Source organism: Dreissena polymorpha, chromosome 15 (genome assembly GCF_020536995.1).
Source record: "Dreissena polymorpha isolate Duluth1 chromosome 15, UMN_Dpol_1.0, whole genome shotgun sequence".
NCBI classification, from domain to species: domain Eukaryota; kingdom Metazoa; phylum Mollusca; class Bivalvia; order Myida; family Dreissenidae; genus Dreissena; species Dreissena polymorpha.
Genome location: NC_068369.1, coordinates 12,870,070 through 12,999,919, shown reverse-complemented (window position 1 = coordinate 12,999,919; position 129,850 = coordinate 12,870,070). Strand labels below are relative to the sequence as shown.

General features: G+C 36.5%; 1 long non-coding RNA gene across 1 annotated transcript; it reads right to left on the bottom strand.

Moving 5' to 3' along the window:
- Positions 1-8,316: 8,316 nt before the first annotated feature.
- LOC127860210 (uncharacterized) lies at positions 8,317-68,703 on the bottom strand. Its single transcript, XR_008039638.1, has 3 exons — positions 68,162-68,703; positions 56,716-56,760; positions 8,317-8,531 (listed from the first exon to the last, which is right to left on the bottom strand). It is a non-coding gene; the product is annotated as an uncharacterized LOC127860210 (long non-coding RNA).
- Between the last annotated feature and the right edge of the window lie 61,147 nt (positions 68,704-129,850).

The following is a 129,850-nucleotide window of genomic DNA, read 5'->3' as shown; positions in this document are numbered from 1 at the left end:
CCCTCTTCTTCGAAGGGGGAATGGGGGGGGGGGGGGAGGGGATAATAAATGAAAGCTTGTCAGAATTTTTTTTTTTTTTTAGAGGTCACAGTGACCTTGACCTTGTGATACCAAAATGGGTGTGGCGTGTAGAACTCATCAAGGTGCATCTACATATGGAGTTTCAAAGTTGTAGGTGGAAGCACTTTGATTTTAGAGCCAATGTAAAGGTTTTAGCATGACGCGGATGGCGGACGTCAGACGGCGGACGTCGGACAGCGAGCTGGCTATGACAATACGTCTCCGAAAACGCCGAACTAAAATAATCTGTATCACTTACTTAATAATTATTGCATTTTTATCTCCTTGATGTTGTCAAACTGAAAAGCCATATTTAAGTATTTGTTAATTTGGGTACAAGTTAACTTACATAAAGGTCAAACTCACAAGACCACAGAAGATGAGTTCTACTATATATGAGTTGTTAGAATAAAACCACACTCAGATAGTGATTGCTGCACTTAATCCCATGTTACAGATAAATAAAGGAAGTTCACACTTTTTGAAAACAGAGATTATATCAGCAAACGTATGGGTTAGAGCTATGGCACTTGTAATAGTCTGTTATATCCCAATGTTTCCCTGCGTGTGTGGAGCGCAATTTTGAGATAGCTGTTGGCTTAGCCCCAGGGCACTGCTGTGACATATTAAGATGAGCTGTGGTCTAAAAGAGCGGAGCCTTAATTTATGTGCCTATGTAAAGTTGTGTCCCTGATCAACCTGTGTAGTCTTTTTGCAGGCTCATGACTGGGATGACACTTTTTGCCTAAACTGGATTTTTACTAGAAGGACTATCTGTAGACCAAAAATACCATAAAAGCGTTGTCCTGTCTGCTTAGTCTTCGCACACTGAACAGGCTAATCTGGGAAGACAAATTAAGCACATGCATTAAGACACTTTTTACAGAGGCAGGTATGAGCCCCAGGATTGCTCACTATGTTAGCAGAACTATGTTGCAGGGTAAACATTGTGCTAAACTGTAAACACAGGTGGAACACCATGAAATTTTGGCAATAAAATTATGTGAACTTAATTTAATCTGTAAAATTGCAGCCATTAACTTGTTATTATCACAATTATGGCTGACACAATTGTCATTTTCTAACTTCATAAATAGCTGATAAATCACAAAATTAGGGCAGTAGCGTTTTCAAATAACAAGTATCAGCTGTCTTACTTGTGATTTTAATGTGAGTATTATTTATGTATGTCAAATAAAATTATTATATCTGATTTCAATATTGAATGGCACAAACTGTTACCAGCTGAACAAAAAGCTTCGCTTTTCTAGTTCTATTGTAAAAGAAAATGATAATGTATGTGCATAGAGAGACCTTGTCAATCAGAAAGGTCAAGGGTCATGCCCAAGGTCATATTGGCCGACAACTTGGCAATCAGTATACCCCCCACCAGACAATCAAGGACACTATCCAGTTTCAAACTGTATACCTGTATAATTGAAACTGTCAATACCCTATTAAGTTTGATTTCTTTGACCATAACTATATGGCTGGTTTTTTTAATCCAATTATTAAGTATAGACTATATAATATGGATATAATAATAAAGGAGCCAGTAAAGGATTTTTTTCCAATTAGTTCAATACTGTATGTTGAATACAGACCTGCCCTCTCTATGAAATCAACTTGCAGTCTGTTACGATATTATGCTATTTGCTTCTTATCAGTATCAAAGGGTTTGAAGTGAAGCCTTAATAAAACTGAAAGGGCTTGAAGTGAAGCCTTAATAAAACTGAAAGGGTTTGAAGTGAAGCCTTAATAAAACTGAAAGCTTGAAAAAAAGGTCTTTAATTTCGGAGGGACTGCAAACACGCAAAGTGCGTGAATGGTAATATGTCCAAGCGGGTCACCTTGTTTGTACAATGTGGCCATTCAATCCCATTACAAGCTTGACCATAATCCCTGCGTGTTGCACTTGGGCACACATACTTAGGATTAGCTTAAGAAATATACAAACAGAAGATATCTTTTCCACTAATATCATGACTGAGTTATCTTTAAGTTAAGCAACGCTTTCATAGTTTGGACTTGCTGGTCAAGATAGGATGTTTGTATGGGAGGAGGACTTCAAAGTACTCTTCAAAGAAACCCAGCCTGCTAACATTGCTGAAACCCCGACAGCTCAGAGTCTCTGTCAATTATTAACCCTTTGCATGCTGGGAAATTTGTCGTCTGCTTAATTGTCGTCTGCTGAATTTCTAAAATTAGCATTTCTTCATTTTTTTTCAAAGAATACTATCAGAATAGCAAACAGTTTGGATCCAGATGAGACGCCACGTTCTGTGGCGTCTCATCTGGATCCAAACTGTTTGCAAAGGCCTTCAAAATTCGGTTCCCGCACTGAAAGGATAAATGATTATATTATTTCACTATTATCAAAATGTGTACAAGTCATGTGTCTACAAGTACAGATTATTAAATACTTTCTTTCCTGCAAGCAATTCTGAATTACATTTTCGTATGTAACAATGTCAACTAAATATGCTCAGAACTTATTTTTTAAACACAACATTAAGACAATATTGGAATCCTGAAATTAACCTGAATAAATTAAATGAATAAACATTCAATGGCCATTAAAGGAAGTACAATGGAAGTCAAATCCAAACTTTTCCGAAAATGAGAAATATCTAAGGTCAAAACCCACACTTTTCCCAAAATGAGGAATATCTATGGTCAAAACCTACACTTGTCCCAAAATGAGGAATATCTAAGGTCATAGCCCACACTTTTCCCCCATTGATGCATAAACCCACACTAACCATAAAAACCAGTCAGAAGCCTACCTGCTTATAAGGTTGGGGGTAAAAATGATACGAAAATCGGAGATTTTGAATATGTCCAAGTCATAAGTCGAGTTAGAAATTGTCCGTCCACGAATTTCATAAACAGACGCCATTTTAAATATACAGGAAGTTTTTATACTATACATAGACCATGACGTCATTAAAGCTCTGTGCGACGTAGACATAGAGGACACATGTGTTATATACTTTGTTTAATATTATCAATACACAATATATTTAGGAAATCAAAAATAATATATAAAAAATATAGACAAGCAAATCATTATGAACCACATAAAAACAAAATCAACTAGAGCTTTGTCACAGACGTGACGTATACCCCCACGTGCCGCATTGACACAGACTACTTTGCATGCTGTCTTCACAAAACAAAAACATCTAATTTATGGCAATTTTTAAGAATGTTTAAGCCATTATCATTTATAGTCATTTTGACCTTTGAACTCTTGAATTCTTCCACATGACACGCCATTCTATAACTGTGAACAAAATTAATGTACTGAGTCATTTTAAAATCTTACAATGAATGACATAGTTATGGTCCGGACAAGCTCATTTATTGCCATATTTGACCTTTGAACTCAAAGTGTGACCTTGACCTTGGAGATATCGACGTAATTCTTTCGCGTGACACACCGTCCAATGATGGTGAACAAATGTGCCACATGATTTAAAATATCACAATAAACGACATAGTTATGGCCCGGACAAGCTCATTTATGGCCATTTTTGACCTTTGAACTAAAAGTGTGACCTTGACCTTGGAGATATCGACGTAATTCTTTCGCGCGACACACCGTCCAATGATGGTGAACACACTTGCCAAATGATTTTCAAATCTCATCACATTGAACGACATAGTTATGGCCCGGACAAGCATTTGACCTTTAAACTCCAAGTGTGACCTTGACATTGGAGTTATCAATGTATTTTTTCACACGACACACCGTCCCATGATAGTGAACAAATGTACCACGTCATTTTAAAATCTAACGATAAATGACAAAGTTATGGTCTGGACAAACTTTTGGTTTAAAACACACTAAGTGACCCCGTGACCTAGTTTTTGACCTGGCATGACCCATATTCAAACTTGACCTAGACATCATTTATATACAACTTGTGACCAAGTTTGGTGAAGATCGGATGAAATTTCAGGACAGACCGACCAACAGACCGACAAAGTGACTCCTATATAGCCCCCATTACCAGTAATGGGGATATAACAACATAGGAAACCAGAACGTTACATCGTAATTTACACAACAACGACATACGACACACCAAACTCGCATTCAGCAACACTATTATTATTTGATTGCTCTGCAAATTCTATCACGCGTATTTTAAACGCATTGTCATTGGCTTGGCGTTTGAGTTTTCCAGGCATTTTCACCAATCAAATGTGTAAGTCAAATTAATAAATTATTATTATAAAGTTTGCACTATATTGTCCACGCTAGTAATAATCCACAAACTTATAATCCGATGACACACTGTGATCACTGTAATCATATCTTTGTACTTTAAATCTGACTATCAAACAATTGATTACTTCCTTGGTAAAACACGTTTTTATAAACAATTATTGACATATTTTACCAATAGACCGCTAACTCCACCTTTGTTCTACATAACAGTTTCAAAGGCGGAGCTATGCACATGCTCAAACATGATTGGACGATTACCAGTGAATAACAAACTCGCGATTTGTTAAATATGTCACTTCACAAATTAAAGGAATCTTATTTTTTTGGCAAGAAGCTTGATGCGTTATGGCTTCTTGACAGGAAGTGGCTTTCCTTTGATGACATCAAACTGTCAATTCACACAGGTTGCCAATTCTCGCTCGACTTTGAAAATGACTTCATCTTTTGTTTACACGTTCAGTTGTAAAAAAAACACCTGCTAACATGAAAACTTTGGATTAAATTATGAAAGTAAAAACAAGGGAAATGTTGCGGCAAACTGTGGTTATATTAATTGGTAAGTATCAGTTAAAAGACGACATTTTGTGCGTCGTATTTCAACAAGTTTTCTATAACAACAACTTTAACCATTACCGCGGGGATCGATCTTGGTAGAATGTCATTATTTATTTTCATGGATGACCTCATAAGTCGAGACTGTAAATTTAATCAATTTTTAAGGAAAACAAGAGCTGTCTCCATCGGAAGACATATGCCTCCGAAAAACACTTTTTCGACACCTAAGCGCAGATTTCGAAACCTAAGCGCGGACCCTACGTTCAAGATCAAGGTCAAAGGGGTAAAAATTTATGTGCGTATGGAAAGACCTTGTCCATATACACATGAATACCAAATATGAAGGTTACATCTGAAGCCACATAGAAGTTATGAGCATTTTTCGAGCGGAAACGCAATTTTTTTTATGATTCAAGGGCCGTAACTCAGGAGTGTCTTGGTTTATTTGGCTGATTATAGAAACTTGACCTAAACCTCATGACCTTACACATTTTCATGAAGTGTGGCGAAGATCCTATGATATTTGCTCGAGTTATTGAGCGGAAACAAAAAAAACCACAATTTTTGGATGATTCAAGGGCCGTAATTCAGAAGTGTCTGGGTCGATTTGGCCAATTATCGAACTTGATCTAGATTTTATTGCCTTACACATTTTCATGAAGTTTGGTGAAGATCTGATGAAAATTGATTGACTTATTGAGCGAAAACTAATCTGGACAAAAATACTAACTAACTGACTTACTAACGGACCGTGCGATTTTAATATGCCCCCAAAACCTTTGTTCTGGGGGCATAAAAATCTTGACTTATGACTGCATTTTTATGGTACCCATGAGAGCAAATGCACATTTAAAATTGAAGGGGGCATACCTGAGTTCAAACCAACACTAACCCCAAAAAGTGGTATGAGGTTTTAAACCCATATTAAGTTCTGAAGAAAGGATATCGAACATCAAAACCAAAACTGATACCAAAAGGGGACATGAGTTTAAACTAGGGATGGCAACGAATACTGATTTTGGTATTCAAATATTCGGTCATCCTTCCGAACGAATATTCGGATATTCGGTCAACATCTGTTGGAAAAAAGTCAACTTTGTTTACCGTACCATTACTCCAAGAATTCTACTTTCGTTTTTACCGGAAGTGCACCGGAAGTGACTAAATATTGACACAGCATTGCCGTCGATAATTCGAAGCTGATTTTGTTGATTACTTTTTATTGTTAAAATTAAATGACACAAACTGTTTTTAAACTATTAATATTGTACATCAACAATAGAACGAGAAACATAATATTACATGACGACAAAATAATAACATGACAAAACAGAACTTAAACGAATTATGTACATAGCCACAACACACTTTGAACCTGTTTAACAGACTAAACAGTCAGTCTTTTAAAGTTGCCACGTTTAAAAGTCACTTGGATCGGCGACTTATTATCGGATGATGTCGTGAAATACTTCCAAGCAGCGGAAGGCGTAGGTGGCATTTTGCTTGGACAGAGATTTACTTTATGCGTGTAGCAATTATAATATTTTCAATTAAATGAGGGCGAACTACCAAAAACATTTCTTTAAGTATAATACCTGATTGAATATTGAGTAATTAATTAAAGTTTGGACCATACGATACGCAAATACTCGTTAGAGGTTGATTAAATGATTTTCTAAAAGCTTTTTTGATTAGACAACGTGATTATAACCATACGATCTCTTTGTTTTTCACACCAAGTCGGCACTTCCTTCACTCATTTAATCTTGGATCATTTTAAATGTAATTTGAGTTATAAGATCAAGACAGGTCAGTGGTTTAATTGCCATAAGGTCTTATTCGTTTTTTACACCAAGTTGGCTTTTCCTTTACTCATTTAATCTTTGATAATTTTAAATGTATTTCGAGTCATTGGATCAAGTGCAGGTCGGTGTTTTGATTGCCGACGCGATTTGCACCTATCATAATTTTGACACAAAGTGTCTGTCTTTGTTAGGCAATTAGCGGGATTTATGACCGGTATACTGTCATCACCATAGCGACGCACTATCGCGCGTAGCAGGAATAAACATTATGACACGAGGAACAACTTTTTTTAACAATGTTTGAAGCAAATTTTACGAATACAAAGTCTTTGAAATTACTCGATTTTTTTTTCTTCCGAATATTCGATTCGGAAAACTGTATCCGAATATTCGGTCCGGGACCGAATATTCGGATATTCGGATATTCGTTGACATCCCTAGTTTAAACCCACTCAGTGACACCTCTGAAGAAGGTATATCTGAGATCAAAACCAACATTGATCAAGGAGGCATACAGACGTAAGACCCACACTTAAACAAGATGTGTTTGTGAAACACTATATTACCCCCCCATATATTTGACCTTTGATCTTGAAGAATGACCTTGACCTTTCACCACTCAAAATGTGCAGCTCCATGAGATACACATGCATGCCAAATATCAAGTTGCTATCTTCAATATTGCAAAAGATGTGGCAAATGTTAAAGTTTGACTCAAACTAACCAGCAAACAAACCAACAAACAGACAGGGCAAAAACAATATGTTCCCCAGTATAGACTGGGGGACATCATAAAAAACAGAGGCATAAGGTTTAACCCCACTCTAACCGCTGAAGAGGGCAAACCAGAGGTTCAAATCCACACTTATCCCAAAAGGGCAATTGAGTATAATTACCAAAACACTAAACCTTAAATAATGTATATCTGAGATCTAAACTTACACTTATCCTTGAAAAAGGTATATATGAGATCAAAAATCACTAATCCTTGAAGGAGGCATATCTGACATTTAACCCCACACTTACTGTAAAGGGGGCATATATTTTGTGTTCACATCTCACACTTATGTCTAAAGTAGGAAAATCTGAGTTCACATCTCACACTTATCTCTAAAGTAGGACAATCTGAGTTCACATCTCACACTTATCTCTACAGTAGGAAAATCTGAGTTCACATCTCACACTTATCTCTACAGTAGGAAAATCTGAGTTCACATCTCACACTTATCTCTAAAGTATTAATATCAGGTTAAATCCAAGAATTATATCTAATGGCGGCACATCTGAGTTTAAACCAAACACGTTCGTCTAAAGAAAGCATATTGGAGGTTAATACCAACACTTATCTCAAAAGGAGGCATATCTGAGGTTAAACCCAACACTTATAATCTAAATGAGGCATATCTGAGGGTTAAACCTAAGGCTTATCTCTAAAGGAGGCATATATGAGGTTAAACCAAACACTTATATCTGAAGGAGGCATATCTGAGGTTAAATACAACACATATTTCTTAAGGAGGCATATTTGAGGTTAAAGCCAACACTTGTATCTAAAGGAGGTATATATGATGTAGAATCCCAGACACACTGATAGTGGAGGTATATGTGAAGTTCAACCCTAGACAATAACCACTAAAAGGCCACCTCACCACTTACCATGATAAGAAGTATATCTGAGGTCAAACTCCTTGGGGAAGTCGTGTTTGTGTTCAGAGGCGATTACTGCGGCTACACACCACCAAAGAAAGGCTACACACCACCAAAGAAAGGTGAGACATCGCAGGGCTGGGAACCGTTTCTCACCCATCATTCACTGCAGATGATGTGACTGGGGACCGGCTGGGCAACATCTTCCGTTCATCTCACCATGTCACCTGCAGATAGCAAGTGTCACATAGCAACATTGTCTCAGATAAGTGTCTTCATCTAAAAAATTGCATACCGTCGCTGTCGTTCTCAAACCTCCTAGCTACAAAATGCCAACTTTTCAGGAGAGAGAAAAAAACGTCTTATTTTTTTATAACGATGTTTTAGAAATTGAAATTCTGTAAAAATACCAAACAAATGAAGCTGCAAAATACGGTATAAGCCGTAGACGCGTAAGTCATACTGATAAGTCATAATGATATTCAGAGATGGTAGCTACGATATTTTTTCACCACAGTTTTGTCATTTTTATGAGGTACGACAATTCGTCCTGATAGGAAACTTTGTAGCTGCAAATATAAAAATGTTTTTGTCAAACTTGTCCAAACGAAATGACATACCTATAGGTGAAATGACGTCGCTACGACTTTTCGCCGGAAAAAAAGCCAGCAATCAAGCTACAATATTTCGTCACGTGGCTTTTTCAAGGGCTCTGATTGGCGTAGAGCTACGAGATATAACACAAAACACGCACCAGACTTCATATTTTCGGAAAAGACGACAAAAAAATTGAAAATTTTGGAGCTATGAGGTTTGAGAACGACAGAGACAACACGGAAATTATAACCAGAAGTGATTTTTTCCTTTCTTTACAATGCAGCTGTAAACGATACATTCCCAATCAAGGAAAAACAAAAAGGCAAATCTTCCCAAATGCCATAAAAAAAAATCCCAAAACAAAGGAAAAGTTGAGTCAATGTCTACAAAATCAAGTTATTGGCAAGTTAAAAAATCAATCGATATTTAGGATAAGTCCAGATTTAATCCGCGTAAATAAATCAGAGCATATGATCCGTAATACCATTTCTATTTTAATTTTCAATTTATTTTGCAGGCAGTGTTTTTGTTGTTATTTTAATTTTGAAAGAGCGTCTGTAAATAAAATAAATCACAATAATATGAGCCTTGCTCTGTGAAAAGGGGGTTTAATGCATGTGAGTAAAGTGTCGTCACAGATTAGCTTGTGCTTAATGCATGTGAGTAAAGTGTTGTCACAGATTAGCTTGCGCTTAATGCATGTGAGTAAAGTGTCGTCACAGATTAGCCTGTGCAGTCCGCACATGCTAATCAGGGACAACACTTTTCGCTTTTATGGTAATTTTTAGCTCGGCAGTTTTCGGAGAAAACCCAAGGTATTGTCATAGCCAGCTCGTTGTCTGCCGTCCGCGTCGTGCTAAAACGGTAAAATAGGCTCTAAAATCAAAGTGCTTCCACAACTTTCAAACTTCATATGAATATTCACCTTGATGAGTTTTACACGCCACACCCATTTTTGGGTCACTAGGTAAAAGGTCATTTCTGACAAGCTTTCATTTATTCAAAACTGCACCCACAGCTGAGCGTTGGCACCTGTTATGCGATGCTCTTGTTGTTTAATGAAAGTCTGTTCTTAGCAAAAATCCGGTTTAGGCGGAAAGTAGCGTCCCTGATTAGCCTGTGCAAACTGCCCCTTTTCACAGAGCACGGCCCATATGTATAACACAAAAAAAACAAGGTCATCAAAATAATGGATGTCTCTTGTTGTTTAAAGGCCCTATAAAGGTGACAATTCCAATTATTATGCAATTATAAACTGGTCTAATTGTTACCGTATTTCAGTTACTCTTGCATAAGAAATGCTAATAACACAGCTTAAGTGCAACGTTGTCAAGAATTATGGAAGATATACCCGTTTCATTATTGGAAGAAATGTTTACAACTTTGAAACTAACGTGATGTGTAGCCCCAAAGCGGTGACGTATGATTAAAATAGCTGAAAGAACATTCAATTTTAATTCTATTTCAAACAACTTTTTACCAAACGTTTTAACCATTTAGAAGAGACCTACTTTGTGAGTGATACCGGAAAACGTTTAAAATCAACGATATATTTTTGGTGACCTGAGTCACTTTCACTTTACCGAGTAAACAGCGATGTAAATAAACTGATTGTTTGTAAACACGATTTACTTGGAGGACACTGTATTTTGAGCTCAAAACAAGTTGTAATTTGCTCATATTTTTATGGTTATGTCCAATAGCATATATATATTGTTTTTTGATAACCTTTATAAATAAAATATGGAAAAAATATTAAAAAATCGAAAAATAATTACGGATCGTCACCTTTATAGAGCTTTTAAGTTTTCAAGAAAACTATACCTGTTTATGATATTCTGTCTCAGAGTATAATTTTTTATGTTGAAACTTGGTCAAGCGTTATAAACATTCTAAATTTTGATAACCCATGTTCATAACTTAGGATTGTTCAAGGAATATTGGTCATCAAATTATCTATTCTAACATATCCTGTCTGATTTTGCCAAACTGAGTACAGGAATCAGTAGATAAGCATCTATTTGAAGCATCAGATGAGAATTTCTATCAACTTGGCACTGATAATAAACCCTGGGTTCAATTTAAAATATGATCATTTATAAACTGTCTTATCCAGCCAAATTAGATTAGACTTGTTACATCATGCCCAGATGTTTAAATGCCAGTCTTATAATATAATCACAAACAAATAAAAATACAAGCATAGTAGCTTTGCAAAATCAACCCTTTAACACTTATATACCTATTTTGACGCATATGTAGTCCCTTAGAATGTTATATTTAAACAAAGACCTTTCTTACTAAATTAAAGTTTTAAAGGCTTCATTTCCATTCCTTAGATACTAATCAGCAGCAAACAGCATAAAACCTGAACAGTCTGCAAGTAACTTGTAGGCTGTTCTAGTTTTACGCTGTTTGCACAAAGCCATTTTCACTTTGTTTCTGAGTGTGAAAGGGTTAACACCATGTCTGACCCATGTTCATCACTGCCATTCTCTGAAACCCATACATTTCTTGTGGTTTTATTATCAACCCCTTGCCCAAGATCCATGCCAACCCATAGTGCAAGCCCCATACCAACATATGGCCATAGCCCTTAACAAGAAATATCTTTAAAAAAAGATATACCGCGTTGATTGTGGTTGGAGTTGGTGAAAGAGTTTAATGAATGAGATCAAAGAACGAATGTCTTTTTCCGTGCAGTTCTTAGCTGCATCACACGGAGAACAGGATGTTATACGGAGTTTTTGCGGCTTATTTTACATTATTATATATTGCTTATCATATTTCTATAGATACAAAACAGAAAAACAAAAGAAGAATGGATGTGAAATTAAAACATACATGTCAACCAGCCACACGCGAAGTATCCGTACATATTTTAAATATTGATATGCGCGTTCTTCGAACATTTAACCTGTTTTAGTGGTGTGTCGGGCATTGCTATTTGATTTGATTATTAACAGTATCGGGAATAATCGCGCTCATGCTTAACAAATTGGTCAAAATGGCGGAATAATGCTTGTTTAATTAATCAAAAATAATATTTATCATGGTATTGTTGAAAACACATTAAGAATCTATGATTGACCTATCATAGTTATGTCGCCGAATATCTTCATTTAACATATTTCTGGTCTAAATACAGTTCACCTAGGCGATAACGCCTATATTATATAACGATTCGTTTACTGGCTGCGAACTGACCCTGATACCTTGCGGGTTGGAATGCAATGCAATAAAGTGAGGTCATGATTCCAATGCTGGAACAACGGCTTGCTTAAAACGTTACACATTTACATGTATAATGTTCAATTTCGAAAATAATAAAAAATGGTAAGGCCAAAACGAATATCAGGATAGGGAAAAACGATACTTTTATGAACTTAAATATACTAGCACACAGGCAGCAATATGGTAGTAATTACTCAATATGAGAACATAGCCTTTAAGTATAAACGCTCTTGCACTGACAATCCTCTGAATATAAAGGGGCACACAATACTGTAATGATGTCAAGAGTTGAGTGTAAAACTGTTCTATTCATCAAGACTTTTCATTAGAGATAAAATTGTTTCATGCTGAACACGCAGTAAAACATAGTTACACGCTTTACTACAAATACGGGGTAATGTTTTTAATGGCGTGGGGGATTATGCTCAAATCAGCCAATGGAATAAATGAAGTGTATTCATTGGCATCTAGCCGCGGGAAATTTTGTTTGAATTTTATTGGACACTTACAAAGGTCAGGTAAGGTGAAAAGCTGGCTTAGACAGCTACACCGAAAAATGCCAATCCATGGCATAAACCCAATGCAAATTCAGGGCGCACACCCGCCCTGCCCATTGTATTAGCCCCACGCCAAATGCCCATTAAGAGATAACATCAGGGGATGAAAACTGTTGACCCTGCAGATCATACCACCAGCCCCATAAACAAGCCTTGTCTTCTTTTTAAGCAATATTTCTCTCTTTAAAACACCAATATATCATGATTGCTGGCCATCCATTGACTTTTATGTCCACATATTTTGTTTTGTGAAAGTATTTATGACACTGAAGTATTGAACAGTGTTGTTTATTGAAATTTATGAGCTTTTTTAAGAGGGAACAGTTCTTCATTAAAACAAATGTTTTATGAAGAGCTTTGTTTAATAAGTTACGTTATTTACAACCAAACAATGATCCATGAGGGTTAATAACCTATTAATGCTTTAAACTCAAACAACATAGGTAGTGAAACCTTTTTAAATACTTTCTTAATGTATATTTTAAAAACTGTCCTACATTAATTTTGGATTTTGTCTTTCCTCAAGTACATAAAATACAGACCAGTCCAAAAATATCTTAAAAAACTGAAGCTTTGCCAAAATTGTATTCAATGAATATCTTCGAGTACCAAACACAAAAATGCATTAAAATCTTTTTTTTATATTTTAAATCACAAATCTTCTATACACAAGATTGTATGATGCTTCTGATATGAACATCAAATTATTAAGTACAAAGTACCACTGTTACAAATTAAGCTTTTCAATATTCAATCGGCAACAACCACCTTTAAATGTTAACAAAATTAAATATATATTTGTAACAAACAAAATAGTTCTCATGAGTTGCAGAAGTGTTATAATAATTTTCTCTCTCATTGCAAAGGATCGTTTTTGATCAGTATGCTTCCAATAACACTTAGGCTTTATATGACATGCCAATGTCACGTAAATTATACTTCACATACATTAAAAATACATTAATGGTCTTCCAATTATTTTTATTTATTAGCCTTATTTTTCAACAGCTGAATTGAGACATGAACATAATCTGTTTTGTGTTACAGCTTAAAATCTTGATAAACAATTTACATAAAGCATACATAAAATGTTAAAATCTAATAATTATAGTTGATAAGTGAACATTATAACTTACAACAGCTACTACGCCTACTCCCTAATGTTACTGAGGAAATCCAATATTCCTTGACAAAATGTAGAGGTATTTTAACTTACCTAAGTAAAATGGTTTAAATGAAATGATACTTGTTATCACAACAACATGATGTTCAAATCAAGTTCATCAAAAATCTCTCCAGTCATCATGCTATACTGTAGACAAGCACCAGGACCACTCAAACATTGATTACATCAAATCAAACAATTGTTGCAACATTGCAGATACCAACGTCCATATACCACCACGTACTGTGACAGATAAGTACTGCCAATGAGACTGTTATCTATTGTGTTTGTTCAATATTATTGAGTACCATAGTCTCCCACACAACAGTAGACACAAAGTGGCATTACTTATTCCATTTTATTAGCTAAGTGTCAGGCTAACGAAGCTTCAGTTAGGCTCGATTGGTCATCATCGGCTCTGGTACTAGTTAATGGTCATTGTCGGCTCTGGTACTAGTTAATGGTCATCATCGGCTCTGGTACTAGTTAATGGTCATCATCTGTTCTGGTACTTAAGTTAATGGTCAACATCTGTTCTGGTACTAGTTAATGGTCATTGTTGGCTTGGGCACTTTTCAACATTTTACCGCTTAGAAACGTATTTTGACCCATTTGTAGTCCATTAGAAAGTTTAATTTAATTATAGACCTTTCTCACTAAATTCAAGTTTAAAGGCTTCATTTCCATCCCTTTGATACTGATCAGAAGCAAACAGGATTAAACCTGAACAGACTGCGAGTGTAACTTACTTCTGAGTGGGAAAGGGTTAAAAGAGTACCCAAGGTACTCTTACGTTTTCTACAATGTACCCCGCGTATGTAAAATATACTAAATAGTACCCGCAAATACTAACGCTAAATTGGTCGTTGATGGCTCATTTTCTCAAAATAATTACTGTATGTTCATATTAATTTCAATTTTCTGTTAAATGGCCTATATATTATTGAAACTCATACTAAAAAACATACGGAGGATTGGAAGGTTTTGTTCAAAGAGAATTTTGTTTGTTATTTTGTAGCGCGTATACCAAATTGGATGTTGGTGGAAATAAAATGCGGGTACGGTCTAATATTGACCACCTTTAAGCCAATTTTCAGTACCTGGGGTACCTTGTTGTATTCTTAAAAGTACCTGGGGAACATTAAGTCGTATCCCAGCCGACAAAGACCAATCAAGCTTCAGTTAGGGTCTTATGATTTGAGTCCAATGGAGAGATTTATTTATGAAAACAAACTTCTTACAAACTAGTTAACAAATCTTTAATTAAAATCTGGCAAACAATCTATTTTGAAATATTTCAAGTTCAACATCAAATGTTCTGAACACAGTTGTTTCCAGATAGCTATTTACAAAGATTAGAAAGGCTTTTAATTAACTTACCACACCTTAACCCTTTGCATGCTGGGAAATTTGTCGTCTGCTAAAATGTCGTCTGCTTAATTTCTAAAATTAGCATTTTCTTCTATTTTTTTTCAAATAATATTATCAGTATAGCAAACAGTTTGGATCCTGATGAGACGCCACGTTCTGTGGCATCTCATCTGGATCCAAACTGTTTGCAAAGGCCTTCAAAATTCGGTTCCCGCACTGAAAGGGTTAAATTACAACATTACAACAATAAATTCAGGTCCAAGTGCATGAGGCAAAGTGAAGCAGCACTGCATGAATTAAAAGAAAATTTAAAAGTAGGTCACTTAACAAAACTGACTGAAAAATACATTTATCATACTTTAATGTCACCTGTCAAAGAAAACTACATCTTTGTTTGCAGGAGTACAGTTTCATAGCTACATCACTCTACAACTCATTGATTACTGCTAACCACTTTTTTTACCAGTTTAAACATGAAAAAATCTCACCCTATGTAAGTCATTTAACACTTTATTTAAAAAAATTATTGAGCTTTTTATGCAAAAACCCTGAGGGAGTTCAGCATTCTGAAAAGGGTTAGCACTTACATAATTATGTAATTTTGTACTCTGACTAAAGAAATAAATTTGAGTCTCCGTTTGTGAAAACCAGGCTTAATACATATGATTCGTGTTCTGAGAAAACTGGGCATAATGCTTGTGCGTAAAGTGTCATCCCAGATTAGCCTGTGCAGTCTGCACAGGCTAATAAGGGATGACACATTCAGCTTTTATGACATTTTTTGTATAAATGAAGTATTTCCTTAGCAAAAAACCAATTTAGGCGGATAGTGTCGTCCCTGATTAGCCTGTGCAGACTGCACAGGCTATTCTGGGACAACACTTTACGCACATGCATTATGTCCAGTTTTCTCAGAACACGACTCATATGCTGAAATTGAAAACAAAAAGGCAAACAAATGAAACTTGATAACATTTTTATAATGTTTATTTAATGGTGCATGAAATATTTGAAAGCCTCTTTGCAATATCAATAATTTAAAAGGCAACAGGCTACAATCATAGTGTTCATGAAACTGAGCAAAAAAACATATGAGCCGTGCTCTTTGAAAAGGAGGTTTGATGAACGTGAGTAAAGTGTCATACTAGATTAGCCTGTGTAGTCCGCACAGGCTAATGAGGGACGAAACTTTCCACCTAAACTGGATTTTTAATAAGCAGGGTCTTCCTTTAAACAAACAAGAGCACGGCATGACGGGTGCCAATGCTCGGCTGCGGGTGCAGTTTTGAATAAATGAAAGTCACAGTGACCTTGACCTTGTGATCCCAAAATGGGTGTGGCATGTAGAACTCATCAAGGTGCATCTACATATGAAGTTTCATAGTTGTAGGTGAAAGCACTTTGATTTTAGAGCAGATGTAAAGGTTTTAGCATGACGCGGACGGCGGACGGCGGACGATGATGAGCTTGCTATGACAATACCTTGGGTTCTCTCCAAAAACAGCCGAGCTAAAAATACAGGAAAAGTGTTGTCCCTGAATAGCCTGTGCAAACTGCACATATAAAAACTAATGAGGCTAGTCTGGGACGACACTTTACGCACACGCATTAAACCCCCTTGTCACAGAGCCAGGCGCGTATATTTCAATCATAAGTAATAATATACTATTAGCAGGAGAAAATCATGGTGAACAGCTTGATAAAAAATCTCTGAAGGCTTCAAACAAAATTAATTATACCGGGTTAATGTTCAATTATAAAGCACTTCATGAAAGCCTTGAAAAAGAAACACCATAAAAAAACTGTCAGAATTTAATATTTTCAACAGAATGAACAGGCCGAAAAACGCAGGCATACCTGTGTATGTAAACTTCTGCAAAGAGTAGAAACAGAAAGTAATCACACATTAATGCAAATGCAATAAATCATAATATCCATGACGATGCAATTCCACTGAGGCAGCACAGGCACAGGTTACACAGCACTAGCACAGGTTACACCAGTGGTAATGTATTTATCGCCCAAACTAATCAGCCAAAGAAACAAACAGACCCAATCTGATCAGGAAAGAGCTGGAAACTTGGAATCAATAAAAACATCTAAGCTGTTATACAGCCACAAGCAGAATTGTAGTATCTGATGATCATTCAAAGAACGTTTTCACCTTCAGATCTTTCATCTACACTGTACCAAATTCGTACTGAGGAAACTTCTGATGAAGATCGTAATCCCCCAGGCCTCGGGTGATCACGGATAGTGGGGGACATGTCCACTGGAGGTGATGGTAACCTGTCCTGACATTGTGACCCTCCCAACAGTGTAGACAACAATTCTAGATGATGTAAAAGGTGTTTAACCCTTTGCATGCTGGGAAATTTGTCCTCTGCTAAAATGTCGTCTGCTCAATTTCTAAAATTAGCATTTTCTTCGATTACTTTCAAAGAATACTATCCGAATAGCAAACAGTTTGGATCCTGATGAGACGCCACGTGTTCTGTGGCGTCTCATCTGGATCCAAACTGTTTGCAAAGGCCGTTAAAATTCGGTTCCCACACTGAAAGAGTTAAATCTGTTTTTTTAGTGACACAAATTTTTAGCCTTGTTCTGAGAAAACTGGGCTTACTTCGTGTGTAAAGTGTCGTCCCAGATTGGCCTCTGCAAGCTTCACAGGCTTATCAATCAGAGAAAACATTTTCCACCTAAACTGGATTTTTGCTAAGAAGAGACATCCTTTAAATGTAAAATACCAAAATAGAGGACAAAGTTGTCCCAGATTTGCCTGTGTAGACTGCACAGGATAATCTGGGATGACACTTTAAACACATAAATTAAGGCTGGTTTTCTGGATGGATGTTGCATGATGTTTAACGAGATCCATTAGTCATCCAATACAAAAAATGTTTTGTCCGAACAAAAACACAACACGAAGGATAATATAGCTATAAGTATTCTGCTGTTATAAAATATCAATTTAAATACAAACTGTGCTGAAGGAATTTCCAAAATGACAGGCTGTAAAACTAAACTTCCCATTTATTACACGTCATTCTGTACATAATTTTTACATTTATTTATGCAACATAAGATATTATTTAAATGAGGTGAAAGTTGTAAAAGTTGTCTATGTCATTCAGATGAACTCAAGACGACTATCATGGAGTATTCTTATTTCATATTCATGCCACTAAAGTGCGTTATAATACCAATAAAACTTTGTACCTAGAGATTAGTTGAGTTAAGAATTAGGTCTACATGCAACACCACCATTAAATGTTAACTCTTTCCCACTCAGAAGTAAAGTGAAAATCGCTATGTGCAAACAGCATAAAAACCAGAACAGCTTGCGAGTTACTCGCAGTCTGTTCAGGTTGCATGCTGTTTGCTGCTCAAAATATCTAAGGGTTGGAAATGAAGCCTTTAAAACTTGAATATAGTAAGAAAGGTCTTTATTTAAATTTAACGTTCTAAGGGACTACAAATTTGTCAAATTACACATTTAAGTGGAAAAGGGTGGACAGACAAAGTTATGGTAAGAAATCCAAGAATTGTTTGAAATTACTGAAGTATCTGCACAAGCAATTTTGTCAAAAATTATTTATTTGCGGGATTTGTTTTGATAGCATTAACAACATAATTTGTATATTCATTGACAATGGTAAAATTCAGCCCCATAAACATAATATTGAAGGCATTAGCACTTTGACACACAGTTGAAAGATAAAAGATGGCTCTATGCTGTTGAAATGTGAGCCTTGTTGTGGGTAAAGTCTGCACAGGCTAATGAGGTACAACACTTTCTGCTTTTTAAAGAACTTTTCCTTTGAAGAACGTCTCCTCTGAACAAAAATCAAGGCAGAGAGTGGTCCCAGATCAGCCTGTGCAGGCCAAAATGCAATAAGCCCTATTTTCCAAGAGCAAGGTTTAAATGATTGCATAATCTGGTAATCTTTGGTCAAGATTGGTTAGCCATAAATCCTGACGTCCCAGGCCAGGCCCATCAAACTTTCAAGCCTTCATTGAGAAAAGATTTATTCATGATAAGTTGCCATTTGAAGCCAGAGGTAGGCTTTCTCTCCTCGTATTTTGACCTAGACATGTTGACTCTCTCTGCGCAGGCTGTAAGTAGCTGGCTCGACAATCTAATCTTCACATATATCAAGAGTTACTACTGATTTGTATTTTCTGTATTTGATATATGAAGTAAGTCAAGAATTAAAGAGGGTATTCGACTGCAGATATTAATGTACCAGTTGTAAATTCTTTGCTCTATTCTGAGGAACTTTAGTTTTATTTAAGTGCACTACATGACGCTTTATTTGAATAATACAGGGCAAATAAATTTTAGTCTTAGACTCAATATCAATTATGATGAATCAGGAGACGGCATGGGGTAACGCACTTACACACGTGCATACAGTTTATTTATGATGTAGAAAAAAAGTTAATGCAATAAAGCTTATATCGGATAAGAGATATGTGGTTGTCATAATATTTATTATATACTGTGAAATATTTTGTGACAGAATGACCTAGACATTATTAAACAATACTTTGTATTCAATCTTGACACAAGTCAGTTACCATGTAAATTGTGTGAACAGTGTAAGGGACCTGATTAAAAGCAATTTTGATTAAACTAACAAGATGCCTGTAAGCAAAAAGTTGAGTCAATTGTCAATCATTTTTGTAACTATTTAAAGGGATCTTTTCACACTTTGGTAAATTGACAAAATTGAAAAAAGTTGTTTCAGATTCGCAAATTTTCGTTTTAGTTATGATATTTGTGAGGTAACAGTATTACTGAACATTTACCATAGTCCAATATAGCCATTTTATGTATATTTTGAAGATTTGAAAACCTAAAAATCATAAAGCGTTGCAATGCGAAACGATTGAATAATTTGGAGAGTTCTGTTGTTGTCGTTTAAATTTACAAAACTATGAAGATTGCTTATAGGTATAAAATACTTACAATGTTTATACCCGGCGGAATAGCCGAGAGGGCTAATGCGTTTTTACTTCAGACTAACTCCAGGACTTCGGGGGTCACTGGTTCGAGCCCTGGTACCAGCTACATTTTTTTCCTTTTTTGATTTTATTCTTGATTTTTTACTGGAGCTTTTAAGATCCAATGTTTACATTTATCAATATTAAGCATTTAATGACAAACTTCAAAATATGCCAAAATCTGTGAAAAGGCCCCTTTAAGATTAAGCTGTGCAATGTTCGAAGTTTGGCCTTTGTTTTAAAATTAACTTATGCAAAAGAGACACACTATCCACATGAACATTTTTGGTAGATTATTTATAAAATTGCATGGTGAATGATAAGGTAGATGAGTAATTCCAGATAAGCAATTTTCCTGATGTTTTATGGCCAAATTTGACCTCTGACGTCAGAGTGTTACCTTGACATTTGAAGTAGGGAGACAGGACATGTGATCTTCCCCTTGTGAACATTCTTCTGGTAAGTTATTATCCATTTTGAACTATAGTTGATAATATCTGTTCAAACACTTATGCGCCCAAAAATGCAGGCATGAACAAATGCAAGCACATTAACTCAACCTTTGTGACTTCTACATGTACATCGTGATTTCCTTACATCGGCTCAACACAAATACAAAGTTTACACAAACTGCACATAGTGTCATACATTATACTTATGTAACAGGGCTCTGTATAAGGAGAACTTATACTGCCTTTCTATATGAACTAGCTTTTATAGCGACACAATAGAGTAGCCTGACTTGGAACAGGGAGGTCCTGGGTTTGCTCCCTTTTGTGGTGGGACATTTCTGAATGGGTTACAATTAATCTACAAGATGTGTTTTTGTACCTCAATGGCTGTTGAAGATGGCAAATAATGTCTAACATACAAGACAGGACCTGAATATCCCAAACAAACATGTACTGTGTTCAATGTGAGATGTGCTCTGTGAAAAAGCATGTGCGTGAAGTGTCATCCAAGACTAGCCTGTGCAGTCCCCACAGGCTAATCAGGGAACTCACTTTCCGCCTAAACTTGATTATTGCTAAGAAAAGACTTTCTTGAAATGAAAAATATCATACAAGCAGAAAATGTCATCCCTGATAAGCCTGTGCGGACTGCACAGGCTAATCTGGGACGTCACTTTACACACATGCATTTAACAACTTTTTCACAGAGTACGGCCCATTAATATCAAAAGACCAAAAATCAATCATCAATTACATAACATAGATCAGAAAAATCCTCATATTACAAAAACCCAGCCAAAATAATATCCTGTGTATGATTGAAGTCACAAATGTTTGCACCCCCTATGATGAGATTGAAGCAATTTCAAAGGCTGTGAGAGAACTGTAGACAGCTCAAGTTAACACTAGCAGCCAGACAGGATATGAGCCGCGCTCTGTGAAAACGGGGTTTAATGCATGTGCGTAAAGTGCCGTCCCAGATTAGCTTCTGCAGTCCGCACAGGCTAATCAGGGAAAACACTTTCCGTCTTAACTGGATTTTTGCCATTAAAAGACTTTTTAAACAAAAAATATCATAGAGCGGAAAGTATTGTCCCTTATTAGCCTGTGCAGATTGCACAGGCTAATCTGAGACGACACTTTAGGCACATACATTAAATCCCCTTTTCACAGAGAAAGGTCCATATCAGTTCTAGAACGTGATCAATCCTCCCATGGCCTATATAACAGATACCTATCTAGAACCTGATCAATCCTCCCATGGCCTATATTACAGATACCTAAACAGACCTGATCAATCCTCCCATGGCCTATATAACAGATACCTATCTAGAACCTGATCAATCCTCCCATGGCCTATATAACAGATACCTATCTAGAACCTGATCAATCCTCCCATGGCCTATATAACAGATACCTATCTAGAACCTGATCAATCCTCCCATGGCCTATATAACAGATGCCTATCTAGAACCTGATCAATCCTCCCATGGCCTATATAACAGATACCTATCTAGAACCTGATCAATCCTCCCATGGCCTATATAACAGATACCTAAACAGACCTGATCAATCCTCCCATGGCCTATATTACAGATACCTATCTAGAACCTGATAAATCCTCCCATGGCCTATATAACAGATACCTATCTAGAACCTGATCAATCCTACCATGGCCTATATAACAGATGCCTAAACAGAACAATAAAGCTTCTTTCTGGAGAACTGGGCTTCATGCATATGTGTTAAGTGTTGTCCTAGATTAGCCTGTGCAGTCCTCACAGGCTTATCAGGGAAAACACTTTCCGCCTTATCAGGATTTTCTTTTAAGAGATTTCTTTGAAACAAACAATTCTATACACTCAGAATGTGACATCCCTTTTTAGCCCTAAATAAAATCCAAACATTTACAAGCGAACACAAGATTGGCCTTGGGCAGCTCATGTGTACTACCTAGTGCTTCCAACGCTGCCTGAAGCAGCTCATGTGTACTACCTAGTGCTTCCAACGCTGCCTGAAGCAGCTCATGTGTACTACCTAGTGCTTCCAACGCTGCCTGAAGCAGCTCATGTGTACTACCTAGTGCTTCCAACGCTGCCTGAAGCCAATCTCACGTTCTCTTGTAAATGTCGTCTCAGGAAATTCACATGGAAAACATTGTCACAAAAAAAGTAATAAACTAGCATTGTCTATTTCATTAATTCTCAGTCACTCTACCACATCTAGCATTGAAATTTTGGCTATTGCTATAAGGAACACTGATTTTTTTATAGGATAATTTTATTTTACAAAATATGTTCACAATATTCTTTGATTTTGAGTCTTTATGTGGCTTTAATAAAAAAATATTATCTGTTGCTTCTTTGGTGTTACCAGTGACAAAATAGATAAAAGACAATAAAAAGTACATGCAGATAAAACTGCAACATTATCAGCCCCACTCTGTGAAAATGGGGCTCAATGCATGACCATAACTTAATGCTTTTATGGAATTTCTTGTTTTAAGGAATTTAAACAAAAATCAAGTCAAAGCGAAAAGTGTAGTACTTCTGTGCTGAGTGAAATCAAACATGTGCTAATCAGTGACAACACTTAATGCACATTCCCGGCCATTCCTACTCAGAAGCAAAGTGAAAATGGCTATGTGCAAACAGCATAAGACCAGAATAGCCTGCGAGTAACTCGCAGTCTGTTCAGGTTTTATGCTGTTTGCTGCTCATCAGTATCTAAGGGTTGGACATGGAGTTTTTAAAATTTGAATCTAGAAAGAAAGGTATTTAATTAAATTTAACTTTCTGAAGGACTACAAATTTGCCAATTTAAACGTCATTTTCACCGAGCAAAACTCATTTTGTTTAAGCTGGGTATGTTAGGCAAATGCAAGCAAATTAATTGCTGATCTAGCAATCTATTGGCAGAGAGACAGTGTGGGCCAACCTGTCACAGAGGCCATAAACAACAGGAAATAATAGATCTCACTTGTAAGAAAGGAACCATTCCTCATTAGAATACGGCAACATGCAAACTTATCATAGTCTTGCTTTGGCATGTCGTCCTTTTGACAACAGATCTCAGACAATCTGCAGGCTATGTCATTCACATCTCAGACAGTATGCATGCTATGTCTAAAATAATATGTCTATGGGCTGGGCTGGGTCTAATAAATGACAAAGAGATAAGAACAATATAACACACTTGATGTCCATTATAATATAGACCACCAGCTTCAAGATGGCTTAAGAAGTCAACGCTGAAACATGGGCTTATCATTTATAGGGTCACAGCAATTGAAAATTATTGCTTCAAGTATAAGTTCAATACTCAATATTTAAAATCAAAGTCAACATGATATATATTTTTACTAAATAGTTGCATATCTGCCTAATGAAATGTTTGTTATGAAGTGCGCGTATATTTAATCACATAATAGTGCACGTACACACAAATTCTATTATGTCAAACTACTTCCGAGATCGCATGAGATGCGCGCTGAACTGAGACCATATTGTCAGTGTGCTGTCAGAATTCATTGTGTACAGACAAATTCTATTACTCTGCTAGTTTAGTGGAGTGTAACCGTGACAATATTTTAATATTGAAAACAACGATAATTATATCTGTTTTTCTGTTTCATTATAATAAAAATAACGTGGTTATTTTTCACTATTTTGCATTTTATTGCAATATCATTTTTATTTTATTTTATTTGTTTATTTTTTTTTGTAAATGAAGGTGAATAATTGATACAAAGAATAAATATGATTATATCTATATATATCTTAGTATTTGCTGTTGAACTTAACAAGAAACATACTTCAATCAATAAAAAAAATCAATCAACCAATCATTCAATCGATCAATTATTAAATAAATAAAAACATTTCTTAATGTTTTTCTTTATTTATGTATTAATATATCAATCAATCAATTTAGTTTGATTCATTTCAACCCTGCCACCACCCATCATGAATAATTGACCCAGTTTTAGAAAGTGCTGAGGCATTGCTATTCCTGATGAATGACATTATTTAATGACATTATTTGCCAACAACAGAGAGTAAAGAAGGTTACACACAACTATACCACAGGTGGTGGTGATGAAATTTCACCCCCAGGTAATGAAAGCTGGTAAATTATTTTGCAAATGATTGTTAAATTGACAGACACACTCCAGCACCCTGAGGTTAGAAAACCACAAGATGTAAAGGCCTGTGGTAACAAAAGGGTGATTAAAATTGGTGATAGATGTGCAAAAACATTGAAATGTCAAAGATGAAGGCTAACACATTAGTTTCACATAATTTAAACAATATATATTTCAATTTATTTTTCTTATCAAAAAGAAATGTTTATATTAGGCAATAATAATACATCAAATATATCATATTACTGATGCTATAACAGAAATTGTAAGGATATAATGATTTTAAAATTCACATTATATTTCTTATATAAAAATGATAAATAGCTATTTGGAAAAGACAATCTGCTTTATGTTAAATCTGTATCACATTCCCACAAAATCCCTGAAAATTGTTTTGGATCTACAATAATATCCATGATTAGCCTGATTTTAATGCTCCTTTCATCAACTAAATTCAGTAAAAACTGCCTTTGAATGTGCAACTCATTACGCCCCACCTAATAATCAGCACAGGTGTTGAGGTGATCAATGATATTCATCAGAAAATGGGTTGAGGTGATTAATAAATGCAGCTCTGATTGTGGATAATTAAAAACAAGGGCTGTATGTAAAACATGCATGCCCCCCATATGGGCTCTCAATACGTTTTTAGTCACTGTGACCTTGACCTTTGACCTAGTGACCTGAAAATCAATAGGGGTCATCTGCCAGTCATGATCAATGTTCCTATGAAGCTTTATGATCCTAGGCGTAAGCATTCTTGAGTTATCATCAGGAAACCATTTTTCTGTTTCGAGTCACTGTGACCTTGACCTTTGACATAGTGACCTGAAAATCAATACGGGTCATCTGCCAGTCATGATCAATGTACCTATGAAGTTTCATGATCCTAGGCGTAAGCATTCTTGATTATCATCTGGAAACCATTTTACTGTTTCAAGTCACTGTGACCTTAACCTTTGACCTAGTGACCTGAAAATCAATAGGGATCATCTGCCATTCATGATCAATGTACCTATGAAGTTTCATGATCCTAGGCCTAAGCATTCTTGAGTTATCATCCAGAAACCATTTTACTATTTCGAGTCACTGTGACCTTGACCTTTGACCTAGTGACCTGAAAATCAATAGGGGTCATCTGCCAGTCATGATCAATGTACCTTTGAAGTTTCATGATCCTAGGCGTAAGCATTCTTGAGTTATCATCCGGAAACCATTTTACTGTTTCAAGTCACTGTGACCTTAACCTTTGACCTAGTGACCTGAAAATCCATAGGGATTCTGCCAGTCATGATCAATGTACCTATGAAGTTTCATGATCCTAGGAATAAGCATTCTTGAGTTATCATCAGAAAACCATTTTACTGTTTCGAGTCACTGTTACCTTGACCTTTGACCTAGTGACCTGAAAATCAATTGGGGTCGTCTGCCAGTCATGATCAATGTACCTATGAAGTTTCATGATCCTAGGCATAAGCATTCTTGAATTATCATCCAGAAACGATTTTACTATTTCGAGTCACAATGACCTTGACCTTTGACCTAGTGACCTGAAAATCAATAGGGGTCATCTGCCAGTCACGATCAATGTTCCTATGAAGTTTCATGATCCTAGGCGTAAGCATTCTTGAGTTATCATCCAGAAACCATTTTTCTGTTTCGAGTCACAATGACCTTGACCTTTGACCTAGTGACCTGAAAATCAATAGGGGTCATCTGCCAGTCATGATCAATGTACCTATGAAGTTTCATGATCCTAGGGGTAAGCATTCTTGAGGTATCATCCGGAAACCATTTTACTGTTTCAAGTCACTGTGACTTTAACCTTTGACCTAGTGACCTGAAAATCAATAGGGATCATCTACCAGTCATGATCAATGTACCTATGAAGTTTCATGATCCTAGGCCTTAGCATTCTTGAGTTATCATCAAGAAACCATTTACTATTTCGAGTCACTGTGACCTTGACCTTTGACCTAGTGACCTGAAAATCAATAGGGATCATCTGCCAGTCATGATCAATGTACCTATTAAGTTTCATGATCCTAGGCCTAAGCCTTCTTATCCGGAAACCACCTATTGGATGGACCGACAGACAGATCGACAGACTGACCGACATGTGCAAATAATATACCCCCTCTTCTTCGAACAGGGGCATAATAAGGGAGACAATCAGTTCTTTAAAGGGGATGATGAGGAAATAATGGAAACAATCCTGCCTGAAAGGGGATAATTGAGAAACATGGGTGACAAAGCAGCTCTGATTTTGGATAACAAAGAAAAAAGGGAGACAACACAGCTGTAATTATGGATAATGGAGAAACAAGGGAGACAAAGCAGCTCTGATAATGGATAATGGAGAAACAAGGAAACAATGCAGCTCTGATAATGGATAATTGAAAAACAGCTCTGATTGTGGATTATCGAAAACCAATTTAGACAATCCTTTCTGATTGTGGATAATTGAGAAACAAGGGAGAAAATATTGTCTAATTGAGGATAATGGAAAACAAGGGAGAAAATCCTGTCTGATTGTGAATAATTAAGAAACAAGGGAGAAATATTGTCTTATTTAGGATGATAGAGAACAAGAGAGACAATACTGCTTGTTATGGATAATTGAGAAACAAGGCAGAAAATATTGTCTGATTGAGGATAACGGAGAACATTAGGGAGACAAAACTGTCTGATTGAAGATAATTGAAAAACAAGGGAGACAATCATGCTTGCCTCACAGCAAGCGACATCTATCACAGCATCTATCTCAGACAATACTATGCTGAAATGCGGGCATGTAGAGATGAGATGCTTATATATCATGATAATGGATCACAGGTTTGTTTTTTCAGTACCTGCAATAAACACTTCAGTCTGCCATGCATGTTAAACCAAATGCTTTCCACTACATACTAGACAACATTGAGATCAGAGAATTGATGAAAGACTTCATGTGGATAAATTGAATGGATTTCTCAGGCGGGAAATCTACTCAATTCATAGCCAGCATGGGTGTTGGGAAAACAAAATAATCTGCTGGACCAGACCACCATCAATACTGCAGAAAATGTAATAATGTTTGCAAATACTTATATCAACAGTGGGCATCCCTTCTTGAAAGAATGCATTTAACCCATTTATGCCCAGTGGACTCTCCCATCCTTCAAAATTGGATCAATTTATTTCCAAAATTAGGGATGTCTGGTATATTTATTTCTATTTTTAGAATATTTCTTACAGAAATTCGTTTAAGCAAACAGTGAAGACCCTGATGAGACACCGCGTTATGCAGCGTCTCATCTGGGTCTACGCTGTTTGCAATGTCCTTTTTTCAGGACGCTAGACATAAATGGGTTAATTCGCATAAAATGCAGCGTTATTGGCACCATATTTTTTCTGCATTTAATGCAAATTAAATGAGCATTTAATACACATCAAAATTCCCTAGCACTTACTTGTAACATGTTTATGGAATTAATACAATTAAGTGCATTGCCCTGTTTATTGCTCCAATAGAAAAATACACTTCACCATAAAATAAGTACATTTAATTGTATGTTAAGGGTGTTTTAAGCATACTTTTTAATTAATTAATAAATATTTTACTTGAACATTCAGAAAAAGTAAAGAAAAATTGCACAAATGTATTTCATGCACATTAAATGTGCATTAACTCTTTCAGTGCTGGAACCGAATTTTGAAGGCCTTTGCAAACAGTTTGGATCCAGATGAGACGCTACAGAACGTGGCGTCTCATCTGGATCCAAACTGTTTGCTATTCTGAAAGTATTTTTTGAAAAAAAAATCGAAGAAATGCTAATTGTAGAAATGTGCATTAAATAGGGATACAAGATTTATGTTATGATATACCACTTTCTATATAAACATAAAAAAAAATTTATTTAAAAAAATGTTCAACATGGAAAAAGTATTTAATTCGCAACAGGTTTGTAGCAATTTTTTCCCAGTTGCAAAAAGTACCAATACTAATACCGATTGGGACAAATAAGCGCGAAAAACCCTGAAAATGGAAAAATTTGCGTCATCAACTCTTCATATTAGGAATAATGGGTTTTTGTCAAAGTGCTTGGTATTCATCGCACAAACCAATAAAAATATTCCTTCACATGTCTTTTGGCTTTAACCCTTTCAGTGCGGGAACAGAATTTTAAAGGCCTTTGCAAACAGTTTGGATCCAGATGAGACGCCACAGAATGTGGCGTCTCTCATCTGGATCCAAACTGTTTGCTATTCTGATAGTATTCTTTGAAAAAAAATGAAGAAAATGCTTATTTTACAAATTCAGCAGACGACATTTTAGCAGACGACAAATTTCCCAGCATGCAAAGGGTTAAATGTTCAGTTTGAGAGCTCATTTTATTTGTTCACTTGCAGATAATGCTATTTTGGAACTAAATTGATGCATGTTTTCTTTCTTTGGGGAATTTTTCAGACAGCAATTGGGAATTTTGAACTTTCCTCAGTTGGGAAAGTACCTTTTATGGGTTAGGAAAGAAAAACATTTCTGGTTTGTGTTCCTGTCAATAAGTTCTGAAGGAGGCTGACACATGTGTGAACCATTTATGGAAAATTTCAAAGGAACTTCTCAGTGAGAGGAAGTTAATTCAACAAAATGAAGCTTCTATTGTGCATTAACCCATTCATGCCTAGCGTCCTGAAAAAAGGACATTGCAAACAGCGTAGACCCAGATGAGACGCCGCATGATGCGGCGTCTCATCTGGGTCTGCGCTGTTTGCTTTATGGAATTTCAGTAAGTAATATTCTAAATATAGAAATAAATATACTAGACATCCCTAATTTTGGAAATAAATTGATCCAGTTTAGAAGGATGGGAGAGTCCACTGGGCATAAATGGGTTAATATAAACACTTCCTCAGAGGTTGCAGGTATAGAGTTAGTGCAATACCATACAAAGCAAATTGTCTTATTGTCATACGCCGTCATACAAAAAACGTGCTTCCCAGGGACTTTCTAAAAACCAGACAATAATAAAAGTTAACAATTACCCTGAGTTTGCATGTAACAAATTCTTATGTATTACTAATTCAATTTCTCTTTGTCTGTTTTGTTTTCAATTACATATTAACAGACAATATTTCAATACATATTGTCTACAAACAAGAATGAAACGAAACATGCCTGGTTGGACTTGTCAAAGCTGTCAATAATTCAAAAGAACGATAGCTCATAATAGTTACAACATTCAAGTGTGACCCACGCTGATGAACACATGGCATTTTTCACACCTTTATATGCATCAAACAATTGATTATCACACTTACACTTTCAAATGCACCAGTAATGGTTAGTCTCTATTCGATTGTAATTGAGGTCTTATGCAATCAGCACAACAGGCGCTGCCATATTAGAATTTTAAGAAAATACTCAAGACCAAAATGGAAGGTTGGAGAAAAAACAGGAGCCAAGACCCACCTGCATTGCATTGGATCTCTCGCTTACAAGACAATCGCTCTAATGAGTGAGCTAACTGGGTGGCTTATACATCTAATCACCAATCCTGCCTCAGTTCAGTACCGTGACATTCTCAGCTGCCAAGTTGGATTTGGTACTCTAATTCAAGTCAGAGAGAACAAGAATTACTGATCCCCACGAAACCCACTAGCAAGTTCTATGGAGAACTGCAAGCACCACAGTCCCACCTTGGGCACCATTGTTGCCGGGGATGAAAAGTGTGCAGTCAGTCCAGAAACTAGAACCCAGGACCTCCCGCTTACAAGGCGAGTGCTCTACCATAAAGTGAGCAAACCAGGCCGCTTACACATCTAATCACCAATCCAGTCTGCACAGGTTAATCAGGGATGACACTTTCCGCCGAAACTGGATTTTTGCTAACAAGAGACTTTCTTTAAACAGAAAAGTGGAAAGTGTCATCCCTGATTAGGCTGTGCGGACTGCACAAGCTTATCTCGGACAACACTTAACGCATATGCATTAAACCCCATTTTGACTCAATACAATAACAGGCGGAGTAATCCTAGTAGAGCCATCAGTTTCCAACAGTTTGAGATTCCGTCTGGCACAACGGGATCACTGATGTTTAACAATTACCAGGCGCTTAATTTTCAACAAAGTACATCATAATACACCAATCAACAAAATATCAATGTTTCAGAGATACAATATCAATGTTTCAGAGATAAGTTTCTGAAGTCCATAGCTCACCTCTTGGTCTTTGATTTATCATTTAGTCTGTTGTATATCATGGCTGAAGTATTTGGATGTGTATTGGGCCATTGGCTCAAGAGTCCTGATAAATATTTTCATTTCTACTTATGAAAGGCTGGAATCTAACAAGCCATAACTACTTGAGAGAATTGCTAATTTGTAGATTTAATTGACTTCCCTCTTAAGTGTTAGCAAACAAACTGAGAGATAATCCAGTCATTGAAAATCACTCTGTAGATTACAGGACTGAGATGGGCTCCACATGAATATACTGAGCAACCCATGCTGAAATGAGGAATGATCAAATGAGTCGCGTTCTGAGAAAACTGGGCATAATGCATGTGCGAAAAGTGTCATCCTAGATTAGCCTGTGCAGTCTGCACAGGCTTATCAGGGACGACACTTTCTGTTTTTATGACATTTTTCAATTAAATGAAGTCTCTTCTTAGCAAAAATCCAATTTAGGCAGAAAGTGTCATCCCTGATAAGCCTGTGCACAGGCTAATCTGGGACGACACTTTACGCACATGCATTATGCCAAGTTTTCTCAGAACATGACTCAAATACAGAGCTCTGGAGAGACTGATGTCAATGACTTCAATTTACAGCCCTGCGATGGAGATCAAACATGCCCCTCTGTTGATAAAACCCTGCGATGGAGATCAAACATGCCCCTCTGTTCGAACACTGGTAAAATACAAAATCCAATTATTTTCTTCAGATGTCAGGCAATAAAATTTAAACAAACTTTTAAAATGTTTTACAACAAAAAGGTTAAACTTTGAACATCTTTAAAGGGAATCTGATCTTGTACGATCATACACCATGAAACATTATTGCACAGAAAGATTGACCGTTTAATGGCTGAGACTTGATGTAAACGGAGACCAAAATTGGCTCATAAAGTATTATAGCCTTATTAGGAGACAAAATCAAGCCAATTTTCTACACTATGTTTACTGCTGATTGGATTACAGACATGTAATTGAAGACTTAATGTGGCTGAACAGAATCTTGACTTAACAAATTAACCTGATCTGCATCAGGTCAGAAACCCCATCATCACGACACCTTGACAACAGGAAAGAAAGACATTTGCTGGCATTTAAATAGTGTGACAACTTGGCGTAAAAGATTGTTGAAACTCAACTCTTCACGTCAAATAACAAATGATCATTATTATGAATGTGGGGTGGTGAAAAGTGATTGCATGCAACCATGAAATGAGCGCTGGTAATTTCAGCCCACCCTTGTGGCTGCTCATGAGGTGTGATGGAGACATTTTGTTGTGGCCCCTAAGGGGCTGTCTACACCTCTGTTACCAGTGATTATGTGGTGACAGGGCAACTTGTCTAGTGTATCTCATTCTGGCAGCTAAAATTAGTTCAGGGGGCTGGAAGGAACAGCAAGTGTCAGAAATCAAATAAAATGTAAGAAAGGCATTCAAGAAAATCTCATTTCAATGATTCCAGCTGTTTATTACATATCCCATAAAATACCAGATGAAAATTGTGTATTATAGTACACCAAATCTTTCATCAAAATGAGACATTTGGTTAAGGATTATATGGTTCACAAAAGCTTATGACAATTCAAGGAGTCCAGCTGCTTATTACATACCCCATAAGATAGGGTTCTGCTCATCATGCAGAGTGGCACCCCATCAAATCAAACACAAGACAAGCTGAAAACTGTGGACCATTTAAATTGTATGGAAAGTTTTTGCCTGTTCACAATGCAGGTGTTGACAATTTTATTAGGGTATTTAACAAGTATGTCGGGAGGTTGCCATATATCAGACCCTTATCAGCCAGCTTTCTTAAGCAAGTGTTAAATGTGTTTTATATTTACCACCTGTGTCACCCCAACTTAGAAATGCAGCAGGAAGAAGTGTGCCCGTTCAGCCTTGTTAGATACACACCTATTAAAATTGCTAATGGGCATCATCTGATAACCCAAAAATTATGTGAACAACATACCTGTTTATACCCACTCTCTATATATTTTTTTTAAATAGTGATTTGATAAAGGCCAAATTATTTGTTCAAGGGCACATTAGATGAGAAGTGTAATTTTAAGATTGTATTCGTGAAATGGAAAGGTGTCATGTAGACAGGATGCCATTAAAAATGATCTGAGTCAATCTATTGTCATGCTATATACCCATATGAGAAATGGCCAGTCACTTAAATATGAAGCAGAAAGAACATGAACAAATTCAGCTCATCAACTGAAAACTCTAAACTGAAATGAAACACAGTATAAATTTAAAGTTGTTTCTTTATGATACATGTACCCATTGAAAGTGGGTGTACATGTACATGGACCTATTGCATAATTTGAAATAATTCTCTATAGTAAAGGTTATTACTCTACGTTTTCTGACACACACATACACACACACATACACACACACACAAAATTGTGTCCGAAACTTTAGATACAAAAAGCCAGGTTTTATTACTTTAATCTGATTGTAAAAACACATGATCGAAGAGTCACCAGAAAAGCTAAACATGGCCAAAAACTGGTAAAATAGCTCTATAAAATTGACTTTTCAAAAATGTTAAAGTCATTAATTTTGGCAAAAAATTCATAAGTCCGCAAAATTTAGAGGCACAAAAATTAATAATTTTGGATAAAATAAAGAAGTGTCTGAAAATTTAGAGTGTCCGGAAACTTAAGTAAAAACGGTAATTAAATAATGATTTGATAAAGGCTTAATTATTTGTCCACAAGGATGTGGAGTGTAAGTTTAAGATTGTAGTCATGAAATAAAAAGGTGTCTGAGTAAGACAGGATGCGATTAAGAATGATCCCTGTCAAGGTATAATTATGGTACCACTATTAGAAACAACCCCCCCCCCCCCCCCCCCCCGCCGCCAATGAAATGCCCAAACCTATTGGTGTGCTCAGTCTACTGTAAAAAAAACAGTCACAAATTATGTCATGTCAATAGCATTTTGCAAGATTGGCTTTACTTGTTTAATTAACCCTTCCCACTTAGATATGTATTTTCATGCACTAAAATGTAGTCCCTTACAAAGTTATATTTAATTGAAAACCTTCTTACTAAACTAAAGCTTTTAAGGCTTCATCTCCAAACCTTAGATACAGATGAGCAGCAAACAGTATAAAATCTGAACAGACAGCGAGTTACTTGCAGGCTGTTCTGGTTTTATGCTGTTTGCACATAGCCATTTTCACTTTGCTTCTAAGTGGGAAAGGGTTAAATATTGACATAACCCTTATTTAAGACTGCATGAAAACATCTTCAATTAAAATTGCGCGAAATGGTTAATACCCTGCAAATTAAAGTGATTTCACATTCTTTCTCATGACCGTAAAACAACATTATATTTTTATTTGACAGAACAACACTTCCAAAAACAGGGTGAAGTAAGTTGTAAATTAATAATTAAAAGCCCCCAAAAAGTCAATTAAACAAAAGACATATTTTGTCCACATATATTGAAGTCTCAGAGAATATAAATAAAATGTAACTGTAAATGCTAAACAGATATATCAAAAAATAATAATTAGCACACATTCCATTATTCAACCAACATAGAGCAAATTGTATCATTCATATAATGAATTCGGAGCAGAATTTATAAATACAGTTCTTATTTTTATGAATTAATGACCACAAAATGCAGCAAATGCACTAAAAGATTAAACTTCACCAATTCATTACATTAGCAAATTTAGTGAAGGGACAAGATATCCATGAATAGAAGTAAAACATGCATGAGATACATCATAAAATACGCCTACTAGATTATCACTGAATAGTTGAAGTGTGCAGTTTAATGCATATTGCCCCATGCTGGGATATTAACAACATCAATATAGGTGAGAAGCATGTTCTGTGGATATGAAATAACAATGCTATTTCAGACTTAAGTTTTCATAAATCTTTTTTATGTTCTCATGAACAACTAATTTGAACATCACTCCATGATTAAATGATTTTAATGAACTTTCTTGAGTGACATTTTAAAGTAGGTAACTGAATTATAACAACTGGGAATGTTATCAATGATATGACCCGTGTTCTGAGAAAACAGGGCTTAATGCATGTGCGTAAAGTGTCGTCCCAGATTAGCCTGTGCAGTCTGCACAGGCTAATCAAGGACGACCTTTCTGCTTTTATGACATTTTTGTTTAAATGAAGTCTCTTCTTTAAGCAATAATCCAATTTAGGCAGGAAAGTGTCGTCCCTGATTTAAGCCTGTGCAGACTGCACAGGCTAATCTGGAACGACACTTTAGGCAGATGCATTATGCCCAGTTTTCTCAGAACGCGACTGATACTACTATGATGTGGTGACTCTAGTCTTTTAATACATAACAGTTAAAAAATATTTAAGAACTACAAAATTCTAATCACAATCAGAAAGCCTATATCAGGATGACCTATATACTTCAGTCAGGTTGCACTGTATATTAAAGTTTTATTTGTGATACACCATTAGCCACAACCTTTTAGAATAAAATCATAAATAAACATCTCACACATTACTGTCAACAATTCTTAATAGTAATAATTATACCATGGCTTTGTCAAGCCAGTGTGAATGGGAGCAATAAAACAAAAGGCTATTATAATAAACTCTATCTGTCTTTCATAACATATTAACAAGTTCAGAATTATTTTAATCATCACAACAAATATCAATAGTTGTTGATAAAGAATAAAAATTACTCCACTACATCTGTGCCAAGTCATTCAATATGCCAGCAACCTGTTTTAGCACATCTAGTGCACTTAGATTAAGAATGTTTTATCTTGTTATTTCATTATTTTTTTTCTAAACTGGCTATAAGAACTATTCCTTTTATAACATTAATCTTTTTTGTATAACAGAGATATGATACCAAGATGGTTTCCAAGAGTTTTACTTTCTCAGAAGAGTGTTTCACCTGACATTAGACGACTGACACTAGACGACTGACACTAGACGACTGGACTGACACTAGACGACTGACACTAGACGACTGACACTAGACGACTGACACTAGACGACTGACACTAGACGACTGACACTAGATGCCTGACATTAGACGACTGACATTAGACGACTGACATTAGACAACTGACACTAGATGCCTGACATTAGACGACTGACACTAGACGACTGACACTAGATGCCTGACATTAGACGACTGACATTAGACGACTGACATTAGACGACTGACATTAGACGACTGACATTAGACGACTGACATTAGACGACTGACACTAGACGACTGACATTAGACGACTAACATTAGACGACTGACATAAGACGACTGACATTAGACGACTGACATTAGACGACTGACACTAGATGCCTGACATTAGACGACTGACACTAGACGACTGACACTAGACGACTGACACTAGACGACTGACATTAGACGACTAACACTAGACGACTGACACTAGACGACTGACACTAGACGACTGACATTAGACGACTGACACTAGACGACTGACATTAGACGACTGACATGAGACATTTGAACCAGGTATTCTACATGTGAGCCAAATGTTGTCCCCAATTAGCCTGTGCAGTCCACAGAGATTTCTAAGGGACAACACTTTTAGCTTTAATACAATTTTTGGTCTCTGCTTAATGGAAATCAAGTCTAGGTGGAAAGTTTTATCCCTGATTAGCCTGTGTGGACTGCACAGGCTTACCTAAGACAACAATACACACATGCATTAAACCCAGTTGTCTCAGAGTGAGACTTAAATGTAACATCCTAATATTGAGGAACCAACTCAGGATATATCTGACTCTCAGGTTCTGAGTTCACACTCAATGAAAAACAAGCAAATTCGTAGAAATTTAATATCCCCCGCCAAAAATAAATTTTGTGACAGACGGACGGAAAGACTGACAGACCAACAGACTGACAGAAGGACAATGCCAATTTTATATCCCTCTGCATTTTGCAAGGGATAACAAATTTATATATGAAAACATAATTGACATGAACCATGAAGTAATTAAAACTACTGTTGTTGAAAATCCAAAACATTATACTCCTCAGGTTTTCTGAGGCGCATTGTACATCGCGTAACAAACAAACTGACTAAGTCCAAGCAGAGACAGATAATTTCGCTATTTTATCAGGGGTGTCAATTGTCCCAAATTTGAAATCCGGAAAATTAAGCCGTAGGATAAAGGGAAGAGAGGGCCCAACCCCCCGAGCCCTAGCTTATTGTTCTTTTTTTTAATAGTCTTTCTAGGTGCAATTTCTGGAGAGTACAATGCGAAATATTATAAACCAAACCATTCGTAACACCGCATGTGTATTTGTCATTCTAAACAAATGATATTAAGAACTTCGAAATTAAATTAAAATCGACAAACCAGCGTATCTGAAAACGACTGTCCGAAAACATGTCGCGATACATCATTTGCAAATGAAATAAAATATGCATATCGTTTGACTGCAGAAAATGAAAACCAGTAACCAGTAACCTAGCAAATACGCAGTCAATATATAATTTGATTAACATATTGTTTTAAAATATGATATTGCAGTGCTTTACTCAGCCAGTTACTGCTCATGTCAGTGCCAGCCGCTTACCAATCAGAAATCAATAAATAAAATCGGTACCAAGCGCAAATGTCCGGAATGCCGACGATGCTATAACAATATTCGTTCTGAAATGATCCCGCACTATAAGAATTTTGTCCCTACCCCCACCCGCCTTAAACAAACTCATCGGATTTACATTCACCTCAAAATCAACCCTGGCTGGCTCAAATCCGGATTTCCGGAATAATCCGGAAAATTGACACCCCTGTTTTATACCATTTATTACTTTTATAGCATTTTTAAAAGCTGCTCACTTTCCAGCCATATCTGCAAGAAAGGGATTTAGCGCTTATTTTGTCTTAAAATTTGCTCTATATACGTACAGTACAGCTCGCGCGGATTTGTCAAAATCCGCGCTGCCACCGCGGACAAACGCGCTCCAGGGCGGAAAATCACGATGATATTGTTTCTTGTTCGCGGTGTTTATTCGGCGGTCCTCACAAAAACGCCGCGGACACTATCACAGTTAGAAGTCACTGCGGATCATCGTGGACTTTTCATGGACCGCGGTGGACGCATGACGGATCAGGGTGGAGGTTTGTTATAGGAAAATTTCATTCGAGAAAAGGTTCATTATAAAAAGATATAACATACATGTTAACATTGTACCTTTGTTTTGTTTGTGGTGAGTAAATAAAATTCTATATATATATATATATATATATATATATATATATATATATATATATATATATATATATATACTTCATTTCATTTTGTCAATACATTGGTTAAAAACAACACTGATCTTGTTCTTAACTTATTTTAATAATTGCACAAAATTTCACAATGATTCCAAAATGAGATGATAAAACTCTTTCAAATAGTCTTTTATTCTTTACTTATTGCTCGTCTAAATTTAACTGTCACTATAATAAATACTGAAATGTCAATTAGCAAACTTTATCAAAACACAAGTTTGAACTGTGGTAAATTGACTCCAATTGACCTCACCTTTCTCAAGGGTTGTGGTGCTAATAACATTGTATGAGGCCATACAAGTGATGTAAGATAATTATATGCAAATGATTTTCCTCTTATCATGCTAAATACAGGTGTATCCCCCCCCACCTGTACGGCCAGGTGTTCCGACCATCCATGTACCCACTTAAAGCACGGCCGCAATAAAATGCTATGTGCACAAAATTTACTGTGGTAAAATGCAGTCGTAACATCAAAATGAGAAAGACATTATTAGGTGCATATCATGCAAATGTACATTTCCTAAAAACTATAAGTAACAAACAGCACATGTTTATGAATCTTTCTGTCCTTATCAAACAGGCATTTCTTGAAACAAATCGTGCATTTATGTGTGTTTGAATATTAAGTATTCATATTTAAGATACTATTTTTTATAATCAAAGAATTAATTTTTTGCCAAATGCAATGTCGTAATAACCCTTCACATAAAAAAGCATTATCTTTCTATCCCAGCTGACATCACACTGCTAAAATGGTTGAGTAGCAACAATAAGTGAATCAAAGCGCTGAAGGCACTGCAGTTGTTCGCTGTTGTCGTCCTTGATTAGCTTGTGCGCATTGCACAGGCTAATCAGTGAGCACAGGCTTATCTTATTTGACGTGCATTAAGCCCCGTTTTCCCTGAAAGCAGCCAATATGTACAAATTTCAATGATAAACAAGTAGACTGGCCAATGTCGACTTACAAGCTGGTATATAAACTCACTGCTAGAGGGTATATTAATATACACTCACTGCTAGAGCAGAATCATTTGTGGTCTGCTGCAGACAGGCAGCGGTAATCGTCCCTTGCAGAGTGAGTTGTGGTTCTTACCGTACTTAAGGCTTCTAAGCACATACTGATTTGCAAAATATGCTCTGTACATTTAGCTGGCCGCTAACGCGACCAACTAAAAACTACTATGTTAGTTAACAACTATGTTAGTTAACAAATCTTTCCCCTCAGCTGCACTCTGGGAAAAACAGGGCTAATTTAATGTGTATAAAGTGTCATTAGCCTGTGCAGTCTGCAGAGGCTAATCTGGGACAACACTTTCTGCCTAGACTGAATTTTCTTTTAGAAAAGACTTCCTTTAAACGAAATATTTCATGACAGCATTAAGTGTCTTCCTTGATTAGCCTGTCCTTGATTAGCCTGTCCTTGATAAGCCATGAATGTAGACAACATTTTATGCACATGACTTAAGCCCCATTTTCCCATAGCCTGGCTCACCATGCTTGTTACCACATCCCCTGCCTCCATCCAGATGAGAAACATCAGTTTTAGCATTGTTAACATTTCAGATAAATGAAGCGGAAAATTAGCGCTGTACAGTACATTGACCGCCACATATATCAAGCTCATTACTGGCCACATTATTTGTTTAGCTGGCATTTCCATATAGAATTACATCAAAAAGAGGATTGCAGCAATATTATGGTCATTTAAAACTGGCATTTTAAAATTAGTTCACACCCATATTTGTTTATTTTTGGTAAACTCCTGTAATTGTGAATTATCCATATTTGTTATGTGTTCTTGAATTCATATGAATTACGTACTTAGGTTATCATGAAATATATAAAATGATTATAAGTCTCATACATTTGTTGTTTATTTAAGTATCCTTATAGTTGAATTGGAATGCTATGCTGTTAAAAACTGACTTGCTAGAGGCATTGTATATACATGCTATGACACTGTCACATCATATGACAGAGTTAATCTGAGTTGTTACAACAGTGTTAATTGCTTAGTTGATATTTAAAATAAATAAAAAAACATTCCCCAAGAGCTACCTATAAAATATGATTACCTTTATTTTGCACACAATTTTTATGCATTACTGCACAATTTGCCCCAGTATTATAGTTCTCTATATTTGCTATGACATTTATTTTTTTGTAAATGTTCTCAGTCACCCAGTAGGGTTCAAACCCTGACATCCAACAAGCATTTGGTTATGCCCCCTTCAAACTTCAAGCAAAACTGAAGAGATACAAATGATAATTACCATAATTATGTCAAACAATTATCTATGCAATCATAATTATTCTGACATCTGACATGCTCCACACACTACAATAACAAACCAAAACTAGTTTGTAGATCTCAAAACTATTAATGTTTATTCATCTCCCAACCTTTTATAGGAAATTATATCCTACATCTATAGAAGAAAAACAATGGAGGGGTGCTATACACTATGCATATCATCTTGACTGCCAAAATGCAAGTCTTTGGATAATCTTTCCATCACCTGGTCATGATACCGTTCCGCCTTTAAAGCCATCTGGGCGTGAAACAAGTTTGCTGATACCAAAACAATAGGAAATCAATTAGCTACCTTGAATGCAGTTGTTTGCCTTTGTTTTTTGAAAACATTGTCATACCTGTCAGTATATTTTGTCTTTGATTAACAAACAAAATCGTTGAATTGATATCCCCGGCCAAATAAACATTGTTTATAGATGGGTGCACTTTCCAAGCTAGCTATGCACAAAACAGTCCTAAAATAACGCTCCTCATCAAAATGAATTTGAATTATTTTAAATTACAAAACATGACATTAAAAGGTGGTGCTATTAAAAGATGGTGTGAAAGAACAAATTGTTGTGCCTTAATCATTTTTGCATGTACATACTTAAACCACCAAGTTTTAATTTAATCTATAAAAAAAGCTCATAACAAGAGCTGTCTCCATCGGAAGACATGTGACCCGAAAAACGCTTTTTCGAAACCTATATGCAGATTTCGCAAGCTTAACACGGACCCTAAGTTCAAGGTCAAGGTCAAAGGGGTAAAATGACGACAAATGATTACATAAGGGCATTTGAACATCTCTCGATGCATGGTAAAATCCTAACAAAATAACAAAGCTGTGTAGGTTTATTGTTTTATGCATTGCAATTCTCCTTATTGATATCTACACACTCCTGCAATTTAGAGTTGAAATCTTTTGTAGTATCTGACATATAGCCCTGAAAAGATACATCATATAAAAACAACAAAGGGCGATATCTCTTATTTAAGAAAGTGTAGGGTTTATTTATGGTTCTTTGTTTATGGAACTCCTCTTCATTGATTTCTATACACCCATGAAGTTTCATTATGAAATCTTATAGTTTCTGAGATATAGCCCTGCAAATTTTGGGACAGAGGAACGCACTGACGAACAGACAATTCTTAAACTATATGCCTCCGCTTTCAGTGGGGAATTTGAACAACACAAATAAATATACAAAGAAAACATCAAACTTAGGTTGGATTGATGGATGAATCTTCATGTTTTTTTTCACATTTGAATCAGCCATCAATTATGCCCCACACTGACTTACAGCAGATTCACACACTCCGGGAGTTGCTTTAGTGATTTACAGATCAATGAAAACAATAAAATATGTTTTTAATTTATCCCTTGAATTGATGATCAGAAAATCTTATGTTGTGTTGCAAATTTGTGTGATGATAATAATCAAAACACATGGTAGCCATGCATTCATAACTGCAACATGAGTAAAACAACCAAGATGGTAGCTATGGATACACTAATGCATGTTTGTACTGAATGGCATTTGTAAAATTATGTTGTATTGCAAAACATTATTGGGACCTTGATCCTGATTGCTGAACTTTGTGAATACAGTTTATAAGAAGAACTTATGATGGTTACATATCGGAGTGATTTATTTGAGTCCTAGATAAGTATTTGCAGTCCCCCACATGCTATAATCAGGGATGACACTTTCTGCCTCATCGGGCTTTACGCTTAGACTTGAGACTTCCTTTAAACAAAACATAGAATTAAAGCGGAAAGTGTCGCCTCTGTGGCAATGGTGTCTCTGGAATTAGCTCAACTTGCAATGCTGGCTTTTTCATATACCAAAGCAAATCCCATTATAATGTTTTAGTTAAACACTCTGTGATATTCTGTTACTGTTACCATTTCACTCTGACTAAATTGTTTACATCAAATGAAAATTTTCAAAGACTAATTCTGCTCTGTGGTATTCTGTTTAAATTACTGTAACCATTTCACTGATATTGTAGTAAAATTAACTTGTATTGCTTAAAATTAATGGAACTACACAAGTGGCCATGTTCACATCAAATGAGAATTTTCTAAGATGCTGCTCTGTGATTTACTTTGTAAACTAGCAACATTGAAGCCAGGCTCTTCATCTACCCTCCAACTGTAATCCATGTATAAAAACATCATTTCTTTCCTTGCCGCCATAAACTCAGCTAATCTTTGATGCCAAATACAATTTATAGGTAATAATGTTTCCTACATCTCCACTTTATGATTGCCAGCTTGTTTGATATCTGGGCAGCCTGCGCGTGTCAGAGATACTCTAGCTCCAGCCACATTATCAGCATTATCTTCAGTCCATTATACCTCACATCCACACACCTCGGAATGCAGTCCTGCAGTTTTATTTATCATAAAAGTAATTCAGCGCAAAAACTGCTCAACAGGTAGTATGGGATGAAATTCTGAGTGAGGCTACATCACGAAGGGTTTGTGCCTTATTTCAAGTTACTATTCTTTATTGATTCTGCACAAGATTTATTCTTATTACAGATACATGTGTATTTAGTTGAAGCCCCGTCAGAAATTGCACTGTTCATAACTGATCCACAAGGAAACTTTATATTCCCCTTCATTGAAACATTGCAGATTTTGTATTATGTCTGAAATATTGTTTGGATTGTCCTTAATTACATTTGAATGTAACAACAAAAGCTTTCACAACAATGTAGTGTTTTATGAGCTAAGATTTCATGCAGAGTTAATGCATGGCAATTTCACATAAATCACAAACATAAGAACATATTTTGCGCCAGAGAATTTCTTAAATTGATAATAAGAACAACATTTTGTGCCAAATAAAACATGCAGGCACACTGAAAATGCATTTTGCTTTGCAGTTTTAACTTAAAAGATAAGTTCTGATTGAAATGCAGCTGGCATGAGGATATAAAAAACAATCTTTTCTTATTCTGCAATTCAAGGTGTATTATTATAAAAATCAAACAGCTCACGTAGGCTTCACCAGTCATCTAAGGAAATGCATGCACATTAAATGTGCCTTCAGCTGTCAGCAGCCTGCGGGGAAAACCTCAGACAGGGAACCAAATTGCAATGCTTTACACTAAATATCATACTGTTCATGAAAACAATACAAGTATATTTATATTTGTAAACCAGACTGCAGTAATGATTGCAGCTCGATCATGTTGTTTTTAACACTGGTGAAACTTTATATTATATAATTTTGGTTTCTTAGCCTGTTAATATTCATCCGCAGATAAATTGAACTGTTTAACACAATACTATACAATTTGGGAATGGTTTCATGTAGGTTTATAGACATGGCATGTTTATGTAGCGTGTTCAGGTCTATGCAATCCCATCATCCCAGGACTGGTTATGATACAATTATGCGGGTCGTTACCATGAAAACTCATTATCTTTCAGATGGAAATAACATTCACTCTAAATAACATACTCTGGGTATTTATAAACATAGAGCAGAAAGAATTATAAGCACCAAAAATTACTTGAGTGCATTTACATTTAAATTGTAGTGATTTTTAATTCGGTTTACAATGTTGTTTGGATTGTCCTAAACAACATTTGAATGTAACAATAAAACCTTTTACAACAATGTAGTGTTTTATGATTTAAGATTCCATAGTTAATGCTGGACGTTTGCAGAATTCAATAACAATAGATCGTTTTTGCACCAGAGCACCTATTTACATTAAAAATAAGAAAACATTTTTGTGCGAAAATAAAACATGCAGATCTGCACACTTCAAATGCATTATGATATACGGTTTTAACTTCAAAGATAGTGTCTGATTGAATTGCAGCTGACAGATGGATATCAAAAACACTTCTCATTCAAGGTGTAATCTTGTAGACTGAAGCAATGCAATGCTGTGTTGCACATGCAACTCTTTCTGGAGCCTCAGGAAATGCATCGCATCAAACAAAAATATTATTGCCATCAGCTGATGCTGCCAGGAACCTCAAACAGGGTATGAAATTGTATGCAACTTGTAATACCTTAAGAAAACTATTATGATTGTCATGAAAATAATACAGTTTTGTTTATATTTTAGAACCAATTGCAGTAATGTTAGTAGCATATGTTTTTTTACACTGGTGAAACTTTATTCGATATAATGTTGGTTTCTTAGCCAGTTAATATTCATCCACAGATAATATAGAACATTTCATATTTAGCTCAAAGACTACAATAATACAATTTGGGGATGGTTTCATGTAGGTTTATGGACGTGGCATGTTTACGTAGCGTGTTTAGGTCTATGCAATCCCATCATCCCAGGACAGGCTATGATACAATTATGCGGGTCGTTACCATGAAAACTCATTATCGTTCTGATGGAAATAACATTCACTCCAAATAACATACTCAGGGTGTTTATAAACATAGAGCAGATGAAAGTATATGCAACCAAAAATTTTATGATTATAAGTACATTTAAATTGTTTGAACAATACTGAATTTAATAAGAATATTGAATAATACAATCCAGGTTAATTCATGGAGAATGACTTGAACACAATGTTTGCATAATTCATTTTGCATAGTTACAAATCACATAGTTGTCACACTATTATATGAGCCTACATATGGGAAAACAAGGCTTAATGCATGTGGGTAAAGTGTAATCCCAGATTTGCCTATGCAGTCTGCACAGGCTAATCAGGGACGACACTTTCCCCTTTTGTGGCATTTGTCGTTAAAATGAAGTCTCTTCTTAGCAAAAATCAAATTTAGACAGAAAGTGTTGTCCCTGATTAGCCTGTGCGGACTGCACAGGCTAATCTGGAATGACACTTTATGCACATGCATTATGTCCAGTTTTCTCAAAACGCGACTCAAAAAGTCAACTGCTTTCCCATGCACCATTAAAAAAAGTACAATAAATAATCCAGGGACACAGTTCTCACAGTCCTCATTTCATTTTAAATGAACACAAATTGGCATTTGTATGTGAAAATGCAAGGCAACTATGGTATACATTCATCTATAAGTCAGTTTGGTCTCTTAGAACTGTCTCTGTAATGTGGATTTAGTGTTAATGAGAATGAATGGCGGGATTTCAATCCGCTTTAAATTCACAGAAATTTGATTAAAAGCAATTCTTTGAAATGTTTGCAGTGCTTCTGTGGGCAGAAATGGAACATTGCAATCATGAGATGTAATGTTGCCATGAAGACGTAAATGTTGCCATGGAGATGTAAATGTTAAAATCCTGTAGGAAAACTGAGGGACTAAATTAAGATGCAAAAACTATATCTTGAAAAGAGATTACTTTGATATATGTCATGACAAGAAATTTTGTATAACTATAAGAAATGTAGACAAAATAATTAAATATATTTAAATGAACACACCTTATAGCTTTTGCATCTTATATAATATACAAAACCAACCAACAATGCCATTGACTTTTCTCTGCAAAAGTATACTATAATTTTCTAAGAATTTGATAATCTTGAAGAACCATTAAATCAATTTAACAATAATGATTCTCAGATTAAAAACATAAATAATTAGAACCAAAATTCTAGAAGCAGCCATTTGATGTTTGAGGGATATCGTTAGAATTTATTCTAGAATTATTCATTAATAATCTAGACCTATTCATGAATAATTCTAGAAATATTCTAGAAATCATCACAGGGAAAGGCCAGTAGCAAAAGAAGCATTCAGTTCAACATTCAGTTCAACACTCAGTTCAACACTCAGTTCAACACTCAGCTCAACACTCAGTTCAACACTCACCTCAACACCTCAGCTCAACACTCAGCTCATCACTCAGTTCAACACTCACCTCAGCTCAACACTCAGCTCAACACTCAGTTCAACACTCAGTTCAACACTAAGTTCAGCACACAGCTCAACACACAGCTCAACACACAGCTCAACACTCAGCTCAACACTCAGTTCAACACACAGTTCAACACTCAGTTCAGCACACAGCTCAACACTTAGCTCAACACACAGTCCATCACTCAGCTCAACACTCAGTTCAACACTCAGTTCAACACTTAGCTCAACACTCAGTTCATCACTCAGTTCAACACTCAGCTCAACACACAGCTCAACACTCAGTTCAACACTCAGCTCAACACTCAGTTTATCACTTAGTTCAACACTCAGCTCAACACACAGTTCAACACTTAGCTCAACACTCAGCTCAACACTTAGCTCAACACTCAGCTCAACACTCAGTTCATCACTCAGTTCAACACACAGCTCAACACTCAGCTCAACACACAGCTCAACACTCAGTTCAACGCACAGCTCAACACCCAGCACAACACTTAGCTCAACACTCAGCTCAACACTCAGTTCATCACTCAGTTCAACACTCAGCTCAACACTCAGCTCAACACACAGCTCAACACTCAGCTCAACACTCAGCTCAACACTTAGCTCAACACTCAGTTCAACACTCAGTTCAACACACTCAGCTCAACACTCAGTTCAACACTCAGCTCAATACTCAGCTAAACACTCAGCTCAACACTCAGTTCAATACCTCTCATTTAAGATTCGGCATCCACATCAAAGCCTTGCAAATTGATGAAATGATTGAATGGACAAAACAACTTGAATTCAAATTGGGCGCTGTATAAATACTGAAATGAACTGATAAATTTAAAACTGACAGACCAAAACTGCAGACTGGAAATTGGCCAGTCGCCACAGTTGCCACAATATACTGCACACTATACCTACTTTAAGCTACTATGGTAAGGAAAAATAAATGAGTACTTCAACGCATATAACATATTTTAAACAGTTGCATTTTACTAGAACATGTTCATTAATTAATACCAAACAATAAAATAGGAAATGAGAACTTTGATAAAAACTAACCTGAAAAAAATCTGAAAAAATTAAACCCCTTGTAGGTTTCAAACTCTTGACTTAGCAACACAGTTGAAATTACAGTCGGCCATGCTTTAAACAACTGCAATATCATGCTTGGTAAATAATCCAGTCCAATGTGTGGATATATAGATTACTCAAAATTATGACTTTTAAATGTCAAAATAAAAAGGGCCAAACATAAATCATTTTCATTTCAGAGTGCATCAACTTTTTTCTTATCAAATATATTAAGTTGTTATCAGTTCTTATAAGACATAATTATTTTTTCCAATGCGATTTTTTTGTATTTCCATTTTAAGGCCCGTTTTAATAACATAGTCCCTGTAATATTCAATGTAAATCACTCATAAATTACTGTCAATGGAGTCAGTTAAACACTTCATTCATTTATGCGTTTTCCCAGTGTTTACTGATGCACTTCATTTTCTACCATAATAATCCATTGAGCTTGTTTGATCAGGCAGTTTAAATTAAACATCAGATTGCATGCAGCCTATTTAAGCAAAAATTACTGCAAACTCGCTCAGTGGAAGTAGGCCATTTCAAATAAGAAATTTTTGTGAAAATGTTCACACCTAATAAAATTAGTGTGCTCTATCCTTTGACTAGTGGGCATATGTTTACCAGAGCCATCAGTTTCTCACTCAGTGAACAAGTGTTACACTGTGGGAAAATTTTTACGTTTCAGTTTACATTTGTCAAAAGATTCTAGACATTATAACATGATATGTTTCATAGGCTATTTATTTCATTCCCTAGAAGCTGTAAATCAGAAAAATTGCAATACTAAACCATCTTTACATCCCCACCGCAGCTTATTAATTTTGTAAATGGGCCATGTAATAAGTTAGTGAGACACTAGGTTACATACGGTACTACGGTGGAAGCACTAAAATTTGCAGGGTTAAATTTTAGGTGCAATTTCAATCGCAGACCTTCTTGTGTAGTCTTAATTTGTCCACTTTCAATTTAAGTTTAGACAAACAATCTTGCTGAATATGTCAATGTAAATAATCACCAATGTTATAAATTTGTGTAATTCTAGACGTGCAAAAAAGTGTTAAAAAAGTTAGACCTAGAAAATAACTGTGATTCTACATTAGTACGAAGTCAGAACGGTTTATTTGATATTAATTTCAGCTTACATTTTTTACACATTAAATACATTTAGCTGATGTCACCACATGTATTCCAAAAGATTATTTACAATAAACAGCTATTTGTTATCAGTAAGAAAACAGTTGTAAATTTTATTGTTTTCTGAAACAGTTGTACATGACTTAATAAACAAGCTCAACCATTAAGTCTCACAAGTATTTTTAATACTCCGAACAGTTTCCAGACAAACGGCACTTGGACAATCAGCTCCTTGCGTTTTTTTCATTCCCTGACAATTGTCACCTTGTAAATTTGCCAACCAGGATAATTGGTATCCGATTAAATTGTCAACCCTGACAATCTGCACCCAATTAAATGCTATAAAAACGATCGGGAACCTATTGGCCGGATGCCGTTTGTCCAACAATTGCACGGCTATCTTGTTTGTTGTTGTTTTAGGAACATGTTCAATAATGTCTTTGGAATTCTGCAACCCTGAGCAACATTTAAACAACATAAATTAAAATACTATGAATCTACCCACAATGTTTATGTATATTTTTTATTTACAAAACATCACATCGCAAACAGTTTTTTTTGTAATTTGGATTCAGATTGGATTATCAATGAATTTACCAACAAGAGCATTTTGCTATTTTTTATAAAACTTTATTTTCCTCTGAGTCCCTTTGTCCCCTTATCCCTTCACTACAAACGGTAGGTACATCCAATCATATACATGCACATAATTATCTAAGTTGACTTTTTACTTTCATAAGGAAACTTTGCAAATATTTTTATCACTGTATGAGTAGAAGCTTAATATTATTATTTCATTGAAGGATCATTATACGATCAAAACATACTGTAAAAGATGACTTTTTGTTGGACTTAAATTTCAATAGATTTCATGTAACAAAATTAATTTAACACAAATAGCTCTACATCAGAAAATGTCTGACCCAAATTCCTAATTTTGTTATTCCAAAATCAGAAATCCACTCATTTACCTGGCCACAAAATATCATTCTGTTAAAAAAAACATTACAATTTCATGCACAGGAATATAACTGATTTTATAGTAGATATTTCAGAAAAAATAAATATGATGCCCAAATGGGATCCCCATTATTGCCGCTCTCAACAAACTGCTTTGACTTATTTAACTTATTATAGTTTGACAAATATTTACCGGACACTTATGGATAATTTATGACAGCCATTATATGGGTCTTGAGCCCATCATGATAATGGCAAGGCAGTTTGTTGACCTCATAGGGCAGGCTCCTAAACTAGTGGATAGTCTACCTGACATAGGGGGGTCTTCAATGTAAAGCAGTCTGTTTACCTTATAGCACAGGCTACTAGTCTGAGGACTAGTGGACTGTCTACCTGAGGTAGGGGGTCTCACAAAGCGAAGGGTTTTGATATTTAAGCTACTTTTGTACACCAAACAGTTGTGGATCAAAACACTTGTTTGATTCCTGTGTTGTGAAGTTAACAATCAGGGCAAATAATAAGGAAAGTATAGCATAATTAAAAAATGTCTCACCTTATCTGTATACAGGTACACAAATCCATAAGATATTAATTAACCATATTTACCAGATCACAGCAAATAATTAACAATTGTCATTTGTCACAATGAATACATTATTTTAAGCTGTATCTTACTTGACATAGACACTCCACCAGGACAAAGACAGACAAGCAAAGCAAGCTAGAGCAGAACCTTTGCTTTTTATACACACATCTATTTTTGTTTTTGATAAACAAGGATCAAGCTATTAAAGTCAGTTAAACATGTGCGAATCCTTGACAAAAAGAAGGAAATAATTAAAAAGATTTAATTAAAATCAAAATTTTAGATAGGTCGCAGTGGTGAAGTGGATATTGTGTCCGCCGAGCGATCGGGAGGTCAAGGGATCCATCACCACTGTGGGAGCATTCTTTAGATTTTCCCAATAGACAACAAGTACTGGTTCTAGTCCTAGGAAACAGATTCAAGAGCATTTCACATAAGCTTTAGGCTTTCTTTGCGCTTTCTATGCAATTGAACTAAAATTAATATGTTTAACTTAAACTAATTAAAAAGAAATACTTACAGACATAAAAGCACATGAAAGCACCGTGAGTATTGGCACAATACAAATGACAACAATCTAACCATTTATTGTTTTCATCATAAAATATAAAATAAACAAATCATAAGTTTAAGGTGTTGATATATGAGTTATGTAATTGCTGTTAGTCTAGTTTCCTCCACTAAGGTAGTAATTCCAATATCTTACACTATATAATGATTTGGGTTCTATATATATAATGAGAAAAAAACACCAATTTGTTTAAAGCTTGGTTTTAAAGTTTGATCATTATTATAACTGCAGTTGTACCCTACATAACAAGTTGACTATTCCCCTGAGAAAAACTGTCAAGGCTTAATATCATCTTCACACATTGTCCCAAAAGAAGTTACTTGAATCAAAGATTTTAAGAAGTCTTTTATAAAGAAATTATCACCATGAAATATGCAATAACCTCCAGATCTAATTTTTCGTAGGTAAAAATTGTGACAATAGACATTAAGCCTTGTTTTGTTCCCCAAAGATGAGTGGACATTTTAACTTCAAATATGCTTGATTTGTTCAGGCTTCAATGCTCTTAAAAACATTGTTATGAAATTACCCAATAGCTGCCATGTGATCTTTATTTCCGTTGAAAGCTACTTCTGACCATAAATTTAAAGATATCCTTACATATCTAAAAGTATATATGGGCTTATCTCTGTGAAAATGTTTAATGCATGTGCATAAAGTGTTGTCCTCAATTAGACTGTGCAGTTCAAACAGTCTGCACACTGGTACAATGCATGTGCATAAAGTATCGTCCCTGATTAGCCTGTGCTGACTTTACGCACATGCATTAAACCCTTTGCATGCTGGGAAATTTGTCGTCTGCTAAAATGTCGTCTGCAGAATTTCTAAAATTAGCATTTTCTTCTATTTTTTTCAAAGAATACTATCAGAATAGCAAACAGTTTGGATCTTGATGAGACGCCACGTTCTGTGGCGTCTCATCTGGATCCAAACTGTTTGCAAAGGCCTTTAAAATTCGGTTCCCGCACTGAAAGGGTTAAATCCCCTTTTCACAGAGTGCGGCTCACATCTATAATGTACTATAAATATAAAAAAAACTTTCATAAGGAGGTTCATTGGCCACGAAATACTACTCTATTAAAGAACAGATAATATCTAGGGTGGTACAACTTGGTAAATCAGCTAATGTTACAAGTATACTACTATCAAGATTTATTTGAAACAAGATATATCCATGATGAAGGGGATTGTGAATAAAATGTGAGGTTAAATACAAAGTTTACTCTTGGGGAAACTTTTTGATACATACACTTAGCAAATGTTGGTTAACAATTACAAATGTAAACAGAATATTAACCCTTAAAGCGCTGGAGCTGAATTTTAAAGGCCTTTGCAAACAGTTTGGATCCAGTTGAGACGCCAGGATCCAAACTGTTTGCTATTCTGATAGTATTCTTTGAAAAAAATTGAAGAAAATGCTAATTTTAGAAATTCTGCAGACGACATTTTAGCAGACGACAAATTTCCCAGCATGCAAAGGGTTAAAGTCCCTGAAAATAACTCTATTTTTTTGGTAATCATTCCTATATTCTTTATAATCTATTCTATATAATTTTGTAAGACCTATAATAAAGATACACTGCTTGAAATATATTAAGAGGCCAAAAGGCTCTAAGGTGCTCATGTGAGACCCAAAAGAATTTAATTAGTGAAATTTTCAAACTCTGAAAATGTTAATGTTCTTTGCAAGTTTCATGATGAGTTGGTAAAAACCTGACTTCTTGAGCATAATTTAAATTGTTTTACTTAACCCATTTATGCCTAGTGGATCTCCCATTCCTCTAAATTGGATCAATTTATTTCCAAAATTAGGGATGTATAGTATATTTATTTCTATATTAAGAATATTTCTTATAGAAATTCCTTTAAGCAAACAGCGCAGACCCTGATGAGACGCCGCCGGGTCTTTGTGACGCTGTTTGCCAAGGCCTTTTTTCTAGATGCTAGGCATAAATGGGTTAACCCTTAAAGCGCTGGAGCTGAATTTTAAAGGCCTTTGCAAACAGTTTGGATCCAGATGAGACGCCACATGGCGTCTCATCAGGATCCAAACTGTTTGCTATTCTGATAGTATTCTTTGAAAAAAATGAAGAAAATGCTAATTTTAGAAATTCTGCAGACGACATTTTAGCAGACGACAAATTACCCAGCATGCAAAGGGTTAAGCCACTTACGGAAAACTGCTCAGTATCATGGCAGCCATGTTGTATAATGGACAGGAATCATATCTTACTTGTCTAACAAACTCATTTCACATTTTTTGAATAAGTTTAATGAAGATTGAGCAATAAATGTGGCCTCTATTGTGTTCACAAGCTCTTTTTTTAATTTGTAGAAGTCACCTAGTTTCTGACCCTTCATGACCCAGTTTGGAACCCAGTTGAGAAATATAATAGACTGATCCAGGAAAAGCATGAGTTTAGAAAAACCCACTAATCACCCCGGTACAAACAACGCTGGTCCATTACATCAACCAATGAAAGCTTACTTTAAATAATCACGGTTTATACGGTGTGTGATTTTGAAAGGATTATAAATGGGTCATGTTTATTTGTACCAGCAGATTAGTGTTTTTTTCCAAAAAGTTGTTTTTCCGGGATACATATATTGGGACAAATCTTCTGACCAAGTTTCATAGAAATGATAATAAACATGGCCTCTGTAGTGTTCACACCCTTTGCCCATAGTTTTTGACCCCACATACCCCAGTTTCCAGCTCTGAGGAGATATCAGTAGGACAAATAATCTGACCAAAATTAATTAGTTTATAATGAATATTTAGAAATAAATGTGGCCTTAAGATTGTTCACAGGATTTGCATGAGATTCATGTTAAATATACAGCATAATAATTATAAGCTTGTGTTGTATGCATAAAAAAACTGGTCTCCTTTAACATCTGGAATCATGCTGAATACAGTCACAGACAACATGCCATTATCTACTAGAGAATAACTGCATCCACTGTCTGAAAACTGCAACAGAAGATTGAGAGTGAAACAGCACCCATGTTTATCTTCATTGATTTCTGTGCAGTTCTGAAGAAAATTGATTCCAATTGTTCACCAATCCATGATTCAAGGAAACATAAGGCCAGTTCTATGACAGTTATTGCATGACATAACAATGTATGCTTTGTAACAGAAACTAAAATGCCTCCCTGCAATCATAATGACTGCAATTAAACTCCTCTGGCACAATACCCAGTTGCCAACCATCATAGTATAAGTGCAGTTCCCCCCCCCCCCCAATAACAATCAAGAATGCAACAGCGGGAGCAAGAATTTCTGAATAATATTATTTACTGAATATTGAAGAAATTCTGCCAAGAACTGTTTCTAGTTTCTTTCTCCTCTAAAAATCCCAAGCAATTCCAACAAACAGCTATACAGCTATGTTAATAAATGAATATTACTTTATTAATGACATACTTACTGAAGTGTAATTAAATGAAATACCAAAACAAAACTGTTGCAGTGTTCAACTCATTTGTACACATTCTGCATTTTAGGTCAACATTTTGACATCAGTATTGAGTTTTGCTACATTTTTGGGACATAAATTCTAGCTTAGTCACCATGGAGCTTTGTTAGGGGGGGAGGGGGTGATCTGAAAATTTTGTACATATTTGCATCAAATAACATCAATTTTCAAATGATTACAAAAAGCTTATTGATGAAAGAAACAGCATTATTGAGCAATCAATTTGATGGGTCACAGAGTCACCTCCAATGTAATGACAGTGCTCACTCCACAGAGTCACCTCCAATGTAATGACAGTGCTCACTCACAGAGTCACCTCCAATGTAATGACAGTGCTCACTCCACAGAGTCACCTCCAATGTAATGACAGTGCTCACTCACAGAGTCACCTCCAATGTAATGACAGTGCTCACTCCACAGAGTGACCTCCAATGTAATGGCAGTGCTCACTCACAGAGTCACCTCCAATGTAATGACAGTGCTCACTCCACAGAGTCACCTCCAATGTAATGACAGTGCTCACTCCACAGAGTCACCTCCAATGTAATGACAGTGCTCACTCCACAGAGTCACCTCCAATGTAATGACAGTGCTCACTCCACAGAGTCACCTCCAATGTAATGACAGTGCTCACTCCACAGAGTCACCTCCAATGTAATGACAGTGCTCACTCCACAGAGTCACCTCTAATGTAATGACAGTGCTCACTCCACAGAGTCACCTCCAATGTAATGACAGTGCTCACTCCACAGAGTCACCTCCAATGTAATGACAGTGCTCACTCCACAGAGTCACCTCCAATGTAATGACAGTGCTCACTCCACAGAGTCACCTCCAATGTAATGACAGTGCTCACTCCACAGAGTCACCTCCAATGTAATGACAGTGCTCACTCCACAGAGTCACCTCCAATGTAATGACAGTGATCACTCCACAGAGTCACCTCCAATGTAATGACAGTGCTCACTCCACAGAGTCACCTTCAATGTAATGACAGTGCTCACTCAACAGAGTCACCTCCAATGTAATGACAGTGCTCACTCCACAGAGTCACCTCCAATGTAATGACAGTGCTCACTCCACAGAGTCACCTCCAATGTAATGACAGTGCTCACTCCACAGAGTCACCTTCAATGTAATGACAGTGCTCACTCCACAGAGTCACCTCCAATGTAATGACAGTGCTCACTCCACAGAGTCACCTCCAATGTAATGACAGTGCTCACTCCACAGAGTCACCTTCAATGTAATGACAGTGCTCACTCCACAGAGTCACCTCCAATGTAATGACAGTGCTCACTCCACAGAGTCACCTTCAATGTAATGACAGTGCTCACTCCACAGAGTCACCTCCAATGTAATGACAGTTCTCACTCCACAGAGTCACCTCCAATGTAATGACAGCGCTCACTCCACAGAGTCACCTCCAATGTAATGACAGTGCTCACTCCACAGAGTCACCTCCAATGTAATGACAGTGCTCACTCCACAGAGTCACCTCCAATGTAATGACAGTGCTCACTCCACAGAGTCACCTCCAATGTAATGACAGTGCTCACTCCACAGAGTCACCTCCAATGTAATGACAGTGCTCACTCACAGAGTCACCTCCAATGTAATGACAGTGCTCACTCATTATCCATTTAAAAAAGAATAACAATCAATTATTTTCAGAATCCACTTTTCTAACAATAAGTTTGTAATAAATCAAGCATTTTCATGGACAAAGTGGAAATAAACATCTTTTTTTCTTCACATCCACTAATGTTTTATTGACCATCAGTAGTAAATCAACAATAAAGATTGATCGAATAACTGCTTAATTTGCTCCGATTTTCTCAAGCATGTGAGCAAAAAGTTGATGTGATCGATAACGTACGGCACTATAACTTAACCCATTTATGCCTAGTGGACTCTCCCATCCTTCTAAATTGGTTCAATTTATTTCCAAAATTAGGGATGTCTAGTATATTTATTTCTATATTTATAATATTTCTTACAGAAATTCTTTTCAGCAAACAGCGCAGACATTTCTGAGACACCGCATCATGCGGCGTCTCATCTGGGTCTACGCTGTTTGCCAAGGCCTTTTTTCTAGACGCTAGGCATAAATGGGTTAAACATAACAGCACAACACAGCAATCAATATATGTTCATATTAAAACTAATTAAAATTATAGATAATACAAAATAACCATTAATTGAACTTCACATTGAAATCATCATTAACAGTAAATAAGTACATAAATTATTGACCCAAGTTATTCCAACCTTACCATGTTACTCTTGCCAATTAGGAGGACATTGTTCCACCTAATTGGTCTGTCATTAAGGTGACTCCTTGATTGACAGGCCTACAAGACAGTTGATTGGTTAATTGTACTCATACTAGACAGCTGATTGGTTGATTGTTACTCTACAAGATTGGTTGATTGTACTTACATCAGTCTGGGCAGGGTCATTAGGGTCAGATCAGCTTCATCCCACCTGAAATAAATAGGACAGTCAAATCAAAATACCCATTCAACCACCAGACTGAATGGGTTTTTTCCCAATTTGGGGCAGATATTCAGCCCCATTCCCAATTTTAACAAGAAATATCTTTAAAAAAGATATACGGCGTAAATAGTTTAATGAATGAGATCAAGTATAGCGAATGTCTTTTTCTGTGCAGTTCTTAGCTGCATCACACGCAGTACGGGATGTTACGGGGAGTTTTCGCGGCTTATTTTACATTATAACATATTGCAGAACCTATAGATACAAAACAGAAAACCAAAAGAAGAATGGAAGTGAAATTTAAACATATGAGTCAACCGGCCACACAAGAAGTATCCGTATTTATAGGCGCGTTCTTCGAACAAACCTGTTTTAGTGGTTTGTCGGGCATTGCTATTTGATTCGATTATTAACAGTATCAATTATCATCGTGCTAATGCTTAAAGTGATATTATGGGCATTTTGCACTGTTGAATTGAGCTGAAAAGAATTAACATGTCAAAATAGTTAGTTAAAATGTGGTTACTGATTAATTATCTGCAACTCACCTTGCTACCAGTTGTTTATAAAAATATATTTTATATTCGATATTCTTACGTGACCCACCCAGTCCTGTAAGCTGAAATGATCCGTAAAACAATTTCGTGTCTTTGTGTCGTATGAACAAATCTGCACTAAAACAAAATTTAGGTTCAACTCGTAAACGCATGATCAGTTGTCAAACGAAAGTACGGTTGATATTCAAATGCATTATTTTTCTCTTTCTGGTATATTGTTTTAGTATGATGATGCTGCATTAATTAATATAAGTGTATATGAAGTAGAAACATCAAAAATAATCAACGGTTGCGATAGACACCTATAAACTGTTACATGCTCATAATATCACTTTAGTACAATAGGCAATATGGACGAATAATTATTGTTAAATTTATCAACAATAATATTTATCATTGTATTGTTGAAAACACATTAAGAATCTATTATTTACATACCATAATTATATTGCTGAATATCTTCATTTAACATATTTCTGGTCAAAAGAAAATTCCAGGTCACCTAGTTCACGGATAGCGTCTTTATTATATAACGATTATTTTACTGGCCGCCAACTCCGGTGATGACCTGTATATAAACTCTGAATGTCCGCGAATTGACCCGATATACCTCGCGGGTTGAAAAGCAATGCTTTAAAGTGAGGCCTCGCTTCCATTGCTCTTTATACTTTTACATGTTAACATGTTGACAGGAATAAGGAAGTAAGTACTAAATATGAGAACATAGCCTTTTAAGTATAAACGCTCTTGCGCTGGTAATACTCTGAAAATAAAAGGTGTACGCACAAACTGTATTGATGTCGAGAATTGAGTGTAAAACTGTTCTATCTATTAAGCCTTTTCATTCGAGATAAAATTGTTTCATACAGTAAAACAGTGTTACAAAGACGCGGATATGTTTCCAATGTTCTGGTGGTATACTCAAATCAGCCAATGGAATAAATGAAGTGTATTCATTCGTACCTAGCCGCGGGAAATTTTATTGGAATTTTATTGGACACTTACAAAGGTCAGGCTAAGGTGAAAAGCTGGCTTATGCAGCTTACGCCGAAAAAGTACACTATTATTCCATCGATGACCCCCCCCCCCCTTCCGCAAAAAATGGATAAAATAAATAAAAATGAAATAACTTCTTTAGTTCATCTCCCTATCCATCTGTATCAGTTGAACTTTAGTAAATATGACATTGAAAACATTTCATTAAATTATAAAGTTTTTCTTAACAAAAAAAACATCAATGTTTGCCCAATGTTAGTCTTTAACAACACGATTGTTCACAAACCATGGATGGCCCTTTAAAGTCCCATTCACCAAATGGTAAAAATAACCCTGAGACTCAACAAATGTGCAATAATCTTACATGACTAATGTAAGTATTTCATTAAAGGGACCTTTTCACAGATTTTGGCATGTATTGAAGTTTGTCATAAAATGCTGTAAATTGATTAATGTAAAAATTGGAACTTAATAGCTCCAGTAAAATATAAGAATGCAATTTAAAAAAAGGAATTCTCAACACGGCTCGAACCACTGCACTGACCCTTGGAGTAAAACTATAGCACCTTAATCACTCGCCCATCCGTGCTCTGATGATGTAAAGAGTGGTGTATTTTATACGCAATCCTTGTAATGTCACAAAATGTAATGACAACAACAGAACTCTTTTCAATCATTTTGTTTGGCTCTAGGAGAAGTGCCCCCCCCCGGAGAACTGCCCCCCCCAAAGATTTTTCACTGGGCGGAGAACTGCCCCCTCACTGTTTTTGTATAGGGCGGAGAACTGCCCCCCTGCTGATTAATAAGGGGCGGAGAACTGCCCCCCTGTCAGAATTGATGACCCGGAGAAGTGCCCCCTAATTAAAGAAATAGCGGTGATATATAAAGCGAGTATTATAATGACAATAACGCCAGTAACTTTCTTGCTATTATGTATGGAAATTGAGTGAAATTTCAAAAGTAATATAAAGTTGTACAAGTAATAAAAGTTATAAAACGGCATAAAATACCTACCTCGGCATGGACGTCGTCACGTCGCCAACTTTATAATCACGTGATTTTCGTCAATGTGAACAAAGTAAAACAAATAACTTTTTGCTAATAAAAAGTTTTCGCGGCTGAATTATTTGATATTTTCCCCGTAATAAAAACAAACAATTGGCATGCAATTTAATCCATCCTTATGCCAGCTGAAAACAATAATTTATTTGTTTGTTTTCGCCAATTACGGATTTGGACGGTTCAATATAATAAACCCATATGCGGCTTTATTCAAAGCTAACAAGTTCTTAACAATTAAGGTCGGTCCGGTCTACCAATTAAAAGATTAAAAGATCGCGGTACTTATCGTTAACGGTAACAAGTTCTCTGCCTGCCTTATTAGCTGCTAATTAAAGCAACTGTTACCGATTTTGTTTGTTTGGCATGTCGACATGATCTGCTCAAAATGCAAACTGCGGACGACTCGACGGTCTGGCGATGCTACCGACGGATAAGGTGCTAGAAGACATGAATTAACTAAACAACATAAATAAATTGCTTATAAATTCAACTTCACTTCACTTTTTTCTTCAAGTCAGCTAAATTATTGCCTTTGCCTTGCCTATTAATTTACTTTTTTATATGTCAATTAACTTTTTTTCCATGGGTCAATACTATCTTTATAATGTAAATTAATTCCGATGTAACTTTTCCTCCATAAGTACCGAGTTGCACGTCTATATTTAGTTGCAACACATTGCCAGTATTAACACGCACGCGTTTCCTGTGTGGATCTCGACTATGTTTCGCGCTCTTATTAAAACACGACTTTTACAAGGCATTCATGTATAGTGAGTGGTGCAGATGCGTACCAAGGGCCTTAAACAGTATTATCACATGCCTCTAGACAATTTGTGTTATTCAGTTCGATAAATGGTAATATACTTGTACTGAAATTAAATTGTTACCGGATAAAATGTGGTCGGCGATAACGTAAAATTACCCGTAAGTATTGTTTTCACTACGTAACTAATAACTAATATGACACCGGGGGGCAGTTCTCCGCCCCTACAGATTTGATGGGGAGGCAGATATCCGCCTACTAAATTCTGACAGGGGGGCAGTTCTCCGCCCCTACCGATTTGATGGGGGGGCACCTCTCCGCCACCTTTAAAATAAGGGGGCAGTTCTCCGGGGGGCAGTTCTCCGGGGGGGCACTTCTCCGGATACCATTTTGTTTGTTACACTTTATAATTTTCAGGTTTTAAAATCGTAAAAAGATGTATATAATGGATATTTTAGAGCATTGTAAATGTTCACTATTACTGTTTCATCCCAAATATATTATGAAAATTTGCAAATTGGAAACAAATTTTTTCAATTTTGTCAATTTACCACAACGTGAAAAGGTCCCTTTAAAGCCACACATCTTGAAATGAAATACATGGCATAGTAAATTTAAGTATAAATAAGAAACATATTTTATCTATGCCAATTAAAATATATCTGGTGGTAACAAGGTAGAAATCCGTCTCTTTTGCGTTTTGAAACTTAACAATAATCGCGTTTGTCGAAAATGGACGTATACGTCTAGAAATCCTACTGTCGGTTTTTAAAGCGGTACCGGTTGAAAAATAATAAATTACTTGTTAACTAGGCTATAGATTTAATTTTATCTATCTCAATAAGAATATATCTATTGGTTACAAAGTAGAAATCCATCTTTTTTGCGCTTTAAAACTTAAAAATAATCGTGTTTGTCGAAATGAACGTACACGTAAAGAAATTCTACTTTCGGTTTTAAAATTAAACAGAATAATAAATTACTTGCTAACTAGGCTATAGATTTTGCACACTTTCAAATTGCATCTATATGTATTGATTAACATGTGCTTAATTTCAAGGTGTGTGGCTTTAAAACATTCTACACTTTTAACAAATGATTTCAATACAGACCGACTTAAATCTATAGACATTGTGCAATTATACTTATGTCAGTGGAGTAATTAGTATATTGACAGTCTTGTAATTAACTGACACACACAAGCAAACCCATGGATAGCTGCTGTATTAAAAAAATAACACCTTTTTGCCATAGTATTGGCAAATATTCAAAGTATGACATATGTTTGTCTTAAAAGCACTGTCTGAGTTAAATTTAATTAAAAAAATGTGATTTTAGGAACAAACTCTTTTGGAAGAGAATAAAGACATTTAACAATGCAAAAGGATGTTCAAGTTTAAATGTTGACTATCAATTTACTTAAGTCAAACTTAATGAGCTGGATAGGAAAAAGAACTTGATATTTTTTTTGTTACATACTTTATGTTGTTGAAACCTTGAATAGAGAATTGAAGTCTGTCTTTTGGAAAAATTATATACTTTTTTAGATGGGAAAATTTTGGCCCCAAATTTGACCCCCCAAAAAACACTGATTTATCCCACTGCATCCAACCCTCTCCCCTAAGACACTAGAAATCCCATTGGCAGATTATCACTGCAGATTATCCTCTCCATGTAGACCCAGGGTCTCTGGAATGGCACCAAACAGGCAAGTAATAATCCTTTCTCCTTTATAGGGCGCAGGATTAGGAGACGTGGCACCACAAACAGTGGAATGCAACCTTCTCATGCAAGACTAAACATAGATGTGTGAAATGTTCAACAAGGTTCAACAATATGAATATTAAAATGAAACAGGTGTTTGATAAATCCTACATCCTTCTGACAAAGTGATTGCAAAAAAAAATTCAGAAAATATTTTGTTCTTGACCCACCAGTTGAATCTTGCTATTCACATCTGGGCTTTGTGAAGATCTCATGATTGCATGCTTATTCAACTTTGTTACATTCCCTGAAGTGCAAATAGAAACATGAATTATTCAGAATTCATTAACAGATATAGTCTAGCAGTCTCTGGGCAAATCCAAGACAATGATTTACATGTCTAGTACATGAAAGATTGTCTAAAAGAAACAAGTCATAAAATCTCATGGAAAAAAATCTTTTTTTAAATCTGAGTAAATCTTTTCAATGAATTCTCAAATGTTATTTGAGAACTATTGTGGGAAGGGAACAATGTAGTAATGGTAGTATGTATATAATGAATTGGCCATTGGATATTGTAATTGCAGAACTATATTGAACCCATTAACTGTCACTATTAAACAGTAGAAGAATGGAAGTTAAATTTAGCGTAATGGCAAAAGATGCAACCTTAAATTATACTAATAGGTATCTTCTTGTGATAAAGACATTAAGTTATTTTACAAAATATGTAATTAATAAAAACATGTAAATATTTTGTTGTTTTTGTTGAAATATAAACCACATATAAACTACACCACTACATTTATTTCAGTGCGACAGTTAACCCATGATGCAGCGTCTCATCTGGGTCTGCGCTGTTTCCTTAAAGGAATTTCTGTAAGAAATATTCTAAATATAGAAATAAGAATACAAGAAATCCCTAATTTTGAAAATTGAAGATTTCTGATCCACCCTCTCTTGTACATTCGTATAAATTTCCCTGATTGTATATTGACCCACTCATTGGCCTGTTATGTTTTAGCAAATCCAATATATAATACCTGTATAACTCTAATAATTTTGAGTGCAAATAGCGTTATATCAATAATGGAATGAAAATATCTTTATTTTATTTCCCTTGCTCCAATCTTTAGGGCCGGATTCAGTAAAACAATTGATTACTTTATTGTCAGGCCTGACGATATTTTTTGCAGAATATTTGTTTTAAATACATTAAATCATGGAGTCCTGTTGTTATGCATGAGCATGACTGACTGTCATATAAAAAAAATTGCGTAAGGAAAGCAATTTTTGGATTGGTTAAATTTTTCATCAACTTAATGAAGTAAAGCCCCTCATTGCAAATTGTGGACAAAAAGGTTCCACTTCAATATTCATGAATTAATTTTGTAACAAGATAAAAAAAACTTTTTTACACTGACTTGGGCATGGTTGATTAAGGAGTGTTCTTTGTCCCTAAAATGGAGTGTCATAGCATACATTAGTACAGTACAACTTGAGAACATGAAAATTTGCACTGGGTGTGTGCTAAAGGGAATTTGATATTTAAATCTCAGAAGTTGATCTTGAATTGAAAAAAATGAATGAAAGTTAAACCACTGACTGGTAGACATTTATGTCGACATTCAAACATGACAAAAGTCATAACAATTTCCATTCATACAAAGTATCACACTTCATGCAACAGTTAAACTTTGCTTTTATATAATACAGTACTAGGTACTTAGTGCAATATTGAAAGTTTAACATGTCATCACAACTTTGCAGCCCCAGAGTTATTGCATTCCACTCCTAGCCTCTAATACAACAGTAAGATGATCAGTCCACTCCCTCAGATGCACCAAGCGTCCTTACGCCACCATAAAGTCTTCCTTCAGTCAGATATATCTACTTTCAGTCATTGCGTTTTAACCCTTTATCACTTAGATACGTATTTTGACAAATTTGTAGTCCCTAGAAAGTTAATTTTAATTCAAGGCCTTTCTTACTAGATTCAAGTTTTAAAGGCTTCATTTCTTTAACCCTTAGATACTGATGAGCAGCAAACAGCATAAAACCTGAACAGATTGTATGTAATCAATCCTATTTAACCAGTTAACCGCACTGTTTGTAATCAACCTATTTAACCAATTAACCGTACTGTTTGTAATCAATCCTATTTAACCAGTTAACCCTACTGTTTGTAATCAATCCTATTAAACCAGTTAACTGTTATGTTTGTAATCAAACCTATTTAACCAGTTAACCATACTGTTTGTAATCAATCTTATTTAACCAGTTAACCCTACTGTTTGTAATCAAACCTATTTAACCAGTTAACCGTACTGTTTGTAATCAATCCTATTTAACCAGTTAACCATATACTTTTTGTAATCAATCCTATTTAACCATTTAACCATACTGTTTGTAATCAAATACCAGTTAACCATACTGTTTGTAATCAATCCTGTTTAACCAGTTAACTGTACTGTTTGTAATCAAACCTATTTAACCATTTAACCATATACTTTTTGTAATCAATCCTATTTAACCAGTTAACTGTAAATAAGCAACAACTCTGTGGTTCATTCAACCTTCCCATGCCTGTAAGTCTATGGTCATGTTTTCAATATTCAACAGATCTCATAAGAGCAGAAAAACATTCAAACTGTTAGTGATCATTATGATCAAGACTTAAAAGTATTACATTCCATTTGTTGTTGTTCTCAAGTATTTGAAAATAAACAACCTTAGAATACAAAATTAATGCATTTCTGGGAAGAACATTGTTTTTAAACATTTCCCAAAAAATAATTAACTGGTATGTTATTTGTTTGCAAAAACTTCTGCAAAAACAGATATAGGTTAGACAAACCTTTTTGGCATTAGATTTGTTTACTACAAAAGTTTTATCTTCCACATCTCCTACCAAAATTTTTGTCTTTATTGAATGCAGGAAATATGATCGAAAACTCAACATCAAAAAACCTTTTTTTAAGAGGCATCATGAAAAGAAGTCACAGTCCTCAGGTGAGTGGAAAACAAACAACTTTTTTGTTCGCCTAAGTTTTTTCTGTTGGAATTTAATGAGACAGTCCAATACAAAAAACAAAATTTTAAACAGATCCATATAAGTTGACAAACAAGGAATATTTGTGTAATTGATGTAATTATATGGGTATACGTGAATGAACTTGAATGTGTCTATTGAGTGGCTTATTTTAATACCTAACTATCCCTGCTGATTTTGACTGACAGTTATTCACATATTCAAACTATCCCTGCTGATTTTGACTGACAGTTATTCACATATTCAGTCACCAACTGGAGAGGGTAGTCCATTCAAAATAGAGACCCATGGCAAATTAAAACATATTTTGATCTTAGGTCTTCATTATAGAGGGCACTTTACTTTCAAAGAAAAAGAATAACTGGCAAATGTTTTCATTGATCTTTTAAGTCTTCCATACCACTGATTTTCAAGTCAAGTGAAGTCAATTTTATTTTGTAAACAAAAGCCTCCTGCCCAAAATGCATAGCTATAAATTATAAATAACTATAAGATCATAACAGAGTTGTGTCTAGAAAATGTTTATAAAAAATACATATGGGTTTTGTTAATAAAGCAATGTAAATGATTAAGTTATTGATATTATGAGATCTTAACAGTTGAGGTTAGACCATATCCACACACTCACACACATTCACAAACAACAACAACACAAACAAAAATTGTGTTTTAAGAAAATGCTTATTAAAAAAAGAAAACCTCAAAGAGAAATTTAACAGTAAGAGTAGCTTCTCATATGACTAATAAATCTTAAAGCGCTTACATATTTATTAATATCCATTACCATAACAGTAAAATGCCTTGCAAGATAAATTTTGATATTCACAGTTATATTAATGCTCTCATTAACAAATCATTAACACCATGTACAATGAAAAAGCTAGTTGAAAGTTATCTACAAGAAGCATACATCATGTTCTCACTACATCACCATATACTTAAGCAGTCAATTTAAAATAATTTGGACTGTGCTCTGTGAAAAATTGGCTCAATTTATGTTTGTAAAGTGTAGTCGCAGATTAGCCTGTGCAGTCTGCACAGGCTAATCAGGGACAAAACTTTCCGCTTTGATGATATTTTTCATTAAAAAAGAATCTTATTAGCAAAAATCCAGTTTAGGCGGAAAGTGTTGTCCCTGATTAGCCTGTGCCATGCTTATTAGCACAGGCTAATCTGGGACAATACTTTATGCACATGCATTAAACCCCCTTTTCACAGAGCGCGGCACATATGCTTTTTTGTGATTATTTGTTCAAATAATATTATTGAAAACACATAAATGTCCGGGGAAAAGAGATTTTATTTAAGCTCTCAATCCAATTCAAAGCAAATCTTGTCTGTAATGGGAATTTTGAAGACTAATAAGGCTATATTATATGAATATCATTGAACCTTGCTCTGGGAAAACAGGGCTTAATGCATGTGCATAAAGTATCGTCCCTGATTTAGCGCACCTCTAATGGGCACATATCCAAATATAATCTAAGTAATTATTTTCTTAATCAGCATCATTTTACTGAACTACATGCAAATTTGTAGGTAGGCTTTCCATGCTTTAAAAAAAAAAATACCGATTTTTTCAAAACCACCCCCACGCTCGGCTTTTGTCCAGTTTATTTTCACCCCTGGGGTATATAAAAGTTCCATAATTCATTCAAATTTCCAAATATGGGCATGCAGTTGGTGTGTACAGATGCTGTAAAGGTGTTTAAAGTTTAAACAAGATGAAATAAGTATTCTTTTACAGACATTTATTTTTTACAAATTTTTATCTTTGGAAGAGCGCCATGAAATGTAAGTGATTTCAGCCAAGTAAAAATTGGGTCGGTTAAAAACAAAGTGTCATAAAATTCAAAATAGTATCATTTAAGTCATATTTTAAACTTAGTTTTTAAAGGAACACTATATACATCAAAAATTCCAAGAAATAGACAGATTTACCGTTTACTTTTTGAAATAAAAATAAAAATGCAACATGCATGGTTCGTATTTACAACAGTAAATCACCCAATTTCGCCATAACGTTGTTTTAATTTTAATAATTGAAGAATGTGCATAAAAATTGCAACATATTTAACAATAAATATAGCTTATATGCCATATTAAATCAAATTACGTTAGAAAATAAATAAAACGCGTCGCAAAAAAGTATACGTCGTCGGCAGGATTCGAACCTGCGCGGGAATATCCCAAAAGATTTCTAGTCTATCGCCTTAACCACAAGGCTACGGCACCTAATAGTAGGCTCTTCAACCTTCGAAGAAATCGCAGGAAATCATTAGAGGTGCGCTACCTTAAGTCTGTGGAGTTTGCACAGGCCAAGTTTTTGCTTTTATTGAATTTTGTGTTTAACAGAAGTCTCTAAGTTCTAAACCAAAGTACACTCAAGGCGGAAAGTGTCATCCCTGATTAGCTGTTGGGACGTTCATATTCCAGAGCAAAGTTGTCAATGTGCATTTAATTGATATTAGGCAGCTAAATTAGGGCCTTCCCCCAAGTGAAATAAGAAGAAACTTATTTTTAACTTATTTTTAAAACATATTAATCAAATGTTTCTAAATAAAGTTTTGTTTTAGTAACTGCTTATGTATAATAATATGCATACTTTTATAATTCCCCAGGACACTTTTCATAGTTGCAGCAAATTAGTGAATGAATGAAATGTACATGAAATACAGAAAAGGGGTTATATGCTTTCTTACTACATGTATACTGTAGAATTGTACAATTATCATTGAAATGCAAAAAATTATATATGCTATTTATCAAAAATGTATTTTTGTTGGCATTGGATATATATCTTATCCTTACAAGTACATCACTATTGTAAGTATTGCTACAAGTATATATTTGTATACATGTGAAAAATTAGAATATACATCAAGTTTAATATTGGCCTTGATTTAGTAGGAAGTTAGTTTATATGCCCCTTAAATCAAAAAGTGCATTATCACTACAAGGATTTTAACACATTTTTTGTATAATGAAGCCTATCATACTTATTGAGGTGAGAATAATAACGCAAGTAACAGGCTGTGATCGTATCAAACCACTCTACAATACCGTTCGTTTTTTCTTGCATTATATGCTTCCGTGAACGCAAAATATTTAAAAAGATTCATGCTTCGTATAGTTATTCAATCATTATAGGTGTAAATAACATTTAATTTATTCACACACAATAATCATAAACTTTTTTCACTTTTAAATTCAAGATTCCATGTACACGGTACACATTTACACACAAGATTTTACCTGAGGTGTTTAAATATTCCACAATATTAATCCAAATGAGATCAATTTATCACAACTGCAATTTAAAACTCCAAAACACTTTGCAGAAATGTATGCACAAACTCGTACGATATATGTTTGCCAAAATTTGTCAGCACACAAAGTTCTCCCTCACACTTACATTAAGACTGTAACACTGAATCTAACTGTTGTGCTTTTTTCTCTACTTTGTCCTAAACAATCAAGCAATTAATTACCCAGCAATAATGTATTACACTTTCTAATTAATCAATCTACACTGCTTTTAATTCCACAGGCACAATCACACTTTGTTAGATAATCTTAATTTTCACTGAACACACCAATCTCTCTCCAATAATTAGTAAAACAATTCTGCTGATATGCTAGTACAGTCTGTTCCCAAAGCTCCCTTGATAGAAACTAACAGCAAACACTCCAGAGCTAGAAGCCCAAGTTCCACCAACCGAATTTCACCATCCAGATATCAGTCACAGTAAAGACGGTCTGCCCTGATTGCCTCTAAAATAGCAGATACTTATAATGCAAGCTTGTAACTGTCAATGAAGACTGTAATACACTGAACAAGACTGTCTGACACTTAGTCGGGTCGTTCACAATGAATAGGTAATATAATGCATCAAACACAGAGAAGAGTTTATATTTACCCGCGAAACTTTATTTAGATTTAAACAACCAAATTGTAAAATCTGCCAATAATTTGGATTGATAAAAACTAATTTTGTTATGCATTTCTTAAAGAGATTAGTGTGTCTAGTTACATCAGCTCCAAGTGGATCAACCACTCTTGACTGTTAATCCAGGTACAAGTGTGTCTTTAGCAGCTTTTGTTCTGAACATTTACAAATCTAATGATTATACATGGTTTATTGACAATGCTGAATGACCCAAAGGAATTATAATGATTACCACAATTTATTAACAGTTTAACAGTTTAACTGCCACTGAATTACTGCTAAAATTTAGTGTCTAATAAACTTGAAAATGACATGCAAGCTTTGTCAACAAAAAGTTTTAATCCACTATGCAGAGTATATAAAAGTGGAAATTCTGTATTGATTTATTTTTTTATAAACTTAAATACAAAATAACAAGTTTTAATGTAATAAAATAGAATAATTTTGACAGGTCATATTTTAAATACAAGACTGTAAGAGTTCTCTGCTCTTTGAACAGTAAGAAATTAATAAAGAATTTAATATAATAAGAATAAATAAAGTTTCAGCCAGACTGAATTCAATAATTAAATATGGTGATTTTGTCTGAAACAGTTGTTTGGTTTTGAATTTTATTTTTAACAACAATAAATCTGAAAAAAATTAATATTACAGTATGCATAATCAATGCATCATTGGTATTGGTGGTCCTAATTAATAATCAAATATAATATACCTAATTTCAAGAAATTTCTTAAGTATTCAGATACAGTCACACAAATACCAACAAATGTTATGTCCCACTTATTAGCAAGTTTTTTATATTTTATTCACCTATTTATCAAATCATGAAAATGTCAAACATAAAAGTAATTAATGTCAAATACCACAAATTGACGCATATATTTCACTTCACAGACAAATAAATTGAATATTATGACAATCTAGATATGATTTATGAGAAATAGAAGTATTGAATGCGTTTTTAAGAATTTTCTAGTTGACTAAATTATAAAATAATAAATCTAGTAATAGTGCTGTAACAAATTAAATGTTATTTCTCAACACACTTATTAAAGGGGCCTTTTCACAGATTTTGGCATTTTTTTAACTTATTCATTAAATGCTTTATATCGATAAATGTAAACATTGGATCGTAAAAGCTCCAGTAAAAAATCAAGAATAAAATTAAAAAAAGGAAAAGAACATTGCCCGGACCAGGTTTCGAACCAGTGACCCCTGGAGTCCTGCCAGAGTCCTGAAGTAAAAACGCTTTAGCCTACTGAGCTATTCCGCCGAGTACACATGCTGAGCGTATTTTATACCTTATATAAGCAATCTTCGTAGTTTCACAAAATTTAACGACAAAAACAGAACTCTCCAAATTATTCAATCGTTTCGCGTTGCAACGCTTTATAATTTTTAGGTTTTAAAATCGTCAAAAGATGCATATAATGGCTCTATTAGACCATGGTAAATGTTCAGTATTACTGTTTCCTCACAAATATCATAATTAAAACGAAAATTTGCGAATCTGAAACAACTTTTTTCAATTTTGTCAATTTACCAAAGCGTGAAAAGATCCCTTTAAGAAGAATTTTCAATAAAACACACTCTTGCTAACATGTTTTTTTCACTTATTTATTTTACACTGAACTTAACTGACTGTAATAATTGAGAACATTGAAGTGTGAATACACTTTGAGCTGGTGTCATTCATGTGAGAGATCTGTTTTAAGAATGTAAATATATAAACTGAGACTATAAACTGCGGATCAACTGACTGGTCAACATGAGGATATGAAGTGAATGGTCAATAGATCTGCTGAACTATGGGTCTGTATCAATAACCTGTTTAATAAGTCTAGTAAGACAAACAACTACTCAACCAACCACCAACCAATAACCAGCCTGTGAACCTAAAATGTAACCATCCAACCAACCAGTCTCGGAAACTAACAACAATTGAACTGATCACCAACCAGCCTTTGTACCAAACAACCATCAAACAAACCACCAACCAACCTCTAAACCAAACAACCATCCAACTGACCACCAACCAAAAACCAGATTCTGAACCAACCAACCAAACCACCAACCAAACTCTGAACCAAACAACCATACATTAACAACCATCTATCTGACCCCAACCAACCAACCACTGAACCAAACAAATATTCAGTTAAATTCACCCTAAACATTCATCAAACAAACATCCATGCAATTAATGACCTACCAACCAAAACAAAAATGTGTTTCGAACAATCCTAACTGTTACAACATTAACATAAACAGTTGTCTTTGAAATACTACATATAAACCAAACATAAACTTCTTGAATAATTAATCGACACATTCAGATACGGTGCAAATTGCAAATACACCTGTTTCCTAATTTTTTAATTGAGCAATAAATTAATCAAAACAAAAACTATAACAACATTAATTTTATTATGACATTATTAATCTTCATAAAACTCTAACATTATTGGTTCATAATACAGGAGCATATCAATCCTGACTTTTTTAGAGATGATCTGGACATCAACTGGGCAAAAGCTGTAAGGCATCAGACAAACAACAGTCTTGTAAGGCTTAATGTAAAATTATCTTACTGAAATTTACAATTGTGGTGGGAACAGCATTAACATTAACAACCATAAAAATATTATACCTTCAGTGATATATAACTGACCATAGCTTAATTTATTGGTATTTACAGAAGATAATCCTCTCAATAAAATTCTAAACAATCAATATGATATAATTGAGTCCAGTCGGCATGCTTTATGTAACTATGGACTATGTGAGAAGGGCATTTACGTACCCGTGTACTATGTGACAGGAGAGGTAATGTACCTATGGACTATGTAACAGGGGTAGTTATGTACCTACAGACACTGCGACAGGAGGCAGTTATGTACCTATGTACTAAGTGACAGGAGAGGTAATGCACATTTGAACTATGTGACAGGGACAGTTTGTACCTATGGACTAAGTGACCAGGGCAGTAATGTACCTATGGCCAATGTGACAGGAACAGTAATGTACATATGGACTATGAGACAGGAGCAGCTATGTACATACAGACTTTGTGACAGGAGAGGTTATGTACCTATGGACTTAGTGACAGGGACAGTTATGTTCCTATGGACAATGTGACAGGAGCAGTTATGTACCTATGGACTATGAGACAGAAGCAGAAATGTTCCTACAGACTATGTGACAGGAGAGGTTATGTACCTATGGACTAAGTGACATGGGGCAGTTATGTACCTATGGACAATGTGACAGGAACAGTTATGTACCTACATACTATGTGACAGGAAAGGTTATGTACCTATGGACTAAGTGACAGGGGCAGTTTTGTATCTACAGACTGTTTGACAGGGGGCAGCTATGTATCTATGTGAAAGGAAAGGTAATGTACCTATGGACTATGTGGCAAGAGCAGTTATGTATCCATGGACTTAGTGACAGGGGCAGTTGTTTACCTATGGACTATGTAAAAGGAGCAGTAATGTACCTACCAGCTATGTGAAAGGAGTGATTATTTACCTATGGACTAAGTGACAGGGTCAGTTATGTACCAATGGACTAAGTGCAAGGGGCAGTTATGTACCAATGGACTAAGTGCCAGGGGCAGCTATGTTTCTATGAACTATGTGGTCAGGGACAGTTGTGTACGTATGGAATAAGTGACATGGGCAATTATGCGTCATTTGACTATGTCTTTTGGACTATGTGCAGCTAATGTAACTGGGACAGTTGTGTACCTTTGGACTACTGTGAAACCATTATTAATCGTCAGGCATTAATTTTCGTGTATTCCGTCAGTTGACCGATTGACGAATTCAAGATGCTAACGAACAATTATGTCCCATATTTGAACAAATTATAAAGACTGAATTACCAAAGGCATGAGGCCCTAAAATCCAACGTAATCCACGCATACATACTCTGTCTGTTTCGTAATCAAGATTAATCCGGTTTTGACACAAAAGGGTGTAGATTACACAGTGTACTTAACTGACACGTGACATTGCTCTAAAACGCGAGTGCAGTACAGCTGTATCAACTGCGCTGACTTCGTTAAGGTAGAATAGTAATGATTAGCGCTAATTGTTAACAACTTTATTACCCATTGTGTGTATTGTGTTTTTCAGTGTTGTTGCAAATTATACAGCCTCCACGCAGCAGATCTGGATCAAAGACAATCAACGAAATTAAAAGATGATGATGTGTGATCAACACCCGACTTATATACATTCTCCGCATTGATTACAAATTTATACAGAACATATTGATTTGTGTTTGGTTGTTTACGTTTAACTACAATACAGATGTAAAAATAGCTTGTGCTTGGTTTATGGGCTATCGATATTTGAATTATTAACAGCTTTGACAAGTTTTACGATACATGTTTCAAATCAGTGTTACTTGTAGCAATTGAAAACGTAACAGGTAAAGAGAAATTAGCAATCATGACGATATGTTCCATCCAAACGTAGGGTATTTGTTTACAAACATTCACTTATATTTTTGCGTGATTTTCAGGAAATCCCCGGAAAGCACGTTTTTCGAATGACTGAGTATGATGCAATAAAACATTTCTTTGTATCCTATTGCATTCAATCTAATTTAAACTCATTCGTCCATTGGTTGTTACAATTAAATCTGAACTATGCCCTATGAAACCGCTGTCCCATAATGCACTGTAAATTTTATACTTCAGAAAATTATTGTACTTAAAGTATTCAAATATTTACGAGGCAAAAATCTTGAAACTTTATGGCAAATTGACCAGATAGTTTGCTAACACTAATTTTAACCCATAATATTCGCATCTTCTCTAATTTGCGCCGATAAAGGTAAGATTGTTATTAGTTTGGCGATGATTATAAATGAATAAGACCATTTGGCAATTGGCTTCACTGTTTCAAACACTCGTTAACGGTTATTCGGTCCCACTAATCTGCTAATCTTAATAATGATACACTAATGTGGGCTAATTACTGATCACCTGATAACAAAAGACCAGTATATTGACATGTGACAAACAGGCCCCACCTCCTGCAAGTGACTCTCAAGTGTCCTCCCTCTTTCCCTACTACGTTTTATCGAAACGTCGATATATTTCGGACAAACAAATCGGATATTGACTGAAGCATTTTTTTTCAAAGTCAGGAATTGGCGAATTTAAATGCTGACGAAAACATCATTTTTATAAAAATGACAAAATTTCGTGCTGGCGAAAATACATGATTTCACAGTATATGACATGGGCAGTTATGTATCCATAAACTAAGAGGCAGGGACAGTTGTATACCTATGGACTATGTGACAGGGGCAGTAATGTACCCATGAACTAAGTGACAGGGGAAGTTGTGTACCTATGGACCAAGTGATAGGGACAGTTGTGTACCTATGGACTAAAAGATAGAGTCAGTTATGTACCCAGAGACTATGCAACAGGGAAAGCTGAGTACCTATGGACTAAGTGACACGGGGAGTTATGTATCTATGGACTGTGTGACACAGGCAGTAATGCACCTACAGACTATGTGACAGGGAAAGTTGTGTACATATGGATTTTGTAAAAGGGACAGTTATGTAGCCATACAATATATGACAGGGGCAGTAATGTACTATGTTACTGGGACAGTTGTGTATCTATGGACTTAGTGACAGGGGCAGTTATGTATCTATGGACTATGTGACAGAGGCAGTTATGTACCTATGTACTATGCGACAGGAGAGGAAATGTTCCTTAGTATAATGAACTATGTGACGGAAGAGTAATGCATCCATGGACTAAGTGACAGGGGCAGTTGTGTACCTATTGACTGTATGAAAAGGGCAGTTATGTATCTACGAACTATGTGACAGGGGCAGTAATGTACCAACAGACTATGTGGCAGAGACAGTTGTGTTCCTAAAGACTATATGACAAGGGCGGTTATGTATCCATGGACTAAGTGACAGGGACAGTTGTGTACCTATGGGCCAAGTGAAAGGGAAAGTTATGTGCCTTTGGACTAAGTGACAGGGGCAGTTATGTATCTTTGGACTATGTGACAGTGGCAGTTATGAATCTATGGACTTAGTGACAGGGACAGTTGTGTACCTATGTACTAAGTGACAGGGACAGTTGTGTACCTATGTACTAAGTGACAGGGACAGTTGTGTACCTAAAGACTATATGAGAGGGGCGGTTATGTATCCATGGACTAAGTGACAGAGACGGATATGTACCCAGAGACTATGTGACAGGGACAGCTGTGTACCTATGGACTAAGTGACAGGGGCAGTTATGTATCAATGGACTATGTGAGAGGGGCAGTTATATACTTGCAGACTATGTGACAGGGACAGTTGTGTACCTATGGACTAAGTGATGGGGGCAGTTATGTATCAATGGACTTTGTGACAGCGTCAGTTATGTATCTATGGACTATGTAACAGCAGCAGCTATGTATCAATGGACTATGTGACAGCGGCAGTTATGTATCTATGGACTATATGACAGCAGCAGCTATGTATCAATGGACTAAGTGACAGGGGCAATTATGTTTCTATGGACTAAGTGACAGGGGCAGTTATATATCCATGGACAAAGTGACAAGGACAGTTATGTACCCAGAGACTATGTGACAGGGACGGATGTGTACTTATTGACTAAGTGACAGGAGCAGGTATGTAACCATGGACTATGTGACTGGGGCAGCAATGTATCTATGGACTATGTGACAGGAGCAGTTATGTATCCATGGACTAAGTGACAGGGGCAGTTATGTATTCATGGACTATGTGACAGAGGCAGTTATTATATATGGACTAAGTGACAGGGGCAGTTATGTTTCTATGGACTAAGTTACAGGAGCAGTTATGTATCCATGGACTCAGTGACAGTGGCAGTTATATATCCATGGATTATGTGACAGGGGAAGTTATGTATCTATGGACTAAGTGACAGGGGCAGTTTTGTATCTTTGGACTATGTGACAGGAGCAGTTATGTATCCATGGACTAAGTGGCAGGGACAGTTGTGTACCTATTGCAAATGTCACACTAAGAGTTGTGTACCTATGGACTTAAAGACAGGGGCAGCTGTGTATCTATGGACTAAGTGACAGGGGCAGTTATGTATGTATGGACTAAGTGACTATGACAGGTGTTTACCTATGGACTATGTGACAGGGACAGTTGTGTACCTATGGACTAAGTGACAGGAGCAGGTATGTATCCATGGACTATGTGACTGGGGCAGCAATGTATCTATGGACTATGTGACAGGAGCAGTTATGTATCCATGGACTAAGTGACAGGGGCAGTTATGTATTCATGGACTATGTGACAGAGGCAGTTATTATATATGGACTAAGTGACAGGGGCAGTTATGTTTCTATGGACTAAGTTACAGGAGCAGTTATGTATCCATGGACTCAGTGACAGTGGCAGTTATATATCCATGGATTATGTGACAGGGGAAGTTATGTATCTATGGACTAAGTGACAGGGGCAGTTTTGTATCTTTGGACTATGTGACAGGAGCAGTTATGTATCCATGGACTAAGTGGCAGGGACAGTTGTGTACCTATTGCAAATGTCACACTAAGAGTTGTGTACCTATGGACTTAGTGACAGGCGCAGCTGTGTATCTATGGACTAAGTGACAGGGGCAGTTATGTATGTATGGACTAAGTGACAATGACAGGTGTTTACCTATGGACTATGTGACAGGGACAGTTGTGTACCTATGGACTAAGTGACAGGAGCAGTAATGTAAGTATGGACTTCGTGACAGGGGCAGTTATGTATCCATGGACAAAGTGACAGGGGGGGGGGGAAGTTATGTTTATATGGACTAAGTGACAGGGACAGTTGTGTACCAATGGACTTAGTGACAGGGGCAGTTATGTATCTGTTGACAACGTGAGAGGGGCAGTTATATATACATGGACTGAGTGACAGGGACAGTTGTGTACCTATGGAGTACGTGACAGGGGCAGTTGTGTATCTATGGAATATGTGACAAGAGCAATTACGTACCTATGGACTAAGTGACAGGGGAAGTTATGTATCTATGGGCTATGTGACAGGGACAGTTGTGTACCTATGGACTTAGTGACAGGGGCAGTTATGTATCTATGGACTAAGTGACAGGGGCAGTTATGCACCTATGGACTATGTGACAGGGGCAGTTATGTATCTATAGACTAAGTGACAGGGGCAGTTATGTATCTATGTACTAAGTCACAGGGGCAGATGTGTACCTATGGACTATGTGACAGGGACAGTTATGTACCTATGGACAATGTGACATTGACAGTTGTGTACCTATGAACAATGTGACACTGAAAATTGTGTACCTGTGGACTTAGTGAAAGGGGCAGCTATATATATATGGACTATGTGACAGGGGCAGTTATGTATATATAGACTATGTGACAGAGGCAGATATGTATCTATGGAATATGTAACAAGAGCAATTATGTATCCATGGACTATGTGACAGGGACAGTTGTGTACCTATGGGCTAAGTAACAGGGGCAGTTATGTATATATGGACTATTTGACAGTGGCAGTTATGTATATATAGACTATGTGACATGAGCAGTTATGTTTCCATAGACTTAGTGACAGGTGCAGTTATGTACCTATGGACTATGTGACAGGGGCAGTTATGTATCCCTGTACTAAGTGACAGGGAAAGTTATGTACCCAGAGACTATGTGACAGGGACAGCTGTGTACATATGGACTTAGTGACTGGGGAAGTTATGTATAGCTGGACTATGTGAGAGGGGCAGTTGTGTATCTATGGACTATGTGACAGGAGCAGTTATGTATCTATAGACTAAGTGACAGGGACAGTTTAGTACCCAGAGACTATGTGACAGGGACAGTTGCATACCTATGGACTTAGTGACAGGGGCAGTTATGTATCTATGGACTATGTGACAGGGGCAATTGTGTATCTATTGACTATGTGACAGGAGCAATTATGTATCCATAGACTAAACAACAGGGACAGTTTTGTAACCTTGGACTAAGTTACAGGGGCAGTAATTTACCTATGGACTAAGTGACAGGGGCAGTTATGTACCTATGGACTAAGTGACAGGGACAGTTGTGTACCTATGGACTAAGTGACAGGTACAGTTATGTACCTATGTATTATGTGACAGGGGCAGTTATGTAACTATGGACTATGTGACATAGACAGTTGTGTATCTATGGAATAAGTGCCAGGGGCAGTTATGCAACTATGGACTATGTGACATAGACAGTTGTGTATCTATGGACTAAGTGAAGGGGGCTGTTATGAACATAAGGACTATGTGTCAGGAACAGTTGTTTACCTATGGACTATGTGACAGGAGCAGTTATGTACCTACAGACTATGTGACAGATAAAGGTTATGTATCTATGGACTAAGTGAAAAGGACAGTTTTGTACTTATGGAATAAGTGATATGGGCAGTTATATATCGATGAACATATTTGACAGGAGCAGTAATGTACCTATGGACTTAGTGACAGGGACAGTTGTGTACCTATGGACTAAGTGACAGGGGAAGTTATGTACCTACAGACTATGTGACAGGAACCGTTCTGTACCTATTGACATTGTGAAAGGGACAGTTATGTACCCTTGAACTATATGACAGGGGCTGTAATGTATCAATGTACTATGTGCCTGGGACAGTTATGTATCTATGGACTCAGTGACAGGGGCAGTTATGTACCTATGGACTATGTGACAGGGAGAGTTATGTACCTATGGACTATGTGACAGAGGAGGTAATGAACCTATGGACTATGCAATATTGAGAGTTATGTACCAATTGACTATATGACAGGGATGTAATAAACATATTGCCTATGTGACAGGTGAAGTTATTTACCTTTGGGCTATGTGACAGGGACAGTTATTTACCTATGGGCTTAGTGACAATGTTGGTTATGTACCTATGGACTATGTGCCAGGGGCAGTTATTTACCCATGTACTTAGGGACAGGGGCAGATATCTACCTTTTGACTATATGTCATGGTGTTATGTACCTATGGCCTATGTGAGAGGGTCAGATATATACCTATGGACTAAGTGAAAGGGACAGTTGTGTACCAATGGACTGTGTGACAGGGGCAGTAATGTACCCAGAGACTATGTGACAGGGACAGTTGCATACCTACAGACTATGTGACAGGGACAGTTGTGTACCTATGGACTAAGTTACATGGACAGACATATACTTATATCAAAGTAAAAAAAATGACAATGATACTTTAAAAATAAACATAGTTTTGTTTGTTGAACAAATAAATTGATTAAATAACCAAATCTTGATTTCTAGAGATTTTGAGGAATTATGAATGAAAGGAAATACCCCCACATGCCGCATTGACACAGAATATTTTGCATGTTGTCTTCACAAAAAACAGCTGACATCATGCTAAATGTTTAAAACACACTATGTGATCCTGTGACCTAGTTTTTGACATGGCATGGCCCATGTTCGAACTTGACCTACACATCATCTAGATACAACTTCTGAAAAAGTGTGGTGAAAATCGGATGGAAACTACTTGAATTAGAGAGCGGACAACATGTTGAAGGTGTAAAACGTTCTAAGTGACCCTGTGACCTAGTTTTTAATTTGGCATGGCCCGTGTTCGAACTTGGCCTTAAGATCATCTAGATAAAACTTCTGATCAAGTTTGGTGAGGATCAGATGAAAACTACTTGAATTAGAGAGCGGACACCATGCTGAATAAAAAACGCGCTAAGTGACCCTGTGACCTAGTTTTGGGCCTGGCATGGCCCATGTTCAAACTTGGCATAGAGATCATCTAGATAAACTACTGACCAAGTTTGGTGAAGATATTGAATGAAAACTACTTGAATTATAGAGCGGACAACATTCTGAATATATAAAACGCACTAAGTGACCCTGTGACCTAGTTTTTGATCCGCCATGACTCATATTCAAACTTGACCTAGATATCATCTAGATACAACTTCTGGCCAAGTTTGGTGAAGATCAGATAAACACTACTTGAATTAGAGAGGGGACATTATGCTCAATGTTTTAAACGCACTAAGTGACCCTGTGACCTAGTTTTTGACCAGGCATGACCCATATTCAAACTTGAACTAGACATCATCTAGATACAACATCTGACCATGTTTGGTGAAGATCGGATGAAAACAACTTGAATTAGAGAGCAGACACTTAATACCGACCGACCGACAGACAGACCAACCGACAGACAAGTTCACTCCTATATACCCCCCTAAACTTCGTTTGTGGGGGTATAACCACCCATAATTCACACAACAAACATTACCATGGTGCACCCACAATTCAGACAAAACCATAACCACCAATAATTAAGACAACAAACATAATCACCCACAATTCAAACAACAAACATTTATAACCATTCATTTTGCCCCAATTTCTAGACCTCGTTTGCTGTAGAAAAACACTAAACGGGAATAGGCAAAATACCAATTTGAAATGAGATTAATGTATCAGATAACATAAAATAAAATTGCATGAATGAATGAAGTGACAAAATGTCAAACAAATGCAGATGCATATAAACTCGATGACCCAAGATTTTAAGTGCATTTATCCACCAATGTTCTTGCAGAGCTGGAAACATGCTGCGCACAGTTCATTTACAACCACCGAGCATATTAAACATATGCTTCTAATTCAGAGCATTTACATTTATTAGTATTCTTGAAATCATTTTGATCTTCATGCAGTTAAAATATAATTACATGCAAGATTTATCCTTCAACAATATATTATAACATAAAGACAGGTTTCAAATTAAAGAATCATTAAGATAACAAGATCTACACTAATAATTACTTTACGAGTTTCTACATTTAATGGCAAAATTAAACAAATGTTTTACATTTTTTTCCCACACATAAGATTTCCATGTGTAAAAGACTCAAAACTCATAGCAAACTTATCCGAGGCTGTAAACAATGGCTTCTTCAAAGTTCAATACACACCAAGCTGCACGATTCTTTATCAATACAATAAATTGTTAGCCTAGAAATACTACTAGCAAAGTATGAGTCCATCCAGTAGGATTTCTTATTCTGTAAATTAATCCTTTCCCAATCAGAATCAAAGTAAAAATGGCTATGTGCAAACAGCATAAAACCAGCATAGCCTGCGAGTAACTTGCAGTCTGTTCAGGTTTTATGCTGTTTGCTGCTCATCAATACCTAAGGGTTGGAAATGAAGCCTTTACAATTTTAATCTAGTAAGAAAGGTCTATAATTTAATTAAACTTTCTGAGGAACTATAAGTGCATCTAAATACTTATCTAAGTGGTAAAGGGTTAAATACGTATCTAAGTGGTAAAGGGTAAAATACATATCTAAGTGGTAAAGAGTTAAATATGTATCTAATTGGTAAAGGGTAAAATGTTTGGCTTCCAACTGATGGTACTGAATTTTGTTGACTTTACATGTTTACATAAATCACCAATATTGTTTATACAGATACTCTTTTTTTTTTGAGTTCACTTATGTAATACATTTTCCAAATTACAGATTCTGTTGTAGCGATTTTTGCAGATTATGAGTGAACATTCTTTATTTTCAAAACCACAATTACCCCTTTTTTAAGGTAAACGAGTCAATAAAAGGGTTCAGTAAAATGTTTTTAATAGTAAAGTTAAATAATCAAAGCAAGAAAGGGAGGCGGAGAACTACAACGGGCGAGGCATGGTCAGGGGTGATAACCCCAAAAAAGGGTTAGGGTAAGGGTTAGGGTTAGTGGTCGGGTTAGGGTTAGGGTTGGGTTTAGGCTAACCCAAACCATAACCCGACCCCTAACACTAACCCTGACCCTTACCCTAACCCTCTAACCCCCCCTTGCGCAATACCATACCATGCCTCGCCCGTTGTAGTTTTCCGCCTCCCAGCAAGAAACATGTTTCAATTTGATGAACAAGAATTTTCTTCCAACAATATTAAAAGCTGTTCCACCTCAATGTTCAAACATTTAAATGATTGAAAATTGAAAAAAAAAAAACAATTAAAAAGCATACTGTTTTTTGCACTGAGGTTGACATGGAAGGCCGGGTAGTCATCTCAACAATTCATTACCTGATCCTTTTCTGTACAGCACTTATAAAGCCATAAAACTGACAGTTATTTTCAATCTGTTTTGAACCATTGAAACCAACATTTTGGCCATGCTCTGTGAAAATATTGTTTTATGGATGTACTTTAAGTGTCATCCCAGGATTAGCCTGTGCAGTTAACACAGGCTTATCAGAGACAACACTTTCAGCTTTTATGATGAGTTTCTTTAGAAAAAGTATGTTCTTAGCAAAAATCCAGTTTAGGCGGAAAGTGTTGTCCTTGATTAGCCTGTGCAAACTGCACAGGCTAACCTGGGACGACACTTTAAGCACATGCATTATACCCAGAGCACAGCTTATTAAGATGCTTCTCTAATAGTCTGCATGCATTGTTTTGAAGACTAAAAAGAGCAGAGTTAAAGAACTGAAAACATAACATTTACCTTTGATGTTTCAATAATCTTTTGGTAAGTTTTACTAAAAAAAAGCAACTTCACTGTACGCAGCATGCAGTCTGTGCAGTCTATTCTTAAAACTATTGATAAAAATATAAAATTTTGATATACAGTCCAACCCTTCATAAGCAGCCAGTCAAGGGAAACAGCCAAATTGGCTGCTTAAGTGGGGGGCCTCTTAAGAGGGGGTTGGGTCATAGGGAGTCTGGAGTTGATGAGTGCATGGCCAACTGTTCAATTTTTGTATAAACAAAATAGTAAATATGTGTACATGTACTAAACAATGTATAGACTTAAAATAATTTTATTTCTTCCTTTCTAAAATCAGCTATGAAACAACATTTTCATCCAAAAAAATATTCTATTCATCTTTCTAATCATCATCAATATCATCATCAGAATTAAGTCATGTTTACACAATGCGCGTTGTATGGCCCCAATGCAATTAAGATGGGAACAGTTGTGAATCAGTTATGCGTGAATAACTCCCGTGTCACTATCAATTGATAATTTAATTGGTTTATTGAAGTTTTATGGCTTTGTTATACCTACCGCACAAATTGGTCCCGACAGTGATCTCCTCCACGATAAAATCGTGGCCAAAAAACACAAGTCCAGTATGCTTTCTTCCGACTTTATACAACTCATCATTTTTCATAACTATTACTCTGTTGTGCTGTTCTTTTCTCTCTAAAAAAAAATAAATATATATTAGCATATCTTGTAAAACATGTCTGAACTTTATTGCTTTGTATATCACTATATTGTATGATCATATACATGTTTACATTGTATGTATGATATTGAATAAAAAATAAAAAAAATCGTGGCCAGTTACTTAAGAGACTGATAATAGCAACCGGGTGTAATCCTCCTGGTAATCGTGCTTTTCATGCATAATATTATAAAAACATTTTTCGCGGCGTAAAGGGTTTTATCAAAATTAATACTGAAATCATTGTAAATATAAAACAAATATAAATGTTTTGTTTAATTCCCAAATGAGAATAATAATTTATAATCCGAAACACACTCCCGATTGTTTTATGTTAACGAGACGTTTACAAATTCTAGCATCAAAAAAGTCCTCATGTTTTACCTTTGTCCCGACAAAAGCGCGCGAAAATTATGCACCAATGTACAATGTCACGCCATACCCATGGAAAGCGTGCACGTATTGATTTTTGGATAAAAACTTTGTAGCACAGAGAACATGCAGTTGATTTCGGTTAAAAGTTTCGTTGTTCTTTTTAACTTTTAATTAGCCGATAAATGTCATAAATGTGTGCTTGAAATAGTATGATTCAACAGCTACAAATAAATTATAAATTAAGAATCTCTTTTCCAGTAATAATAGGTGATATTCGCATGTGCGGAAACAAAAAGATCAAGCGGTCGCATATTGCTTTTAAACCGATAACCTGATAATTCGCCGCTAATTAATTGCAATTTGCAAACTGGCTGTCAAAATGTTTATCACACATCACGCTTCAGTACTACAGAGCTTAAACCGTAGACTGGAAGTACGTATCGATTTTTTCGCCGTTGCGTCGCTGTAATTTTGCCTATGTACATGACTGACTTACTCGCGCGTGACAACTCATATGGGGGAAATTTAACATTTGGGATGCAAAATTGCTGGCCACTGGCCGGAGAAACGGGGTTACGGCTTAACAAGGGTGCATTATATAGTGTTTATCGACGGTCGCGGCACAGACCAGCCGCCTACAAGGGGCGACCGGCGATGAGGGGTGACCGGAAGTAGGGATTGGACTGTATCTTAATTCCAGCATACATTGTTCACTTACTTTAGACTGTTAATAATTGCGTGTGTTCAAAAATGACGAAGCTATGGATCAAATGAATGTACAATACATGTAGCAAGTACTTATATGTGAAATATATTGGTTATTGCATTGAACCATCATTAATGCACTGCAAATAAGGTTTTATTGTTAAGCAGTATGTAAACTCATACAAATTGACTGTGTATGCATTTTTTGGAGTAGCTGTCTAACCCAGATTTTCCTTTTAATTGACTTTTATCAATAGTCAATAACTTATTCCGTGAGACTCCTATTGGAGCATAGGGCTGCAACAACACCACGCCAACGCACTCTGTTTTGGGCTGCTCTCTTAAGCTGGGTCCATGTCATCCCGGCATCCTTCGCTTCGCCCTCGACTTACTTCCTCCACGACTGTTTGGGCCGTCCTGCTTTCCTTTTTCCCTGTGGGTTCCAGTCTAGTGCTTGCCTTGTGACGTTGTCGACTGGTTTTTTAAGTGTGTGACCTATCCATCCCCATTTTCTTTTCTTGATGTCCTGACCGACGGGATTCTGGTTGGTTCTGTTCCATAGGTCTGTGTTAGAAATCTTCTCAGGCCACCTGATGATGAGAATGTGGCGCAAGCACTTGTTGACAAATGTCTGTGTCTTGTTGGTGATGGTGTTGGTAACCTGCCATGTTTCGGATCCATAGAGGAGGACTGCTTTCACGTTGGTATTAAAGATGCGGACTTTGCTGCGCTGGGATAAGGCCTTGGAGTTCCATATGGGACGCAGGATGTTGAAAGCTACCCTTGCTTTGTTAATCCGGTTCTTAACGTCTTCATCTGCGCCGCCATCAATGTTGACCACACTTCCTAGGTACATAAAGCGGTCGGTCTCTACCAGATCTTCTCCCCGTAGTTGCAGTGGCTGATGTTGTCGATTGTTCATCCTCATCAGCTCTGTTTTCTTGGTGTTGATTCTCAGGCCAGTCTTCTCTGCCTCTTCCGCTATCCGTGTTAGCTTAGACTGTGCATGCTGTTGCTTGTGTGAAAGGAGGCCGATGTCATCCGCAAAGTCCAGGTCCTCTAGGTGTTTGGTAAAGGTCCACTGGATGCCAGTGTTGCTGCCCTCAGTAGTTCTTCTCATGATCCAGTCTATGACGATCAGGAAAATTGTCGGCGAGAGCATACAACCCTGCCTCACTCCTGTCTTTACTGTCAAGGGGTCTGTCAGCTTCCCATTGTGGATGACCTGGCAAGATGAGTCCTCATAAAGCTGCTGGATGATGTTTATGATCTTTTGCGGGATTCCGTAGTGATGCATCAACTTCCAGATGGTATCCCTGTCGACGCTGTCAAACGCTTTTTCAAAGTCAACGAAGGTCGTGTACAAAGGAGACTGCCATTCAATGGATTGCTCTATGATGATACGCAGAGTGGCGATATGGTCTGTACATGATCGGTCTTGTCTAAATCCTGCTTGTTCTGTTCTCAACCTCTTGTCTAAAGCCTCCTTCAGTCTCTCTAGGATGATTCTGGTCAGCACCTTGCTGGGGATGGACAGCAGCATGATTCCTCGCCAGTTTTCGCTCTGAGAAAGGTCACCTTTCTTTGGAAGCTTTACCAAGTACCCAAGCTTCCAGTCAGTTGGCACTTTCTCCTGCTCCCATATCTTCGCCAGGAAGGGGTGCAACATATCTGCTGCTGCTGTCGCATCTGTCTTTCGGGCTTCCGGGGGGATGCCGTCAGGGCCTGGTGCCTTGCCGTTCTTCAGGGACCTGATGGCTTTGATGATTTCTGCCTTGGTTGGTGAGTTTGTGTTGATGCATAGGGGTTCTTCTGCTGGTGGTATGTCAGGAACTGTTTGCGGCGGTATGATCTGTCCATCTTTTCCTTTGCCCCTCATCACTTGTGATGGTTCTCCCATTCCTGTCTTTGAGTGGCTTACTCGGATTGAAACTCTTCCAAGACAAGGCCCGGGTAATCTCGTAGACTCTCTTCATGTTGTTCTGCTTAGCTGCTGTTTCTGCCTCTTCTGTCAAGTCGTGTACAAATTGCCTTTTGTAATAGCCAATAAAATGTTCAAATTGTTTTCGCTCTTGATAAAAATACCTCAACTAAGCAAAAAATATATAACTTCCTGTCTTGACTTCAAAAGTTTTGAATTTTAATATGAACTAGAAGTGGCGCGGCAGAAATGTTATCCCCACGCCGCATAGATGTTATATTAAAAGGCAATTTTGGGTGGACAAAGCTTATGTTGGTGGGGCCCCGGGATGGGTAATGTGGACATGGATGGTCGAGATAGACCGTGTTGTCATAAGAGATGTTCAGTATAAATTTGAAGTCAATTGGTGAATAAATGAAGATGTTATGTTAAAACAAAATTTGGGGTACGAAAAACTATTTGGATACAAAAAATTTGGGTACAAATAAATTATGCCAAAAAAAAATTTGGGTACGAAAAAAAAATTTGGGTATGAAAACAATTTGCGTACGAAAAAAAATTTGGTACGAACAAAAATTGGGTAGGAAATAAAAATGGGTACGAATTTTTTTTGGGTACGACATAAAATTTGGGTACGAAAACAAATTTGGGTCCGAATTTTTTTTGGGGTGAGAACAAATTTGGGAACGAAAAAAAAATTGGGTTCGAAATTTTTTTTGGGTATGAACACAAATTTGGGTACGAAAAAAAATTGGTAAGAAAAAAATTTGGGTATGAAAAAAATGTGGGTACAAAAAAAATGTGGGTACAAAAAAAAATGTAGGTACACAAAAATTTGGGTACGAAAAAAAATTTGGGTACAAAAAAATTTGGGTACGAAAAAAAAAAATTGAGTACAAAATTTTTTTTGGTACGAACAATTTTGGGTAAGAACAAAAAATTCGGGGTACAGGGAAATAGTACCTGTGGACCTCTCGATAAATTTGAAAGAGGACGGGAACCAAGCTGCCTTTACCTTTATCAATGGCCCTGGGGTGGGTAATGTGGATATGGATGGTCGAGATAGACCGTGTTGTCATAAGAGATATTCAGTATTAATTTGAAGTCAATTGGGGAATAAATGAAGAAGTTATGTTAAAACAAAATTTTGGGTGGGCGTGGTTGTCACTATCTCCTCCTACACTATTAGCACTGGAACCTTGAAACTTACACGAATGGTAGATATGAGCATATGTGCGACGGTGCACTATTTGGAATTTTGATCTGACCCCTGGGTCAAAATTTATTATCATGTGCGTCGCATGTTGTTAGTAAAATGAGTTTTTTTTACCCATTTTTAAGTTTTGGGTGGGTCTGGTTCTCCACTATCTCATCCTACACTATTAGCACTAGAACCTTGAAACTTACACACATAGTAGCTATGAGCATATGTGCGACGGTGCACTATTTGGAATTTTGATCTGACCCCTGGGCCAAAAGTTATCATCATGTGGGTCGCATGTTGTTTGTAAATTGATTTTTTTTTCACCCATTTATTTACCCATAACTTTTGACCCAGGGGTCAGATCAAAATTTCGTCGCCATAACCGTTGCACAAATTATGCTCATAGCTACCATGTGTGTAAGTTTCAAGGTTCTAGTGCTAATAGTGAAGGAGGAGATAGTGGCCGAACACTTTTTACAGAAAGCGGAGATCAATACAATATCCCCACGCTTTTAAAAGCATGGGGATAAAAACTGATCGACTATCCTTGTTGTGCAGTATATTGTAAAGGACGTACGTTGATGGGAATACCCCACTATTTTTTGCATACAGCACGTAGACACAGTTTTGGTTCTGCAAATTATACTTGTATACGTGTCAGTATTGGCAGTCTATTGTCAAAATGTCAATATCAGAGCCTAAGTTTCTTTTACTGCCATTTTGCAAAAACGTATTTAGGTCCTCTAAGAAATTTATTAAATGTAAAATTTTCATTTGCAGATTAAAATCAAAGATTTAAAACAAAGCCTGTATCCAAACCATATACTGATGTTGATCCCCCACCACTGTCATACACAGGCTGAACCAATGTTTAATAAATATCTAGAAATTCATGTTTTGTGGGCGACAAGGCTGTTGATAAAATAGGTGACACACCACATCTTTATCTCTAAGCTTCTTTTCACAAATAAAAGCCTACATTTGGACTTTACTTTCTCGGAGAAAGGTCTTCAATAAGGTTGTTAACCATTTCAGTGATGGAACCAAATTTTGAAGGCCTTTGCAAACAGTTTGGATCCAGATTAGACGCCACAGAACGTGGCGTCTTATCAGGATCCAAACTGTTTGCTATTCTGATAGTATTCTTTGGAAAAAAATCGAAGAAAATACTAATTTTAGAAATTCAGCATACAACATTTTAGCAGACGACAAATTTCCCAGCATGCAAAGGGTTTACTACGCTCGTCCTCAGTATAATGTATGTACATGTAGATATAATGCAGTAAGGAATTGCTCAGAAAAAAAACATCACCAACATCAGTTATAACTCTTTTATTTATTTTGTTATTTTAGTGAAGATTGTTTTTTATCCTATTACCAGATGAAAATTGATAGTATAACAACAATCATATAAACATGAGCTTTATACTATCGCTATTTTTAGACCATGGTTTTCCGATCTCTATCTTAAGAACACTATATGTTTCAATGTGACGTCATAGCAAATGATGACGTTGAAGTAAACAAACACTTTGGAGTCAACTTGGAAAACCAGCGCTGTTTCTTTGAATTTTAAAGTATTTTTACTCTTTTTGACTGATAAACGACCACATAATAATAGGATAAATAGAATATTATGTGAGTTTTGGATAAACATCAAGTTTATCATGCTCGGCCCGAACCATGTTAGCGCTTGGCAAGCCTCGCGCTACATCGGTTCTAAGCCTCGCATGATAAACTTGATCTTTATCCAAAACTCACATAGTATTCTCTATTTAATCAACAACAAAAAATAATATCAATGCCATATACCTTTTAAACAGATTTTTCAAAATAGTTTAAGAGAAGTTAAATGGGTATGTTTTCTTGGTTAAATGAATTGAAATATTATTTTTTTAAGGATGAACATGACAGCATAAATATGCTGACACAATGACAACATAAAACATCACCCAACTGTTAGTTGTTATTTTGTCAGTGACATCATTTAATGTCCTAGTTGAAATGTCAGACTTCAGATGTGCATTTAAACCAGACAGATCTATGGTAATCATTAAAAAATTTAAACATATGATTGCACCATTATACGAAAATGTCACAAGGAATATAAACGCATTTGCGCCATAATCTGCCCTAAAACAATGCTGCACTTGCATGTAATAGCATGGTTACTTGTCTGCACAACAAATTGGCAAATAATTTCATGAATTTAAAACCTGAACAAAAATGGAATATTTTTTCAGCATTTACTAAACTCTGACATACATAATATAAACAAGGCAGTCCTAAAGACAGCTATATCCCCTATCACCCACACTCCCGGGAGATTTATTTGAAAATGAAGTATATATGACGTAATGAAGGCTAAACTACTAAGAGTAAAGCACACATGAAGCATACATTACAATGGAGGCTTTCACTTTAGACCTTAAGTTCTCTTAAATGACCCATGCCTCCTGCACAGCAAGTTTTATGAACATTCTGCAAGGAGTAAAGGAGATATTTAGCAGTTATGATGCATAGAGGCTGAAACTTTTGACTTTAAAGTATGGCCTTGACCTTGAGTTGACCTAACTGACTCATGCCAGCTGACGTCATCTGAAGGCCCTCAGTATTCAGGTTTTATTAGATCCTTCAATGCGAAGAAGAGATATGGAGCAGACAAACAAATAAAGGCTCTATAACTCTTGACCTTGAAGTATGACCTTGACCTTCGGTCAGAGTGACAGGTCCTTCTGCACATTGTCGTAATAAACATCACATTGCAGCCAAGTTTCATAAAAATCCTTGAATTACTGTCTTGACCTTGAGCCGGCATGACTGACTCAAATTGCCTTCTTCACATTGTTTCAAAGCTCTCAAAATTAAATGCAAGTTTCATAAAAAACCTTCAAAGGGTACTAAAGATAGGGCACTGAAAGCTATCAGGGCCGCTCAAACCTTGACCTTTAAATACAACCTTGACCTCCAGACAGTGTAACTAGCTTATGCCTTTTTTACATTCTCTCAATGCCCTAAACATTTAAGACAAGTTCAAATCTGTTAAAGTGTAAAGGAGATATGGAGCAAATCTAAAATTTGACAGACAGACTGACTGTTGGACAGACCAAGGGCATATACCTATAATCCCCCGAACCTCAGTCCTTTGGCAGGGGATTTAGTATACATTTACATTTCTAGTCATGTAAACATTTTTAAGAGAGAAGAAAATGTTTCTTATTCTGATTCCACATCTGTTACCATGTCCAAACAAGAAATTTCTTAAAAAAAAAATATTCCACATCTGTTACAGTAAGTTGAAGTCAAGTATACACAGAACTAACAATAAAGCTTACAGATCTGATTAGAATAGCCGATACTACACAAAGTACTAAATATACAGAATTTCATTTTCTTGATATGTGCTCTACCCTATTTATACAGATACATGTGTTAATACTTGACTGAATATATGTGTCTAAACTTATAGTATGCCATCTTCAGTTATTCTTTTAATTTAATAATCATAATTTAATAAACTTAAACTGAATTGTACATTTTAAGTTTGGCACTAATAATGGCATGCCAAGAGTGAGCTTATGGTCATTCGTTCTAAATTGTCGCAGAGTGCGCACTCAGTCTGGGACTCGAACCCGGACCTTACCCTATCAAGGTGAGTGCTCTGCTGAGTGAGCTAACCTGGTCCCTTACACAGCTTATCACCAATCATGTTTAGGTTGATACTGTGACAAAATCAATCCAGATTACCCTCATTGAGAATTTCATCAGACACAATTTGTAACAATTTCGATTTCAATAAACTCTAAATGAACTAGTGACCTGAAAATCAATAGGGGTCATCTGCCAGTCATGATTAATGTACCTATGAAGTTTCATGATCCTAGGCCTAATTATTCTTGAGTTATCATCAGGAAACCATTTTACTGTTTCGAGTCACTGTGACCTTGACCTTTGACCTAGTGACCTGAAAATTCATAGGGGTCATCTGCCAGTCATGATCAATGAACCTATGAAGTTTCATGATCCTAGGTGAAAGCATTCTTGAGTTATCATCCAGAAACCATTTTACCATGTCGAGTCACTGTGACCTTGACCTTTGACCTAGTGACCTGAAAATCTATAGGGGTCATCTGCCAGTCATGATCAATGTTCCTATGAAGTTTCATGATCCTAGGTGTAAGCATTCTTGAGTTATCATCCAGAAACCATTTTACCATTTCGAGTCACTGTAACCTTGACCTTTGACCTAGTGACCTTAAAATCTATAGGGGTCATCTGCCAGTCATGATCAATGTTCCTATGAAGTTTCATGATCCTAGGCCTAAGCATTCTTGAGTTATCATCCGGAAACCATTTTACTATTTCGAGTCACTGTGACCTTGACCTTTGACCTAGTGACCTGAAAATCAATAGGGGTCATCTGCCAGTCATGATCAATGTACCTATGAAGTTTCATGATCCTAGGCCTAAGCATTCTTGAGTTTTCATCTGGAAACCATTTTACTATTTTGAGTCAGTGACCTTGACCTTTGACCTAGTGACCTGAAATTCAATAGGGGTCATCTGACAGTCATGATCAATGTACCTATGAAGTTTCATGATCCTAGGCCTAAGCGTTCTTGAGTTATCATCGGGAAACCATCTGGTGGACGGACAGACGGACGGACATGAGCAAAACAATATACCCCTTCTTCTTCGAAGGGGGGCCATAAAAATAAAAGATATCACATGTATAAAATGTTTATATATCTTTAGAATGAAGAAAACGTTAAAAAAACTATCATCAAAATATGTTTTTGCACATTTTTTAGTATTATACAGAAAGCATCTATATTAAGCATTCTGCTCCTATTCTATATTTAGAACTGGTCGTACTGACAACCAATTTTTTAAGCTGATACTGACATATTTAGTCATGTATTTTGCACTGACAACCAATTTTTTAAGCTGATACTGACATATTTAGTCATGTATTTTGAATAATAAAAAATAATGTCAAATGAACAAATCTTCAAGGAATGAGGGAATTTTCCAGGTTGTAAATCAGCAACACAATACTACCAAAAATAGACTGTCACTAAGGTTTCCTTGATCAGTTCCATTTATTTATTCTTGCCTTCTGGTGGCAAATTTTCTTAAAATTACATTGAATATTGTCAAAGATCAACACAAATTTTAAGACTGATAAGCCAGAAACAGCCAAAAAAAGAGTGCCAAACTGTCACAAGATACGCCCGTTTGAAGGTTTTGGACACCATGCTCAATACTTGAAATGCACTAAGTGACCTTGTGACCTAGTTTTTGTCCCTGCATGACCCATATTTGAACTTAACCTAGATATCATTTAGACACAACTTCTGACCAAATTTGGTGAAGATCCGATGACAACTACTTCAATTAGAGAGCGGACACTATGCTAAATCCTTGAAATGCACTAAGTGACCCCGTGACCTAGTTTTTGACCCAGCATGACCCACATTCGAACTTGACCTAGATATTGTCTAGATACAACTTCTGACCAAATTTGGTAAAAATCGGATGAAAACTACTTCAATTAGAGAGCAGACACCATGCTAAATGCTTGAAATGCACTAAGTGACTTAGTGACCTAGTTTTTGACCCAGCATGACCCATATTTGAACTTGACCTAGATATCATTTGGACGCAACTTCAGACCAAATTTGTTGAAGATCGGATGAAAAATACTTCAATTAGAGAGCAAACACCATGCTAAATCTTTGAAATGCACTAAGTGACCCCGTGACCTAGTTTTTTGACCCGGCATCACCCATATTTGAACTTGACGTAGATATTGTCTAGATACAGCTTCTGACCAAGTTTGGAGAAGATTGGATGAAAACTATTTAAATTAGAGAGCGGACACTGCTGTGGACGCCGCCCGCCCGCCCGCCAAGGGTGAAACTATAATACGTCCTGTTTTTTTTAAACGTGCATATAAAAATTGATTTTAGGTTGATGACAATGATAAACAGTTGCCTTTCTATAGTACCCATGCACAGTGAAAAACTCATGTACCTGTGGAAATCATGATTAGATTGAAGGAAAAATGAAACTTACCAATAAACATGTTGTTAAAAATAACTCGTTTCAAAAATCGCGAAAAAAATAAACCCGATGAAAATATCGCAAAATAAAACTGGATAAAAATATTGCATAAAAATATTGCATGTGTTAATCGGTTGCATGTCTCCAATCAGACCTGACTGATATATAATCTATATACTACCTCTGACCAAGTTTGGTGAATTCAACTTGAACTAGAGCTTTGTCACTGAATGTGACTTATACCCCCATACCACTTTGACGCAGGATAAAAAGTTGTTTAAAAGTTTCGGATGAATACAATTTGAATTAGAGTCCGGACAAAGTGGCGCCGTTGAAAATGCACTAATTGACCCTATGACCTAGTTCTTGACCCGACATGACCCATATTCGAACTTGACCTAGATATCAACTAGATGCAACTACTGACCAAGTTTGGTAAAGATCGGATGAATACAATTTGAATAAGAGTCCGGACAAAGTGGCGCTGTTGAAAATGGACTAATTGACCCTATGACCTAGTTTTTTACCTGGCATGACCCATATTCGAACTTGGCCTAGATATCAACTAGATGCAACTACTGACCAAGTTTGGTGAAGATAAGATTTATACAATTTGAATTAGAGTCCGGACAAAGTAAAATGCACTAATTGACCCTTTGACCTAGTTTTTGACCCAGCATGACCCATATTCGGACTTGACCTAGATATCAACTAGATGCAACTACTGACCAAGTTTGGTGAAGATCGGATGAATACAATTTGAATTAGAGTCCGGACAAAGTGGCGCCGTTGAAAATGCACTAATTGACCCTATGACCTAGTTTTTGACCCGGCATGACCCATATTCGAACTTGGCCTATATATCAACTAGATGCAACTGCTGACCAAGTTTGGTGAAGATCGGATGAATACAATTTGAAATAGAGTCCGGACAAAGTGGCCCCTTTGAAAATGCACTTATTGACCCTATGACCTAGTTTTTGACCCGGCATGACCCATATTCGAACTTGGCCTAGATATCAACTAGATGCAACTGCTGACCAAGTTTGGTGAAGATCGGATGAATACAATTTGAATTAGAGTCCGGACAAAGTGATGCCTTCCGCCGCCGCCCGCCGCCCGCCCGCCGCCCGCCCGCCCGCCAAGGGGTTTCACATAATACGTCCCGTATTTTATACGGGCGTATAAAAAGCAAATAAGCCCAGGATCATAACACTCTTACAATACTTAAAAAGTTCTAAAAGATCTAATAAGTACATAAAAATGGCAATCCAAACCAAGTTTTATCACAATGACAACTTTCTGTGAAAAAGTCACAACTTCAGGCAGGTATGAAATACATAGGATAGAGTTCCATGTCCACCATGGGTGCAGAGAGCCTGGGGAAGCATGTTTTATTCCCATCATATTTTCTGCACTGATGCCCTTGATATAGCATTGATATTGCCCAGTAGGCAGCACCTGATAAATTATGTCCAGACAGACTCACTCCAAAGGCATTAAACAAAGATCCCCTACACAAAATTTCAGTTACAATATCTGAAGGAAGATAAAGAACAGTTATTTTATATAAGTATAACAAATAAATTGAACAAGAGGGCCTTGCTGGTCCTATATCGCTAACCTGAGAAACACTCTTCATCTTACATACCAAATACAACAAAGCAACTAATTAATATATGGCTGAACTGATAACAATTTGATGAAGACACAGTTTGTTTTCAAGATTACTTACTGACCTTGTTTTGGACCCAACTTGAACCAAATTCATAATTGGTTTATATATTGTCATGACAATCATTTAGACCAAATTTCATCAAGACTGTTTCATAAATATGGCTTCTATAGTGGTACAAAGGTTTTTCTATGGTTTTGCTCAGTGACAGTTTTTTTTATCTCACATGACCCAGATTCGAACATGGCCTAGATTACATATAAACATTCTGACCAAGGTTCACAAAGCTGTGGTTGCAAGAGTGGTGAAAAGGTTTTCCTAAAATTAGACCTGTTGACCTAGTTTTTAGACACATGTTTCCCAGATTAAAACTTGGCCTAGATATTTTAAAGTCAATTGTTCTGACCAATTTTCATCAAGATTGAGTAAATGGATTTGACATGATGATCTATATTTTGGACACATGTCAAATATTCAAACTAGGCCTAGACATTGTAAAGATAACATAATTGTGGCCTAATTTCATTAAGATGGAATATTAAATGTGGTTTTAAGTAGTAATAAGACTTTACTAAGATTTGCTCTGCTGACCGATAAGACTGGACACAAATGTGACCCAGACTCGACATTTAAGTATTACCTTGACCTTGGGACAGTGTGACAGACAGTGGGAAAGATATTGTCAAGATAAATTTTCTAGAGAAATGTCATCAAGATTGAGTGAACAATATGGTGCCAAAAATGGTAACAAGGTAAAAATTGACAGTTCCCAATGCACAACACATGCAGCTTGCAGCAGGACATGAACTGATCACAATATCTGATGCACAAAAAAACTTTTAATTGTGAAATGCTTTCATCAGCACAACTTCTTCTGTTTTGCATGACAGTTGAGAGAAACATTGGTAGTTTAATGAAAATATCTTGATACCAACATTTTCATCAAAGTCTTCCAATTTCGAATAAAATGGCTTTCCACACAAGGTATAAATATCATTAAGTTCAGAAAATGGGCAATTATTTTTACAGGTTATTAGAGTTAAGTACAATGTTCACATTTCCAAACATTGACTACACCATGTTAACCAGCAATTTTCCACCCAATCTTGATCCAAAGTCATCAGGTCATGTCAAATGACAACAAAGTGACATTATTTGAAATACGAGACCCATTTCGATTGGTTTGACGTCCATAACATGGCAAGAGGCTTTGTAAATGTAAACTAAAATTGTAGTATTAAATGAACAGCTGAAAACTTATACTTCTTATGTCGGTAACAAAGCCCCATTGGCTGTCCAGAAGAGCAAGGGTTGAAGCAGATGCCAGTTACCCAGTCCAGCAAGCATGAACATTTTACAGTAACGCCTGTCAAGGCATGTCAGTATGTTGGTGACACGATGACACTATAGCTATAAAAGTTCACCCAATATCTGTGAACTTTCAATTATTACTTCATAAAACACAACCTTAAAATCGATAGTTTAAAAATGAATGAGTAATAAAACTCTTTTGAAGAAGGAACTTGACTGACAAAAATATCCTTTGGAAAGGTTGTATTCTTCTAATTTGTGATGGTAATGTCTCTGTAATTGAATGTACAGATCTTTTTTATGTGCGTCTCCAATTGCACAGGTACATGTTTACTACATCCAAAACACTTTTGAGAATGAATTGCTAAACATTTGAGAAGCCTTTTTAAAATTCAATTAATTAAATGATTCAGTGAACTAAAAACTATGTTGACACTAAATATCAGAAATTGAATGTGTCATCGTAAAAAGACATTGAAACTGTTCAAGTACATTTTGAAAAGCTCTTTTTGTTAAATTCATTCATAGCAAAGCAAAAAATGAAATGAAATCAAAACATTGAAAATAATTGCAACGGCACACACAATGTCTCAACTTATTACACAAGAGTACAAGAACACATTATCTAAGCCAAATGTTGGTAGCAAAATGAATTCAGCAAAACATTTAAACAGTAAATTTCTTAATTACAATATGGCCCTCTTATTATATTAAAATGAGAAGAAAACACACATACACACACACACAACACAAAAAGCTACAACAACAACATTTAAATGAACCAAAACTTACAAAAATATTTCATTATACATTTTCAATGAATGCCAACACATGATATTTTACATAACAATAAAAAATAAAAGCATACATTGATAGCAAATCAACTGCATGATAGACATGCATGCAACAACTTTGAATGTTAGTAACACAAATATGGACAAACTGAAACATACCAAATTTATTTGAAATGTAAGAAATTCCAATCTTGATAGCACTTGTCAAGAAAGCGTATTAAAACTGCTGTTAGTACACATGCTATGGCATTTATGAATATTGGTAATGGTACAACCAAATCAACAGAAACTAGAGCTTTGTCACAGACGTGACAAATACCCCCACATGCCACATCAACACAGAATATTTTGCATGTTGTCTTCACAAAAAACAGCAGACACCATGCTCAATGTTTAAAACGCACTATGTGACCCCATGACCTAGTTTTTGACCCGACATGGCCCATGTTCGAACTTGACCTACACATCATCTAGATACAACTTCTGGCCAAGTGTGGTGAACATCGGATGAAAACTACTTGAATTAGAGTGCGGACACCATGCTGAATGTGTAAAACGTACTAAGTGACCCCGTGACCTAGTTTTTGATCTGGCATGGCCCATGTTCGAACTTGGCCTTAAGATCATCTAGATAAACTTCTGACAAAGTTTGGTGAGGATCGGATGAAAACTACTTAATTTCGAGAGTGGACAACATGCTGAGTGTTTAAAACGCACTAAGTGACCCCGTGACCTAGTTTTTGACCTGACCTGACCCATATTCGAACTTGACCTAGACATCATCTAGATACAACTTCTGACCACGTTTGGTGAAGCTCGGATGAAAACTACTTGAATTAAAGAGCGGACACCATGCTCAATGTTTAACACACACTAAGTGACCCTGTGACCTAGTTTTTGACCCGGCATGACCCACATTCTAACTTGACCTAGACATCATCTAGATACAACTTCTGACCAAGAATGGTGAAGATCGGATGAAAACAACTTGAATAAGAGAGCGGACACTTAAAACTGACCGACCCACAGATCGACAGACAAGTTCACTCCTATATACCCCCTCTAAAGGCCCTAAACTTCATTTGTGGGGGTACAAAAACACAAACTAACAAGATAAATTGCATTTGATAAAGATACTGTTTGCATTTACTGTTGAATGATTGAATCAATGTAGCATTGCAAAACTGTCTATTTGGTTCACAGTTCAAGATAAGTCTGCTTTGATTTGTTAAGGACAGTTTCATGTAATTAGTTTTATATCTTTTGATTGCAATATCTTTTCTAAGGAAGATCGCAGGTTATGTCGTTCTTTATTTGAGAAAGATATAATATCTTCATATATGCAGGGTACAATAATTATTTTATTTGTGGTTTTGTAAAGTCATATGCAATATTGGTATTTGACACGATTTTTAAAAGTAAGCCATTCCATCTGACTGAACATCTCAATAGTTGGTGTTTGTCTAGGCCATGCAATATTAATTTGCCTGCTTGCACGTTTTCAAAATTTATTTTTCAAATGTGTTCCTGCTTTCGTGTCCATATAGTGCAACAATAATTAAAGGATGTCATGATACACAAATCTTTGAATAAACTTTTCATTTCATCATTCAAAATTTTGTTTATTTGTTGAAGAGATTTTGTTTAGATTATTCTGCATAAGTTGGTAACTTGTGTATCCAAAGAAAAGTGATGATCTACATAAATTCCCTATATTTTCTGAGTAGGTACACTCTATATTTTAGAATCATTAATGCATATACATACATCTGTTTTAAACTTGAGTTTTTAGTGTACCTTTTAGCATGCATTTTGCTTTATTTGGATTTAATGACATATTATTTACAGAACACCATTTTGAAATACTTCAAATACTTTCTTGGAGTTTTGCTTCAATTTCACAAAGGTTTTCTCAAAACAAATAAAGCATTGAATCATCTGCAAATAAGTCTACAGAAGAATTTTGGATAGAAAAATTATATCATTAATATACAAAATAAAGAGCAATGGACCCACAATAGATTCCTGGGATAAACTGAATTTAAGAGTAATTTTTAATGAATGGATGTTTATGTATTGCAGTCTTTTTGTGAGAAATACATTAAGAATTGCTAAAGAATTATCTGAGAAATGGTATAATTTCAGTGTATACTGTACCATGTCATGATCAATGAGATCAAAGGCTTTTTAAAATCAAGAAACAATGCCGCAACTGCTTTTCCAATATCTATCCCATTTACCCTATCATCCATTAATCTTAGCTTTGTGGATAAACATGAGACATGAGTGATTGACTGAAACCAGATTGAAATATACATTAACTTTTACTAGCTTGAAAGTAAGACCTTGGTTAATTTTCGATGTGTTCTTCATATATTATAGATATGGTTTTAAAAACTGAAATAGGCCTATAGATATTATGATCATATTTACTTGAGTCTGTATTGGTGTAACATATGCTTCTTTTAAAGCACATGGAACTATTTCTGAAGAGATCCAAATTTAGGTTTTCAATTATTTCTGTAACCATAGCAAATTCTTTACATGCTCCCTATCCATAAATCAAGTTTCATCAGAATAGCTTTTTGAGTAATCACAGGATCCAATTAAGATGGACAGACCGACTTGGGTTACATCTATAATTTCCTCCAGTAAAATGGGTAGGGAAATAACAATTACAAATCCACAAACTTGTGCAACCATCATAATATTAGAACAGCCTGAGAGTAAAGTAACTGGCAGGCTGCTCAGGTACACTGTATTATGCTGCTTGCAGCTCATCAGTATCTAAGGGTTGGAAATAAAGGTTTAAAACTTGAATCAGTAAGAAACGTCTGTACTTCAATTACATTTTCTAAGGGACTAAAAATCTGTAAAAATGCATGTCTAAGTGGTAAACTGTTCAAATGGAATATTTTGCAATAGCTATCATACCTCTGACAGATGATGCGGAGCCCTCTAATGACTGAGAGAAGCTATGGAGCATTGTGTGTCCTTGGTCCTGGTATGCAGGCAAATACAAGGCGCGTGCCACAGTCATCAGGGGACTATCATTAGTGGAGTGTGACCTGTAATTAGGTTACACATTATACTGAAAGCATCATAACAGAGGCCTTGTTAAGAGATCATCAATGTTTGTATTTGTAAGGATGTACAGCAATTGATGTCCTTAATGAGACTGTTAGACAACAATTATTGGAAGGTTACTGTAATTTCAAAGCTGTGTTAATTATGTGTAAACTTGAATTATTCTGAAGCATTTGCTTTGCTATTTGCTTATTGTTAATTGTGATTTCTTAAATGTAAAGCTTGTTACTTTAAGGTTTTTACCCTTTCCCGCGTTGAAAAAAAGTTAAAATGATTATATGCCACCAGCATTGAACCAGAATAGTTTAACTGCAGGCTGTTCAGGTGTAATGCTGTTTGCTTCTCATCAGTGTCTAAGGGTTTGAAATGAAGCTTAGTGCTATTAGAATTGTAATCTAGTTTAAAGACCAACAACACATATAAAGGGGTAAGGGGAGCTTTATTATTATTTAACTGACTATAACTCCAAAACTAAAGGCACACATAGTAACAAAGCATGGCAAATTAAAGTATATGCCTGCTGAAGTGTATGAAATACTTAAATAAATATAAACATGTTACAAAATTGGTATTTACACATTTTTTAAGCATTTTTACACATTGAAAGATATGCATAAATACAAAACTAACAAGATGATGTTATTTCCGAAACACCTTCAATAACTGTCAAAGGGATGACTGCCCCTGCGAAATGTTGTTCTGCAGTTCACGAATAATTCGTGAACAGTTCATGAACTGTCCGTGAACTGAGTTCATGAACTGTTCACGAATAGTTCATGAACAGAAAATGAGCCACGTCTGTGAAAAGTTCTTGAAATTTTAGTTCATGAACTGTTCATTAACACTAATGGCATGAAGTGTTCATGAAATATTCTTGAAACCTAATGGCATGAAGTGTTCATGAACTATTCTTGAACCCTTATGGCATGAAGTGTTCATGAACTATTCTTGAACCCGTGTGGCATGAAGTGTTCATGAACTATTCTTGAACCATTATGGCATGAAATGTTCATGAACTATTCATGAACATCAATGGCATGAAGTGTTCTTGAACAGTTCATGAACAACACAATTCTTGAAAAATTCTTCAGGGTTTTGCTGTTCACGAACAGTTCATGAACACTTCCCTTCTATTTTTCAATGGCTCATTTTCTGTTCATGAACTGTAAGTGAATAGTTCATGAACCATAGTTCTTCAAGAGTTCATGAACTGAGGTGGCATGAAGTGTTCATGAACTATTCATGAACAAGAATTTGTCAATTTATGCAAAGGTTATCGTAAGTGTTACTAAAGCTCAACAAACAGGTCAGGGTAAGAAGAAACAAGTCTTGTATTAGCACTTAACATATTGATAGCAACATATAACAATAATTTAAATATAACACTAATAACTGAGGTACAAGTGGTTTGATAATACTCTTTAAATTTCATAATACAACTTTGCACTATATGTTCATGAATAATTCATGTATTGAAAAGATTATGAATAGTCTCATTTTCAGTTCAAGAATCATTTACTAATCAATGGTTTCCCTGAAATGGTTACACTTACAGTGCCAAAGAACTTGAAATGGAACCAATGGCTGATCAGTTCAGCTGGTAATTTATTAAAGACTTACATTTTCAAATATAACATAAACCATGTGCCTTCCGTTTCAACTTCCTGTGCACACAATATTCTTTCTTTGTAAAAACAGCAATGCAATGTACATTGAGTTCTTGATATCATCTTAAACTGTTCTTGCATTAAGATGTCCTTAAAACGCTCTTAAACTTGTCTTTTAAGTCTTCCAAGAACAATAACAGATCCTTTTAAGAACATATTGGATTCTTAAAAAGTCCATCATACGTTCAAAAACATTGTGTAGACCTGTTTAAGAACATCAGAAGGAAACATGTTGTTCAAAAAAGTTCTTAAAGTGTTCAAGAATAGTTTAAGAATAATTCAAGAACAGGAAAGGTCCTTAAAAAGTTATTGAAGTGTTCCTGATGGCAGTTCTTGAACAGTTCTTGTACAAATGTTCTTAAAATTCTCTAGAACAGGTCAAGAACTCTAACTTAAAGTGGACTGAAAGTACTATGCATATTCATACTAACTTCACAGGTTTCACAAATCTACAAGATTTGTATGCTAGACATTTCAATATTACTTTCAAAAATATGTATGAAACATCTAGCACAAAGGAATTCATGAATTATTCATGATGGATCCTTATAAGTCTGTCTCAGAAAAGTCATTAGAAATACTTGTGCATGAAATGTTCATCACTAAGTATTTATGGTTAGATGAAGAACTGTTCATGAACTTTGAAATGTTCAACAATAATTCATAAACAGTTCATGAACAGTTTGGCTTGAAGTGTTCATGAAATCATGAACAACATTTCGCCGGGGAGGGTGGGTATAACAAAGTATCCTTGACGGAAATTGCGGGCGAACTGCCGGACAGAGTCAGCCGGTCAAGCCAATAATTTAGCATTATGTAAATGATAAGACCAAACTTGGGGTCCTGAAAGGGGAAGCAGGCGTGTTGATTCTTACTCTTAATACAATTACGACACTGAGATTATACAAAAAATATCTTTAAACTAGTAAGATTTTCTTAGGGACTACAAACACATCGAAATGGGTATCTGAGAATATATAAAACTGGTAAAACATCACTTCAAATAGACTGCATACATGAGCAGTGATATAGAGGGAGTCCATGCAGACCTGGCTGGCAGCTATGTGACAGGTTATTACTGGGGTTATATACATCATGCACCCAGAGTTGGGCCGCCATATGTCGTACAGTACACAGAAGTATGTCAGCCATTACACATGTCTGTCTGTCATTACACCGACAGGTAACACATTGGGCAGACAGACAGGCTCCTTGGAACATGAGGTCCCGGCCACAGTGAGTGACAAACAGGTATGGAAGTCCCCACATTTTGCTCATGCTGAATAACAATTAAATCTATTGCAATTTGTATATACTTTGAATTCATTTACTAAAGTTAACATGAAATTTGTGTTGATACCTGAAATCAGGTGTTTTCATAGGTTCTTAAATTATTTGATTTTTTATCATTTAAGACTTCAGACGTAAATGTTGACTGGAACATTTGAGTTCATGGTTGAGCAGACCCACACAAATCCACAAAATTTGTATCAGACAAATTATATTGACTTTATATATATTTTTAGCAACTTTCAATTTATATACTGAATTCCTTACATTTTTGTAGATGCAAAAACAATGTCATGAAATAAAAAGGTAGAAAAAAGATAAATTGCATATTAAAAATCAACAAATTTTATTTACTATTTAGGCTTTACCTTGCAGCATATTCAAAAATATTATATATATTTTATAAAAAAAACAACACTAAGAATACAGTCACTGTGCCTCTATTGCAAAGATATCTCTGTGCTTCTTTAACCCTTACTCAATTGCAAGTAACTATTTAGATTTCTTAGTTTATTGTTTTGTTATGTGACTTGAATGACTCATGCAAATTAATTTCTCTTATCACTTTAGAATTAAATTTTGATTCAACCTTACATATTGCTGTTGTTTTTTAAACGAATTTGTAACAAACAGCCACAGGAGAATAATAAAAAATGAATCTTGAGTTATTGTGGGAGATTTATTAGTACCCAGACCTTGGTTGTAAAGATTTAGTTCGTATTACACTACTGCAACAAAAAAATCATTAAACACGACAAGCTGTCAATTATTGCTGGAGATGGATTCATTATTCTGCATGACACCCTTGTGCATGAATAATATTGAGAATAAATCCTTTGAAAATACTTGCTAATGATGTACATAGACCATGTATCAAGATTAAGAGATTTGCTTTTTATGCCATTGACAATAAACTTTTAGAAATATGTTTTTTTAATCAAACCTCTCAGCAATTTAAAAGGGTTGGTCAAATGAATACTTATACATCAAATGGACAGAGCATGAAGGCATTGAATATATTTCTCATTAATCAGTGATGGTCAGTGGTGTTTGACAAGCCAAGGTTCTCAATGAAATCACATCCCTTGCTATTTACATGACATCTAACTGCCTTACAGTGGCAAAGATTTTAGCGATATATACATTCAAATGCTAAATAACATACCAAAACAATAACAAAATAAATTTATTTAATGCTTTCCGGTGGTTTATAGAGAAATATCAGTGAAATAAAACTGGTATTTCACTGTTTTAAACAGTGAAAAATTACAGTGAAAAATAACGATATTTTTCACTGTTTTACTGTGAAATGACGTCATTTTTTCAACAAAATGATGTCATAAATCCAGCGACATTATCCAGTTAAACTCTTTTACAATGTAAATAAACGGTGAAAAAGCATACCATCGTGATCATAAAAAATACATATTTTCACTAATGGCTGCACCACTAGTGAAAATATTATTTTATATGATCACTCGTGAAATAAAATCGATATTCCATCGAATCTAACAAATATCCTCTATGCATTTTTCAAATACTACAGATACAAATTATTAATACACGAATTTCACGGTGTTGATTCTTTGCCATTATATGAACTTATTCAAAATGTAATAACTAATTAAACTGAACTAGACGAAAAAGATGTAATTTTTTTTCTTTGTTCCTGTTTAAAATCAATTACATTAGTATAAAACTAGCTAATTAATAAACACTCTTTTAGTCATGATGTAAGTTCACATTCCTGTAACATGGGCCAACCAGTCAATGATTTGGACAAAGTCATGCATATTTTATAAACAGTTTAGTTCAGATATAGAGACAGGCCCCTGTTGGAGACATGAGATACCTGCACAGTGCATTCAGGCTGAATGTGAACTGACACACATTGATCAGATAATGACCTAGCAAATTGAGCCCTAATTGGTGGCTGTCACCTACGCATCCACTAACAAGACTGTTACTCAAGCTCTCTGTAAAGAAATATTGACAAGTAACTAAGTAGTGATTCATCTGTTGTAATGAATATTTTTAATGAAAAGGAACTGTGCATGCAAGTTTGATTGTTGCACGTTGATAGGTGCAGATGTACCTGCTGACAAGTTTGTGTCTACCAACAAAAGTGCAGATGAACACCTGCTAACAAGTTTGTGTCTGTCAGCAAAAGTGCTGATGAACACCTGCTAACAAGTTTGTGTCTACCAACAAAAGTGCAGATAACCACCTGCTGACAATTTTGTGTCTACCAACAAAAGTGCAGATGAACACCTGGGTCCGGTTTAATGAAAAACTACAAAACCCGACTGTAGTCGGTTGACTGTGTGGTCGACCTACGCTCGTTGGCCCCCAACTGACCACTCGTCGTGTTCGAGAAGCAAGTTGCCGCGACAGTGGTTGCACAACGGTGTGGTCAGTAGACTGCAGTTGTGGTAATCGCTATTGTTAGGAAAATCACCACTTCCGCAATCAAAATCCGACGGCAAAAATTCACGCGAAAACCTGAAGGTGAAGACAGCACTGATTCGGGTCAGTGCCATTTGTGGTCCAAAAAAAAGATTGATATCCTTTTAGAGCTTGATATCGAAAACATAAACCTGTTGGAGGGAAAGCAGGGGCCATTGTTGACCGAGGCAAACAAGCGGAAAAAACGGCAGCAGAGTGTGGCAGCCATTAACGCGTGTGGGTGGAGTTGAGGACAGCAGACACATGTAAAATAGCTACGGGACATAAAGAGGAATGCACTTGACTGACCACTCATCGCGTTCAAAACACCAGCAGGAGACTCCCAGACAGTCTGAGATGGTGCCAAGACCGCCTTGACACCTGCAGGAGACTCCCAGACAGTCTGCAACCATGCAAGACAGTTTCCCAGACCGGCGGAGCACCAGCAGGAGACTCCAAGACAGTCTGCGATGGTGCCAAGACCGTATGGTTACCTGCACTAGACTTCCATAAAGTCTGCGATGGTGCCAGAAAGTCTCTCAAACAGGCCGGGCACCTGCAGGAGACTCCCAGACAGTCTGCGACGGTGCCAAGACATTCTCCCAGGCCGGCAAGGCACCTGCAAGAGACTCTTAGAAGTCTGGGACGGTGCCAAGACCCTCTGGGCACCTGCAGGAGTCCCCGAGACAGTCTGCGAAGGTGTCAGAAAGTCTACCAGACCGGCGATGCACATGCAGGAGACTCATAGACGATCTGCGACGGTGCCAAAACCGTCTGGGCACCTGCAGAGGACTTCCAGACAGTCTACAACGATATCATGACCATCTGGGCACCTGTAGGAGACTCCCAGACAGTCTGCGACATTGCCAGACAGTCTTTTAAACAGGCGAGGCACCAGCAGGAGACTCTGAGACAGTGTGCAACAGTGCCAAGACCGTCTGAGCACTAGTAGGAGACTTCCAGACAGTCTGTGACGGTACCAAGGCCGTCTGCGACGCTGCTAGAAAATCTCCCAGACGGGCGAGGCACCCACAGGAGACTCCTAGACAGTCTTTGACGGTGCCAGGACCGTCTGGGCAGCTGCAGTAGACTCTTAGACAGTGCCAGATGTCTCCCAGACCGTCAGGTCACCTTCAGAAGAATCCCAGACCGTTTGCGACGGTGTGAAGACCGTCTGCGCACCAGCAGGATACTCAAAGACGGTCTGCGACGGTGCCTATACCATCTCGGCACCTTCAGGAGACTTTCAGACTGTCTTTGACAGTGCCAGACAGTCCCTCAGACCGGCGGGGCACCTGCAGCAGACCCCTAGACAGTCTGCGACATTGCCAGACAGTCTTTCAGACCAGAGGGGCACCTGCAGGTGACTCCCAGACAGTCTGCGACGGTGTTAAGACCGTTAGAACACATACAGGAGATTCTCAGACTGTCTGCGATGGTGCCAGTCAGTCTCACAGACCAGCGGGGCACATGCAAGAGACTCCCATATACTGTAAAACCATTAAATTTCGTGTGGTACGAATTTTCGTGGATTTCGTTGGTCAGCTGAACCACAAATTCAAGTACCAACAAATATTTATACATTTTTAATCCAAAATCGGTCATTTCCGAATGTCATTTCCGATTTTAGATTAAAATATGCTATTTAATACAATATGTTGTTTTCTTGATACGTGTTTAGGTATTAAAACTGTACATAAACGATTGTTTTCTTTTACGTGACGTTGTCATATTAACAGTTTGCAGATTTATCACATATGTCAATTAGTGCCAATTAAAGTTAAAAGAGATATAACGGTTTTCACACGTGTAATTTGGGGACCTTATTACTCAATTGTTACTACTAGGGGACCGATTGCGCTGAGAATTGCAAATATTAATGTCAAAACAACATTGATGGCTATTAGCGAGCGGGGACCCACAAGTGCGCCGCTTTATCGCTCTTATCGGCAACAATGTCATGCTTCAGTGCACATTAACCTCAAGTCTTGCTGTCAACACAGATAAGCAGATTATGCTTTGTTAATTGTTACTCTGGTTGTTTTAATAAAAGTTTAAATATTATGACGGTCATTCTTCCTCGAACATTTTAAATCCACGAAATTACGTGTCAACAAATTAGTTGTTTATTATTAAACCACAAAATTTCATACCGACGAATTTCTATACATTTACAGTATTCTACGACGTGTCAACAACGTGTCAAGACCGTCTGGGCAATTTCAGGCGACTCCCAGACAGTCTGTAACAGTGCCAGACAGTTTCTCAATCCGTCGAAGACTGTTTTGGAATCTCCTGCAGGTGCCCAGGCGGTCTTTGCACCGTCGCAAACTGTCTGTGAGTCTCTTGCAGGTGCTCCGATGGTCTGGGTGACACCATCTGGGAGTCTCCTGCATGTGCCTGGACAGTCTTGGCACCGTCGCAGACTGTCTATTGCAGGTGCCCAAACATTCTTTGCAACATTGCATACTGTCTGGGAGTCTCCTTCAGCTGCCCAGATGGTCTTGGCACCGTCTCAGACTGTCTTGGAGTCACTGCAGGTGCCCCATCGGTCTGCGAGACTGTCTGGGAGTCTTCGGCTGGTACCCAGAAAGTCTTGGCATCGTCGCAGACTGTTTAAGAGTCTCTTGCAGGTGCCCCGACGGTCTTGGCACCGTCGCAGACTGTCTGGGAGTCTCCTTCTTTTGCCCCAACGGTCTGGTATTATTGTCTGGCACCATGTGCTAGTCTCCTGCCGGCGCCCAGACGGTCTTTCCACCATCACAGACTGTCTGTGAGTCTCCTTCCTGTTCCCTGACGGTCTGGGAGACTGTCTGGCACCGTCTGGGAGTCTCCTGCAGGTACCAAGACGATCTTGGCATCGTCGCCGACTGTCCGTGAGTCTCTTGCAGGTGCCACGGAGGTCTGGGAGACTTTCTGGCACAGTCTGGGATTCTCCTGCAGGTGTCCAGACTGTCTTTGCACCATCGTAGACTGTCTGGGAGTGTCCTGCAGGTGCGCCGCCGGTCTTGGAGACTGGCACCGTCGCACACTGTCAGGGAGTCTTCTGCAGGTGCCTCGCCGGTCCTTAAGACTTTCTGGCACCTTTGCAGACTGTCTGGGTGTCTTCTGCAGGTGCCCGGATGGTCTTGGCACCGTCACAGACTCTCTTGGAGTCTCCTGCAGGTGACCAGCTGGTCTGGTAGACCTTCTGAAACCGTTGCAGACAGTCTGGGATTGTCCTACAGGTGCCCAGACGATCTTGGTACAGTCACAGATTGTCTTGGAGTCTCTTGGCACAGGTTTGAGGTGCCGTCAAGGCGTCAAGCGACGAGCTGTCGTGGTATCAGGGGTGGACTGCAGTCGCTCGACAGTATGTCGAACAACACGCGGTCGAATGACGATCGTCGCTCTCTATTTAACCCAGTTATCGTCGCACGACGATTATTCGCTGGTACAACCATAGTCGACCGACCATGGTCGCTCTCATTAAACCGGACCCTGACAAGTTTGTGTCTACCAACAAAAGTGCAGATGAACACCTGCTGACAAGTTTGTGTCTATCAACAATAGTGCAGTTAAACACCTGCTGACAAGTTTGTGTCTACCAACAATAGTGCAGATAAACACCTGCTGACAAGTTTGTGTCTACCAACAAAGGTGCAGATGAACACCTGCTGACAAGTTTGTGTCTATCAACAAAAGTGCAGATGAACACCTGCTGACAAGTTTGTGTCTACCAACAAAAGTGCAGATAAAACCTGCTGACAAGTTTGTGTCTACCAACAAAAGTGCAGATGAACACCTGCTGACAAGTTTGTGTCTATCAACAAAAGTGCAGATGAACTTGCTGACAAGTTTGTGTCTACCAACAAAAGTGCAGATGAACACCTGTTGAAAAGTTTGTGTCTACCAACAAAAGTGCAGATAAACACATGCTGACAAGTTTGTGTCTACCAACGAAAGTGCAGATGAACACCTGCTGAAAAGTTTGTGTCTACCAACAAAAGTGCAGATAAATCTGCTGACAAGTTTGTGTCTACCAACAAAAGTGCAGATGAACCTGCTGACAAGTTTGTGTCTACGAACAAAAAAACTTTCAGAAAGACAGACATACATGGTTATTCTAATATACCCAACTTTATGGAAGATTATTTTATAAATTCAAATAGGTAAAAAAATATGAGCTGCACATAAAGGGTTCAGCTGCATTTTCCCTCAATGATATAATGTTTAAGGTGGTCTAATGTTGAAAGTTTTAATATAATCTACTTTATACTCTCCTATAAACATAATACACAAATACTGTCAACAGATGCAGTCAAAGATTACCACTAGGCAGAATAGGCAACTGTCTATGGGCCCCGCGAATTTTAGGGGACCAATGACACTATGACAAAATAAAAAAAATTCATACTAACTTAGCCTTATCTAATGACTTGACAAAGTCAATTATTTTATATCAATGTTATGTCCCGATTAAAGGCTTGACATAGTCTTATCAAGGGACAAACATTTATTATTTGTAGAGCTGTATTGTTTTGCTGGTGATTTCGTTTTAAAGATGTTAATTAGGGGACTCAAACTAGATTAGAATTCAGTACAGATCTCTTTGACTCCAAGTCCTTCCTCTGAGGAATTTAACCCTCCCATTTAAGAAGTAAATACAATTTGTTCTTTGGTGGTTAAATAATCAACTGGGCACTGGTGTTCTAGTACGTACTAGGCTGACTAGGGGAGCAGGCCCCAAATGTTTCACTGCCTAAGGGCCTCCATGGTGCATATCCAGCACTGAACAGAAGTAACATCATTATGTCACTTAGACAACACAACAACAGACCCATATTCAATACAATTGCTGTCTACTTGAAGGCACACTCAATAATGTATTTGCCCTTTGTTTACAGTTTTAAGACAATACAAAAGGGCTGTGCTCTGTGAAAAGGGGGTTTAAGCATGTGCGTAAAGTGTCGTCTCAGGGACAACACTTTGTACCTAAACTTGATTATTGCTAAGAAGTGACTTTCTGCAAACGAAAAATACCATAAAAGCCTATTACACCCCCTTTTCACAGAGCACGGCCCAAATATATTACCCTATAATAATACAACCATCTAATGGTGTACCCCCCTGTTTACTAGAACATTGCACAGCTCACAAGTTACCCACACACCAAGTTTACTGCCTGGAAAACAGGAGAACAGAATGCAAAAAAAATGCCTTTATCTTTAACGTCATCAGTTTCTGCAGAAAGAAATGCAAAACACAAATTTCACAAGAAATGTTGTTAATAACTCCACTTAGCTGTGATTTTTCTCTGGATTTTCTCCTCATCTGAATTCGTACAACATGTTGGTGTGACATGATTTATGTTTCAGCTCCACCTCCTTCTAGCAATTGTCTGGGATTTTGTCATTTAATGGTCTATTTGCTTAATCTGAACCTTCATATGAAGTATTCTTGTAATGTGTAATAAAAAGCAGTATGCAGAAATGTTCTCTGATGTTTCTGTTTTTCTATCTGTCAGTCCGCATGGGCGAATAAGGGAAGACACTTTCTGCCTAAACTGGATTTTTGCTAAAAAGAGACTTTCTTAAAACGAAAAAATATTGGGATTAAATTAATGCATCAGTGCACAAAGTTTACTCCAAGATCAGTAATGACCCTTTTTGCTTTTATGGTATTTTTTATTTAAAGAAAGTCTATTTTTAGCAAATATCAAGTTTAGGCCAAGTGTCATCCATGATTGGCCTGTATGGACTGCACAGGCCATTCTGTGACAACACTTTACGCACAAACACATTGCTAACGCTGTCATTCACCAAATTAGCCAATTTGGCTAAACACAATTTTGAGCCTGAGGGAGCCCTGATACTTCAAGCCCAGTTTCTAAGAGGGAGACTCCAGTCCTTGTGTACTCCACCCAACCTGTCTGATAATCCCATCATGCTCCTGGAGGGTAGTGACCGATAACTCTTCCATGAATCCCTCAACATGACCGACATTTATCAGCCACTTCCATGCTCCCCATGCCATAAAACTGCACCCTGAACTGATATACCACACAATTAGCCATTGTTTTATTGTGTACTTTGTCAGTCAGGTGAAGTTTAATAACATTTCTAAGGAATGTCTCTGTACCATTAATACGCACAGGTATTGGCTTGGAAAATGCATGCTTTGTGTTGTCAGAAGCAATTAAAAGATGTTCGTCTTACCGAATTCCTCCCACCCTAAGTTTTTACAGCCTTGAATTACAGAAACAATGTGAACATGTAAATGCTAAGTAGTTTTTACAGCCTTGAATTACAGAATTATTGTGAACATGTAAATGCTTAATGCCTTATAAATTGTTTCTTTTGTAGATATGTATCACATAATTTCTATTCTCAACATAAAACATAATAAAATTTCTTATACAAATGTTACAGCTGAAGCTACAGTATATAATTATTTTTTTTAATTTATAATTACTAAAAAATTGTTACAATGTTTGCAAGTATTTTCTTCCAACAACTAATGACATATATTTTCAAAACATGCTATCAGTCCGTACTTTGTTTTATAGCCTATGTGTAAAAAAAACATTTCATATGCGAGAACATTCCACACAAAAACACCAACAAGTTTTATTCTTCATTTCAAAACATCTGTTTAAGGTTTTATATAAAAAAATACAAGCAATCATGGGACTCCATCAGTAATCCACATCCATTAGAAAAAAACAACAACCTTTCTGTGTCATATCACACTAATCTTACAACATATTGCATTTTAGGTGCAAGTAGTTCCAGGAAGAGATTGGAACAAATGCCACCTTTAATTAAATATAAATCTTTTCTCAGGGCTTTTCAAATCTACCAGAGATAAAAACAAGCATTGTTTTATATTGAAATCTCCTCCCCCCACCCTGCTCCCCCGCCAAATAAATGTTCATTCATTAATACACTAATAATGATTAAATTAAACCCATACAAGCATTTATAAAATAAAGCTCTTATTTAAGTAACAAAGGATGCTATTAAACGGTCGTGCTATTAAAAGATTGTGTGTAAGGACAATTTTTGTGCTTCATCAGCTATCCGTGTATATACTGGCGACCAAGTTTTTATTTAATCCATCAAGAAAAGCCCCCCCCCCCCTTGTCCTTGTGAAGATACTGCAAGAGACCCTTCAAGAATACCACACCTCCAACTCAATGTTTGGAAGACCGATCTCCAACTTGAGATTTGTTGATACCATTGACCTCATGGGTGGCACCAGCAGTGCACTCCTTGACCTCACCAACAGACTCTATGAAAGAACAAGAGTATGGATGGATGTCAGCACGGAGAAGTCGAAGATCATTGTATCAGCACGAACAACACTACTGCGGATATCATCATGAACGGCAAGAAGCTGGATTAAGTGACGAGCTTCAAGTTTTTGGGAGCAACCCTGTCCACGGATGGTTCCAGTCCACTGCTGAGGTCCGCATTAGTGAGGTCAACTGAAGCGATGGCCAGACTGAGCAGGTTGTTGACAAGCAGCTCCATCAGCTTCCTTACCAAGTACAGACTCTACAAGTCCCTTGTAGTCTCCATCCTACTGTACAACTGCACGACCTGGACATTTCACACTTATACAGAATGCAGGATACATGCCTTTGAACACAAGTGTCTACAAAGACTGCTATGCATCTCCTACATAGAGCATAAGATCAACAATTACGTCCCAAACATGACAGCAGAATGTTGGCCCATAAGAACCCTTTCTGGCAACCTACAAACAACAAAAGCTGGCTTGGTTAGGACACGTCACCAGGCACAACAGTGTTCAAGACTGTGTTCCAAGGCATACTAAAGAGAGGTCGCCATCGAGGCCATCAGAAGAAAAGCTTGATGGACAATGTTAAAGATATGATGTCCCTTTCCATGGATGAGCTACCCTAAGCAGCCAACAACAGACCTGACTGGAGGAGGATTTATGTATCATCACCCCTCATTTCCCCTCAATGGCCAGACCAGTCAATGGAAAGATGATGATGATGATGATAATGATGATGATGATGATGATGATGAACGCTAAGATCTCCACACACTTTTAAGCTTGAAGCCTCCATAGAAAAGAATTGAATATGATATTGTGAAATAACCTATAACTTTGAAATTTATGTTGATACTGATGTGCCTACCAACAAACGTGCAGATGAACACCTGCTAACATGTTTGTGTCTACCAACAAAGTGCAGATGAACCTGCTGACAAGTTTGCGTCTACCAACAAAAGTGCAGATGAACACCTGCTGACAAGTTTGTGTTTACAAAAGTGAAGATGAACACATGCTGACAAGTTTGTGTCTACCAACAAAAGTGCAGATGAACACCTGCTGACAAGTTTGTGTCTACCAACAAAAGTTTAGATGTGCCTCATGTTGACAAGTTTGTGTTTACCAACAGAAGTGCAGATGGACACATGCTGACAAGTTTGTGTTTACCAACAAAAGTGCAGATGTACCTCATGCTGACAAGTTTGTGTCTACCAACAAAAGTGCAGATGTATCTCATGCTGACAAGTTTGTGTCTACCAACAAAAACACTTACAAAAGGACAGACATACATGGTTATTCTAATACACCCATTCTTTTGATGGGAGAATATTTTTTAAATTAAAATAGGGCAAAAAGTATGAGCTGCAGATAAACGATTGAGCTGCATTTTCCCTAAATGATGTAACATTGAAGTTGGTCTAATGTTGAAAGTTTTAATATTTTCTACTTGCAATAAACATAGGAGACATTGCCAATGACACAAATACAGTCAACAGAAGCAGTCACAAATTACCATTATGCAGAACAGGCAACTGCCTCTGGGCCCTGCGACCTTTAGAGGCTCCATGAGACCGTGACAAAAGAACTCTTTTTCGTACTTACTTACCCTAATCTAATGACTTTACAAAGTAAATTATTTTATATAAATGTTAAGTCCAGATTAAAGGCTTTACAAAGTATTTCCAAGGGACAAACATTTATTATTTGTAGAGCTGTATTGTTTTGCTGGTGATTTCCTTTTGAATATGTTCATTAGGGGGCTCAGACTAGATTAGAATTCAGTACAGAGCTCTTTGACTCCGAGTCCTTCCTCTGATGAATTTATCCCTCTCATAAAAGCAGTAAATACAATTTGTACTTTGATGGTTAAATAATCAACTGGGCACTGGTGTTCTAGTAGGAACAAGGCCAACTAGGGGCGCTGGTCCCAAATGTTTCACTGCCTATGGGCCTCCATGGTCCTCAAATCCCACACTGAACAGAAGTAACATCATTATGTCACTTTGACAACAACACAACAACAGATCCATATTCAATACAATTGCTGTCTACTTGAAGGCACACTCAATAATGTATTTACCCTTTGTTTACAGTTTAAGACAATACAAAAGGGCTGTGCTCTGTGAAAAGGGTGTTTAAGCATGTGCGTAAAGTGTCGTCTCAGGGACAACACTTTGTGCCTAAACTTGATTTTTGCTATGAAGAGACTTTCTGCGAACGAAAAATACCATAAAGCGGTATTACACCCCCTTTTCACAGAGCATGGTCAAAATATATTACCCTATAATAATACAACCATCTTATGGTGTACCCCTGTTTACTAGAACATTGCACAGCTCACAACTAACCAACACACCAAGTTTACTGCCTGGAAAACAGGAGAACAGAATGCAAAAAAATCCCTTCATCTTTAACATCATCAGTTTCTGAAGAAAGAAATACAAAACACAAATTTCACAAGAAATGTGGTTAATAACTCCACTAAGTTGTGATTTTTCTCTGGATTTTCTCCTCATCTGAATTAGTACAACATGTTGGTGTGACATGATTTATGTTCCAGCTCCACCTCCTTCTAGCAATTGTCTGGGATTTTGTCATTTAATGGTCTATTTGCTTAATCTGAACCTTCATATGAATTATTCTTGTAATGTGTAATAAAAAGCAGTATGCAGAAATGTTCTCAGAAGTTTCTGTTTTTCTATCTGTCAGTCCGCATGGGCGAATAAGGGAAGACACTTTCTGCCTAAACTGGATTTTTGCTAAAAAGAGACTTTCTTAAAACGAACAAATAAAGGGATTAATGCATGTGCATACAGTGTCCTCCAAAATCAGTAATAACCCTTTTTAATGTTACAGTATTTTTTATTTAAAGAAAGTATATTCTTAGCGAGCATCAAGTTAAGGCGGAAAGTGTCTTCCATGATTGGCCTGTACAGACTGCACGGGAAACACTTTACGCACATACATAAAGCCCAGTTTTCAAGAGCAAGACTCAAGTACTTATTTTGAAGAAATACCCCACCCAACCTGTCTGAAAGACCCATCATGCCCCAGGGTCTGATAATCCCATCATGCACCAGTCTGATAATCCCATCATGCACCAGTCTGATAATCCCATCATGCATCAGTCTGATAATCCCATCATGCACCAGTCTGATAATCATATCATGCACCAGTCTGATAATCCCATCATGCACCAGTCTGATAATCCCATCATTCACCAGTTTGATAATCCCATCATGCCCCAGGGTCTGATAATCCCATCATGCACCAGTCTGATAATCCCATCATGCACCAGTCTGATAATCCCATCATGCATCAGTCTGATAATCCCATCATTCACCAGTCTGATAATCCCATTATGCCCCAGGTTCTGATAATCCCATCATGCACCAGTCTGATAATCCCATCATGCACCAGTCTGATAATCATATCATGCACCAGTCTGATAATCCCATCATGCACCAGTCTGATAATCCCATCATGCACCTGTCTGATAATCCCATCATGCATCGGTCTGATTATCCCATCATGCAACAGTCTGATAATCCCATCTTATCCCATCAAGCACCATTCTGATAATCCAATCATGCATCGGTCTGATAATCCCATCATGCACCAGTCTGATAATCCCATCATGCACCAGTCTGATAATCCCATCATGCACCAGGAGGGCAGTGACCGCCAACCCTTCCATTAATCCCTCAACATGACCGACATTTATCAGCCACTTTCATGCTCCCCATGCCATAAAACTACATCCTGAACTGATATACCACACAATTAGCCATTGTTTTATTGTGTACTTTGTCAGTCAGGTGAAGTTTAATAACATTTCCAGGAATGTCTCTGTACCATTATTACACACAGGTATTGGCTTGAAAATGCATGCTTTGTGTTGTCAGAGGCAATTAAAAGATGTTCGTCTTACAGAATTCCTCCCACCCGCAGTTTTTACAGCCTTGAATTACAGAAACAATGTGAACATGTAAATGCTAAGTGCCTTATAAATTGTTTCTTATGTAGATGTGTATCACATAATTTCTATTTTATCTCCTGCATATCCCCCAAAGAGCCCCTCACGAGATGACGCAGCCACCGCAGCAAGGAATAGCAGAACGAGGCTTATCAGCAGCTTGGAATGCAGCAAAAATCAATAAGAAATTAAATCTGATTAATCTTAAGCGTACAGGATATCTAGTGCAAGGAAATTAACTGGTAATTATTATAATATTCTTACTTGTATGTTTAATGACATCCTTTTCAGATCATGTTAGTAGTTATCCATGTCTTCCGCAAAATAGCGTAAGACATGTAAAAGTCCATTCCGGACACTGGTCATTGTTGGGAACAATGCCAGATTTCAATGTAAGTAATCCGTTATTCCTTGATTATATTATTGAAAAAATCACACGTGTTAAATTTCTTTCCATATGGTCATGTCGTTCTCAGTATGCTGAGTTTCTCATTCACAGAAAATCTGTGCTCGCCAAAGGCAATAAAAACGACTGACCTAACCAACAATGGCGTCGCCATTATTTATTGTATGGATAACGCAAAATGCAAATCACAACATTGTTCAATTTCAACGTCTTAACTGAATATGCAATATACGTGCCAACAGTAATTTCTTTACATTCAGTTTCATATCGTACATTTGCCAAAATCGGCAGTATTAACGGACAATTTCATCAACAAAATGTTGTGTCCGCCATTCATGCAATCACATCGTGACCCGTTTTTAAAGAGTAGTAAGTGTTTTACTTACGCTCAACGCGACACAGGAAAATTATCGAGTTACTTCCCGTTCGATCAATACGTATTTTACATATGCTCGATAATTCTAAACAGGCACTTGCGTCATCCAAATGCGCAGTCGGGAACTTATAAGCTATTTATAGTTTCGGCTACATATTGATCTAAAATCAATTACAAGATTCTCTATTCTTAACATAAAACATAACTAGAAATGGCGGCCGCAACTGACACGTATCCCCACACCGCAGCTTTTGACCCAGGGTCAGATCAAAATTCCAACAAGATGTGTTTGTGAAACACAATGTCCCCCTATATGATGTTTGACCTTGTAGGATGACCTTGACATTGTGAAGGATGACATTGACCTTGACCTTTCACCACTCAAAATGTGCAGCTCCATGAGATACACATGCATGCCAAATATCAAGTTGCTATCTTCAATATTGCAAAAGTATTCATAAAATAAGCGATTTGGGCCACATATATTTGATCTCTGACCTTGAAGGATGACCTTGACCTTTCACCACTCAAAATGTGCAGCTCCATGACATGCACATGCATGCCAAATATCAAGTTGCTATCTTCAATATTGCAAAAGTATTTATAAAATAAGCGATTAGGGCCACATTTATTTGACCTCTGACCTTGAAGGATGACCTTGACCTTGACCTTTCACCACTCAAAATGTGCAGCTCCATGAGATACACATGCATGCCAAATATCAAGTTGCTATCATCAATATTGCAAAAGTATTCATAAAATGAGCGATTTTGGCCACATATATTTGACCTCTGACCTTGGAGGATGACCTTGACCTTTCACCACTCAAAATGTGCAGCTTCATGAGATACACATGCATGCCAAATATGAAGCTGCTATCTTCAATATAGCAAAAGTTATTGCAAAATGTTAAAGTTGGCGCAAACAGACAGACCAACAGACCAACAGACAGGGCAAAAACAATATGTCCCCCACTACTATAGTGGGGGACATAAAAAGTGCACTGTCGCACATATGTTCATATCAACCATGTGTTTAAGTTTCAAGGTTCTTGTGCTAATAGTTTATGGGGAGATTGTGGCCAGGACGGACGGACAGACAGACGGCAGAGATAACTACATAATCCCCCTGCTCCAATTCAGAGCGTGGGGATAATAAAATTTCTACTACAAATGTTTCAGCTGAAGCTACAGTATATAATAATTTTTGTATTTATAATTACTCCAATATTATAACAATGTTTGCAAGTATTTTCTTCAAACAACCAATCACATATTTTGTCAAAATATGCTATCAGTCCGTGCTTTGTTTTATAGCCTATTTGTGGAAAAAAAATTCATATGTCAGAACATTCCACACAAAACAAAACAAAGTTTTATTCTACATTGCGAAACATCTGTTTAAGGTTTAATATAATAATATACAAGCAATCATGGGACTCCATCAGTAATCCACATCCATCAGAAAAAACAACAACCTTGCTGTGTCATATCACACTAATCTTACAACAGATTGCATTTTAGGTGCAAGTAGTTCCAGGAAGAGATGGCAAAACTGCCACCTTAAATTAAATATAAATTCTTGCTCAGGGATTTTCAAATCTTCCAGCGATAAAAACAAGCAAATGTTTCAAATTGAAATCCCCCCCGCCAAATATCTAAATATGCATTGATACACTAATAAAGTTTACATGAAACCTATACACGCAGTTATAAACAAGAGGGCCAAGATGGCCCTAGTTCACTCATCTGAGAGGAGTCGGTTCATTCAATCTTTACCTAATGTCAAACTTGACCTAGATATTGTCCAGACAAACATCCTGGTCAAGTTTCATCATTATTAAACCAAAACTCTGGGGTATGGAGTGTTTTTGTTTTTGTAAGATTAGACCTGGTGACCTTTTTTTTGAGTTGACCCCCCTTACCAAACTTCAAACTTTACTTACAATAATAAATATTTTGACCAAGATTCATAAAATCTAAAACAAAATTGTGACCTCTAGAGTGTTTACAAGGATTTTGTATAATATAACGAAAATTTGGACAATCTAAGGGCAATAATTATGGCATTAATTATGTAATTTTGCTAATTATCAAACTTGAATGAGATCTTTCAGCAACTTTGATAAAGAATGCTTGAGAAGTGTGAATGCTAGAGTGTTTACAAACCAAATGTGGACGGATGGACAGCGGACAAAGACCAATCCTAAAACCTCACCTGAGCAATCAGGTGAGCTATAAAGTGTTTCACCGATCTGAGCCATTTTCCAACTTTTTGAGAAATCAATAAAACCAATGTATTGACTAAGTTTCACGATGATTAGGCAAAAAATGTGACTTCTATAGTGTTGGATCACAAGGTTTCTCTCTAGTCACATAAGGAAAACTGCCCCACCCCCCTGGCGGCCATGTTTTTTGACCGATCTGGACCATTTGCAAACTCATCTGAGATATATATAAAACCAATCTTTTCACCAAGTTTCATGATGATTGGGCAAAAAATGTGACTTCTAGAGTGTTCACAAGCTATTTTTACTATATAAATATCAGAAAACTCCCCCCCCCCCCCACCCGGCAGCCAACCATTTTTAAACTCAACTCTCATATCAAGGAAACAAATGTTCCGACCAAATTTCATGAAAATTGGGCCAAAAATTTGACTTCTAAAGTGTTCACATGTTTTCTCTATACAGTCCAACCCCTATTTCCGGTCACCCCTCATCGCCCGTCGCCCCGTGTATGCGGCCGGTCTGTGCCGCGACCGTCTATAAACACTATATAATGCACCCCTCTTTAGCAGTAACCCTGTTTCTATGGTCAGCGGCCAGCAATTTTGCATCCTAAATGTTAAATTTCTCCCATATGAGTGGTCACGCGGGAGTAAGTCGGTCATGTATATCGGCAAAATTACACAGACGCAACAGCGAAAAAATCAATACGTACTTCCAGTCTGCGGTTTAGGCTCTTTAGTACTGAAGCGTGACGTGTGATAAACATTTTGACAGCCAGTTTGCAAATTGCAATTAATAAGCAGCAGATTATTGGGTTATTGGGTTAAAAACAATATGCGACCATTAGATCTTTTTGTTTCCGCACGTGCGAATATCACCTATTATTACCAGAAAAGAGAATCTTAATTTATAATTTATTATTTGTAGCTGTTGAATCATAATATTTCAATCGAACCTTTATGACAATTATCGGCTAATTAAAAGTTTCTACTCAGCGATTTGTCGCGATAATTAAGGTGTCTATGATTTTAGAAACTGTCATTCTTTCAAAAGTTTATCTTCTGTGCATATCGGAAATTTTGTGTTTCAAATAATGGCTACAAAGAGAAAATGTATGACGTTAGAGGAACGTGTTAAGTGCATCAAATTATTAGAACAAGGCAAAAGTTCACGTGTCATTGCAACTGAAATGGGTGTTGGCCGTACCCAGGTTCAGGGTGTTCTTAAGAGAAAACGCGAGATCATGGATGAGTATGAGGGAAACGGTAATCTTGAGATAAAACAGCAGCGACTTAATTCGGAGTTTGGAGATTTGAACACGCTCGTGTATAGGTGGTTTATGGATGCTACCGCCCGTTTAGTGAATGTGACTGGTCCGATGATACAAGAGAAAGCCGGATCACTTGCAGTGGATTTGAAACTGACTGACTTTAAGGGTTCAAATGAATGGCTAGATAGATTTCTTAAGAGAAACAACATAGTGTTTAAGTCGCGTGTTGGTGAACAGGGGGAAGTGTGTGAGAATACTGTGAACAATTGGAAAGACAGTCTTCCAGAAGTGTGTCGAGGATACTTCCATCTGATATTTTCAACATGAATGAAAGTGGACTGTTCTACCGTGATACCGTTAAAACAACATTCTTTAAGAAAGGTTATTCATGCAGTGGAGGAAAAGCCTCAAAACAACGTATCACAATAGCATTATGTGCTTCGATGACTGGTAAGTGTTTTTGTTTTGAAACACAATTCCATGTAAATCCTTTGTTCTCACAAGAACCGCGCATGTATAACGTCACGTTTTCCATGAGAAAAGCGTGGGCGTATTTATTGATAAATAAAAACTTTGTAGTGCAGAGAAAAATAGAAAGATTTTAATTTGACATTTTATTTGATGTTTTGCTGAGTCCGACAATTTAATTTTCCGAAAAAAGCAGCTTTCAATCAAACCTGTGTAAACATCATGACAGGGACACACTGATAACAGGATAGTAGGCAGAGTTAGAAAAATTGATATTAGTCAAATACACCAGAGACAGTAGTAGCTGGTGTGCGTAATTTACCTAAGCCTGGCTTCATTAAATTTCAGGAGAAAAACTGAAACCACTGGTAATTGGTAAATCAGCCAGACCTCGCTGCTTCGGAAGCATGAGCACAGACAAACTGCCAGTCCAGTACGAGTCTAACAGCAAGTCCTGGATGCTGACACCGCTGTTTGAGAAATGGGTTAAAGACCTTGACAAATGAATGCGGGCACAGAATCGTAAGATACTCCTTCTGCTGGACAACGCACCTGTCCATCAAGATATCACATTGAAGGTAATTTTATTACACACTTAAATTTTAATCGAGGTTTAGGTTTTAAGTTTAATAATGTTTCATTGTTTTAAAAAAAATACAAAAAAAAATCACACTGAAGGTAAATTTATTACACATTTAATTTTTAATAGAGGTTTAGGTTTTAAGTTGGATAATTTTTCATTTTGTAAAAATAATTAACATTGATGGTAAATTTATAACACATTTAAATTTTAATCGAGGTTTAGGCTTTAAATTGAATAATTTTTCATTTTGTATTTTTTTATATATTTTTTTTCAGAATGTGAAACTGAAGTTCTTCCTTAAGAACACAACCTCTGTGTTACAGCCCATGGATGCTGGGATCATTCAGGCAGTCAAACTGAAATACCGGTGACGCCAACTTCAGCACGTCTTGGCTGAACTGGAGAAAGATAAGACCAAACTCGGGCCAAAAATCCTCCGACAGATTACAATTCTTCAGGCTATCTACTGGGTGTCTGGTGCCTGGAGGGAGGTTGAGAGTGACACAATTGTGAAGTGCTTCGGAAAATGTGGGTTCAGGTGCTATCTAGTGGTTTATCCCAGTCAGTTGAGGTTGAAGTGTTAGAGTCAGGCACTGATGATGATGATGACTGTTCCCTAGCTGTCCTTAAGATGGCCAGGGATCTGTTTGATTGTGAATTTAGAGATTTAGTTGACATTGACAAGCAGTGCATACATGTGATAACAATATGACAAACTGGGAGAGGGACGCGTCTGAGATTTTGAATGACATTAATGGTGAGTCCACTGACTGTGAAAGTTTTGAAACTGAGGAAGAAGAGGACACCAGTGAACCTAAAAATGTGACTCTCGCTCAGGTTGCAAAATATCTGAGCGGTCTGAAGGACTTTGGTTTGTGTAAGGGTCAGGGATCAATGTTAGATCATGTCATGCACATTGAGGACTTGTTTGTTGAAATGCGTGTGGAGGCCTCATGTAAACAGACCAAAATAAGTGACTTTTTCAAACAATAAATTGTTTTATTTTATTATCATAGTTAATATGATTATGATTGATGGTGATTGGAATAATGTGACTTCTCGAGTGTTTACAAGGTATCTCTATAGCCAAATAAGGAAAACTGCCCTGCCCACTGACGGCCATATTTTTCAACAGACCAGAACCACTTTTGAACTCAACCAACATAATATTAAGACAAACATTTTGACAAAGTTTCATGAAGATTGGGCATGAAATGTGACATCTACAGTGTTTACAAGGTTTTTCTTTTTTTTACCTAGTGAGCTAGTTTTTGAATTGGCATGACCCAGTTTCGAACTCAACCGAGATATCATTGGTACAAAGCTTCCGACCAAGTTTCATGAAGATCGGAAAAAAAATGTGCCCTCTACAGTGTTAACGAACAAATGTTAACGGACGGACGACGGACGGACGACGGACAAAGACCGGTCACAAAAGCTCACAAAAGCTTGGCATACAAAATCCAAAATGAAGTAGATTTTTTTTAATTACAAAGGATGCTGTTATAAGGTTGTGCAATTAAAAGATGTTGTGTAAGGAAAATTGTTGTGTTTCAGCTATCCGTGTATATAATGGTGACCAAAATTTAATTTAATCTATCAAGAAAAGCCCCCCACTTATCCTTGAGAAGATACTCCGAGAATACCATGCCTCCAACTCAATTGTTGGAAGACCGATCTCCAACCTGAGATTTGTTGATACCATTGACCTCATAGGTGGCACCAGCAGTGAACTCCTAGACCTCACCAACAGACTCTATGAAAGAGCAGGAGCATACTGGATGGAGGTCAGCACTGAGAAGTCGAAGATAATGGCACGAACAACACCACTGCGTAGATCATTATGAACGGCAAGAGCTGGAAGAAGTGACAAGCTTCAAGTTTTTGGAAGCAACCCTGTCCAAGGATGGTTCCAGTACAGCTAAGTTCCGTACTGAAGAGGTCAACTGAAGTGATGTCCCGACTGAGCTGAGGTTGTTGACAAGCAGCTCCATCAGCTTTCTTACCAAGTACAGGCTCTACAAGTCCCTTGTAGTCTCCATCCTACTGTACGGCTGCGAGACCTGGACCCTTCATGCGCACACAGAAGGCAGGCCTTTGAACACAAGTGTCTACAAAGACTGCTATGCTTTCTAAGGGACTACACATGTGTGAAAATACATAATTATCTGAGTGGTAAAGGGTTAAGTTGGGTACAAATCGAGGGCTGAACGGAAAACTGCAGTATCTCCTTCTTTATTTAATATGAATTACAACAGTCTTCCGTTCAGCCCTCGAAATGTACATATAATTGAGCCTTGCTTTGACAACAGGGTTTAATTCATGTTGGTACAGTGTCAGTCCATAAAGGCTAATCAGGGATGACACTTTCCATTTAGATTGAATATTTGTTTAGAAGAAACTTCCTTAACACAAAAAATTATATTAACCCTTAAAGCGCTGGAGCTGAATTTTAAAGGCCTTTGCAAACAGTTTGGATCCAGATGAGACGCCACAAAACGTGGCGTCTCATCAGGATCCAAACTGTTTGCTATTCTGATAGTATTCTTTGAAAAAAATCGAAGAAAATGCTAATTTTAGAAATTCTGCAGACGACATTTTAGCAGAAGACAAATTACCCAGCATGCAAAGGGTTAAAGCAAAAAGTATCCTCCCTTATTTTCCTGTGCAGACTGCACAAGCTTATCTACAACAATACTTCATTCACATGCATTAACCCTTTGCCGCATAAGAAACAAAGTGAAAATTGCTTTTGTAACCAGCATAAAATCAGAACAGCCTGCGAGTAACTCGCAGTCTGTTCAGGTTTGATGCTGTTTGCTGCTCATCAGTAACTAGGGGTTGGAAATTTAGCCTTTAAAACTTGAATCTAGTAAGAAAGGTCTTTAATTAAATTCATTGTTCTATAGGACAAATGTGTCAAAACTGATTTTTTTTTTTTTTTTTTCTTACAGCCTGTGCCTTTTGGAATGGGAAAATTAGCGCGATAAACCATGAAATTGGGAAAAATAGCGCGATAAACCATGAAATTGGGAAACATTATAAATATGATTATAAGAACAGAATTAAAATTATTAAAGTATGTTTGACTGCATTTTTATATTATAAAGTGCTAATTTAATGTGTTCTTACAATGAAGACAATGTTAAGTTAATATTTTTCCACATTCATATTGAACTTGCAATAATCTATATAGATTCTTAAATATACCATTTAATCATAACCTCTTTAACAGTAAGAATTTAATTCAGTATTCTTTTAAATTAAATATCATATGGTGAAAACATTAACAAATATTTATAAAAAAAACGCTTTAGTGGTCTTGCTATGTCAATGATGTATTAAATGGAGTTAAAATAATATATTTCATTTCTTTACCTTTCAACATCTTGCACTTCAATGCTATTTCAGTAAACTGTAAAGCGTGACAAACATAATAAAGCAGAATATGCATATGAATCTGATTTTACACAGATCCACTAACATATAAATCATATCATGTTTGTCTCTTTCCATTTTCGAACGATACTCATCTTAAATGCATTAACTTTGTGAGTAACGGTAGACTAACTCCAATTTCCCAACACTGATTTCCGTGATGCACGTTCACTGTGAAGATTTGTAATAAATATTTGTTGTTTTTATCTCAAACGTTGTATTTTGCGTTAATTGACACACGCATTAAATGATTCCGTAATAACCATATGATATCCGTTGTTAATTTGAATGTTATTTATCATTTTCGCCGCTCATTGCAAATTTCTTGTCTGCTTGCCGCCATCTTGGGCGTGTGTAAAAACAGGCATTTACAATCGGGAGACACCGACTATCGTCGGTATCCTCCGCAATATAGAGAGAGATGTGGATAGCAACGTAAAATCGTATTCGGCTAAATTCGCGAACAATACGTAAGTCAGTTGTTGTTCGGCGACGACTCGGCAACTCGATCGGCACTCTTTAAAAATTATTGCTAAATTACATTGTAATCTTATTGGCTTTATTGGGAAAATTTTGTCTTTTTTTGGGAAATTTTAATCAAATTTTTGGGAAAAAACGTCATTTTTTTAAATTGGGAAGCAGCCGAATATCGGCTGTAATTTCTGGCAAAAAAAATCACTGCAAAATACCCATCTAAGTGGAAAAGAGCAAGTTCTAAGATCAAGACTCATATACCTTGTTGCCTGGAAACATATTGGCAAAATGAAATGATTCACTCAAGAAACAAGTGGCCAAGGGTGTCAACCTTTTATCAGGGTATGACTCCTGCCCAGGATCATTACTGCCTTGATGAGTCACGAAAGTCATGAGTTATCTCTGAGAGTGTGCCCTGCAGCGTGCCCAGGACCCACACCCTTCTGCCACCACTCCCTATGGGTCACCCTAATTGATCTGTCCTTTGTTCTCAGCACAAAGCATCAATTATTGCTCTGCCCTTGTTCAATCTGGGCGTGGAATTGAAGGTTGAAGAGTGTTTATGATAAAAAATCTTCTAATGGGGTTCTGTGAGGACAAGTTAACCGTTGCTGAATACTACATGTATAAGCAAACATTTCAAGTCACATAAAAGCGATTGATATATAATTATTCACTGCCAGAATTCTGATGTTTTTATTTTTACTTTTCTTATTTTCTAGATATGTTCAATATTTTCCTTATATTAATCCTATTCCATGCATGATGAAATAAAACATTCTTATAAAGCATACTTAACAAAATTGTTCATAATTCAATTGGACAATGTGTTCACAACCAAGAAAAAAATGGAAGGTTTTTCAATTTTCAAACTTCAGCCATAGCAATGTAATTCATTTTAATTTAATTAAATGTATTCTAATTAAGAGCCAATTAGCTCCCAAAGCAGACATTTAGAGAAAAAGAATTCTTTGTGTATGAGAGATTTGATCCCTGATCTGCCAAGTCCTAAGAGCACTCTGAATAGGGGCTGCCTATAAATGAGACTGCTGACATCTGAGAGGGATGAAGATTGAATGGCAGATTGGCCCCTTCATCTGGCAGACAAGGACAGGAAAGGGGACAGGAGACCCTCAAAAAGGGACTGAGATAACTGCGGGCTTTCCTGCACATCTGTCAGGTCCAGTAATTAAGAGGCACAGCTATAATCACCAACCATGTAGACATTCAGTTTCCACAAAAACTTTACTTGCAAAGTCCTAGTACCATGTTTGTGTTGATTTTGTTCAATTTATAAACATGCACAATAATTTCAATGTTTTTCTATAATTGGGACACATATTTGCAGTAAGCATTAAAAATCAAAATCATATATAAATCAATATGTAGGGATGAATGTCCATACTGGGTACTGATGTTAGGGAGTCAATATTGAATGTTCATATCAGCATTATCTTTCAGAATCTTAAGTTATCATCAGTAACAGGCTAGATTTAATGTGTAATATGCAAGATATCATCAGTAATATGTGGGATATCATCAGTAATATGTGGGATATCATCAGTTATATGCTGGATATCATCAGTTATATATGTTGGGTATCATCAGTTATATGCTTGATATCATCAGTTATGATCTAGATATCAGCAATTAAAAGGCTAGATATTATCAGTTATAAGCTAGATATCAGCAGTTATAGGCAAGATATAATCAGAAATAGGCTAGATATCATCAGTTATAGGCTAGATATCATAAGTAGTAGGCTAGATAGCATCAGCAAAAGGTGAGTTCCCATTATTAATAGGTAAGTTAAACATCAGTAATAGGTTAGCTGTCATCAGTAATAGGCTAAACAGCACCAGTAAAAGGCTAGATATATAATCAATAATAGGCTAGAAACAATTAGTAATAGGCTAGATATCATTGACAGTATGCTATATACCATCAGTTATAGACTAATTATCATCAGTTATTGGCTAGATTGTATCAGTAATATGCTACGAATCATCATTTAAAGGCTATTTTTCACCAGTAATAGGCTAGTTTTCATCAGTAACAGTCTAGTGTTCAACAGTAAGAGGTAAGATATTATAATTAATAGGCTACTTACCATCAGTAATAGGCTAGACATCATCAGTAGTAGGCCAAATATCATCAATATTAGGCTAGATATTATCAGTTATGGGCCAGATATCAGCAGTTATAGGCTGGGTATTATCAGAAATAGGCTAGATACTATCAATAATAGGCTTGTCATCATCAGCAAAAGGCTAGATACCATCAGTTACAGACTGGTCATCATCAGTAATAGGCTAGTTATCATTTAAGCAACAAGTTATCTGATTAAACATGCTTTTGTTTGAAAACCTTTTAAAACAAGATGTGTTTGTGAAACACTATGTCCCCACTTATATTTGACCTTTGATCTTGAAGGATGACCTTGACCCTTCACCACTCAAAATGTGCAGCTCCATGAGATACACATGCATGCCAAATATCAAGTTGCTATCTTCAATATTGCAAAAGTTATGGCCAATGTTAAAGTTTGACACAACCAAACCAACAAACAGACAGGGCAAAAACAATATGTCCCCCAGTATAGACTGGGGGACATAAAACGTATTATGTATATACTAGTATAAATGTGTATGTTATTTAGAGGACCTGTTTTATTCTCTTTGTTTGTAGATGTAATTGCTAACAATAACAGAACTTATTACTTAAATGTTTTTTGTGTTACTAATTGGAACAATTTTGATTAGGGAACAGTTGTTCATATAATCACTTTACAGTGAGTCAATAAGATTATTAACAAGTCAGCAATTGTTTTAATACTAGTTTGTGTTTGAAAGCAGTTGTGCCACTGACTTGTTTTTGGTGCTTAATCCCATTCAGAAGCGTAGTGAAAATGGCTATGTGTAGACAGCATAAAACCAGAGCAGTCTGCGAGTAACTCACAGTCTGTTCAGGTTTTATGCTGTTTGCTGATCATCAGTTTCTAACCGTTTTAAATGAAGCCTTTAAAACTTGAATCTAGTAAGAAAGGCCTTAATTATATTTAACTTTCTAAGGGAATACAAATGAGTAAAAAGACGTATCTAAGTGGTAAAGGGTTAAATACGTATCTTAGTGGTAAAGGGTTAAATACGTATCTAAGTAATAAAGGGTTAAATACATATCTAAGTGGTAAAGGGTTAAATATGTATCTAAGTGGTAAAGGGTTAAATATGTATCTAAGTGGTAAAAGGTTAAAGCATGTGAAAAAGGTTAATTGGCTTGGTTTTTAAAGGTTGGATGGGTTGAAGCATCACCATTTAAAGTTTTTTTATTGGCAGAAAGTTTTAATGTCCCCTCAGGCTCTACAACACTCTGAATAATAAAAAAGTATGTTTATTGTTTGAATAAGTGTTAAAATAGTTGCATAAAAAAGACAAGTTCAATTAGTTAATTTGTATTGTGTCAAGTTAAGGTAATTTCATCATACAAATTGTCACATATTGCACCAAATGTTGTTACAGACCACTTATTTCATTTAAACCAAAAAAGCTTTAAAATTCGTCATAAAACTTTTTATCAGCAAAATTGAGTACAAGATGTATCAATTTAAATGTGCCATAAAACTTGTGTAATTTATTAAACAGCTTTTTTCAATACAAGCAATTTGGGCAAATGA